This window comes from Euprymna scolopes, chromosome 13 (genome assembly GCF_053919585.1).
Source record: "Euprymna scolopes isolate OS-2025 chromosome 13, ASM5391958v1, whole genome shotgun sequence".
In the NCBI taxonomy this organism is placed as follows: Eukaryota; Metazoa; Mollusca; class Cephalopoda; order Sepiida; family Sepiolidae; genus Euprymna; species Euprymna scolopes.
The window spans coordinates 136,332,301-136,476,479 of record NC_136494.1 but is presented as its reverse complement, the minus strand read 5'-3'; the positions used below and the strand labels follow the sequence as shown (position 1 = coordinate 136,476,479).

Here is a 144,179-nt window from a genome sequence, read left to right as displayed (position 1 = left end):
GAAAAATTTGCCGAATGGAATATAATTATGTTTTGCCCCCCCCCCCGCACCCACCCGCAGGTATATAATTACCTGTTTTGCCCCTCCCCCGCTGGCATATAATTACCTGTTTTGCCCCTCCTCCGCTGGCATATAATTACCTGTTTTGCCCCTCCCCCGCTGGCATATAATTACCTGTTTTGCCCCTCCTCCGCTGGCATATAATTACCTGTTTTGCCCCTCCCCCGCTGGCATATAATTACCTGTTTTGCCCCTCCCCCGCTGGCATATAATTATGTAAGTATAATAGGTTATGAAAAGGAAGGGTTGTAAAGAGATAGCTTCGAATTTCGGGGTATCAAAACCAAAGCAAAATATGTTGAAAGTAAAAATAAAATAGATAAACCCCATAATTTATCATACCATACCTATTCACACTGAAACACTTATCACAATATTCTGTGGATCTCTATTAAAAAGCCTTGTTAAACTTTGTGACATATTTCCATTCTATGGAGGTCAGGTGTGAACAAACACCCCATAATTTTATTATACCATATTTCTTCAAACTGAAACATAATTATCAAAGTATACTTACGCAGATAGATATGAAAAGTCTTTATTAAAGTTTGTGCCTATTTCCATTCTTTGGAGGCCAGACGCGAACGCAGACCCTACAATTTTATTATCCCTATTAAAGTTAAAACATACTTATCAAAGTATTATTATGTACATCTATATCAAAAACACTTGTAACCGTTTTTTGTTTTGTTTTTAATTTTTTTATTTCCATACTTTGTGGACCAGGCGCGTACGCAGACCCACAATTTTAATGAATCATCATTATGCCAGATCAAACATACCCATTCCTGTCTCTCGATACATCTTCTATCATTATATGTGATAAGTTTTTTATAATAGTCAACCATATAGGAGCCTATTCGTGACCAGAGACACACAGACGTTCAGCTTTATATTATAGATATATATTCCGTGCAAGAATTATACGCAAATCGATATTTTTGTTCTAACTCCGATAGTTTTCAATGGAAATTCGTGAAACTTCGCACGTTATACGGCAACACTAACGCATGTGCAGATATAAAATTTATAGCTGATCTGCGCAATAGTGAGCAAACGGCAGCCATTTTGGGGACTTGCAGTTTTTTTCAGCGTATCAACTTTATATGCAAGATGGGATGTAAAGGTGCTTTAAGTCAAGCTGAGAAGTCTAAAATTGTTCAAAGGCTCCATAATAAGATTTCCACCTTAGAAATTGCCAAACAATTACACCGTGATCATCGTACAATCAAAAAATATTGTACTAACCCTCAACTTTGCAAGGACGTTTCGACAAAGGAAAAATTCGTAAAAAACATATCTGTAACGTCGAACAAGGAGCAAGATCAAGAGAGAAGTTCGCCGTAACCCACTTGAAACTAGCAAACAAGTTTTTGAAAATGCTGACGTTCCTAATGTGTCCAAATCAACTTGTTGCCGTATCCTGAGGACGATTGCAAAATTTGGAAAGCCAGAGGTCAACCCTCAATTGAAGGATCTCCACAAGAAAAAGAGGATGGAGTGGGCAAGAGATCACATGAAGGCAAATTTTCAAAATGTTTTGTTCACACATGAGTGTCGAGCGACTCTTGATGGACTCGATGGGTGGAGGGGAGGATGGTACCATAATGAGGGTCTACGCCCCCAAAGTATCAGGCGTCAACAAGTAGGTTGCGGTGTGATGTTATGGACTGCAATCATTGGCAATATGCTGGTAGGATCATTCAGAGTCGCAGATGGGGTGAAAATTACCGCCAAACTCTACCTTGACTTCATTACGGAACACTTGGAACCTTAGCACAATTAGAAGAATTTGACATTCCGGAAAAAAAATGGTATTCATGTATGATAATGCACCGTCTCATTCTACAAGGATAACCACTGAATATTTGGAGAGAGTTGTGCCAGACATGGGAAAATAATGTGATAGCCAGCCTGTTCTCCAGATTTAAATACCATCGAATATCTGTGGAACATCTTGAAACAAAATATCTACTCCGGATGAAGGCAGTACAACTCCAAGGATGATCTCTGGAATGCTATTCTAACTGCTGCCAAAGACATTTCATCAGATGAAATCGAAAGTTTGACATCTTCAATGAACCAAAGACTTTTTGCTCTTGTCAATAAAAAATGGCAATTATATAAGATATTTATTGTACTATGAAACCGTATTGAAATTGTTTGTTCTTTATTATTTTTGTTCTCAATTTACAAATTCCTAGAATAATCAATGTTTCGATGATCTTTTAGCACTTCACCATATTCTAGCATTGGCATATAAAGTTGGCATGCTGAAAAAAATGCAAATCACTAAAATTGGTGCCAATATATATATATATATATATATATATATATAATTACTGAGATTAATGTACATTTTAGCTTTGTTTGGTTGTTCTTTCTCTTATGAAGGTTGTAAGTTAACAGGTAATGTTATGAATTAATTGATATTTCCATTAAACTTGATTTATTAGCAAAAATAGCACAATGTGTTTCCTCTTAATTGATTAATTTATTATTATAAAAAAAGTCGCTCGCATTAAATGTCAAATAAATTCAAAAGGACGACGCTACTGAGACTTTTAACCTACTTCTCAATGTGGATACAAAGTCCCAAAGATACGATAAAAAAATTTTTTACAAAAATTACTGTTAACAGATACGTTAATGTTTCAACTTTTAGAAACACAAACATTACTGTTTGAGTTTATGTGCGTTGTGTTTGTTATTTAGTGGATCTACATCTGCTGAATTTCATACGACAAAAGTGAATTTCTTCTATTTTGTATATGTATGTAGCGTTTTAATCTCACTGTCAGCGTGATAAATAACCCAAAGTTGCAAATAGGGATAATGAAGATGAAGGATCTTCTATTCATTTAAGTAGTTTTTAAAGGTGTTTTATTCACGCCAATGCAGGTCGGAAAGTGGGACTGAAAACTCTGCACCCCAAAGGAGAGGCACTCTGCATTGCAAAAAGTGTCTGGGAAGCTCCGCCTGAATTCTCTGTTGAGAGAGCCTCAGGCGATTAGCAATAAACTAATTCCTTCTCAAAGAGAGAAGGCAAGGCCTGGGAGTTTGAATCTCCTAGAACTGCACAGAACTAAATCCCCACTACAAAATCAACAGGGAATGGATCATTACAGGAATGGTACAATCTCTGTTGATTTTGGAGACTAAGGAAAAAAATCCTATGCTGAGTAGTTTTTAAATTTTTCTAGCCATCTCATATGTCTCCATATACGCAGCTAAGCCATTTCAAATATATTAATAATTTCCAACTAACTTTTAGAAATTGTTTAGGGTCATCCTAGAGAAGGGTTTTACAATACTTGATTGATTTTACCAAGATGAAAATATTTCTCAGACTAGTGAAAATAATTCAATATGATCCAGTGGCGTAGCATCAGTTTTTTGCGGTCGAAAAATTTGCCGAATGGAATATAATTATGTTTCCCCCCCCCCGCACCCACCCGCAGGTATATAATTATCTGTTTTGCCCCTCCCCCGCTGGCATATAATTACCTGTTTTGCCCCTCCTCCGCTGGCATATAATTACCTGTTTTGCCCCTCCTCCGCTGGCATATAATTACCTGTTTTGCCCCTCCTCCGCTGGCATATAATTACCTGTTTTGCCCCTCCTCCGCTGGCATATAATTACCTGTTTTGCCCCTCCCCCGCTGGCATATAATTACCTGTTTTGCCCCTCCCCCGCTGGCATATAATTACCTGTTTTGCCCCTCCCCCGCTGGCATATAATTACCTGTTTTGCCCCTCCCCCGCTGGCATATAATTACCTGTTTTGCCCCTCCCCCGCTGGCATATAATTACCTGTTTTGTCCTCCCCCGTCTACTGATGGCATATGACAACCTATTAAAACCTTCAAAATTCAAAAAAGCCTTCAAAATATTTATTTTTGTTGAACTACTGTTTACACAATTCCCTTTAGATAATTAAGTTCCCCTTTTTTAATTTTAATTTTATTTAACAATTTTTTTTCAATAATTTGAAAAATAATAAGTATGTAAAGATTAATCTGAAAGGAATTATGTAAACGTTAATACGAGACAAAAGAAACCAATTTAAAAAAAAAAACTTATTTATTCAAATTATATAAAAAATGTTAAATTAAATTAATTGGCTGCACAAACAAATATAATAATAAATTTAAATGAGAACATTTGGACACTTGAAAATGTTATGAAATGATAAAATTATTTTTATTTACTTTTTTGTTGTTGTTAAAGTCCGAATTTCCGCACAAAAACATAGCGGTATCAAAGAGAGGATAGTCCGATGTAGTTTTCTTTTCGTTTTCTTCATAGTGTTATTATTAAGAGGCCGAACTTCTCGGAGAGAAAAAAAACATCTTGTATCGGCGTTTTTTTAAATCCTTGTGTACAATCGCCTGGTTTAAGCGCAAAATTTAAGAAATGGGAAATCACGCATTTTAGAATACATTTGTTTATAAATTTAAATGAGAATATTTAAATTTGAATTTATAAATTTAAATGAGGACATTCGAAAACATGAAAAGGTTAAGAAATGATAAAATCATTTTTATTTACTTTTTTATTGTTGTTATTTTCGAATTTTCACAAAAAAAGTGGCTGTATTAAGGAGAGGATAGTCCGATGTAGTTTTCTTTTCTATTTCTTCATAATGTAATTATTAAAAGGTCGAGCCTTCCTAAGAGAAAAAAAATGCCTTGTATCCGTGCTTTTTGAAATCCGTGTGTTTAATCGCTCGGTTTAAGCGCGAAATTTAAGAAATTTGTTGTTGTTAATAATGTTTCAGTCCTTTATAAAAATAGTTTAATTATTTTTTAAATGAATATATTCATGAATTGAAAATAAGTCTATAATTTTTTTTGGTGAGAGAACTATCGCAAGGTATCAAGTCGGTTGAAAATTTACAAACATACTTTTCGCGCTTTTTTCGGCAAATTCACTCTATCGACAAGTTCCCTCTCTATGGAGAGGATTGCCAAGTCTTGTCAGGCTGATCGAAGGTAGTTTTTTTATGAGTTTCAGTTTCGAGAAAGAGCGCTCACAGCTGGCAACGCTAATAGCTCGGGTAAAGAAAATGCACAGCAAGATCACAATATTAGGAACGGAGTTCAAGAGGCCCATTGATTTCATCTTTTCCTGAAGCTTTCACAAATCCTGTAATCTCTTCCTTTCGGTAAAGAATTTACCTTTTTCTATACCTTCATCAACTTCACCAAGCTGACAATCATAATTATCATCAAGCAGATTTGGGGGGTGTAAGAAAAGCGTATTTACTTGCAAGATTGTGAACTTGTTGAAATCTGCAAGTCAGCCTGTCTATGGCAGACAGCATTTCCCGTCTCAACTCAGTATCAAACCCGAGTGCTGCATCAGTCAATCGCTCATTTTGCGTTTCTTTTTTGCGGATACCATGCTCCATGCTTATCCCCATTTCAGAACATAGTTTGTTGACTCGTTTATTGCAGTGTCCACCATCTCTATTCTGAAGAAGGCAATCTCTCAAGCCGTCAGCCTGACAGAACTTTGTTGCAGATCCAGCCACTTTTCTTGAAGATACTTCTAGGCATCATTGATTTCTGGGAGAATAGTTTTCCAAAAGCTCAGAAATAAAAGAAATGGAAACGACAATACCGAGTTGAGAATTAAAGATACATTTGATCTTGTGGTTGCATTTTTTCCCGGGCAATGCCGACTTCCAATAATTTTTTACCATATCATTTACAGCATCTGGTCGACTACTCCATCTAGTTCCCATAGTCTGCTTCATACTTAGACCGGTCAACTTAATCAAGACGTCCCAGCGATTTGTAGATGCAGAAAAGAACGAGAATAACAGGTCCAGTATGCCAAAAAAGCTGTAACATAGTGAACCACTACAGAAGCGGCATGTACACAAGCCAGATTTAATGAATGGTTAGTGCATATTACAAATAGAGCTTTTGGGTTGATTTCGGAGATTCGTTTCTGCACATCCGATTGGTGGGCTGCTATAATAGCAGAATTGTCAAATGCCTGGCCAATACAGTCACCAATCTGAATCCCATCGTTCTCCAGTTCTCTCAAAATCAGTTTAGAAATGTCCTCCGCGCGTTTACCTTTTGTCTTAATGGAGCGGAGAAACGACTCCTCCAGTGTCACTTTATTTTCATCAATTTTTACGTAGCGCAACACCTCACTCATCTGGTCCTTGTGAGATACATCAGGAATGCTCTCAAAAATTATCGAAAAATATTTGCTTTCTTTGATCTGATCGATGATTTTCTTGCTCACCTGCTTTGCCAAAATGCTCACAAATTCATTTTGAATTTTTGGTGACTGATAAGAAGTAGCGATTTTCTTTCCCAGGTTAACTTTTACCAAATGTTAACGGAGCATGGGATCATACTTGGCCAATAAATTTACCAATTCTAAAAAATTCCCTTTTCTTGATCTCTTTCATCATTATGGATGTCTTCCCGGTGACCTCGTAGTGCCAAATTCTGCTTGGCAAGAAACCTGATGATGTCCAGCAATCTAGCTAGAATTTCCCGCCACTTCTTAGTTTCCTTTTCAATAAGATGTTGCTCTACTTTGTCAACTATGTTTCCTTCAACAAGTCGGATCTCTAGATCCTTCCAGTTGAGAAACGCTTGAGCAATATTAATTGGGCGTAAAATGTTTTTTTATTTCAGAGATATTGTAGCATTTTAGAACACTAACCAAAAATTATTATTTTCCTCGTGAAAATAAATTCTGTAAGATTTTTTTTTGGGGGGGGGTCTAAGCGATTACGCATAGTTTTACAACCATGCCAGTCAGACTTTGGCTTAGTGAACATTTCTACAATATTAGAGTAGTCTAGAAATGATGATTATTCATCATTTTAGGTTTAATTAATGTACGAAAGTTAAAATTTCAAAATAATGTTTTGCGCTTTTCTCGGCAAGAATTTAAAGGTGTCCATATATAATTGCATAAAACAATAAAAGTCGATTAAAACAAAAGGAAAATATCATTTTTAGCCAAGGTTGTTAGTCTAAAATTCTCACAATATTAGTAAAAAGTGTTTCCATTATAATTATCTGTATCTTGTTTTTTGTTTCGTTTTTTTTTTTTTTTTGCATTAAAACACATCAATCTATTACATATCTATGGCATTGTCCATAGTGATAACCGGGCAAATATTTATGATAAGAGTAAACATATGTACATTGTTTGGTAGAGAGAACGTATAGAATACTAAAGAATGCATTCATATCTGTTCTTAAGTTAAGAATTATTTTCTATATAGAAACTATGTTATTTAGAACTCATAGTTAAAATGGAGAGGGGATTTTGTTAACTATTCTGTTCCTATATCGTTTTATTTTGCATAATAATCGTTATTTTCAATTGTTTATGAAATATTCAAATAGTATTTAGCCAACTAATGGCAAATGCAAATCGGCTTTGTTTTAAAAGAGAAATGCGTCTTTAGCTGTTTCATTATTTTTAATCAATTAAAAGGAAAACATTCAAGAAAAATAATTAGTATCGCGTCAAGAATTTAAGACAGAATCGGCAATTGAATCGGGGAAAAAACTTGCAATCATCCCATAAGGAGTATGTATATATATATATACACACACACACACACACACACACACACACACACACACACACACATATATATATATATATATATATATATATATATATATATATATATATATATATATATATATATATATATATATTAAGTAATGTGATTTATTATTTAAAATTTAAAAATTTTTTAAAAAATTTTAAATTTAAAAATCAAATTTTAATTAAATTAAAAATCAGTTTCATAAGAAGGAACAACAACAAAATCAATTATCTGTACGATCGTTTCGGAAATCAGTGCTTTTTATTGTGGTATACATCAAGTTATGTAGAACAATTAATTATATATAGTTTTTTGGTAAGCAAGGTCTCCTCATCAGCAAATTTAGGAGGGTTTTTATTGAATTTAAAAGACACCATAAATAAACCTAGCATTAAAAGTAAGGCAGATGAATCTGAAAAAATTGAAATAAAAGGTTTGGATTTAAAATTTATTTTAATGGGTTAGAGATAGAAATAAGTAGAGAAAAATATATATTTTTGAATTTACATAATAAATTTGATTTAAAAATATATAGAGATATTTACCTTTTAATTTTTCTTTTTTTGAAATCAGGAACTGTGTTTAAAGTAGTCATTTAGATGTTTGCTATAGCTTTTTATTTCATTGAATGATGAATTTAAAAAGGGGGGACGCTCGTGCAATAAATTGTTTCCGTTAGCGTATTTTTGATTTAAAGACGCTACAGTTTATATATAGAGAGAGAATATTTCTATTACAAGTTTTTAAGGGGAGATAATTGTCATGTGTTCTTGACTTTATTTATTATTTGTTTTACGGGTCTAAGGGAGGTAATTAGTCTAACTTAATTCAATAAAAAAAAAAATAATAATAATAATAATTGTAATCTATTTTTACTAATAAGTAATTTTTAATGATTTAAGGTGGTTTATATTTATTAAATTTAAACCAACGTTTATGACTACATGTCAGAAGCTCCTGTCTTGAATTTAATACTTTGGTTGTACTTTTTATATCTTCATATTTTAAAAATTTTTAGGGTCTCTTTTGTACATAGTGCACAAAATTTATCTCCTGGTTTATATGATTTGCAAGTCTTAATTATTTGCCATTTTAAGTTGAAAGAAATATTGCTGTTTTTTAGTTGCCAAATATAGTTGGATAGAGTAGTTTGGTTTGATAGAGAGTTATTTTTAAAAGAATGTTTGTGCGTTGAAATTCTATGTTTTATTAGACCAGATTTTGTAGTTTATTAATTTTCTTATTATTAGAGCTAATTATTTTCTGATGAATGTTAGGCATAGTAGAGTAAGAGACTTTAATTGTGTTCTTATTGAAAATTTTATTATATCTATGGGGGGCTTTAAAGTTCTTATCTAATATTTTAAAAAATTCTCTAGCTATGTTTGTTTCTAGGTTTTTGGAATATGGGGGGTTGAACCATAGGATCTCCTTGTGTCTATTCTTACGTTTACGGGTTTTAGTTTGCTGTTTATTTGTATTATTATCTAATATTTGTAGTTTGGTTTTATCTTTTTTTGTCTCTTGGTTATTTTTCTTAACTCGTATACGGGAACACATTGCCATATTATATGTTATTACGCTCTTAATAGGTTTATTTTTAATGCAGTTTATGTTTCTATCATTTTCATTTATGAATTTAATTTGTGAATTATATCCAGAGTTTTTAAGGGCCTCATTATAGTATTTTTCATTTTTGGTAAATATTGATTTAGTAGAAGACAGTCTAGAAATTCTTAAAGCGATATTGGGAACTATTGATTTTAATATTGATTTAGGGTAGTTTGATTGATTTTGGACATATAGAAGTGATTGGTTAGGTTTATGATATGGTTCAAAGGTAGAATTCTCAAGATTTAAGGTTATGTCTAAGAAATTAACAATTTTTTTATTAGGGTCGATTTGATAATAAATATTGGACCAGGAAAAATACCCCTAACCACTTCAATATTTTAATGGGATCGACGGACTCGACTCAGGTCACTGATCTAGTTGGCCTTTTCCTTTTAAATGAAATACATTGTATACTCCATAAACAATTCAAACTTGAAGGAGGGCTATATAGAGATGATGCACTTTTCATAACTAATTCTACTAATAAAAATTATGAAAAAGCAATTAAAGCTCTACATGAATTATTTAAAAATTATGGACTTAGTATAAAAATATTTTAATTAAACTAGTAATTTCACTGTTACATTAAAACACACTCAGCTCTTTAGACTATTGTTCGAAACTCATTTAAATTATATATATATATATATATATATATATATATATATATATATATATATATATATATATATATATATATATATATACACACTTAGGGGATCGGACAAAAAGACACCGGACGAAACCCAGCAGCTAATTAAAGCAAAAACAGATAAAATCCCAAATGAATCAAAAACATTAAAAATCACTTTTTATATTTTAATTTTAATTTAATTAAATTTAGAAAAATTAGACACCGAGGAACTAATGTTGGCAAGGTATGAAAATTAAACATCTACGGAATAAATGTCAATTGAAGATAAAGTTTAAGACCATTCTTAAAGACGATATAGTTTTAAATAGGATTCAAGTGGCTCTCACAGAAATATACATATTTTAAATATTTACTCTTGTCTTAAAGCAAGTCGATTTTTCTAAATTAGGTATGCGTTCTAAGGAATTTTTTTTGTGTTATCTTTTACGATTATTATATTAATAAAAAAAAATTAAAAAATTAAAATTGGATTACCAGAATTAATTCATCATGATAAATTTCGGTTTAATCATAAATACGTCAGTGATTATAAAATTTTGTTTATAGTTTGAAAAAAAACAATTACTCTGTGATTGCTCGAAACTTGGCAGAAATTCGGCAGTGTTTAAACCATCAAATAGAAAGCCACTTAAATAGTATTTAAGGTGTAGCGCTTGGTTCCCATTTAAAATTATATTCCCTGATATGACGATCATAAAATCTGTTTCCAGTTTATTTTTATTCCGTACTTTCTTAATGTTTCTACAATTCGAAAATTACGTAATTTTTCGTTTCTTTTATTCCGTTGTATCATTTAATTATCAGTGATGTTTGAAAGTATTTTTCTTGAAAAAATATTTCAATTTTTCAACATTTTTTGGGATATGTAAATCAACTGCTTTCTTTATGCAACTTTTTAAAAGCTTTGTTTACAAATAAAATAAATTAACATCGTATTTTGATGTTATTATCGTTTTAGTTTGAGTGATAATTGAAAAACAATAAATACTTATCATTCGTACCAATAATGAAAAATGAAATTAAAAATTTAAAACAATCGGTTTTGGAATCGTAAATTAGGGACACATTTTTCCGATTCCGATATCTCCAAAAGTTCCTAAAACTTCAATTTATTGTTAGATTTTATTTATTTATATTTATTTTTATTTTCTATTTTTATTCTCACAAAATGCCGTTCGTAAAATAGGGACACATTTTTCAGATTCCAATACCTCCAAAAGTTTCGATTTTTTAAAAACTTTTCGGTATAAAATTTAAGATATTTTGTTAGCTTTTATTTATTTTAATTTATTGTTTCTATTTTCTATTTTTACCCTCTCAAAATGCCCCCCTGACATGGACCGTTCGTAAAAGAGAGACACATTTTTCTGATTCCGATACCTCAAAATGTTCCGATCTTTTAGAACCTTTTCGGTAAAAAAAATTCCGATCTTTTTTTTAGCTTTCATTTATTTTTTCTATTTTCTATTTTTAACCTCTCAAAATGTCGCCCCTGATGTGTGCCGCTCATAAAATAGGGACACCTTTTTCTGATTCCGATGTCTCTAAAAGTCGCGATGTTTTACAACCTTTTCGGCATAAAATTTCAGATTTTTTGTTAGCTTTCATTTATTTCTATTTTTTTTTTTTTTTACCCTCTCAAAATGCCGCCCCCTGGAACGTGCCGCCCGGAAATTTGAAAAAATAGTTGTTTAATCTTCAAAGAAAAAAAAACGCTTCACTTTTTTACTTCTTTAGTTGCTTTTCCACATCTAAAAGTTTTTTATGCTCTTCTGTAGCGGAATACAACTGTAGAAAGGAAGGGGATTGACTAATCTCGGAATTCCGGATGGTGACGGGAGCATAAGTTGAAACTCCTTTCCCTAAAAATAAAAAAAAAAGTATCAGTAAGGATGATTCTGCAACATTGCCACATCTAGGTTGATGCATCTACCACTAGTCTCCTACTCTTAGACGCGGTTCAAAATAGGTCCCACACGATCAACCAAACTCCAACTTCTGTCCCATCGCCGAAATGTTGCATTCATGTGCTTGTTTTACACGTATTTTAATGGAATGTGCTCTGATAAACTCATAGTAAGGGTGCTGGAGGTAAACGTTTCATCTGGGCTGACGTTACCCGCCTGATAATCAGGGACCTGAACCTTGGATTAACCACTAAGTGTAATGTTATGACCCTTTAGGCAGTGATCATAGCGTAAGTATCTGTTAACTGTGGCAAGCGGGAGCAATGGTCAAAACATTATTATTATTATTATTATTATTATTATTATTATTATTATTATTATTATTTTTGTTATTGTATTCTTATTAATTGATTTGAGCGACGGATGCTCGCTGGATCAGTTATTATGATTAGAAGAATAAACAATTAAATTGAGGAAGAAATGATTGACGTGTAAATCGCAAAAGGAATGCGAAAATAGAAAATAGATGTAAACATTCTTTAGGATTTGGATAAACAAATAACTAGATGGAAACATTAGGTTGGTCTGAGACACGTAATTAGGTCACGTGGGAGAACACGTGGTGTAGTTAGTTTTGGAGAGATTGAGAGAGTTCAGGATTGACCACCAGAGCAGACAGACGTCTAGACAAGGGTGGACAAACAGCTAGGAGCGGGCTGTATGAACAGAAAATGTAGAAACTGCAGATCCTGTGAAAACCATTTGAGACAACTGTAATAAATTTATATTATAAAAATATAAAGAGTTGTTTTAATGGTTTCACAAATAAGAACAGATGTCTCAATTGATTGGTGCTGATCGCTTCATGGTTCGTCACGGAGCAGCAGGAAGTTAAAAGAACTCTTTAAGAAAAAGGTATGACGCATATATCATTCTTCTTACATATGAACTGTAAAAATATCCCGTGTGATAAGTCTGATACAACATGATTCAGTTTACACGTCAATATCATGTCCTCCTGGCTAAACAACATACATACGATTTATACGTTTATTATCTGTCTGTTAAAAGAACAATATCTTACATCCACTAGATAACACATGACACGTTTTAATATATTATCTCCTCCAATATAAACTAATATACAACATAATACTCGATACTATACTAGTGGATAATTGTTACGGCTTTACCTTATGATGTGCTACAAAATAAAATTCCTGTCTTTATCTATTTTACTTTCCCTCTTTGTCCTGCTCTAACCAAGTCTGTCGACCTGTTCCACAAATCCCAATCCTCAACATGAAATATCTCCAGAAAAAACACGAATAAACCTAGAACCCCATCCTCCAACGTAGACCCCTACTACCATGTCTCCTTCTCCAACATCAGAGGTCTAGGTTCCAACCTTCCAGAGGTGAACCCAATTACAGGAGACAAAACCGGACATTTTTTTCCTAAGCGAAACTGGCATAGAGCCGAGCACTTCCCTAGATGAGTTTATAATTAACATATACTCTAAATTTGACCCCCAAGATCGCCATGGGCATGGAATATGTGCCTACATTAAAGATGGCTTTCCGTATGGTAGGAATATCTCCAGAGAAGACGCTAATTTACCTTATATGTGATTCCGGTTGCAATTGCTTACACCACTGCATTTATATTTGCCCTCTATCGCCCCCACAACAGCTGAGTTACTATCTTTAAGAGTATATCTGAGAAAATGGACCATATCCTGTCTGCTCATTCTTCGGCTAACATTTTCATTTGTGGTGATTTCAATGTCCACAATGTGGAATGGCTGACCCACTCAAAGAATGGTAAAGGGAGGTTCTGTCATGATTTCGCCATTGCACATGACCTCACTCAGATTGTTCACGAACCCACCCGTGTGCCCGCTACTACCGGTCAGTATGAAAGCCTTCTAGACCTTTTTCTCACAACTTCCCCTGAGCTATGTTCATGTTCCATTCTATCTCCTCTGGGATCTTCCGACCACTCTGTTGTATCAGTTAAGATAAAAATGAAATGTAATAAGTCTTCAGATGTACCTCTCTACCGTACTGTATATCGATACTCTATGGCTCACAGGAATAGCTTCCGTATATTTATATGTGACCTACCTCTGCATTCCATGTTTAAAAAAGATGTGTCCTCTATAGTATCAGACCTGACTGAATGGTTAATTGTAGGCATAGACCGATTCATACCATCCAAAAAATTCCAACAAAAACCTAACAGCCAGCTACGGTTCTCCCCAGAATGTGCTGCTGCCATCACGCACAGAAATCACTTTTTCCACAGCTACCAACGTAAGAGATGTACTGACACTTAATCTGCTTTTAAGACTGCCTGCAACCACTGTAAAAGAGTAATAAAATATGCAAGAGAGCTATATGCTCAGTCTGTTGAATCCAATGTAGCTGATCAGTGGCTTGGTTCCCACCAGTTTTGGCAAATAGCAAACAGGATCCTGAACAGACATAGACGTGAGGTCATCTCTTCATCATGAGACAAGGCCAAACTATTTGCCAAGAACTTTGCAGCTAATTCTACCCTATGCAATGAAGGCCATCAACTCCCCGTATTTCCTCCTATAACAGACAACACGCTATGCAACATACAAATATCTGTGTGTGAGGTCGCCAAGCTAATCAAGAACCTTGATTCCAATAAAGCAACTGGCTCTGACAGCATTCCAATTATAGTGTTGGAAAAGCTTCAATCAGAATTTGCCCTCATACTTACAAAACTATTTAGGCGTTGCCTTAAGAAGTGTTTCCCAACACCCTGGAAAACCTCATCAGTATGCCTTGTATTTAAGAATTCAGGTGATAAGTCATCTCCCTCTCAGTACAGACCAATAAGTCTCCAGTGCGTCATGAGTAAGTTGCTGGAATCTATATTAAATAAAGAAGTAGTCAACCACCTCAGCAGAAATAACCTTCTTAGTGACATGCAATATGGTTTCCATTCTGCTAGATCTACAGCAGATGTGCTAACGGTTATATCTCATATGATTAGTGAATCTCTTGATAAAGGCTTCCTTTCTAGGGCAATCGCTCTTGACATATCAAAAACCTTCGATAAGTTATGGCATAAAGGTCTACTTCACAAGATTTCCAGCTATGGTATAACTAGAAATGTTTTCTCAATTATTAAATCATTTCTCTCTGATAGGCTGATAAGAGTAGTGGTTGATGGGCAGAAATCAGAGGCCCACAGTATTAATACTGGAGTCCCTCAGGGATCCATCCTGGGCCCAACTCTCTTCATATACATCAATGGTCTCCCAAAACATATACTTAAGTCATTCGTTGACATCTATGCTGATGACACGACCATCTATGACAACACATCAGAGGCCGTAAATGATAGAGTTCTCTCTAATTCTCTCTCCTCTGATCTTGAGTGCATGATCAGGAGGAAGAGGTGGCTGGTCGCTTTTAATGCATCCAAAACCAAGCTTCTATCTTTACATCATCAACGCTCTTATCTCTATCTGGCATCAATTGAAATGGGAAGACTCCATATTTTGACAAGCTTCTGGGATTGACCTTTATTCCTGATCTGAAATGGAACACATACATCAAGTCTGTTGCCAATGTCCAGAAGATATCTCACTGCTAATGCAATTCTCTATCTATATAAAACCAAGTACGTCCCAGGATGGAGTACTGCTGCCACATCTGGGCAGGAGCTGCTAAAAACAGCCTATCCTACCTTGACAGAGTACAAAATAGACTTCGTGGTTTAGTGGGGGATGCCCTTTTCTCTTCTCTCCAACCTCTCTCCCACAGAAGAGACGCTGCAAGCCTGTCTTTGTTTTATCGTTATTTCCATGGCAAGTGCTTGTCTGAACTCCAATCTCTTGTCTCTCCTTGCCAATATGTCATGAAAAACGCCCATCTAGCTGAAACCACTGTCAATAATTTCCCCCACTCTTTATCTGTGCATAAATCAAAACATAAATTCCATGAACAAAGCTTCTTTCTTAGAAGTGCACGACTGTGGAACTCTCTTCCATTTGCCTGTTTCCCACCTGACTACAACTTGGATGTCTTCAAGTCCAACATAAACAAATTCCTGATAAACTACCCCCTTAAGTAAGACACTTTATCAAATCTCCAATACTAACGATTACTACAATATTGTCCCATTGATTACTGTACATGCAATAAACCTTATCCCCAAGTGGCTTCCGGACCTTGATAAGTGCTGACTACCATGTAAAAAAAATAAATAACACTTGTACACTCGCGACATAAATACCTAATCAACCAAGCACCAAAATCCCACCCTTTCACTGTAAAAATCCCTAGATACTGGAAAGCCTTCTACTCTAATAATTTCTTTCCTCAAACTGCTAGATTTTGGAATTCCTTTCCGGTCTCCTGTTTCCATGACAATTAACATGCAGAGGTTCAAATGTAATCTGAACAGATATCTTGCTGCTCAACTCCCTACGTAGTGTCGATGTAGATATGCTTCCAAATCGTAGCCCCTTACATCCAAGTGGCACTTTGCCTTCTTTGAGATGAAGAAGGGTAAAAAAAAAAAAAAAAAAAAAAAAACCTATCTAGTAAAGAAAAACTATCTTGTGGAAGGAAGGCAGGTTTGAGCTGGTCAGATGAGTTAACATCGAAATTGGTGGACTAATGTTTTTATTGTGAATATGTTGTGTCTCTGTGGTCTTCTAATGGCATCGCAAGACAAGGGTATTGTGGCTCAGATGTTTTCGGCATGTGCCAACAGCAACACCATAACGAAATTTACTTTGCACTATAAGTTGCTGGAAAGCGACCAAGAGGAAGGCTGATAATGAGATGAGTGATTGGACCCTGTACAAGGATCTTTTAAAACTGGCCTTCACAATGACCAAGCATACGATTGTATGAAGTGAAAATAAAAATCCACCATGTTGCATTGTGGGTTGGAGTGTGTGTACGTGTCATGTTTACTAATGTCTATAGTGGCTCTTCACTATCTGAACCCTAGTTATATTTGTGACCTATTTGAGTTCGTCTAAATGTTCATATGCAGGTGTGTGTGTGTGTCATACATGTATTCGACATACCTTTTTCAACTGCGTCTTTGATCTTGTGGTCCACCTTGAATTCATCTGTTCTTGGAGGGAAGCTGGAAACTGTTTGAACCAATGTATTTCACTCCAAAAACGATGATTAGTTTTATATGTTTTTTTATTCACTTTCCAGGTGTCGAACGCAGAAGAATGGAAAGTGAGGATCTTTGCTTGGGTGGTTAATTCTACTCCCCAATTTGAAGACACGTCATCTCCCTCCCAAGTGCTAACCCGGCTGCTCTTCTTTACATCCAAATTCCAACTTTGACCCATGTCCAGCTAACCTGATCACGTGGTAACAACCACGTCCTTCCAGGTCAGTTAATTTTAGGGCTTCCGGTAAAACTTGACCATTTTATAGTTTTGACAAGTTTATCAAAATATAGCTTCCCATCGCATCCCTTGTTTACCTCACCAGTTAGATAGATAAATAGATCGAGATAGATAGATAGATCGATAGATACATAGAGATAGTTAGATAGAGCGACAGACAGATAAATAACAGATAATTTCTCGTGTTCCCAATTACATAACACATCAGAGCTCGGGATTAACACATAAATAAAAAGAAAAAGGGGGAACGAAACAGGAAATGAAATCTGCAGCAAATATATATTACAGATGAAAACACTAGAAATTCAGAAAAGATTATCGAATAATTAGGTGAATTATGTATCATCCGAAAAAGAGAAAAATATTATAACTAGATCATGTTGGGTCGGTATTTGTTGTAAGTATATATTATAGTGATGAGATGATTCCAATATTTTTCCCGACTCCGATACAATTACTGATTCCAATTCCGATTCTTTATAAATCTCTAAAAATTTATAAGATGGTTATTTTCCCCCCAATCACCATATAAACACATGTTAAATGTGCAGATATTTTCTTAAACGTAAAAACTCATTTGTGGGGAGGCTCATCTATAGCTTTTAGCTTTACTGTTAATTTAAAATCAATAAATATTTGTTATTTTATTATTACTACCAGTAGTGGAAGATGTTGTTGTGAACAAAATCAAATAAAAAAAAAGAAGATAATTAAAGGAATCGTTTTTGGCATCGGAAAATTGACACAACATTTTCTGATTTTAATACTGATTCCAATACCTCAAAAAATTCTAATTTTTCCAATTCCCAATTCTGATTAATCTTCCCAACACTAATATATTATTAAATATATAATCTATGAACTTTGACATAGGTTGATAATTACTTTTCTGAATTTTTGAGATGAGAATTGATTATTCGTATTCTTCGGATTTATAAAATAAAGGCAATGAAATTGGAGTTTCATTCTATATTCAAAAGCAACTGTATTTGTCATCTTCGTTAGTAGCATGTACAAGAGAGGAACAGGTTAGTAGGTGGAAGTGTTCTTGTGTAAAGATAGATTTAATATATTGCCGGCTGGTTGAAGGAGAGAATAGTTCAGTTTACATGTGGTCATTGGGACAAAGGAGGCTGGTTAAAAGAGAAAGAAAGGGAAACATATTCAGTATGTTTACGTGTTGCCGTGGGCGTGCGTGTATCGATGAGAGCAGTTCTGTAGCATGATAGAAAAATGTTCGTTTGGGTACCGCATGTGAAAACAAATGCGAGTTAAAAGGTCGCTATGTTAGCTTGTTGTACTTACGTTCGGCCTGGGGCCAAAGCCGCAGGCTAATGTTTTCTGCCAGCTGAAGCCAGGAGGAAAGAGACAGAGGGTTTGTGATTCTGCCTTTTATGTACTCAGTCACATGATTGAGAGCTGGCTTGTGATTGGACAAGCCAGGGAGAAAATGGATTTCAAATCTCGAGTCAAGAGAATTAGCTTCTGCCTGTGATTGTAGCAAGTTTCAGCTGCTACAGATTCTTTGGACTACTGTTCTCATCTTGAGTGTTATTTTCACAACGTTTCAGTCAATGTAACCTACAACCATCTTCAGGTATGTTTTGTAAAACTCTGGATCTTTCTGTTGAACTTGGGAATCCACACTGAATTTCAAACAGAGGGCTTAACAGAGTTGAGAGGGAAAAGATAACAAAGTATAAATTCCATGACTTATGTATGATATGAAACGAAATTGGAAATTAAAAGACGTTTCAATTATACCAGTCATCATAGGAGCAACTGGGCTTATGAAAAAGAACTTTAAAAAGTACATAGCAAGCATACTCGGTGAACCAAGTGCAAGTGAAATACAAACGATTGCACTGAAAGGGACGGCTAGAATCCTGAAAAGATCTCTTGGTTGGACTCACTAAAATAGGGGTAAATGTCAGACATCTGGTTGGATGTCCCATCCCCTAGAAGAAAAAGTTTAAGAAAAATGAAAAAAAAAAAAGAGACAGACTCTTTATTTAATTCATGGGTGTAGCGTGTAATGGCTGACTGAATGAGAGCATATTTCCCCATAAATTAAATAAACGGTTCTGTTAGAAACTCTGTGCAGACTCCCGAGTTCAACAAGATAACTTGTACAAGATCGGAGGTTACATGAACTGAAACGTTGTGAAAATAACACTCAAGATGAGAACAGTAGTTCAAATAATTAAAAAAATATGGTGTATAATTATGTTTTTACAAGCATCAGAAGGTGAAGGGATTTCACAATCAGAATACATTGTGATCTTATAATATACTTTCTACTCCATGATTTTATTATTTACATCATTCCATTCGTATCATTCAGCATTTATTTACATTATTTGTTTGTTTTTTCAGTAATCAAAATGTCATCAAACTTTTTATGTAAGTTTTTTTGTGAATCATCTCTTTCGTTTGTCAATCTTCTGCTTAATTATCGCCAATCTTCTTATTTTATTAAAAGTGAAAATAATAAACACTCTTCCTTAATTGTCTTGAGCTTTTTATTCTTTCCTTCTTCCCATAATTCCTCATTTTCAAACCACTTATACATAAAAGACTATTTTCATCGTCTAAAATTCATTTAAAGAGTCCATGTTGTTATTATGCAAGAAATAAGTATATTCCTTCGATATAATATTACACAGTAAAATAAAATAAAATTTTTAAAGAGCCAATCTTTGAGCATGTCTTATTTTTTATGAATAATTAAGACTTTTTTATTAGTTAAGAATACTCTTTCTAATAGTAAAGTTTATCATTTCTCCTAGTAAACACCCCGGATATCTTAGCATTAAGTGAAACTAACCTACACTCCTCCATCCCCTCTAACCAATTTAACATGTCTGGTTATCTCCCACTCTACCGTAAGGACTCAGACAGACAAATGCACGAGCTTGGAGTCTACTTTCGTAGCACCCTCCCCCTGACTAGAAAAACAAAACCAGAATCAGACGACCAAGCCTTCATGTGCTTCAGACTTAACATGCAACATAATATTAACTACTTGTATTTTCTCTACCGCTCTCACTCAACCCAGGACTGTACCCTAATAAACAAAGTCTCTGAGAGCATAGATACAGCACTCTCCCTCGATACTAGTGCACAGGTACATGTATTTGTCATGTTTGTAAGTGGCTTGGTTCTCTACCTACACAGACGCAGCTGGTAGCACAACACATAGCTTCTCTATATCTCATCTGATTCTAGTTAAGATTCCGTTGGTTATATTTCCGACACGTTTCCCAAACCAGCAAGATCAACATGCCTCACTTCTATTTCTGACCACAGTCCCCGATGATTGTACAACGAATGTCCACAGCCCACTCGGGAATGCTGATCATGCTGTGATAATGGTAGAAATCACCCTAAATTCTTGACCCAAAACTGAAGACCCACTGCTCAAAACAATAAGATATTATAAAAAGGCTGACTGGGAAGCCATCAAGGATCTCATCAGAGGTGCCCCATCTTTCCTCTTCCAGCTGAACAGTGCGCAAATGAGACCACTGAATGGTTCAAAACTACAATTGAAGCACATGTTCCCACACGGAAATTCTATAGCAAACCTCACTCTCCCTAATGGTTTACTTTTACTTGTGCAGCTGCTATTGCTCAAAGGCAGCATGCGTACCACAGATTTAACCGACATAAGTCCAGTTCAAACAGACAGAAGTTTATAGAAGTAATTGTAAGAAAGAAATAGCAACAGCTAAAAGAGAATACACTGAAATAACCAGAAAATGCATCGAAGCACAGAAATTAGGAAACTGTGATTTTTGGAAAATCTACAACAGTGTAGTTAATAATGGGCAGTCCACTATCCAACAATCATGAGGTTATTTGCACAACAAACAAGAAAGATAGCATGCTTGCTAGTTGGTTTGCCTCAAACTCCACATTGGACCAAGCAAACCACTCCCTCCCTGACTTTCCTTTGCAGACAGATGCCACACTAGACGATTTGAAAATCACTCCTTCTCAGGTACATGGTATCATAAAAAAACTTAGACGCCTTGAAAACATGTGGACCCGATCTCATCCCAGCTGTGCTATTAAAAAAATTGCTCCAGTTCTTTCCAAACTTTACAAGAAGTGCTTTAACGAATCTTGCGCACCTAACTGCTGGAAAACCGCTTTTGTGGAACCAGTTTTCAACAATTCTGGGTAAAGAACTGACCCATTAAATTATCGACCCATTGGCCTCCTCCCACTTTTCGCCAAAAATATTTGAGTTCATAATTAATCAATGTCTAGTCTACCACCTTACAGTTGCTGAACTCCTGGCCAACAAACAATATGAATTTAGACAATCCCATTCCACAGCAGATATCCTAACTGTAATCTCTGAATGTATATACCATTTACTGGACAAAGCAGGAGAGGGTAGAGCGGTAGCTCTAGATATATCTAAGGTTTTTGACAGGGTATGGCATGATCATATGGTATCACTGGAAGAATACATAATGTAATTAAATCCTTCTAAAGTAAGAGAAAAATCCAAGTTGTCCTCGATGGTCGTACATCTAAACAATATGATATAAATGCGGGAGTACCTCAGAGGTCTATTCAAAGACCTTTATTATTCTTGATATTAATAAATGACGTCCCTGATAAAATTATTTTTGAGATGGGTATATTTGCTGATGACACCACTCTCTGTAACAGGCACGAGCGGAAAACAAATGAACACATATCTAAGGACATGGCAGAAACACTAGAGGATGATCTCCAATCTGTAGTGGAATGAGGACAAACATGGATGGTCACATTCAATGCTGCCAAGACTAAACTTGTTTCCTTCAATAATTACAAGAACCCTTCTCAATAGCAATGACCAAAAACACATTACCTAAAGTACTTCCTTTAAACTCCTCGGCTTAACGTTCATAGGAAACATGAACTGGAACAGATACCTTGAGAGCAATGCCAAGGCTGCTGCGAAGAAGATGGGCTCTCTCTACTGTACCAGAAAGCTATTTACACCTGAAAGTATCCTGTACTTCTATTCGCCTATGTATGGAATACTGTTGTCACATTTGGGCTGGTGCATCTGCTACTACTCTACTACTGGATAAGGTTCAAAGAAAGTCACCAACCTGATAAGTCGTGAAATATCATCCAGGCTTCAGCCTCTGTCCCATCGACGAAACGTTGCATCCCTCTGCCTGTTCTACAAGTATTTTAATAGTGAATGCTCTACCGAACTGCAAGCACTTGTGCCCCCTCGACGTAAATACCCCTGACAAACCCGACAGGCAGCTAAATCCCACCCCTTTACAGTAGAGATCCCTAGGTGTAAGAAAGCCTTCTATTCCAATAGTTTCTTCCCCAAAACTGTTAGACTTTGGAACACCCATCCAGGATTCTGCTTCCCCAACTGTACTGACATGCAGAAGTTCAAGTGTAATGTGACCAGACATCTTGCCACTCATCTCCCTTCAAAATATTCCTGCAACTTATATACTCGATAGTAGCCCCCTACTTCAAAGTGGCACTGCGCCTTGTTGGGGGGGGGGGTTGAATAAAAAGGAAAGTAAATAAAAAAGGTGCAGCTCTAATGACTTCTCTTCATATTACCCGTGTTTTGAAAAAGAAGAAAATAAACTTTAGGATAACTATTCTTCGAAAGGACAGAAGAACACCAGCTAAGTACAATTTTATTGTGCTTTTGTTATATATATATATAGTGTGTGTGTGTGTGTGTGTGTGTGTGTGTGTGTGTGTAATTACTAGAATTAGTACAATATTTTGACTTTGTTTGGTTGTTTTTTCTTTTACAAAAGTTGTTTTAAAAGTAAATGCAGAAGATCTTATTTGAAAATTGAATTTGGAATTAATTTCTATTTTATCAATTACTATTTACATAAAAGCATTCTGTGGTTTGTATTATTTGGACTTATGTTCTCATCTTAAGTGCTGTTTGCACAATGTTTCGTCTGATGTAACCTCCAACCTTCTCCAGGTGTGTCTTACCAAACTTGGAAACCTGCACAGAATTTGATTTATTTTATTTAATTTTTATTTAATCCATGGGAGGATTATGTTCTCGTTCCATCAGTCATAACCTAGTAGAGGTAATAGATAAAATACTACATAAAAGTCAGTCGCAAATAACACTCTTCTGAAGGTTGAGGGTTCAATCTTAGGTGTTGGCGATACAAAGAATATAATTGTGAATTATTTTAGACTTTTACTCTGTCATGGCTGATGGAACGAAAGCATGCTGCCTTCACGCAGGAAATAAATCGAAATTCTATGCAGACTCCTGCGTTGGACAAGATAAACCTAAAGAAGGTAGGATGTTACATCGGCTGAAACGTTGTGAAGTTAACATTCAAAATGAGAGCTATAGTACGAATAATCCAAATCATACGAACGATCAATCATAATCTCAAAAATTCAGAAACATTCTATGATAATTATATTGAAATGGTTAAGTAACTATAACGGAAATTAAATTCTGATTTGAAAACTAAATATGAAAGGCAGAATGTTTTTTTTAAATACTTTATCAAAAATTTACAGTTTAGATAACATTTTAATTTTTTTTTTTATTTCAATTTTTTTTTATAAGAAAATCTTCTACTGGTCACTTTTTTTTTAAATTGTTGATTGAATCCAATGCTGGCATCATGTAGTGTTAAGGTGGGTTAATCTAATGACACAGGCATAGTTGTTTTAAAGGGTGACCCCAAAAAAACGGGCCCCAATTCTAATTAGGCCCTGTTTTTTAGGGTTTTGTCTGAATGAAATGAAACTTTGGTCATAACTAGTTTATTATATTCAAAACATCACATCACAACACTAGGGCTTTGTTATTCTCCTTAAGACAACGTTTAAACAGTTTTGTAAGTATAGGCGCTAGTTCTGGTTGAAGTTTTTTGAGTACTATATTGGAATATCGTTAGGGCCAGTTGCTTTACTGGAATCAAGGTTTTTGATTAGCTTGGCAACATCATGTACAGATATATGTATATCACATAGCATGTTTTCTGATACAGGAGGAAATATTGGGGGTTGGCGGCCTTGATCGCAAAGGGTAGAATTAGCTGCAAAGTTCTTTACAAGGAGTTTGGCTTTGTCTGATGCTGACGAGATTATCTCAGGTCCATTGATGATAGTTGGGATAGAGTACACGCTTCTGTTCAGGATTCTATTTGCTACTTGCCAAAACTGGTGGGAACCAAGCCACTGCTCAGCTACTTTGGACTTGACGGACTGAGCATAAAACTCTCTTGCGTTCTTTATTACTTTCTTACAATGGTTGCTGGCAGTCCTGAAAGCGGCACTTGGTACGACAACAAACAAAAAAGGTAAATAAAGTGCAAATGATAAAAGGTGAGAAGAATCAAATACCTAACCAATCAAAAGAAATATAAGAAGGAGAAAGAGGGGAAGGGGAAACGAGGGATAGGAGGAGAGAGGGGGAAAAGGGTCACGGGTGATTTTTTTTTTTTTTTTTTGACTCGTTTAAACACTGTAGCACTCGAAAATGCAATTATTCAATAGGTGTAATGAGGTCAATATTTCCTCTTCATGTGTAAAAAAGGCATAGGAAAGAAGTTTAGTAATAAGATAAACACACATGTATACACATACACAAATACATACATACACTCACACACATATATATATATATATATATATATATATATACTAGCATGGGTGACTGGAATTGCCCAGTGTATGCTGAGAAAAAAAAAAAACGGTCAATTTTTTAATTTGACTCCTATTATGACCCCTTAACATTTATTGTTTTGGGCTCAAATCAAGCTATTAAGTTAGATCCATGTCCAAGGAACCTATATCTAAAATTTCAAGTGTTTAGACCCAAAATTGTTGAAGGAATTTGGTAGAGTTCTCAAAAACTGAAAATTAACAGAGTTATTGCGAAGGAAAATGTACACAGATACACCGACAGACAGACACATAGACATGTTCACTTTTATAGATATACTAGCATGGGTGCCCGGCGTCGCCCGAGTGTTTAAGTCAATTTTTTTAACTTTGACCCCTATTATGACCCCTTAACATTTATTGTTTTGGGCTCACATTGAGTTATTAAGTTAGATTCGTGTCCAAGGAACCTATATCTAAAACTTCAAGTGTTTAGCCCCTCAAACTGTCAAAGGTAGAGTTCTCAAAGGTCAAATCGTTGAACTTTGACTCCTTAACAGCCACAGACACAGACAGACAGACACAAAGACAGACACATTCACTTTTATAGATATATAATTAATTATTATTAAGTCACGCACCAATGTTTATATTTATTTTTCATTAATATAATTTTTTAATTTTATAATTTTTTAACTTTTTTAATTAACATTGGTGTGTGACTTTGTGGTCACCCTGTATATACGCATGTTTAAGTGGATAATTATATTTTAAACAATACATATGCCGCTCTCCAGTTGAGGGTACAAGGGGCGTGCAATAAGTAATGCCCCTGACCCACTTCCCATAGCATTAGAGCAACAAAACTTTGCACAGTTATTAGTCTTTCTCTGCATAGGAACCATCCAGAGTTATGCATTTCTCCCATCGTTTGATGCAGCTCTGGAGACTGTTTTTGTAGAACACCCCAGGTTGGTCCTCCAACCACGACGTGACTTCAAAAATCAAGGCTGCATCATCTGGGAAACACTTTCCTTTCAAAAACAACTTCATGGCTGAGAAGAGGTGAAAGTCAGAGGGTGCAAGGTTAGGAGAGTAGGGAGGTTTGAATTCACAATGTCAGTGTTTTACAAGGTCATGGGGCATTATCATCATAAGTTTCTTTCGTCAAAAGTCTCCTGTGGTGCGCGTCCTTTCAAATAAAAAAAACGGATCACTGCTTGACATTCAACAGGCTTCATTTCACACCTGACTCAGTTCAAACTCCTGCAAAACAGAAACCACAATTAGTTCAGAGTTGTAATTTGCCACATAACCTGTAGAGATAGAAATCATTTCACATGCCAAATTTCAGCTAGATCAGACAACTGGATGTAGGTCAGGGGCATTACTTATTACACACCGCTTGTACCAAATTGGAAAAGGGAAAATTATTCCGGACTCGCATTTAGGTAAAAATGCACTTTTGTATAAATAATTGAATTCATCCAACAAAAACAAATAAATAACATATATATATATATATATATATATATATATATATATATATACTAGATAATCTGCCCGGTGTTGCCTGGAATGTTTACTCTCATTTTAGCCTCGACCCCACCTTCTTTTTAAATTCTTTTTGGTATGACGTCATAAGCTGAATAATTTTCATACTTCCAATAAATTAATGGTTTTTATTATTTTTATGCATTCAAATAATTCTATGTTGATTTCTCTTTTGGTATCAGCAGTTTTTAATTAGCCCCCACCCCCATCAAAATATCAAACTCTTTTTAGCAAAAATAAACAATTTGACTAATAATTATAAGCTAGTCAGCAGTTGAAGAAGCAACAACCACCGTCAGTTGTTTACTTTGAAGTCAATAAGTTTTGTAAATTATGTTTACAAGTTTATTTAAAGATAAAACTTTTTGGCTTAAATTTAATGCAGCTTGTGGTTTTATTATAGAATCATGGTTCCTTAAAGAAATATTGGTTTTCAAATATACTTGACTTTCATACTTTAATTGCAGTAATAACGTTCTAGCCTCCAATTAATAATAATAAAAAAAAAAGATCCTACTTTTTTTTCAGGCAATTATGTGTGAATAAGAAAGAAAACTTAATGGAAAAATGTTTTTTAAAGTAATAAAAATAATTTAGAGTAGAGAGGGATCAGTTTCGCATATAAATTTAATGTATAATAACCCCCCCATTTCCTGACCATTACTGCCTTTTAGAGCAATTAGTACTCCAAATTCTTCTGTTGTTAATTTGAAAAGTTAATATATATGCAGTGAAATGTCATCATACAGACGAATCTATTTCTGAAGAGTCAAAGGGAGATAACTTAATCAAAATTCTCACCTAAAATAGACTAGTATTCAATGCATTCTTCATCTCAAGGCTATGAATAGATGGATCTGTTCTCTACAACATCAGTGCCATTTGACAATAAAAGTTTTCATGTAATTACCTCCCTAGAAAATGAAAATGCTAAAGGAAGTCGCTAACTGATTTGTTTTAAATTGGTTATTCATACATCCATAACCAATTCTCATCTTCGCATGAGGTCGCCAAGCTAATAAAAAACCTAGATTCCAGTAAAGCAACTGGCCCTGATGGCATCCCAATTATAGTGTTAAAAAAGCTTCAACCAGAACTTGCTCCCATACTTACGAAACTATTTAAGCGCTGCCTTAAGGAGAAGTGCTTTCCGACCCCCTGGAAGACCTCCTCAGTTTGCCCTGTATTTAAGAATTCAGGTGATAAATCATCTCCCTCTCAATACAGACCAATAAGTCTTCTCTGTGTTATGAGTAAGTTACTGGAATCAATATTAAATAGAGAAATAGTCAACCACCTCAGCAGGAATAACCTTCTTAGTGACACACAATATGGTTTCCGCTCTGCAAGATCTACCGCAGATGTGCTGACAGTTATATCCCACAGGATTAGTGAATCTCTTGACAAAGGCTTCCTTTCTAGGGCAATTGCTCTCGACATATCAAAGGCCTTTGACAAAGTATGGCATAAGGGTCTACTTCACAAGATTTCCAGCTACGGTATAACTGGAAATGTTTTCTCAATCATTAAATCATTTCTCTCTGATAGGCTCATAAGAGTAGTGGTAGATGGACAAACATCGGAGGCCTGCAATATAAATGCTGGAGTCCCTCAGGGGTCAATCCTGGGCCCAACTCTCTTCCTGATCTACATCAATGACCTCCCTAAACACATGCTTAAATCATTCGTTGACATCTATGCTGATGACACGACCATCTACGGCAACACATCAAAGGCTGTAAATGACGAAGTTCTCTCGGATTCTCTCTCCTCTGATCTCGAGCGCGTGGTTCAGTGGGGGAAGATGTGGCTAGTTACCTTTAATGCATCCAAAACCAAACTCCTATCCTTACATCATCAACGCTCTGATCCCCAGCTGGCATCAATTGTGATGGATGGCTCTCATCTGGGTGAGGCCCCGTGTTTTGACAAGCTTCTGGGCTTGACCTTTACTCCTGATTTGAAATGGAATACGTACATCAAGTCTGTTGCCAAGGTCGCAGGAAAGATGGTGGGATCCTTCTACCGCTCCAGAAGATATCTCACTACTGATGCAATTCTCTATCTCTATAAAAGCCAAGTACGGCCAAGGATGGAATACTGTTGCCATATCTGGGCAGGAGCTGCCAAAAACAGCCTATCATGCCTTGACAGAGTACAAAATAGACTTCGTGGTTTAGTGGGGGATGCCCTTTTCTCTACCCTGCAACCCCTCTCCCACAGAAGAGACGTTGCGAGCCTATCCTTGTTTTATCGTTATTTTCATGGCAGGTGCTCGTCTGAACTCCAATCCCTGGTCCCCCCTCGCCAATCTTTCACGAAAAACACCCGTCTAGCTGAATCCACTGTGAAAAATTTCCCCCACTCTATATCTGTGCCTAAATCAAAACGCGGATTTCATGAACAAAGCTTCTTTCTTAGAACTGCACGCCTGTGGAACTCTGTTCCGTCTGCCTGCTTCCCTCCGGACTACAACTTGGATGTCTTCAAGTCTAATGTTAACAAATTCCTAATGAACTGCCCCCCTAATTAAACACTTCATAAAATCTCCTCACTAACGTGATGTACTCACAATAACCCTTATCCCTGAGTGGCTTCCGGGCCTTGATAAGTGGTGATCACTGTGTAAAAAAAAAAAAAAAAAAAAAAAAAAAATCTCAAAAATTCAGAAATGTAAATAAATTGTTTTTTTTTTTTGTTTTTTTTTTTAAATCAAAGTGTCAATGAAATGTAATTGCTGTAAAAATTTCAATAAAACTTCTCAAATTTAGGTTTATCTTAAGTTGGAAAACCCCTGGAGTGAATGTAGTATTGTGGTGACTGAGATATTTCTAGTTAAAAGCAGGCTAGACAATTTTAAGTATTTAAGACCAAGGATGATCAACAACACCCATTATCCCCACACTTCTGAATGGCATTGTGCCTAATTTGTTCATTATGTATTTTTATATTTTGTTTAAATAATTTTTTTAAAGTGTGGTATCTGTTCTCCACAACATCAGCGCCATTTGAACGTTTTCATGTAATTATCCCCCTTGAAAATGACATACTAAGCAGGTTTGGAATGAATAGAAACATTATTTCGTATTAATGCAAAATTTTCCAGTTGTAAAAGAAATTAAGATATCCATTTACCAAAATTCAAAATGTATGCAGACATAAAAGCAAAATAGAAGTGTGTGTAACATCTTTATATTAAAACTTCTAGCTCTATCTTCCCAATTTTTTCACAACTCTCTACTCCGACCTTTTTTCACGTCCAACCAGCTTTCTCCTATTTTAATGCATCAAAAATAATAATGCAAATCATTCTACATTTCAGAATATTGGAAACGGCTCAAGAAAAAAAAAAGAAAAACTACTCCTCTCTAACAGAACCTGACCCAAATTACTCTCCATAAACATTTTTATTTTTTATTTTAGATATTATTCATCCTGGGCAATGCCAATCAAGAATATATCTACTTTGTGGGTGTTCATTTTTTTAGTTTTTGACGTTTAGTGGGACAGACACACTCACGTACATATACAACTGCCCTTTATATAATAGATGAGAAGCCTACTGATTAAATTAATATTGTATTGATTAAGTTAGAAAACTAAAAGAGGAAGTTATGGTGAGGTGTTGCATCAGTTGTATAAAAGAAACAAATCCACATTTTAATCAAAGTTAAAATAATTTTAGGAGAAAAAAAAAAAAAGAAAAAATTGAAAATAAGATTTTATTGGAATACAAGAACTTGATCATGAAATGCACAGATTTTCGGAAGTAAAGAGAAATGCTTGGAATTGGTCTTCATATTCACAAAATCCATGATATGAAAATGAAATGATTATCAACAGTTTTTTTTTTTTTTTTTGCGCTTTACGAACAAGTAAACAAGCCATCATCATTTTATGGTATATTAAACGAGATTTTAACCGTCAAATTACCAAAAGATCGGTTTAATAACCCATTTGGGGGTTAAAAATATAAATTTGATAATATTAACAATGATTTTTTTTTCTTAAGAGGAGTTGTTAATACCCTCCTGTAAGAATATTTGGTGCATAGTTAGAATTACACAAAAAATACAGAAAAATCTTTAGTGTGTGCATACTAATCACAAAACAAAGGTATTATATTCCAAAAATCATGTAAATTGATCAAATAGTTTTTTTCTTTAAGAAAATCAATTTTTATGATTTTTTTTTGCGACTAATAACGTTTGGCAGCTATTGATGATTTCTTACTTTTAGAGAAGGAACAGAATTAGATTAATCTCTAATCGAATTAAGTTAACTGCCCTTGAATTTAAAGCATCCTAAAAAACTATGGCACATACTGCCTCTTCCATCCAGCTCATCATAAAATTTGATTTTCTTAAAAAAATTTTTTTTTTTAAAATACTTAATCAATTTACGTGATTTTAGGAGTATGACATCTTCATTCCATGCTTCGTATGAACATCATAAAGATTTTTCTGTAATTGTTTTTTATTGTTAAATAAATGTAATTCTTAATAAGAACCGAATATTTTTTATTCAACTTTGATGTTACTAGTGCATATTACACCTGAACTGTGTTTATGATAAGAATAAAAAAAATAATTTTTTAAAAGTCTGTGTGCCCACATGTCAGTGGTCATGATGAAGAAAAGACCCTATAATTCCTCCGAGGCCATTGGAACTGTTGCATGTTCCCGGATGAATTTTGAAAATGCCTTTATTTCTCGATCTCCATCATATTTTAGTGGGTTTTTCTTATTGTTTGAGGGAGCAAAGAAAATGGAAGGGAATCCCTCAACTTTAAATTCAGTAGGAACGTCGTTTGCAGTAGCATCCATTTTAGCAACAACAATGTTGGGATATTTCTGCATAGCCCTGGCCAACTTATTGTATTTGGGTTCCAATTTTTGGCAGTGTCCACACCAGGGAGCATAGAATTCAATGAGGACATCCTTGGTCTTGTCCATGACAATCTTGTCAAAGTTTTTGGCCACAACAACAGTGACTGGACCTTTCTGCTTTTTAGGGACTGGCTGCGATTTTATGTGTGGTTTGAGTTTGTCTGACAAAAAAGAAAAACGATAAACAGAAATCCATTTTGAAACAAAATAAAAATATTGTTCACATGCAAACAACTGCGCTTTATGTCAGAAATGAAATGAATATTTCAGAAAAAAAAATTATAATTTTATACAAAAACTGCTTCTAAAATATTAACTAATCAAACACATACATGGAGTTTATACTTTAAAAAGAAAAGTACACTTCAATAACATGATTTTCTAGAAAGGGAAAAAAATAACATTCTAAAAACTTCAACACTTATAGAAGACAATTAAAACAAAAAAAAATTAACAAATCAAACTCACAAAAAATAAATAGTAATGAACTGATTTTTGAAGAAAAAAATGCATCGACTAATCAAAAATTTATTTTTAACAGTCAGAACAAAAGATGCCAAACAATCAATAATTGCTCATATTATTTGAATTTTTCAATGACAGTAATCATATTACATTTACTGCAGAAATGCGATATGATTGCTGTTGTTATTTCTGTTAACCAAGATATCACAAGCCACAAGAATGGTATCTTATCACTGACACTTGTAAGCCTGCAACATTTTTGTCTCTTTTAGATTGGACATGTATGTACACAGACATTTCGACAAAAACATTTAGATTTCTTTGTCTTTTCACTTTTGAAAGAAACATTCACAAAACTGATGACACATCCACTTAGATGTTGTACAAACTTTCACACGTTGACATTAGACAATTGTTGATTGTTATACAATTGTTTTTGAAGACTGAATTTGATTTCTATTGTTGTCGTGGATTCTCATATTTTGTTCATTTTTTGATGTTTAACAAAATGAGATTTGTTAGACCCCACCCCCACCCCGATTTTACTTGTTCTTATGCAAATAATTTTATGCTTTTCTTGTAGAAAAAGATTTCATTGTATTACTACTTGAAAAGAATTTTCCAATCTTATTTGTTCTGATACTATTCTTGATTTGTTCATTAGAGTTTATTAATGCCATTAAATACATTTTTAGTCGCGTGCAAGCGACTCTATAAGTCACTACGTCAGTCGGTCTGTCCGTAACACTTTTGTGCTTGGTCTTTTTGGTTAAGATCAAAGGTCTGTTGTTAATAGATGCTATTCTTAGCTTTTTAAGCTTTTCTTGGCCTTTTGGCCAAGATAAATTGGGAGTTACTAGGACGTCCCCCAATATGAAAGGGTGAATGCGGTATTATGGTGAAAGAAGATACTAGCTGGGAGAAACTTTTGACTTTGTTTAGTTCTGGAGTGACAAGGATGACCAACGACCCCCAAAATCCCCCCTTTTGAGTTGGCCATGTGCCTAAGTTTTTTTGTTCATCGTTAATTTTGACTGTATTTTTTTTAACATGAATAAAAGATTTAATATCTCAAAGTGTAGTATACCCCACATATAAGACCTTGGTCAATGTAGGGGAAACCAATTGTCACTATCCAGCTCCCCTACTCCCCGGGGAGTTGGTTCCCATTTCCCTTTCACTCCTCACATTAAAAATCAGCCTTGTTCCTAATTTGCTCAGTGGGGGAGCAAATAAATACAGCTTTTCTTGGCCAAAAGGCCAAGATTTTTTACTTTAGTTACAAAGACCCTGCAACACTCCCCTCCCCAGATCTTATAGGGCCTTGTGCCTAAATTTGTTTTGTCTTTTGGAGATTTTACTTTTTTAAATTTTTTAATTTTATATTGGAATTTTTTTAATTGTAATTTTTTCTTTAAACGAAATAAATTAAATATAAAGATCAAAGTGTGGTATCTGTTCCGGCAGATGCTGCAAGCAAAGACCATTGCCCTTGTAGCAATCTTCTGGTCCATGTAGGAGCAACCCTACTTGGGCCAGCTGGAAAATCACTATCCAGCTCCCATTTCCCACCTCTCGGGAGCTGATCCCCTTTTTCCTTACCCCTCCCCTTCACTCCTCACTTTAAAAATCGGCCTCGTGCCTAATTTGCTTGGCGGGGGAGCAAATAAATATCAGCTTTTCTTGGTCTTTTGGCCAAGATCAAAGTGTAGTATCTGTTCTTACTACATGCTGTACTTCTTGTGATATAAAGTGGGGGATCACTTTTCTGTATCAATTTAATGTAAAATAATCACCTAATTTACAACCAGTCAGTCTCAAAGCTATTCAAGTCATTCTCCAGATCATTCAAGTTGTTTTTGAAGGATTCCAGTTATTTTTTAAGCATTCAAGTCATTCTTAAGGTCATTCAATTCATCCTTAATTTCATCTAAGTAATTCTAAGTCATTTACTTTTTATTTAAGTCATTTCAGCCCATTTTTCAGTCAATTTAGTTTATCTTTAAGAATTTCATGTCAATCCTACATTCACGCATTCATTCATTACACAAGAGCCCGCAACTAATGGCTATCGGCCTTGTTGTATATGAAAGTAAAATTAGGATATGGCTTGGAAATGGATATTCAACAAAAACTTTTAAAGAAATATTGGTAAGTAAGTAAAAATGCGTAAGTATACAAGTAAAAACTTACAAACTGATGCCGTACATTGGTGTATATCTTTATATATAAAGTTAGGTACGTGTATATGTTTAAGGATAAACTCCTAAACTAATTAACCATTCAATACGAATTTTGGAACAACTGTGAGGCATAAGGGTGGGTAATGTGAGCTATACTTAATTTAGTTTTATGCAAAAGGATCAAAAAGGAGCGGGAAACTCTTTAGGTAAATTCAGATACGGAGCTATTACCCATGAATTAATAAGATCAAAATTTCATCTTAAGTGTTATTTGCAAATAACACTCAAGATGAGAACGTTAGTTTATTTAATCCAAATAATATGAACAATCATTCATCATCTCAAAAATTCAGAACTGTAAAATAAAGTTTTCAGTTTTAAAAAATTTTTTAAAAACTTTTAAATTCAAACATTTCGGATCAAAATGAAATGTTATTCATATTTTAATATTTATAAAGCATAAAAGTGGTACAAAACTATTCTGTAAAATTATTTTATTAACAGAAACAACCATCTTGTAGACTTTATTCTGCAAATAATAAGAGGTTGGATTATTTTAATGGCATGTCAACTATTATAGCGTTTAATTGTTGATACAGTCATTTAATGGCTGTAAATGTATTGTCAGATAAAAACTAGTTGCACTATCTTAACATTTAAATGTGCAAAATCTTTAAAAGCTTTATAAGTTGTGTACAACAAAATTTCACATCAAGAAAGTAAACCTCATTGTGTTCAAATGCATTCATTTTTAAAATACTGTCTCGTTTAAGTTTAAATGACATTTTTATATGTAACGTAGGTGTTACACTCAGGCCGTGTTCGTTACAGTTCAAACCTCTCACTTCCTAATTTGCATATGTGTTCAAACACTGCTCCTGCTACTAGTACAATTGCTCACCATCCATCGTTCGGCTGCTGCTATTTTCATACGTGCTCATATGCGCTCTGTTTCATATCTGTCAGTTCTTCGCATTTGTACTTGTTGACAGCATTCACCCAGGATGGGTTGAGCTGGCTTCAAGTGAATTCACCGCATCACGTCAACGCAGTTCATTCAGGTTTGCCCACTGCACCCGAATTCAAAATAGCATTTTCATCATTAAAACACAGATTTAATAGACATTTTTTTTTTTTTTACATAGGAGTCACCACTTATCAAGGCCCGGAAGCCATTTGGGGATAAGGGTTATTGCGTGTACAGTAATCAATGAGATAATATCGTAGTAATCGTTAGTAATGGAGACTTGATAAAGTGTCTTACTGAAGGGGGCGGTTTATCAGGAATTTGTTTATATTGGACTTGAAGACATCCAAGTTCTAGTCAGGTGGGAAACAGGCAAACGGAAGAGAGTTCCACAGGCGTGCACTTCTAAGAAAGAAGCTTTGTTTGTGGAAACTACATATCCTACGAATATACGTTCGTGTTTTTACTTTTACAACATAAGGCAGTCCGAGTAATCTCCCTCTGATAGAAATTTCTTTCGGCCTGAGAACGTTTAGTAATAATCAAGTCAAGATCACAGTGTAGTATCTGTTCTGATGCTACACTTTATCTTTTCTGTCCTCGGTCAGTGGAGAAAAAATTTTACATAGGCATCATCACTTATCAAGGCCCAGAGATCACTCAAGGATAAGGGTTAAGAGTGTACAGTAGTCAATTGAACGATATAGTAATTGTTGGTAATAGAAATTAGGTAAATTTGTTAAATTAAGTGGAATGGCTCATCAAGTACTTGTTTACGTTGGACTTGAAGACAACCATATTGTAGTCAGCTGGAAAGCAGGAGAAGAGAAGACAGTTCTATAGGCGTGCAGTTCTAAGAAAAAAGCTTTTTTCATGGAATTTACATTTAGGTTTAGGCACAGATAAAGTGTGGGGGGGATTATTGATAGTGGTCTTGGCTAGACAAGTGTTTCTCGTGAAAGTTTGGCTTTTAATTTGTTTTTCCACTAAGAAAAAAAATAGAGAAAAAAAAAATCCTACAAATTTCCAAAGAGATTGAAAAGATAAACAGAAAAATAAAATTTTTATTTATCATATTTGGTTTAAAAGCTATTTTACATGCTGGCATGCCGGTACAGTGTTAAGAAATTAACTCTTTCTTTTTTTTACTTGGCTTTCCATGTGAACGAGCTACTACTTTAACTTTTCTATATTTATTAATCAAGAATTTTCATCCATTCTTACAATGTGGCCATTGGCCTTTTTGGTCAAGATCAAAGTGTGGTATAAATAAAAAATGTTTTAAAATTGGGCTTAAGTAGGCACCCCCCCCCCTCCCACCACACACACACATAAATACAAATTTAAAGGGGTAACCATGATAAAAGAGGCTGGCCGAAAGAAAAATCATTTAAAATTTACAACAGAGACGAGATGGATCAACCAACCTCACCATCCCCCCACCATCTTTTTGAGTTGGCCTTGTGCCTAAGTTTTTTGTTCATTTTCCCAATTGTACTTTTTTTCCTGTGAATAAAAAATTTAATATCTCAAAGTGTAGTATCTGTTCCGGCAGATACTGCAAGCAAAGATCCTATGTGGGGGCGACCCCACAGATAAGACCTTGGTCAATGTAGGGGCAACCATTCATACCAATTGTCACTATCCAGCTCCCCTACTCCCCGGGGAGTTGGTCCCCATTTCCCCTTCACTCCTCACATTAAAAATCGGCCTTGTGCCTAATTTGCTCGGTGGGGGAGCAAATAAATACCTCAAAGTGTAGTATCTGTTCTTTAGATGCTGCACTTCCATTTCTTGTTCTCTTTCGGTGGAGGAGCAGTCGTTCACGACTGAGACAATTTTTATTTTTGTACCTTTTCTCCACGTTAAAAAACGACCCTGGTGTCTAACTCTGTCCCGTGGGGAGGCATAGTAAATAGGTTCAATGTGGCCATACCATCAAAGTCATGTTTCGCACACGTCTCTTTTCCTGTCCTGATTAGATCTTCCTCCGAGGTCATCAAAACTAAATTCATCTCAAAGACTCACATTATACATCTATTGCACCGCATGTCCTTATCACAAGATTTAACTTCCATTCATCATCACCCTGTATACACCCAATGCTTAAGCAAAATGCTGACACTCTGGCAAAAGAAGCAACCAAAACGACAATAACAGTACAAAATTTAATCCATATACAAGAAAATAACAGCAAACAACATGGGACCAAACAAACATCTAAAATAAAATCAGAAGCTACAGAAGTACTGACCAATCAAAGATTAAATTTGGTACCGAATAGAATCAAGATCGGACACACGCACTCACATTACTCATTCATATCATCTAAAAGAAGCTGCCATGAAATGTATAACCTATAAAGTTCCCCTTACAATCAAACACATTCTTACAAAATGTGACAAATTCAAACAACGATACCCCAAATATTACCTGACACGTGTGAGATATATTTGGTTATATTTTGTGACACCTGAAAAAATTAAACTATTTATAGGGAAAAGTATTTTATCTAAGTGCTAGGTGTGAATAATTGTCTCTTCATCAATGTGATGTTCTATATGGGGTGTGACATACATTTTAAATATAATTATTCAGACATGCATTTCATAAACATGTACGTGGGTTCATGTGCACGAGATTATTGTGCTTGTTTGTGTTCTGTTGCTTATGCATACGTACAAGAACACATCAAATTCAATGACAGGTAACTTAATGAACATTTCTGCAGATACCAGACTAGAAGAAATGCAGTCTCGTCAACAAGACAAAACAAAAAAAAAAAAAACAGAAAAACAAAAAACTCATACCCTAAAAACAAACCCTTTCTTGGCATTAAATTACTCAGATGTTTAAATATCATTAAACAAAAACTCATACACTTGATGAACAATTTTTTTTTTAAATTACTTACATCCTCTAAAGTCGCTCAAAAATTTTCTCACTTCTCCACTATCAAATTCCTCCATTGGTTCCATGGAAAAGCGTTTTGTACCAGTTAGAATTCCGATATTCATTTCTTCTCCAGAATCATCAAATCCGAAATCACCCATTAAATTTGGATAATCCTCTTCATTCACGATAGCAAACGTAATCTCTCTGTATTCAGCTGCAATTCGAGCAATTTTGTTTCGCCAAAGTTGCGTGGCTGTGAGCAAAAATAGAAAATGGTCACATAACGTTTACAGAATCAGTAAATATGGAAATCAGAGTTTTAAGATCAGCTACAAAATAAATTTGCAGATATTTAAACTGATTAATACTAGTAGAGCTACCTGGCATTGCCTAGGTATTATATAAAAATTAATACTAGCTATGGCTGTCGTTTTAAGCTGTGTGTCAAATAGTTGTGATATCTATTACAAGTTTTTAATTTATATCTGAAGGTTCAATTAATGAATGATATCGTCTAGTTTAGGGTTAGGGTTATTTGTACTTTGCATAGCTTAGTATACTAGGAATTATGTCTAGACATTCTCTTTTATATTTTTTTCATTAGATTAATTGCCCCTACCAGAATCATAATGATTATTTCTTTCAACTATGTTGCCTTTATGCCATTTTAGAGATCATGTAAGTTTATTTTTATTTTGCAATGTTTTTGTGACTAAGTGAGGATCAAAGATGTCTTACCTTTTTTATGATCATGCGAAAAGTCTACACTGTAAATCACAAGGCAGAGTGGGGACATTTTGTTATATTTCTTTTCTGTGTTGAAATTATAATGACCAACAAGAGGGAACTGTTTAATCTCCACAAATTTTATGATATCATCTCTGGTAATAGTTGCCTAGAAAAAAATTAAAAATGTAAAAAATAAAAGTAAAAATCAAATTTTTTATTTTTTTTTTTTTTAATCAAAAGGTAATTTAATTTTAAAGCAAAAAAAATTTAATTGGAAAAAATTAAAGTAATTGAATAAAATTCAAAAAATTTTATCATTAAACAAAATTTATTTGATTTTTTATATAAATGGTGCACTATCCTTTTTTTCTTTCTACTTCAAAATCAAAAATGCGTGTGTAAATTAGATCCTTTCCTTTTGTCGTTGATGTTTATATATGCATGGGTAGTTCCTATCTTCATTTTTAGCCTTAATCTAAAATATGTGTTCTTTTTCCTTTACTTTAAACATGTGTTCTGTTGTTCTTTTAAGTTTTTATATAAAAAATATCTTGCATGGTTTTTTGTTTTTTCCTCTTTATGGGTGTATCATCATTTTATGACCTCAACTCCTGTCAAACGTTTCTTCATTGCTGCTATGTATCTTCTTGTTGGTTTAGGATTCATTGTTCGAATAATCTCATTGTACAGAGAAAAATATTTTAAGAATGAGAATTTTTGGATTAGTAGATGCAGAACAGCTGGTCAGTTGGCAGTGAAAAGTTAAGGAAAACAAGGGAAGAAATGATAAGGATATATTTGAGAGAAAGATGGATAATAAAGACCTGGCCAGAGATAGATTAGTTTGGAAGTCTATTTCTAATAAAAGCCATCCAACACATGCCAGCACACATTAAACTGATGGTGATGATGTTCGAGTTAGATTTTGACACCTCAAAAGCATGTGGACCCGATCTTATCCCAGCTGTGCTATTAAAAAAGTGCTCAGCCGAAGTAGCTCCAGTTCTCTCCAAACTCTACAACAAATGCCTTAATGAAGCTTGCTTTCCGGGCTGTTGGAAAACTGCTTCTGTCGTACCAGTATTCAAGAATTCTGGCGAAAGGACAGACCCATCAAATTATCGCCCCATTAGCCTCCTCCCACTTTTTGCCAAAATATTTGAGACCATAATTAACCATGCTCTAGTCCATCATCTTACAGATGCTAAACTACTGACTGACAAACAATATGGATTTAGACAAGCCCGTTCCACAGCAGACATCCTCACTGTGATCTCTGAACGTATATACCATTCACTGGACAAAGCGGGGGAAGGCAGAGCGGTAGCTCTAGATATATCTAAGGCTTTTGACAGGGTATGGCATGAGGGTCTCCTCAGTAAAATCAGATCATACGGTATCACTGGTAGAATACTTAACATAATTAAATCCTTCTTAGATAAGAGAAAAATCCAGGTAGTCCTCGACGGTCGCACATCTAAACAATAGGATATAAATGCGGGAGTGCCCCAGGGTTCTATCCTTGGACCTCTATTGTTCCTGATATTCATAAATGACCTCCCCGACAACATTGCCTCTGAGATGGGTATATATGCTGATGACACTACACTCTATGGCAGACACGACAGGAAGACGAATGAACACATTTCTAAAGAAATGGCAGAAACACTAGAGGAAGACCTCCAATCTGTAGTGGAATGGGGACAAAAGTGGTTGGTCACGTTCAATGCTGCCAAGACTAAACTAGTTTCATTCAATAATTACAAGAAACCCTCTCTACCACCCATAGCAATGGCCAACGACTCTTTATCTGAGAGTCCATCTTTCAAACTCCTTGGCCTAACGTTCACAGGAAACATGAGTTGGAACAATTACATTGAAGGCATTGCCAGGGCCGCTGCAAGAAAGGTAGGCTCTCTCTACCGTGCTAGAAAACTACTAACACCCGAAAGTATCCTGTACCTCTATAAGGCCACCATTCGCCCATGTATGGAGTACTGCTGCCACATCTGGGCTGGTGCATCTGCTACTAGTCTCTCGCTCCTTGACAAGGTTCAAAAGAGAGTCGCAAACCTGATAGGCCCTGAACTGGCATCTAAGCTTCAGCCTCTGTCCCATCAACGAAATGTTGCATCCCTCTGCCTTTTCTACAAGTATTTTAGTGGTGAATGCTCTGACGAACTGCAATCACTTGTGCCCCCACGACGCGAGCACCCTCGACAAACCCGACAGGCTACTAAATCCCACCCCCACACTGTAGAGATCCCTAGATGTAAAAGATCTTTTTACTCCAATAGTTTCTTCCCCAGAACCGCAAGACTCTGGAATTCCATTCCAGGTCCCTGCTTCCCCAACAGTACTGACGTGCAGAAGTTCAAGTGTAACGTGAACCGACACCTTGCTGCCCAAATCCCTACATAGTACCCCAGTAGTTGTTGCCCCTGATAGTAGCCCCCTACACCAAAGTGGCAATTTGCCTTGTTTGGGGTGAAAATGTAATAAAAAAAAAAAAAAAATATCTGTACCATACAAAGGATTTCTCCCATATAATACATAGCCTCCACCACCACTATCACCTCTCCTCCAAATAAAATGTGATTTGAAAGCCAAAAACTTACCTTCTTCAAAACATGCATTTTTGGTTCAAATTGGGTCTGGAATCTTTCAGGAATAAAGACAGCAATGGAATTGATATCAACTTTGTAAACTCGGGCGATATCTGGATCAGTTGTATGGATGAAATGATGTTCATCGCGCAAATCATTTGCTACAAAACGATCAATTAGATTTGATATAGTTGCATAGTATTTAAAATTTAATATAGGAAACATTTGAAATTCCTAATTTCTATTGTCATTCGAGATAAAAATTATTTCATTGAAAAATTCCAATTCTTTGATATTTCGCTGTTATTCAAAATGATAAACAAGCCAAATTATAATTGGTCACTATTTCTTTTCAATTAAATCAGCAAACATTTTCATAGATATTTAAAGTTAAGTATGTTTACACATGTAGAAAACTCTGAAGTTAACTGATCAGTGCAATACTCCTAGCTATGAATGAACTCCTTTATTTTGGAGGGGGTAGTATAGTATCTGTTCTCTTACCATGCTCCCATGCTCCCAGGTATTATCATCTCTTATTTTTTTTAGGATGAATCCTTCCAGGCTTCAACTCCTTTGAGAAGTAGTAAAGTAGATTTCAATTTTTCATGATACATTCCTCCCAAGCATTATCTCTCTTTAAGGGGGGAGGGGAACTAGTATAGTATGTGAGCATTTCTCACGATACCATTTCTCTCAAAATTACCTTCTTTTTTTTTGGAGGGGATAAGGAAGATGAGTGTAGCGTACTATCTGTTTTCTTATGATATTATACTTTCAAGAATTAACTCCTCCTTTGGGAGGGGGAGGAGTAATGTTAGTTCATCATATTAGCCTTTCAGTCATTACCCCCTCCTTTGGGGGTTGGTGAATGTAGTTTTTGCACAATGATATTATTCCCACCCAACCTAGCAAAAATACATGACCAGAGGGATATTTTTGATAGTACATTTGTAAACACAAATTCTTGTTTTATTATTATTATTATATATATATATATATATATATATATATATATATATATATATATATATATATACTAGCTGTACCCTGCCACGCGTTGCTGTGGCTTAATTTTGTGTAATGGAAAATTCTAATAAAAAGAGAAAATGCATGTTTCTTATATTCTTAGTACAGCAATCCACTCCAAAAAGTAAAAAAAAAAAAAAAAGGCGAAAATGAGAAAAAATATGGTACTCTTGCAGAATTGGATCCGGATCCTCGGGAGTTACCATCAATCATGGCTTGGGCTCAACCAACATTCAGTGGATTAAGCCGAAAGTTGCTAAACCATTGAAAGCTAAATAGTTTTCTTTTTTATTGTATTCAAAAATGTGAATTTTTAATTAATATTTGGGTAAGGGGGGGGTGTTACTATATACAGATTCGAAAAAGTTGTTCAAAAACGAATAAATGAAAGCAAAGGTAAGGTAAATTACGTTTCTATCTAACTGGATAATTTTTTAGTGATTTTATTTAATGTAAAATGTTTAATCGGCTCAAAAACGCAGTGTTTATCTATGTATTTGAAAAAGACGAATGGTCGCGGACTCTGTTGAATACGTTAAGTTTGGGAAAATCAGTTAAAAAATATACAAAACAATGTCAGACACCTACTGATTATATGTTATTGTGACATAGGCTGACATATTCGGTGGGTTTCTGATAGTATTTTGTATAGTTTTTTAGTTTTAAATCATTTTCTCAAACTTAACATCATCAACAGTGTCCATCACAATTTGTATTTTTCAAATACACTGATAAACACTGTTCTTCAAGCCGACAAAACGTTATAGTAAATAAAACGGGTTTGTATTACTAAACACAGAAACGAAAAAGTTGTTGAAAAATGAATATAACAAATAAATGTCATCAAAGGCAAGATAAGTTACTTTTCTACCTAACTGGATAAGATTTTAGTGTTTTTATTTAGTGTAAAATGTTTAATCGGTTTGAAAAAATGTAGTGTTTATCTGTATATTTGAAAAATACAAATGGCGGCAGACTGTTGAACGCAATAACTTTGGGGAAAATGAGTTAAAACTAAAAAAACTACACAAAATACTGTCAGAAACTCACTCAATATATGTTACTGTGACATAGGCAGACATGTATTCAGTGGTTTTTAACAGTATTTTGTATAGTTTTTTTTAGTTTTAACTCATTTTCCCAAACCTAATGTGTTAAAACAGTCTGCTGCCATTTGTAATTTTCAAATATAACAGTAAACGCTGTGTTTTTTGAGCCGAATAAAAATTTTGCATTAAAAAAAAAAACAAAAAAAATTATCCATTTCGGTAATAAAGTAACATATCTTGCCTTTGATAATATTTGTTATACATTTATTTTTTGACAACTTTTTCGAATCTATATGTACAGTAGCACAAACCCAATAAAAACACTAAAAATTATCCAATTAGGTAGAAAAGTAACTTATCTTGCCTTTGAAAATATTTACTTGTTATATATTTGTTTTTGTTGACAACTTTTTCAAGTCTTTGTGCAAGTACAAACCCAAAGGTGTATTTTTCTGTCTAATTTTATTTTTGTTACCGTGCTTAAATTTAAATTTCACAATATCTTTTTGGGAGAAGGGTATTTTTTTTTACATTAGGTCCACCTCCACAATTTTTTACTATGCTGAATAAGAAAATCTCATTTAAAATTTGCAGAGGCCATTAGTTTTCGAGATATAAAGACCTGTACTATGCACTATAATTCACTGACGGCCATGAACAAACACTCCCAACCTCCCCATATTAAGAACGGCTTTCGGAATAAACAGCACCCATGCCTAACCACATGTTTTAACCTTTTACCTGTCTTTCGTCTTTTAAAAACGGCTTTTGGAATAAATACCACCATTCTCCCCATGTTAAGAACGGCTTTCAGAATAAACACCCCCAACCTACCCATGTTAAAAATTGTGGAGGTGGACCTAATGTGAAAATTTACCTTTTGTTTTTTTAATAAATTGTTAGTTGAAAGCACAGAATAGTGACAAAACATCATCCCCTCCCCTTGGTAAAAAAAAAAAAAAATAATGGTTTTCTTGGTAGAAACTTTTCTGTATTTCACCTAACAATTTCTGGTGCTAATGAACTTACTAATCCGCGCTATTTTTTAAATCGAATTTCCAAGTTTAATTAAAGTTTTATATGTTTTTTTATTCAATTGTAAGGTTAAAGTACAGAATAGATACAAAACACCCTTCGCTCCCCATGTTAAGAATGGCTTTTATATAACGTTATTATTTCAGCACGGATCACTCTCTACATAAGTACCTAATATTTTTTTTTCAGCCATTCTTACCATAGAGAGGGGATGGTGTTTTGTAACTATTCTGTGCTTTTTTAACTAACAATTTATTATTAAAAAAAGATATTGTGAAATTATAAAAAAATAAAAAGATATTGTGAAAGTTGAATTTAACTTGAAAAAAAACAAAAAAACAATGTGAACATTGTAGCCGGACCTTATTTGGCAATAACATTGTAGCCGGACCTTATTTGGCAATAAGGTCACGTGAGTCGATTAATGGGTGCTAATGCACTTACTGATCCACGCTATTTTTTTAAATCGTATTTCCAAGCTTAATTAAAGTTTTATGCTTTTTTGGTATTTTTTTTAGATTAGGTCCACCTCCACAATTTTCTTTTAAATGACGACTTTTATAGGTTTCCGACTATGCTGAATACAGAAATCGCATTGAAATTTTGCAGAAATAAGTAGTTATCGAGATATAGATAGTTGTTTTATGCATTGTATTCTTTGGTGGCCATCTTTATTACGTGCGTAGATTTGTTTATGACGCACGCAAGCGTGTAAAAAAGACGGATACCAGAGATTACAATGCATTATAAAAATTTTTAATATCTCGATAACTACTTATTTCTGCAAAATTTCAATGCAATTTCCGTATTCAGCATAGTCGAAAACCTACAAAAGTCGTCATTCAAAAGAAAATTGTGGAGGTGGACCTAATCTAAAAAGTTACCGTTTTTTTCATTCAATTGTAAGGTTAAAGTACAGAATAGGTACAAAACACCCTCTTCTCCCAATGTTAAGAATGGCTTTTTAAATAATAACGTTATTATTTCAGCACGGATCAATAAGTGCACGAGTACCCAATTTCTTTAAAAGCATTCATATTTTCTTATATAAATACAACTTCTGTAAAAAAAAACAAAAAAAAAACGTGCACTTTCAATCTTTGTTAAAAAAGGTTTTCTTGAAAAAAAAATACAAAAAAATATGGTAAAAAAAGCAAAGAACAAAACGTTAATCGGTATTCATGCAGACAGTGATCCGTGCTGAAATAATAACCTTATTATTTAAAAAGCCATTCTTAGCATGAGGAGAGGAGGGGGTTTGTACCTAATCTGTACTTTAACCTTACAATTGAATAAAAAACATATCATAAAACTTTAATTAAACGTGGAAATACGATTTTAAAAATAGCGCAGATCACTCTCTGCATTAGCACCGAAAGTACAGAATAGTTAGAAAACATCCTCCCTCCCCATGTTAAGAATGGCTTTCTAAATGTTAATGCTTCAGTACTGTTCCTTGTCTGCTTAAGTTTAATTTTTTCTTATTAAATTGTTAGGTGAAAGTCCAGAATAGTTACAAAACACCCTCTTCTCCTCATGTTAAGAATGGCTTTTTAAATAATAATGTTATTATTTCAGCACAGATCAATAAGTGCACGAGTACCCAATTTCTTTAATAAAGAAAAAGCATTCATATTTTCTTATGTAAAAACAACTTCTGTAAAAAAAAAAAAAAAGAAAGAAAAAACGTGTACTTTCAATTTTTGTTAAAAAAAGGTTTTCTTGAAAAAAAAAATAAATAAAAATACGGTAAAAAAAAGCAAAGAACAAAACGTTAATCGGTATTCATGCAGAGAGTGATCCGTGCTGAAATAATAACCTTATTATTTAAAAAGCCATTCTTAACATGGGGAGGGGGTTTTGTACCTATTCTGTACTTTAACCTTACAATTGAATAAAAAACATATAAAACTTTTATTAAACATGGAAATGCGATTTAAAAAATAGCGCAGATCACTCTCTGCATTAGCACCGAAAGTACAGAATAGTTAGAAAACATCCTCCCTCCCCATGTTAAGAATGGTTTTCTAAATAATGTTAATGATTCAGTACTGTTCCTTGTCTGCTTAAGTTTAACTTTTGTTTATTAAATTGTTAGGTGAAAGTCCAGAATAGTTACAAAACACCCCTATCCCCATGTTAAGAATGGCTTTCTAAATAATAACGTCATTATTTCAGCAGGGTAGCTTGCATAAGTATCATGTTTTGTTTTTAAATTGTTAGGTGAAAGAACAGAATAATTACAAAATACCATCCTCATGTTAAGAATGTCTTTCTAAATAACATTATTTCAGCACGGTATTTTCTATGCATACATACTATCTATTTTTGTTTATTAAATTGTTAGGTGAAAGTATAGAATAGATGCAAAACTCCCTTCCCATGTTAAGAATAGCTTTCTAAATAACGGTATTATTTCAGCATGGTACCTTCTCTGCATAAGTACTATCTTTTGTTTATTAAATTGTTAGGTGAAAATATAAAATAGTTACAGAACACTCTCCCTTTCCCATGTTAAGAATGGCTTTCTTAATAGCATTATTTCAGCACGGTACCTTCTCTGCATAAGTACCATCTTTTGTTTATTAAATTGTTAGGTTAAAGTATAGAATAGTAACAAAACGTCCTCCCCATGTTAAGAATGGATTTCTAAATAATGTTATTCTATTATTATGGTACTTTCTCTGCATAAGTACCATGTTTTGTTTATTAAATTGTTAAGTGAAAGTACAGTACTCATGCAGAGAGTGATCCGTGTTGAAATAATAACTTTATTATTTAAAAAGCCATTCTTAACATGGGGAGAGGAGGGTGTTTTGTACCTAATCTGTATTTTAACCTTACAATTGAATAAAAAAAACATAATAAAACTTTAATTAAACCTGGAAATACGATTTAAAAAATAGCGCGGACCACTCTTTGCATTAGCACCAAATATTATTTAAGCAAGTTACCAATCCGTAAAAAAAACTGTACTTTTACCAACCAATCTTATATCGAAAAACAAAAAAAAAACTCAAAAAGCAAGCAACAAACTTTTTTTTTGCCTTATATAATAAAGAAAAAATGTTTAAATTAAAAAATTTGGAAGATAAACAAATGAATTATGTTTTTTTTGTTTTTTTTTACTTATCGAGTAAACAGAAAATGAAATCTACTTCGTTTCATCAATTCGTGGCTGTGAAATAAATCGAACTGGAAGTTCAGTTTTATCAACAAAACAGGTTTGCACTAACGGTTACGAAAATATATTTAATATTTTAATAATTCGCGAGGTAAATTTATTTTAATAACATAAAAACATCCCTCGACTCTAAAGATGGGTTGTCTGAAAATTTCAAATAAATTGGTAACGTAGAAATATTGTTTTATTCACTTATAACAAACCAAGAATTACATTTTTATATATATAGATATATAGCGCCATGCAAAAGTATTGCAGACATTACATTTTTCTTCATAACTTTAATTAGGGTTAAAGATTTTACCTAAAATTTGGTCAGTATTTTCCTATTACTATTCTAAATTATATTTGGAGTAGTAATTACAAAATCAAAGTTTAGAAAGTTTATATTTAAGGAAAAATATGAATTAACAAACACAAAAGTATTGGATACACTTTAAAAAAATTCTTTTTCTGAAATTAATTTAAATGACTTTTGCTTAGCGTGTTGCGATAACGCAAACGAGTTATCACTGACCAAGAGAGCTTTTATATCAAAATAATTTTATAAAATTCTTTCAGTTTGGGCTCACTCCTTCAAAATCAACCAGTTCATTTATAAAATTGCTTAAAACTAAAGAGTTGTCAATAGACATTAGTCAAAAAATCATTGATAAGCACAAAGAAGGAAAAGGGTATCGAATAATATCAAGGGAACTTAATCTACCACTTAGTATAGTTGGAAACGTTATTAGAAAGTTTAAAAACCCTGGTGAAGCTGTTGCAAATCTTCCAAGATGTGGTTGGCAAAGGAAATTAAACAAAAAAAATCAAGGTGGGTAAGCAGAAAGGTATATAAAAAAAACCTATTCTTACTCGTGGTGAAATTCAAACCGACCTCAGAGAAGCTGGGATTAATGTGAGCAAGGATACAATCAGTAGAGTTCTAAATCATGCAGGTTTTGTATCAAGGTCCCCAAAAAAGTTCCATTATTGAAACTTAAACATGCCAGATCACGTTTGAATTATGTTAAAACATATGGGGAACAAACCCAAGAATTTTGGAACAAGGTAATCTTGTCAGACAAAACGAAAATCAAAATCTTTGGAAGAAACTCAGCAACACATGTATGGCATAAAAATGGCACCGCCTATAACAAAAAGATTACCATTCCTACGGTAAAGTTTGGCGGTGGTTTAATTATAGTATGAGGGTGTTTTTCATCCAAAGGTACTGATGAACTAGAAATCATCAATGGTAGAATGAATGGACGTATGTACAGGTAGATTTTGGAGAAAACCTCCAGAAATCTGCTGATTTGTTGGGACATAATAACAATTTTGTGTTTCAGCAGGACAATGATCCCAAGCATACTGCCAAACTAACCAAAGAATGGCTTAGAAATAACGGAATTGACATTCTTATTTGGCCCAGTCAGTCTCCAGACCTCAACCCAATTGAAAATTTGTGGAAAATATTGAAGATCAATATTCACAAGAGGAATCCACAAAATATTCAATAACTAGGACAGTTCTTCAAAGAAGAAGAATGGCGCAAAATACTTGCATATCTTTTCAAAAAACATGTGTGCAACTATAGAAAGCGATTGGAAGCTGTTGAACGCAATAAAGGCTACGCAACCAAATATTAAATCAATGTATCCAATACTTTTGTGTCAGTTGATTTATATTTTCCCTTTAATATAAACTTTCTAAACTTTAATTTTGTAATTACTACCATAAATATTAGTTAGAATAGTAATAGGAATATACTGACCAAATTTTAGGTAAAATCTTGAACCCTAATTAAAGTTATGAAGAAAAATGTAATGTCTCCATTACTTTTACGTGGCACTGTATATATATATATATATATATATATATATATATATATATATATATATATATACGCACACACACACACACACACACACACACACATTTGTTAAAATGTCCATTATTTGTATATGTGTATAAAATCGATTAAAAAAAACTAGTAATACCTGCATCCATGTAAGTCGTGAATATCGGATCGGAAATGTTCTTGAAGAAACCAACAACTGAAATTGCATCGACTTTGAGAGATTTTCTCAAATCTTTCAAGTGATTTACTAACTTGGAAGCATCACCATGTTGAGAAATCATATGGTTAACAATTCCTAAAAGAAAAAAAAAACATTTGTTATGTACATACTTATTTACAATAGAAAAATGCAAGCATGAAAAGTAATATGGTTACGCTTAAACATGAAAAACTAAAGGACTAGTTGCTAAAAGTGGAAAAGAAAGGAACAAGATATTCTAATAAAAAATATAAATTTATGACTGAAAATATTGCAGCATTAAGAATTGATTATATAATGTTATAAATTGAATTTAAAAAAAAAAAATCTTAATGCTGCAATAAATTTATTATATTTTTTACTAGAATATCTTTTCTTTTCTATTGTAATCCATGATTTTTACAGGCTTCCAATAAATTCACTTGTTCTTTGATGGGAGTTAGGGTGGGAGTTTTGTGAAATTTTCCTTGTGAATGCTGGTTTGATCTATTGAGTTGTCTGTCTAGTGATTTTATTGTTTCTTTCATGTAAAGACAAAAGGGTTTAATTGCATTTTCCTTTTTTTTTGAATAGATGTGTAGCTGTAGGCAGAATTTTGAGGGTTTGATTTGAGTTTTAGATAATATTGTAAGCCTAATTTTTCACGTCTCCTTTTCAGTGGCGGATCATAGGCTTCAGCATATGAGCTTTCTATCGGGGAGGTTTTGAATGCTCCCAAAACAAGTCTTAATCCTGTGTGATGGATGGGGTCCAGAGTTTTAAGATAAGTTTTTCTGATTAAACCATATATAAAGCTTTCATAGTCTAGTTTGGCTTTTATCAGGATTCTATATAATTTTAGGATGCGCAGTCTGATTCCCATTCAGTATTTACTATAACCTTTAATAGTTGTGGGGTTTTGAAACATTTTTGTTTTAAATATTTTAAGTGAGGGACAAAGAAGAGTTTTTTGTCAAAAATAAATCAAAATAGCTGACCAACATAAATTTCTAGAAATTTATGTTGGTCAGCTATTTTTGTTCCATTTAGTCTGAGAGTAGGGTCATTGCGCATTTTCTTACGATTACAGAAATGGACACATCTAGTTTTGGTTGTTGAAAATTTAAAGTCATTTTCTGTTGACCATTGTGTTAGCTTGTTTATGCACATCTGCAGTTGGCATTCTGAGGTATGAATATTTTTTTATCTATGGCAGATTACAAGGTCATCCACATATAAGGAGCCATTTATCTCATTGTTTAGACAATTTACATTATTGATTTTTATATTGAAGAGCATAACTGATAAAATTTATCTTTGTGGAACTCCTTTTTACTTTTGTGTTTTATAGGGTTGGTCTGATTCTTAAAAACTTCTATCAGGATGGGTAGTCTGCCCTTTGATCCAGGTGCATTTTTTTATATTCCCCGCAATTTCCTTTTTTTATTTTCCATTGGGGAGATAGATTTTTGTTTCTTTCTGATTTGTTGAAACCACTAGAAAAAGGTCGCTACTCCATGAATCTTCTCGAACCTTCCATATAATAGAAAAAATATATTATGAACGATAAAAAGCAAAATTACTTGATGGCCATTAGATTTCTTACCATATTCTTCTGTTGGTCCTTTATATTCATAATGTACACCTTTACGGAAGATTTTAAGAGTTGGGTATCCATTGATGTCATATTTCTCGCCAATTTTAGAGTGTGCAGTGGCATCAAGCTTTGCCAGAGGAATGGGTGGATCATTTTTTAACAACGTTTTAGCTGCTTTCTCATATGCAGGCGCCAGACGTTTGCAATGGCCACACCTAATTTATAAATGGAAAAAGAAAAAAGAAAATTATTAAACCAAAATGAAAAGGATTGATCACTTTTCAAACAAGCATGTACTACGAAAATACCAATCAACCTAAAAACAGTTATCCAGAGACAACCGAGAAGCTTTGAACGTCACCTCAATCCTAAAGTTCAATCGTTCCTCACTATTGTAGGGGCAGCGGCCACGTGATAGTATCAGAGCTGTGTGACTAATGGGTGTCACGTCTTAAAAAATGTGTGAATAAAAACGCAAGAAATGTAAAGAGAACAACAGGAAATTTTTAAATAACATTTAATTTACATCAAAATATTGAATACAAATGATAAACATGTTTTTATTTAGGCTGATTGCTAATTCAGCACTCTAGTTAAGGACTCCCACCTCCAAAGCTTCATATGCTTCCCCACAGTAACTTAGTCAACAATACATTGGAGTCTACATTGCACTGTAGAGAATCTATCATTGATATTATAAAATTATCTGTAAATAATGATTTTACTTAAAGTTTAAAATACAAAAGTAAAGTATCATGGTCCAATTGTGCTCTAAAAAAATATTTGGACATGCCTCATGTCTTATAGAAGAATCCACTGCTGATATTATAGGCTGGACCTTTTTGCTTATGCGATAAAATTTCTCAAATGCATTTGTGATATTAGGTTGTAGAAAAGTGTTAATGTTGGTCAAAATTGGACTTCCTTCTTTAATCTGATTTTTTCGATTATCAAATTTTCAATACTTATCAGATGCATCCTAATAAAAAAAAAAACCTACACAAGAACCAGGGTTGCAGAGTTGGATGGGAAAAGTCCGACTCCGACTCCTAAAATTCCTAGGATACTGACTCCAATTCCTTTGATACCTTTGACTCCAACTCAGACTCCTTGCCCCCGATGTGGAAATCTATTCTGCAGATCCATATATCAACCTCTCACACCTATTCAATAAGCATTTTATAATTACTTTCCATGTATATTTTTTACGTTTAACATTCACTTGTATGATAAATATACTCACATATACACTCAACCAGCTTTATAGAATAAATTAAGATAACAAAGGATAAAAAATTTACAATTAAATTTTATTATGCTATCAATTCAAGAGAGAATACAATATTTAGAGATAGGGAAAACTCTTTAGTTCATGGCATTTCGAAGCCAAACGCTTCTCATCTGAAGAAGTGAGTAAAGATTACTATACCGAGAAGAAATTTTTATAAAGATAATATTGCTTTTATGGAAAGAGTACCAAAGTAAAAACAGGAAACTGTACTGAGACTAAAGCCAGGACTGCCAGCAATCACTGTAAAAAAGTAACAAAGAACGCGAGAGAGTTGTATGTCATTAAGTCCAAAGTAGTAATCTCATCAACATCAGAACCAAACTCTTTGCAAAGAACTTTGCAACTAATTCTACCCTATGCGACCAAGGCCATCAACCTCCTGTATTTCCTCCTGTATCAGAAAACACTATGCGACATACAAATATCTATGCATGATGCTGCCAAACTAATCAAAAACCTTGATTTCAATAAAGCAATTGGCCCCCATGGCATTCCAATTATAGTGCTGAAAAAGCTTCAACCAGAACTAGCTCCCATACTTACAAAGCTGTTTAAGCATTGTCTTAAGGAGAATTGCTTCCCAACATCATGGAAAATCTCAAATATGCACGATACTTAAGAATTCAGGTGATTGGTCATCTCTCAGTACAGACCAATAAGTATCCTGGATCCCACCATCTTTCCAGCGACCTTGGTAACAGACTTGATGTACGTGTTCCATTTCAGATCAGGAGTAAAGGTCAAGCCCAGAAACTTGTCAAAACATGGGGGCTCCCCTAGACAAGAGCCATCCATTTCAATTGATGCCAGATGGGTTAGTTGGTTGTTTTACGGCATATCAACCCTTTTCAGGTTATTTAATGCCGAATCCGGTGATTTTGAAGAAAATTTTTTTTGATAGAATATATTTGTTTTTTGCAAGTCAGTTTCTATTTAATCCATAGTTGGGACCCTAACAGGTACTACCACTCCGGGTCAGAGTGGACCTGGGAGCAATGGCAATTAAAGGGAGGCTCCACACTCCCCAGAGCCCGCAAGCTGGGGCCTCACCATCGGATATAGTTTAAGGTCATATCCAGGACCATGCCAGATGAGGAACAGAGCATTGATGATGTAAAGATAGGAGCTTGGTTTTAGATGCATTAAAGGTAACCAGCCACCTCTTCCATCATTGTACCACGCGCTCAAGATCAGAGGAGAGAGAATCAGAAAGAACTGTCATTTACAGCCTTTGATGTGTTGCCATAGATGGTCGTGTCATCAGCATAGATGTCAACAAATGATTTAAATATGTGTTTTGGGAGATCATTGATGTAGATCAGGAAGAGAGTTGGGCCCAGGATTGACCCTTGAGGGACTCCAGCATTAATACTGCAGGCCTCTGATTTTTGTCCATCGACCACTACTCTTATGAGCCTATCAGAGAGAAATGATTTAATGATTGAGAAAACATTTCCAGTTATACCGTAGCTGGAAATCTTGTGAAATAGGCCTTTATGCCTTACCTTGTTGAAGGCCTTTGATATGTCAAGAGCAATTGCCCTAGAAAGGAAGCCTTTGTCAAGAGATTTGCTAATCCTATGAGATATAACCGTTAGCACATCTGCAGTAGATCTTGCAGAATGGAAAACATATCGCATGTCACTAAGAAGGTTATTTCTGCTGAGGTGGTTGACTACTTCTCTATTTAATATGGATTCCAGCAACTTACTCATGTAACACAGGAAACTTATTGGTCTGTACGGAGAGGGAGATGACTTATAACCTGAATTCTTAAATACAGTGCATACTGATGAGGTTTTCTAGGGTGTTGGAAAGCACTTCTCCTTAAGGCAGCGCTTAAACAGTTTCGGAAGTATGGGGGCGAGTTCTGACTGAAGCTTTTTCAATACTATAATTGGAATGCCGTCAGGGCCAGTTGCTTTACTGGAATCAAGGTTCTTGATTAGCTTGGCGACCTCACGCACAGATATTTGTATGTTACCTAGCATGTTGTCTGCTATAGGAGGAAATATGGGGAGTTGATGGCCTTCGTAGCATAGAGTAGAATTTGCTGCAAAGTTCTTGGTAAATAGTTTGGCCTTGTCTGATGCTGACGAGATGACCTCTGGTCCATTGATAATGGTTGGGATAGAACGCACACTTCTGTTCAGGATCCTATTTGTTATTTGCCAAAACTGGTGGGAACCAAGCCGCTGATCACGTTGGTAGCTATGGAAAAAGTGATTTATGTGCACAATGGCAGCAGCACATTCTAGGGAGATCCATAGCTGGCTGTTAGGTTTTTGTTGGAATTATTTAGATGGTATGAATCAGTCTATGCCTACAATTAACCATTCGGTCAGGTCTGATACTATAGAGGACACATCCTTTTTAAACATGGAATGACACTGCAAAAGCATGTGGACCTGATCTCATCCCGGCTGTGCTATTTAAAAAGTGCTCCGCCAAAGTAGCTCCAATTCTCTCCAAACTTTACAACAAATGCCTTAATGAATCTTGCTTTTCTGCCTGCTGGAAAACTGCTTCTGTAGTACCAGTTTTCAAGAATTCTGGTGAAAGAACTGACCCAGTAAATTATCGCCCCATTAGCCTCCTCTCACTTTTCGTCAAAATATTTGAGACAATAATTAACCAAGCTCTAGTCCATCACCTTACAGATGCTAAACTTCTGACTGATCAACAATATGGATTTAGACAAGCCCGTTCAACAGCAGACATCCTAACTGTAATCTCAGAACGTATATACTAGTCACTGGACAAAGTAGGGGAGGGTAGAGCAGTAGCTCTAGATATATCTAAGGCTTTTGACAGGGTATGACATGAAGGTCTTCTCAGGAAAATCAGATCATATGGTATCACTGGAAGAATACTTGATATAATTAAATCCTTCTTAGATAAGAGAAAAATTCAGGTTGTCCTCGACGGTCGTACATCTAAAAAATATGATATAAATGCGGCAGTGTCTCAAGGGTCTATCCCGGGACCTCTGTTATTCCTAATATTCATAAATGACCTCCCTGACAAAATTGCCTGTGAGATGGGTATATATGCTGACGACACCACACTCTATAACAGACACGACAGAAAAACAAATGAACACATATCTAAAGAAATGGCAAAGCACTAGAGGATGACCTCTGATCTGTAGTGGAATGGGGACATAAATGGATGGTCACATTCAATGTTGCCAAGACAAAACTCGTTTCCTTCAATAATTACAAGAAACCTTCTCTACCACCAATAGCAATGGCCAATGACTCTTTATCTAAAAGTACATCCTTTAAGCTCCTCAGCCTAACGGCATCAGGAAACATGAGTTTGAACAATTACATCGAGAGTATCGCCAGGACCGCTGTGAAGAAGGTAGGTTCTCTCTACCGTGCTAGAAAGATACTAACGCCCGAAAGTATCCTATACCTCTATAAGGCCACCATTCGCCCATGTATGGAGTATTGTTGTCATATTTTGGGCTGGTGCATCTACCACTAGTCTCTCGCTCCTAGACAAGGTTCAAAAGAGAGTCACTAATCTGATAGGTCCTGAACTGTCATCTAAACTTTAGCCCCTGTCCCATCGACGAAATGTTGCATCCCTCTGCCTTTTCTACAAGTACTTTACCGGTGAATGCTCTGACGAACTGCAAGCACTTGTTCCTCCTCGACGTAAATACTCCCGACAAACTCGACAAGCAGCTAAATCCCACCCCTTCACAGTAGAGATCCCTAGACTTAAGAGAGCCTTCTACTCCAGTAGTTTCTTCCCCAGGACAGCTAAACTTTTGGAATTCCCTGCCGGGTCCCTATTTCCCCAACTGTACTGACATGCAGAAGTTCAAGTGCAACGTGAACTAACATCTTGCTGCCCAACTCCCTACACAGTACCCCTGATACCCATGTCCCTGATAGTAGCCCCCTACAATAAAGTGGCAATATGCCTTGTTTGGGGTGAAAATGTAATAAAAAAAAAAAAAAGAAAAAGAAAAAAAAAAGAAAAAAAAAGAAAAAAAAAGAAAAAAAAAAAAAGAAAAAAAAAGAAAAAAAAAAAAAGAAAAAAAATGCAGAGGTAGATCAGATATACACGTACGGAAGCTATCCCAGTCAGCCATGGAGTATCGGTATACACTACGGTGGAGGGGTACGTCTGAGGACTTATTACATTTCATTTTTATCTTAACTGATACAACAGAGTGGTCGGAGGACCCTAGAAGAGATAGAACAGAACATGAACATAGCTCGAGGGAAGTTGAGAAAAAAAGGTCTAGAAGGCTTGCATACTGACCAGTAGTATCGGGCACACGGGTGGGCTCGCGAACAATCTGAGTGAGGTCATAGGCAATAGCAAAATCATGACAGAACCTCCCCTTATCTGTCTTATATGAGTGGGTCAGCCATTCCACGTTATGGACATTGAAGTCACCACAGATGTGAATGTTAGCCGAAGGATGTGCAGACAGGATGTGGTCTATTTTCTCAGATATACTCTTAAAGATAGTAACTCCGCTGTTGTGGGGGCGATAGAGGGCAAATATAAATGCAGTGGTGTAAGCAAGTGCAACCCGGAAGTACATATAAGGTAAATTGGGGTCTTCTCTGGAGATATCCCTGCCACACGAGAAGCCACTGCCTTGACAGAGTTTAAAATAGACTTCATAGCCTAGTGGGAGGGGGGGGGGATGTCCTTTTTTCTTCCCTGCAACCTCTTTCCTACAGAAGAGACTGTGTGAGCCTGTCTCTGTTTTATCGTTATTTCCATGGCAGGTGCTCGTCTGAGCTCTAATCTAATCTTGCCAAACTTTTATGAAAATTACTTTAGCTGAAACCACTATCAAAAATTTTCCCCAGTCTTTATCTGTGCCTAAACCTAAACGTAGTTTTTACGAACAAAAGGTTCTTTCTTAGAACTATTTGCCTGTTTTTCCAGTTGATTACAATATGGTCATTTTCAAGTCCAATGTAAACAAGTTTTTGATGAGTCGTCCCTTAAGCAATCCAATTCACCAAATTTATACTACTAACAATTGCTACAATAGTCCCATTGACTACCGTACACTCAGTAATCCTTATCCTCGAGTGACCTCCAGGCCTTGAAAAATGGTGACTGACTCCTTCATAAAAAAGAAAAAGACGCACGAGAGAAAGCAAAGTTCTGCAAAATTTAGCCTTGTCAGTTTTCTGCTCTCATATTTAAGCAAAAATTATTTATAAAAAAAGAAAAAACTTGAAAGAATTTTGAGATCAACAAACAAATAGACCATCAGATAACAAAGATTTCTTTCAATAAATATACGGCTCTGATAAGGCATAAAAATTAAAAATAAGGGGTAACTGCTTACCAAGGTGCATAAAACTCAACCAGAGAAAGTTCATGTTTGTTAATAAATTCATCAAAATTCTTTTGATCAAGTGTGACAACAGCTTCTGGTGGAGGTTTCCAATTAGCGCTCGCTCGCTCCTCCATGTATTTAACGATGCCTGAAAAAATAAATAAAAAATATAACATCAGTAGAATTTGGATTCTGATCAAACTTGAATTATTTGATATTTTCACAAAGAAATAGATTTCCCTTATTAAACTTATTTTTCATCAAAATTATCTCCCTTGGGCTGATAAAAAATATATTCTCAACTGATCAAAAAACATTTGTTTTTATTTAATTATTTTTTTTTAACAAGCAACAGATAGATGGCGAGATGTATTAGAGTTTGGGTACATTACATCAATTTGCAGTCGTTTTATTGAATGTACTAACATTTTGCATTGGTTTCGTTGAATTTTTCAATGTTTATAGACATTTTTATAGTGGTCACTTACATAACAGTGTACAGTTTCAGTTTATTTTTATTTTTAGGGGGAAAAAGAAAACTTATTGTCAAAAAATCCCCATATATTGAAAAAAAAAAAAAAAATTGTATGATATACATACCTATGATGAAACGAAAATATCACATTCTAAAAATCATATAAATTGATCAAGTAGTTTTATTTTTAAATAAGAAAATAGAATGTTATAAATATTGGAGGCATGACTGTCTTGCCTGACATTTTGAAAACAATTTCAAGAAGCAAAGGGAAATAACACAGCAATAATTCAAACTTGCAAGATTTGTGCTGTAATGTCTATGAATTTACATTAATCGCTTTAAAATTATTTTCTTCTCTAAAAATAAGAATTTGTTTGATGTTTGGAATATGATTTTGTTTCTTCACAGGTATGTACATCATACAGATTTTTCTTGAGTTTTGTTTTATTTTTGAATACAGGGGCATTTTTTTTTTTTCATTCACGTTCATTTACATTTCATTTCCATTACATTTAAACTCCTGCATATCAGTAGTTAGGGAAACAGGTAGCAGGGGAGGGAATTCCAAAGTCTAGCTGTTCGAAAGAAGAAACTATTAGAGTAGAAATGTTTCTGGCATTTAGGGGCCTCAACAGTGAAGTGGTGTGATTTTGTTGCTAAGCAGGTTTGTCAGAGATAAGTACATCGAGGGGGCACAACTGCAACGAGTTCATCAGAACAGGCACAGATGTAACATTGCAGCGATGGGACAGGGGTTGGATATTAGATTGGAAACTCTTTTTTGGACCCTATCCAAGAGGGAGAGATTAGTGATTGATACACCATCCAAGATGTGGCAATAATACTCCATGAATGGACAAATGGTGGCTTTGTAGAGATACTCTCAGGTGTGAGTGATCTTCCAGCACAATAGAGGGAACTCAGCTTCTTTGCAGCAGCTTTTGCAATGTCCTCAATGCATTTGTTCCAGTTCATATTGCCAGTGAATGTTAAGCCAAGGAGTTTGAAGGAAGAATTCTCAAGTAGGGTGTTATTTGTCATGGATATCGGTGGTTGAAGAGGCGTCTTGTAATTAAAGGAGAGCAGCTTAGTTGTACTAGCATAAAATGTTACCATATACAGGGTGGGCCAAAATAAGGGTCCTATTTTTAAAAATTCATAACTTTTTTATTTATTGATTTTTCTTTTTAATTTTTTTCAGAATAAGTAAAGGACCCCTTTCGAAGCCAGCATGAGCCGTATTAGCCCTAAGGAATGTACCCTCATAATAGAGTGGTACTTTAAATCCAATGAGTCGATTTCGGAGACTCACCTCACCAGAAACTCTCCTTCGGCAAAAGCAATCCGAGGAATTATTGCTCGTTTTAGAGACCAACAAGGAATATCCAACATGGCGAGAAGTGGTAGGCCTCGTACTGTACGAACAGCTCAAAATTTCGAGGAATTGGGGAGAAGTTTGGAGACGATGCATCCACAAGGAGGAGATCAAAAGAACTTGGCATTTCTCGAACCTCACTTCGGAGAATGCTAAGAGAAAGAGGATATTTTCCATATAAAGTGCAGCTAGTTCAAGAACTTCAACCTCGAGATAATGAAAAAAGACTTAAGTACGCTATGCGACTCCAGGATTTGGCCAATGATGATCCCGATTTTCTCAAAAAACTAATAATGTCGGATGAAGCCCATTTTCATCTTGATGGGTTCATCAATAAACAAAATTGCCGAATATGGGGTACGGAAACCCAAGGATAATTCAGCAGCACACATTACATCCACTCAAGTGCACAGTGTGGTGTGGCGTTACTGCTGAAGAGATGATTGGCCCCTATTTCTTTGAAGACGATGCCGGAAATCAGGTAACAGTAACCGCTACCGAGAAATGCTGCAAAATTTCTTGCAACCGTGGGTTGCCGCCAAACCTGACAGGATGTGGTTCCAACAGGATGGAGCCAAAGCACACACTGCGAAAGATACCCTTACACTTTTACAGGGTATATTTGGAAATCAGATTATCTCTCGCAGTTGCAAAATTCAATGGCCTCCACGATCACCCGACCTTACAGCTCCTGACTTCTTCTTATGGGGTTACCTCAAAGAAAAGGTTTATGTCAATAAACCAAACAATATTGAGGAACTGAAAGCAAATATTGAAGCAGAAATAAGAGCCATAAGTCCTCAGATGTTGCAAACTGTTATGGAAAATGTTTTAAAAAGAGCCGAAGAGTGTGAAGCCGCCAACGGCGCCCATTTAGAAAACATTATTTTTGCTTAAAAAACTCAAAACTGTGTAAAAAACAATACTTTAGTTTTTGTAAGTTTTAAGAAGTGTTTTTCGGCCAAAATTTGTTTTGTTTATTTCAAAAAATCTCGGAAGGGTCAGTCTACACACACATAAAGTTTGGTGAGTTTATCTTTTATTTTGTGGAAGTTATTTAAATTTAAAGATAGGACCCTTATTTTGGCCCACCCTGTATTTGCGACCCCATTCCACTATAGTTTGGAGGTCATTTTCTAACGATTCTGTGTCTTTGTGTACATCCGTTCTTCCCTTGTGCATATTATAGAGCATTGTATTATCAGCAAATATACCTATCTCAGACACAATATCAAGGAGGTCATTAAAGAATATCAAGTATTGACCTCTGAGGCACTCTCGCATTAATGTTATGCTTTGGATGTACGTCCATCAATGACAAAATCATACAGATTAAAATAACACAATCTTTATTTGCACTTTCAATAAAATTTTTAAAAATAAGTTTTTATTTTATTTGAAATTTTAGAACAAATACATATTTATGAAATTATTTTTTTAATCTTAAAAATAAAGCTTTTATTTGAATTTATATAATAATTATATGTTTCTGAAAGTATAAAAATAAAATTATTGAAATCAAAATAACAAAGTTTCCACCATCATTAAAAAAAAAAAAAAAAAAACGTATTCAATACAGGATATTCCTAAAATACTTTTAAAAGATTTTAAAAAGTGTTTTCAATAATTCTTAAAAATAGAACTAATTTCAATAATTCTTAATTAAAATAAGATAAAAAAAAAAAAAAAACTTTTCAATGATTGTTAAATAAAAAAAAAGAAAAATCAGAAAAATATAATTAAAAAAGTTGCATACTGGAGATATAGGTATGACAGAAAAAAGCAAGGGAACTGATTTGCCTTGATAGCACTATGCCAGAAGTTAGAAAGTATGTCAGCTGACTATTACCGATTTAGCTTATTGTATTTTTAACATTGCCAGTAAAAAGTTCTGCTGTCATCTAGCATTTTAAGATAAATTTTCCTTTCATTTAAATACGAAAATGTATTTTGCATAACCATGAGTAGCAACTCTTTTTTTTTTTTGCATTAAATTTGAATTAGAAGAAATGGTTTGAACTAAAGTTAAAATACAGTATTAATGTATACTAAGATTCAAAAGATGCTGTTTAGGTATGATTAAGGGTTTAAACAAGTTAAGATAATGTCTAAAGAGCAGAACATATATGTAGTGACTTGGAGTCAGAATTATTTTCTATTTTCAAACTGCATTTTCATTTACGGGGAAGATAGGGCAGTAGCGTTAGATATATCTAAGGCTTTTGACAGAGTATGGTACGATGGTCTTCTAAGGAAAATCAGATCATATGGTATCAATGAACGAATACTTAACATAAGAATCCAGGTTGTCCTCAATGGTCATATGTCAAAACATAATATAAATACGGATGTATCTCAGGAGTTGATCCTTGGACGTTTATTATTCCTGATATTCATAAAAGATCTCCCTGATGAAATTGTCTCTGAGATGGGTATATTTGCCGATAACACCACGCTGTATAACAGGCATGTTGGGAAAATGAATGAGCACATATCTAAGGCAATGGCAGAAACACTAGAGGATGACCTCCAATCTGTAATGGAATGGGGACAAAAATGGATGGTCACATTCAATGCTGCCAAGACTAAACTTGTTTCCTTTAATAATTACAAGAAACCTTCTCAACCACGAACAGCTATGGTGAATGATACGTTACTTGAAAATACTTCTTTCAAACTCCTCAGCTTAACGTTCACAGGGAACATGAATTGGAACAGATACATTGAAGGCATTGCCATGGCTGCTGCGAAGACGGTGAGTGCTCTCTACCGTGATAGAAAGTTACTTTTGCCTGAAAATATCCTGTACCTCTATAAGGCCACCATTCGCCCATGTATGGAGTACTGCTGTCACATTTAGGCTGGTGCATCTGCTACTTGTCTCTCATTCCTGAACAGGGTTCAAAAGAGAGTCGCCAACCTAATAGGTCCTGAACTGTCATCTAAGCATCAGCCTCTCTCCCATCGACAAAATGTCGCATCTCTCTGCCTATTTTACAAGTATTTTAATGGTAGATACGCCGACGAACTACAAGCCCTTGTATCTTCTCGACATAAGTACCTGACAAGCAGAAAAATCCCACCCCTATACAGTAGAGATCCCCAGATACCAGGGGGGGGGGGTACTGTTTCTTAGAACTTTATATATACTCCCTAAATTATAATATCTACGATTTACAAAAGGAGCTCATCTATCTTTTATTTGAGTGACTTTTACACTATTTTCGCGCTATTTCTTACTCTTGCCCATTTGTTTTACTTTTCCGTATAAAAAAGCGAAACTGAATCCGAAGCAAATGTGTGGCACTCATGCCAGAGGCGTCCAGAAAGCAATGATCTTTGATCAATGTAGGGAAAACCCGTCATATCAGACAATTGCTATTCATTTGGACATACCATTTTTTATGGGGAGCTGGTTTTCCCAACAACTTGGAGGGTGGGGGACAAAAAAATACGCAGAAACTGGCTTGCAGCCAAAGATAAGTGCAGGATTTCATTCCCCTATGGTGTGATGTTTGACCTCGTTAAATTTACGCACTTTTATGAACGCATTCACTTAACATTTTAATGATTTAATTTCAACCATTCTCACTTCCTCTGCCCGCTTAGCGTCACGGTAAGTTATCAAGTTTTCTTTTCCACCTTCGCCTCAAGGTTTCGGGTTCGAGCCTATCTGCCTACCAAACTTTTTTCTTTTTTTTTTACCTACACACACACACTGACAAACACCCAGGCAATGCCAGGCACCCCCCGCTAGTCTAAAATATAAATCTCACCTGTCTGTTTAAATGTATGTATGTATATCTGCCGAAAACCTTCGACAGAAGCAACGGATTTTCACAAGATCGATATCGTTTTGAAGCTCAATCCTTCAGACGACATATCGAAAAATTGGTTAAAAACAAATTCCTTCACCCTCAACTGGGCACTTTTCCACAAGGAGGGGGTCGCTTTTTTGCCGATATTTTCAAAAGTCATCCCCTCTTTTCGATTGACTAGCGTTAATTTAAACATTCGCCACTTCCGGTTGGCAATAGATGCAATGACGTCACTTGTTTTTTTTTGTTTTTTGTTGTTTTTTTTTGCTCAACACACTCCTACAAACACCCGGGCAATGCTGGGCACACAGGCTAGTCTAATAAATAAAAGGCAAAATGGGCGCGCACATTTGTTTATGGCCACGAAAGGCTTTTTGGGTTGGGGTTCTCGCGTCGGTTAGATTCCATGAGAAGTTTTCTTATACTTTCTAGATCATAATATCTCAGATTCGCAAACACACAGTTTCTTTCATTTTTTTTTTTGATCAAGTTTTAAAAAATTCTCACCATCCCATTCTCTTGGCTGGTTGTTCATCTTTTTCATATAAATAAAGCAAAACTATTGGAACGCAACCGCCTCTCCCAGCCTTCCGGTCTGTAATTCATCCTTGGTCAATGTAGGGGAAACCCTTCATACTGAGGCAATTACTATTTATTTGGACACTGCCAGAGTGTCCACATTTTTGGTCTAGCAGCTTCCCCCCCCCCCACATTAAAAACGACCTTCGTGGGAAGTTCGAAAGCAACGCCATTTCTGCAAGTCATCTTTTTGATTGACTACGTTTTAATTTGAACACTTAACACTTCTGGTCACGTCATGGCATAGCGGTAAGACGTCAGGTTTTCTTTCACTTTTTTTCCCATCTTCACGTCATAGGTTCAAGCCTGCCTGCCTACTACCACTTTTTTACACCTCCAAAACCCTGGGCAATGATGGGCACCCAGACTAGTTACGTATAAGAATGAATTACAGACCTTGTACTCGTCACTTATTGTAAAGTTCAGGTTATAGCAAGATGGAACAAGTTCTCACACTTCAAACCTGTCCGAGCATTTGTCAAGAGAAATTTGTGAAGACTGATCAGGTCCAAGACTGACTTTGAGCGTGAACCTGACAACCAATATCCTCGCACAAGCTCTGATATTTTTTACACAAAAGACAAAGCTATGCATAGAACTGAAAGAAGTCATCAGGAAGGTCAGAGCCATACCTCAGTCAGTTTATAAGGATATCATGGATAAAAATTTTTTTTAAATGTATTTCTAAATTAGATCATTTGTTTGCATTTTCATTTAATTATATAAAAACTGCAAAACAAAACATTTGTGGTTTATTTATTAAAATAGTGTATTATATAGTTAATCAATGTATCATATAGTTAAGTCAATGTATCATATAGTTAATCAATGTATTATATAGTCAGTTAATGTATTATATAGTCTTCACAAAACTTTGTTCAAGTATTTTTATTAATCATTTTCTATTAAATATGAAATGTAATAAATTATATTTCAATAATTCCTCATTTCGAAAACGTTAGCTGCCACGAAAGTAGCTTGTGAGTTAACAAATCTTATGTTATTAAAAATTTGCTTACCATTTTCTTCCCTGGGGCCGTCATAAGGATGCATTTTACCCTTCTTGAAAAACATTAAGGTTGGATATCCATTTACATCAAATCTGAAGATAAAATAAAGGAATAATTATATTTCAAAAGTATAATGCATGGAAATTAGAATTTTTTTTTTTTTTTCATAGACAAAATATTTATTTGGTCTTTTGGTGAAGAGCAAAGTGTAGTATCTGCTCTGTTCTGATACTACACTTTAATTTTTATGGCTTCAATTAGTGAAGGAAAAAAAATCATTCTAGACTGAACCAAATTTTAGTTCAATCCAGTGCCTCTTTTCCTCCACATTGGGGAGGCAAATAAATAGGGACAAAACTTAGTTTTAATTTCAGGGGAGAAGTTACTTGCCTTTCTATAAACAAAGGTGGAGAGTCGGAATTAGAGTTTGTAGTCACAAATTTTTTTGTTGGAGTCAGTTTCTTAGAGTCAGATATTTTTTCACTGAAATGGTAGGTTTGGATCGATAATTATTGCAGGAATTCAAGACAGAGTTATATTTTTTTTTATATATATTTGTTTCTTTTTTTAAATCTACTCTCAAGTTGGATTTTTTTTAACTAACTCTCTAGCAGGCGGAGAGTCCGAATCAGATTGGAAAATTTTTTTTGAGCTGATTTACCAAAGGAAAATGTGTGATATAAAGTCCATTTAAAGTAGTGATGCCCCACATAATGAGATATCAAGGGTAAGTATTACAGCATTATGTAACGATCAATATTTTCTCTTTAGTTTAAATACAAAGCTGCTTGCTTTTTACAGCACATTGTGTGTGTGTGTGAGAGAGAGAGAGAGAGAGAGAGAGAGAGAGAGAGAGAGAAAAGAGTGCAACATTTTTCCTAAACAGCTCCAATCAGTTTCAACTAAGAAAGTCAGAATAAATAAAAAGAGGGTGAGGGGGTGGGGCTACCTTTGATGAAATAAGGGTTATCTAACTCCTTTACCTCCATATATAGTGGTTATAACTAGTCGAATGTTTTTTGTGAAAGATTGGCAAGGGGGTATTCAGTCAAGCACTTGCCAGAAAATAGCTGTTATGGAGTTAAATGGTAATAAATGAAAGGAACACAGGATTTTTAGGAACGAAACATGTATTCACATAAATTACAGGCAAACTCAAGTTGAGAATACCATTGCTCAACGGTAGTACGTTTGCACATGTCCCGCTTAGTCATGTGCTAATCTCAGACTGCCGGGCACCGGTACTCGATACTGGAAGTGATGTCATGAGATGGTCCATTAATCCCTTGGAGGGTTGTCTCCAACAATAGCAATAGAGCAGAGACAGGCTCGTGACATCTCTTGTGGGAAAGAGGTTGCAGGAAAGAAAAAAGGGCATCACTTACTAGGTTTTGAAGCAGGTTTTGAATCATCAAGGCTGGATAAGGCATGCTGAGCAGCTACTGCCCAAATGTGGCGACAGTACTCCATTTTGGGACGCATCTGACTCTTATAAAGATAGAGGACCACATCAGCAGTGAAATACTTACTGGAGTAATGGAGTGATCCAACCATTTTATCAGTGATCTTGGCAACAGATTTGATGCATGTTCCATTTCAGATTAGGAGCAAAAGTCAGTCCCAGAAGCTTGTCAAGACATGGGGCTTCCCCAAGATGAGAGCCATTCATTTCAAGTGGGGTGTGGTGAGGATCAGAGCGATTAGTTGTGTGTGTGTGTGTGTGTGTATGTATATTATGCCAATCTGTCCCAGTAAACTGGGATTTCTTGCTAAACTAGTATTGCAATGCAGCATATAAGATACAAATGAGTGTCGGGCAATAATTATACAGCGCTGTAATCGCCCATCACTTTTAAATCACGGTCGTCAATTTATGAGTGAGTTAATTGAAAATAAATACAAGTACTATAGTTTAGATTTTATAAAAGATTTCAAAAAAGCAAAAAGTGATGTACCTCGATGTAACCTTTTCGTGAACGGTGGCATCAACTTTTCCTAAAGAAACAGGCGGATCATTGGCTTTGAGTCTTTTGGCAGCTTTTGCATATTCAGGAGCAAGTGATTTACAATGCCCGCACCTGCAAAAAAAAAAAAAGACATTAAATCACTTATAAAGTTGTAGTTTCTATGTATTTGTGTCTCAAACACATCTCGAATATGTGCTTCTCTGAACACCGGCCACGCCTCAAACACAACTCCTCCGAACATTCTTCTTTTAACACACGTGTCCTTTTTATCTCTGCTCTGATGTCACATCACACACTGGTTTGGACATTTGTGTATGGCTGCTACTGCTAACAGCATTAATGGCTCTGTTACACTTTGAGATAACTTTACAGACAACAAGCCAAGCATGCAGGGTCCTCCTCCACAATTGAAAAATTTACTTTCACCATGATTAATGTTTGTGCAAAATTTTTAAAAATCCAAGACGTGGTTATTGAGAAAAGTACGAACAAATGAATGGATAAATTATTTAGGGCCAATTTTACCCCTATAATGCCCCATAAGTGAGTAACCAGAGTTATCTCTGAAAATCCGTTCTGGCAAAAATTTACTTACAAAATTATCATCAAGCCATGTAACACTTTATCTTATACTAGCAGAGGGGGTAGGGGTAGGGTTAGGGGGTAGGGGTAGCTTTGCCCAGGCATAAGATATGCTTAAATATATTTTAATTTGTTTAGATTTCGTATATATTATTATAGAGTTGTGATTTCAAAAGTAAAAAAAAAAAGTATTAAGGTGCCATCAGCTAGAATCGAAAGCAAAACTGTAGCATTCAAATCTGGTGACGTTACCACTTTACCAACATGACACGCATATAAACTGATTAAAAATAAATTAAAGATGAATGTACAAAATGTTTAACGATTTTTTCAATTTTGACCCATTTTTGACACTTTAAAAACAATTCTAATCGGCTTAAAACCAATAAAAGAACGATCGGTAAAAAATCCAATCATTCGAGGCTCCTAGTGCCGCTCTGCGACTTTTAGTTTCGGAGGAGATAGAGTTTGAAAATATGGAGACAGACAAATGTTTATATATTAGATAACACATTTCTAGAATATTTCATAGACATCTTGTGAAATTTTTACAGATCATACTAGTATTTAATTTGTTAATTTTTAGATATTTTTATGATTTATTGATTTTTTTTTATGGTTTAATCTAGATAATAGGGTAAAAAAAACTGGTATATTTCTGATTGCCTTTTAGTTATAATATACAGGCAATGCCAGGTATCTCTGCTAGTAATCTTTATGATAAAGTGAAGATATATTAGATGTAATAGTTTGTACATTCGCCTGATTATGATGAGAACACGGAATATATTTAGCTGTAGAAGCTGCCAGGTACAGAGTTACCTCCCCTTAAACCAGTAACTGCATTTCTTATTATATTGCTTTTCTTATCAAATCAACTCAAAGTGAGTTTACATGCGTTAGTAACAAGGAAAAGATGTAGCCGGCATGAATAAAAAAAATACTTGTTTTCTTTTACGAATCAAGATCCATGCAACATGATTTGGTCATACACTGATCAATCAGCTTGCAGGACGCATGGATTCCATCTGTCCCCTAAGGAACTTCTTTAGCTCCTTTGAGCGTCATGGTTGATCAACAGAGAAATTTTTTGTCAATCTACTTAGGTTACTAATTTTAGTGAGAGGCGATTTACTCTATGTGAAAAAAAAAAAATGTAAGTAAATTTTGTTTTTCACATATGATATTTTTTGCCCTATTATTAAATTGCGTTTCTTTCATGGTACAAATCTGACTTATTTTTATTGATTTACAATTAAAAGAAAAATTTAGCTTGCTCTCTAATTATTATGAATCATTAAGATTCAATGCATTAGCTGTTGAAACGAAGCTTATATGAACAACCAAATGTCATTTTTGCACTTTTAAGAATGTGATTTTGCCCATAGTCCAGGCTAGTTTGATCAAATAACCATTGCTTTTATTGCGATTTATTTTTACCAAAAGATGTCATTACATTTGTAAGGATTTTCCACTTCTATCAAGATTGCATTTTTAGTTATACACTGGGAAAATCGGCTTATATACCACAGGACGGCAAGATAGTATATGAGGTATGATACGATAGTATATGAGAAAATCGGCTTATATACCACAGGACAGCAAGATAGAAGTATACAGACATAGTACCCCTGGAACTTAGGTCCCTGATAGTAGCCCCCTACATCAAAGTGGCAATATGCTTTGTTTGGGGTGAAAATGTAATTTAAAAAAAAAAAGTTTTCTAATTGCCAACCAACTTTGAACAATCATAATTTTGTAGCAAAAGAAATTTGGTACAATTGTTTATGTTTTTCCCAGATCTGCGTTTTCACATTAAAAGTTTTTAGAAATAATGCAAATATAATTTTTGTTTTATCAACTATGATGTAAAACTGTTCAATTAATATGCATAATTGTTATTCGTTTTCTTCAAAAGCTGTCACTACAATTCTCAACGGTCGTCTTGAAGCACGATTCTTAAGCAAGAATTTTTTTGGTTGTTTTGTTTTTAACATATCAACCCTTTTCGGTTATTTAATTCCAAATTTACTAATTTTGGAAAAAGTTTTTATGCTTCAAGTTCTTTATATCTTCAAATATTTATTCATGGTGTTTAGTTTGGCTGTTTTGTAGTGGAAAAATGTTTTGTTTTGTTTTTTGGTTTTGCAGAATATGATTGAGTATTGAAAAAAGAAAGAAAAATAAACATCAATCTTTGGTATATGTTAGTTTGGAAAGCCAATATCTTCAGAAAGCCTGATCTGGTAGCATCAGGAGAGCAAAATTTTTTTTTTTTTCAATTATAGAAACCAACAGTCTAGTGACTAATAATTGATAGATTTTTATTTAAAAAAATAAAAAAATTTATTTTTGCCAGAGCTCTACGGACAAATTTATTTATAGTTGACCTACGACAAATATTTTTGTTTACTGGCCAAATAGAAAAGTTACTAGACAAACACACGTGATTTTTGGAATATGACATCTTTGTTCAGTGATGAGTACATACATAAAGATGTTTTTTTTTATTTTTTAAGTGCATTTCTAAATATACACCGGATTTATGTAAAGATTTGAAGGTATAAACATTCAAATTTCTTCAGATGTTCTTTAAACAGCCTTTGTTAAAAAAAAAAAAAAGCAGATATTGTTGTATTAAATCTTATATTGTTTCAATAATTTGACTTGTTTTATTAAAAAAAAAATAAAATAAAAGAGAAAATGAGCTTTCGAAGGATGTGAAAAACCACAATCATCAAAAAATGAACGTTTCATTATTTCTAGTTGCCACTTGGAAAAATCACTTGCAAATGTGACTGTTCCACTCACAACATAAAGCTCTGTTCACACTTTAATAACCAAAAGAATGAGGAAAAAAAAAACCTGAAAAAGTAGCATTGGTTGTTAACTGTGAATAGCACAGAAGAACAAGTAATGAATGATAACGAATTGAAACTTAATATTTCTAGAAGATTTTTATCACAAACAGTGGAGACGTTTGATTCTCTGTCTGATAATAAAGAGTTTGTGTTAATAACGAGCAAGAAAGGAGATTCAAACGAGTTAAGAAACACAATCTTCTTTGAAATATCAGATTTCTATATTTGATAGAACAGACAGAGATAAAGATTTAAACCAATAAATTTGTCAGCGTTGACAATGACAAAAATCCGTTATATTAAATATGATACTATCCCTGTTCCTCTAAAATAAAATATGTTTGTGACAGCAAAGTCAAAATATAGATGAAAAGAAATATTCTGATTGGTATCATTATGGGCTGAATTGCATTTCACAATGATATGAACGTTATCTGAATTTTCACAATGGGCTTTCATCTCTTTGTATAAAACTAAATATAGTCAACATTTGGACCCATTACATCTAGCAGCTGTGTTTCAAAATTCACAAAGACATCAGTACAAGGTGTCAGCCTTTTGCACTAAACGAGACCAGGCTGCAGCCATATTTAGTAAAGTAGTCATCAAAATGGTTAACCTAGCAAAAGGAATGAAAATTCCAAATTGTGAAAACTCTCAAAACACAAAGTCTGAGAAAATAAATATTTTTTCTGAGATCTGTCGAGATATCAGAAGTTCTTAAGCTGAGAGCAATTGAATTTCTGTGTAAACTTAATCGCAAAGCAACCACTTTGAAGTGCAAAGATAAGGGGTTCAAATCAGTGTTACAAAGAATTTATCTTGAGCATTACCCACAGAAAATCATGTGTCATTTTTGTTATTAGATGAAAAATATGCAAGATCAAAATTTTCCCAAAAACAATTTTTTCGATTTTTGTGTATAAATTTACAAATTTTTATATAGGATCAGGTTTTGTTTTATTTATTGAAATAATCACAAAAAAATGTAACAAAACTAATCTAAAAGAAATATATATTGTATGAAAATATTTCATTTTTATTTAGAAAGTATCATGATTAAACGAAAATAAAACGCACTTTTTTCTTCTTTTTTTACCTATCAACCTCTAGAGGTTATTTAAGGTCAGTTATGTTTTTTGTTGAGATTTTTTATTTTCCTTGATTCAGATTTTCTGATATATTTTTAGCTCTTTTAGAAACTTAAAGATATTTTCTATATTAGTATATTCAAATAAATTTTGCATATTAATTTTGAAGAAAAACTTTCTAAGATTCTTTAGCGTTTCACTTTCCAGAAGGATGTGTTTGGCAGTGATAGGTTTTTTTGGCATGTGCTACATTTAGGTTGTAATTCTTTGTTCAATAGAAAAGAGTGTGTGAGATTTGTGTGTCCTGTGTGGAGCCAAGATAGGATAACTTGATCTTTTCTGGAATTTGCAAGAGTAGGGATATACTTTTCTATCTTGGGTCATATTTGAAATAATTTGTTTTGGTTGTTCTATTTTTGTTGCGTTTATTTTGGAGAAATTTATTTCATTTTTGTTTCAGATCTATATGTGGAATTTTGAGATTTGTGGGGTGGGGAGTAAATTTGAGAGAAGATTTGGTTGCTTTGTCAGCTCTTTCATTGCGTTTTTATCGTATGTGGCTCAGCGTCCAACACAAAAGAATTTCCAATAACTCTTGTTTCTCATAATTTGGCTCTCAGTCCTCATTTAGAATAAGTGATTTTTCTGACAAAGGGAGGAGAAAAAGTTGTATTCTAGGTCGGCAGTATTTTTGTGTGGACAGTCACCTGAGATGTTGGAAATTTTCTGTTTCTATCTTTGTAACCATGTCACTAATAAGGGTGCTGGAGGTAAATGTTTTACTGGGCGAACATTATCCGCCTGATAGTCAGGGACCTAAACCTTCGACTAATCACTAAGGACGCCGTCCTATCGACAGGTGCAACTAGGATTGTTGTATTGCTATTTGGTGAATGGATTTTGGCCCATGCAGTAGCTTCTGGTGGGGTTTCTCAGTGCAATATTAGTGGGTAATTGTTACAGCTTTACCTTATCATGGTCTACAAAAAAAAAATTTTTTTCACTTCTTTTTCTTCCTTATTTTCCCTCTCTCCTAGTTTGTCAACCTATTCTCCAAATCCTTAAATTTCATCATAAGTCTCCAGAAAGAATATACAATTAAGCCCAGAACTCCAACTTCCAATGTAGACCCCAACTACCATGTATCCTTCTCCAACATCAGGGGGTGTACATTCCAACCTTACAGAGGTTGAAACCCAATTACAGGAGACCAAACCAGACTTATTCTCCCTAAGTGAAACTGGCATTGGTCCGATTATTTCCCTAGATAAGTTCGTAATTAAAGAATATTCTAATTTAACATCCAAACTGATCCCAAAGAATGCCATGAGCATGGAACATGTGCCTACATTAGAGATGGCTTTCCATGTGGTAGGGACATCTCCACAGAGGACTCTAAATTGCCCTATATGTGCTTCTGGGTTGCACTTGCTTACACCACTGCGTTTATATTTGCCCTCTACCATCCCCACAACAACATAATTACTATCTGTAAGAGCATATCTGAGAAAATTGACCACATCCTGTCTGCTCATCCTTTGGCTAACATTCACGTCTGTGGAGATTTCAATGTTCACAATGTGGAATGGTTAACCCACTTAAACAAGACAGATGATGAGAAGTTTTGTCATGATTTCTCCATTGCTAATGACCTAACTCAGATTGTTCGCAAGCCCACCCACGTGCCAGACACTGATGGTCAGTATGCAAGTAACAAAGACCTTTTACTCACAACTTACCCTGAACTATGTTCATCTTCTGTTCTGTCTCCACTGGGATCTTCCGACCCCTGGGTTGTCTCAGTTAAAATAAAAACAAAATGCAATAAGCCTCTCAATCGTACAGTATATCTATGGTTGACTGGGATAGCTTTCATACATTTATATCAGATCTACCTCTGCGTTCTATGTTTAAAAAGAATGTGTCCTCTATAGTATCAGACCTAATGGAATGGTTAATTGTAGGTATAGGCCGCTTCGTACCCTCCAAAAAATTCCAGCAAAAGCCTAACAGCCAGCCGTGGTTCTCTCTAGAATGTGCTGCTGCCATTGCACGCAGAAACCACTTTTTCCATTGTTTCCAATGTAATAGATGTACTGAGACTAAAGCCGCTTTCAGGACTGCCAGCAACCACTGTAAAAGAGTAATAAAGAACGTGAAAGAGTTGTATACTCAGTCCGTCAAGTCCAAAGTAACTGAGCATCGGCTTGGTTCCACCAGTTTTGGCAAATAACAAACAGGATCCTGAATAGAAGTGTGTGCTCTATTCCAACCATCATCAATGGACCTGAGGTAATCTTGTCAGCATCGGACAAGCCAAACTCTTAGCCAAGAATTTTGCAGCTAATTCTACCCATGTGATCATGGATGCCAACCCCCTGTATTTCCTCCTGTGTCTGAAAACACGCTATGTCACATACAAATATCTGTGCAGGATGTTGCCAAGCTAATCAAAAACCGTGCTTCTAGTAAAATAACTGGTCCTGACGACATTCCTATGATAGTGCTCAAAAAGCTCCAACCAGAACTAACTCCAATATTTACAAAGCTGTTTAAGCATTGTCTTCAGGGGAATTGCTTCCCAACACTCCAGAAAATCATTAGTATGTCCCATATTTAAATTGGTAATCGGTCATCTCCCTCTCAATACAGACCAATTAGTCTCCTATGCATCATGAGTAAGTTGCTGAAATCTGTTAAATAGAGAAGTAGTCAACCACCTCAGCAAAAATAACCTCAGTGACATGCAATATGTTTTCCATTCTGCTAGATCTACAGCAGATGATCTACATTAATGATCTCCCAAGTCACATCCAAAGATCATTTCTAGACATTTATGCTGATGACACTACTATCTATGGCAACATTTCAAAGGCTGTAAACTAAGTTCTCTCTGATTCTCTCTCCTCTGATTTTGATCATGTGGTGCAATAGAGAAAGTAGTGGCTGGTTAATTTTAATGCATCTAAAACCAAGCTTCTATCTTTCCATCATCAACGCTCTGATCCTCGTCTGGCATCAATCGAAATGAATGGCTCTCAGCTTTGAGAGGCTCAATGTTTTGCCAAACTTCTGGGCTTGACTTTTACTCCTGATCCGAGATGGAACACTACATCAAATCCGTTGCCAAGACTGCTGGAAAAATCTACCGCTCCAGAGAATATTTCACTGTTGATGCAATTCTCTACCTGTATAAGAGCCAAGTACGTCCAAGGATGGAGTATTGTTGCCACATCCGGGCAGGAGCTGCTAGAAGCAAATTATCCTGCCTTGACAGAGTTCAAAATAGATTTTGTAACCTAGTGGGGATGCCCTTTTCTCTTGCCTGCAACCTCTTTCGCATAGAAAAGACATTGCGAGCCTCTCTCCTCTCTATTATTTTTGTGGCAAGTGCTCGTCTGAGCCTGAATCTACGGTACCCCCTTGCCAAACTTTTATGAAAAAAAACACTCATCAAGCTGAAACCACTATCAATAATTTCCCCCACTCTTTATCTATGACTAAACTTAAACGTAGATTCTTTCTTAGAACTACATGCCTGTGGAACTTTGTTCTGTTTTCCTACTTTCCAACTGACTACAATATGCTCGACTTCAAGTCTAACGTAAACAAGTTCTTGATGAGCCGTTCCCCTTAAGTAATCCAATTTACCAAATTTCCACTACTAGCGATTACAATATTTTCCCATTGACTACTGTACACTCATTAACCCTCAACCTCGAGTAGCTTCTGAGCCTTGATAAGTGATGACTCCTTTGTAAAAAAAAAAAAAAAAAAAAATTTAATTGTAAGGTTTTTTCCTATTGTTTGGATATGGGAGGATCTGTAGCTAATGACAAAGTCATCAACGTAGAGAGCACTGTCAATTGTAGTTGTTAAGTTTTTTATTATATTATTTATTTTTATTGAAAATAGTGTTGTGGACAGGATGCTTCCTTGTGGAAAACCTTCTGTTAGATTTTGTGTATCTGATAGTGTTATTCCTATCTGAACTTTAGACATTATTTTTTATTTTTCTTCAACCAACAGGTCAGTTACACAAAGCAGTATACTCAACTATGGGAGTCTATCAAAAACATCTGTCACAGATATTCAATACACACATCAAAATCTATGTGGATGAATAAATTTGTTTTCAGCCATGTTTGAGTTAATGATCTTCACATGTTATTTGACCCTCAGCCAACGCCTTCTAACGTCTACTTTTGTTAAAATCTTGTCTATCTTTCATCTTTCCTAGGAAGGAGGTAAGTTTGGCTTACGTTCTTTTATGCACAGTTGTATGTTGATCTTTGTACTCTGGGTAAATTTGTTAGGTAGTAAACGTTAGAGCTTGACCCGACCAGCAAATTGATCGGATCGGACCTCTCCAACTGCCCGTTTAACCTAGGTAAGGGCCGAAGTGGAGTGTTACAAAGTGGAGGTAATACTTAACCCTGACCTGCAATACCCTCAACCACCAGGATGACGTTCCAATGCACCATGGATCGGCACTCACGGTTAACAGGTATTGAGAGATTTTTTACCATTCTACCATGCCATTCTGATGCCTACTGACAGGGTGGTGCACTTTATTTATAAAGTTGAGCTGTATCACATAGAAAAACCCTGAATTTATATACAAAACTGAAGAACTTCAGCTTTCTAATATACTGAACATGTCCACACTGTTGACATACTCTGTCAAACTTATTTGCATATTGATTTGTAAAAGGACATCTCATTAATTTACTGCTCATGATTTGTTTTCGAATAAACTGATGGAAAACTTGGATAGAAAATTTGCAATTCTTAATATATAGTTTTATTTTATTGTGTATAAAGGCTTAATGTTTGGATGAAATCCTTTCTAGTCTTTTCTGGTCAATTTACTGAAAGGCTGAGATTCTTGGTTTCCTGAGAAATGCCAGATCACAGGATCTGCTAGTTTAAAATAAAGGATGCTTATGCATCTATTTGTACAGTAGAATACCAAGATACAGCAATAAAAAATTAATAACAAAATACAGTACAGTATATAATACACATTTATATAATCAAATAACATTATAACTAACACCGTAAGGCGGGGAAAATACTGTAACCAGAGGCTGAAAAAAACGTTGTATTCTACTTCGTAACTTAAAAAAAGCATGTCCTAGAGCCACTATATCCTGAGGTTTTACTGTAATACCAAACGACGTACCATTTAGCTCTGGACAAGGCAGATTCTGTTACTTAATCTGACAGGCATAGTTTTTAAATCAATAATTAGTAGATTTCTCATACGTCAATCAATATAAAACTTAGATGACTGAATTCAAAATAAAATTCTCTTTAAAATATTATTTTTATATTTTTGTTGTGATTTGTATATTCCAAGAAATTGCAATTTAATTCTGCCTATTAATAACAAGCAGTAGATGACTTTTCGGACGCACACGTTTTAGGTCTGTTCATATAAATACTCAACGCGGAAGTTCTACTAGTCGATGATGTTTCATATTTATAAACTAATAAGAGAAAAGAATTTCTTTTACTTTTTCAATTAAACAATACGCTCAATCTAACATTGCATTTTTTATTTATGCATTTGTATTTTTAAGTACATTTTATATTTATATATTTTTATAATTTAAAGCATGTATCAAAAACACGAATTGTCACTGGTAGTCTCTTCGCATTGCATTCATCAACGTAAGAAAATTTAGTCATTATCTGCAGATGACTATGTCGATGCGCTTCGATCTTAAATCTCCTTTCATTCCATCATAATTATGTTTATATCTACAGACACTAGTGGTTCACGCTTTTGCAATCACCAGTGCAGGAAGTGATAAATGCTACTTATTATTAAACTGTTACACAAAAATAAAGAATAATTACTAAACACCCTCCCCTGCCATTTTATGAATGGATTTTTAAACAATATTATTTCAGCACGGTAACATAAGAGCATAAGCGCCGAAAGTTTGTTTGTTTAAAAATAAATAAAAAACACTTAAACGGCATAGGAATGTTTAATACAACAAATAAGACGTCCAAAAATGGTATATAAATATGTATAAAAATTATATTCTGTTACTGTTAATAAATACTGAAAATTTCATTAAAATTGGTTGATTTCCTGAATTTTGGTAAATTTTTAAGAGAGAGGGACATGACTCTAAAACAGAGAATCCCAAACTTCTGAAACGTTTTATTTAGAAATCCATTCTTAACATGGGGATAAGATGCTTTGTGACTATTCTGCACTTTCACCTAACAATGTAATAAAAAAGGATATTGTAAAACTTGAATTTAACTTGAAAAATTTTTTTTTTTTTTTTTTTTTTTTTTTTTTTTTACATGGAAGTCATCATTTATCAAGGCCCGGAAGCCACTTGGAGATAAGGGTTATTGCGTGTACAGTAATCAATGGGATAGTATCATAGTAATCGTTAGTATCGGAGATTTGGTTTCGTTAAAAATTGTTTTTGGTTAATTTTAATTCACTCAACCCTAATTTATTTCAGTAAAAAAACAATTTTAAATGAGTTAAAACACACAAACCACTTATCGAGTTAAGTAAAAGAATAACTTATCTTGCCTATGATAACATTTAATGGGTTTGTTTTACAATCCACAGAGGTATGAAAAAGTGGACAAAAAACAAATATTTAACAAAGAAATGTTACCAAAAGCCAGATAAGTTACTCTTCTACCTACCATGATAATTTTTTGGTGTTGTAAATGTTTATTTTGTTCAGATAACAAGTAGTGTCGAGTGTTACATGAGAACAAGAAAAAATGGCTGCGATGTCTCTTGAAATCTTGGAAGTCTTGACAATGATTGAAAAATAAAAAATTATACAAAATAGTGGTAAAAACCCACCCAATAATTGTCATGGCAACTTGAAGCCATTAAAATGAAACTTAATAGTCCTAATAAATTTAATGTACTTGAAAACATAATTGTAAGCTGTACAAAATTTCCTTGCATTTGATATGCTACAAGCTATATTTTTCTAATGATTTCTTTGAATTGTGTCGTGGTCACCATCTTGGATTTTTCATGGTGTAATGATGACAAATAATAATGTCCATCAGAATAATATTTCTCATGATGATAAAATCTTACCTCCTAATGTTTTTAACTGTTTTTATATTTCTACTCAAAGCCATTAAAATGAAACTTAATTAGTTTAATGTACTTGAAAACATAATTGTAATCTATACAAAATTACCTTTAATCTGATATGCTACAAGCCATAATTTGTTAATAATTTCTTTGAATCGTATCATGGTCGCCATCTTGGATTTTTCTTGATGTGATGACAAATGATTATGTTCATCAGAATAATATTTCTCATGACACCTTTTTTCTTAGCTGTTTTTATCATGTTTCTACTTAAAGCCGTTAAAATGAAACTGAAATATGCTAATTAGTCCATAAGTTACCAAGTGAGATAGTCGCAAATACAGCCAACTGAAACGTCATGGTGTTATACGTTCAAAATTTCATCATAAAACCTTAAGATCTGAAGATATAGATTTTTAAAAATGGGTTAGTCAATAAATTGTGCAAGTTTCCTACCATTTTCAGTCACAAACTTATATGCATTTGAATAGGACTGTGAACCATGCATCTTTGATACTTTGAATGGTCATAACGCCAGTTCTAATGGGCCGATTTAAAAAAAATTAAAGATGTTATTTCTTTGTTTTTATGCTCTTTACAATAATGCTTGATTTGAGTTTATTCAATGTAAAAAAAAAAACATAAATAAATATTGTGGTATTGCTAAATGTAGATAACTTCATTTACTGGTGAAAAAAAAATTATATTTAAAGAAATCATAACATACCAAGGTGCATAAAATTCAACCAAGATTGTATCTCTGGAATATATCACCTCATCAAAGTTATCATCTGTAAGCACCAAGACATCCTCTTCCTCTTTAACCACGGCTTCTACAAAAGAAAAATGCAGTTTTTTTTTGTTTTTGTAATTAATATTAGTAAAGGTGCACCCGATATATTGTCTGGAAACTAATGTGGATCCAGTATATATGTCTGAATAATTTTTATTAGAATTTTTAAAATAAAACATGAAAAAGTTAATGTTAGTAAATTAATCCTTTTTAAAAACAATAGTTCACATAAGAATATATAAATTATGATTTCCATTAAAAAATAAGTTGAACTTTGAAATAATGGCCAGCAGCAATAACATTTCTGAAGGACATCTATAAACTAGGAAATTACATGTTTTCTCTTCCAATTTTTTTATCCAAAGAATTTATTTTGGAAGTTGAGGAGGTTTATTACAAGTCACTTGAGCCACCCCCACGGAGGAATGCCAACATTCCTGCCTTCATGCTGGAATTAAAGTTTAGGATTTGCCTTGCGTTGTCCTCAGTTAGGAGTGATCATTTTCAATTGGAGCAATTTTTTTATTTTTGTCCGTTCATTCCTCTTTTGGGGGTAGCTATATATCTCCCACATCAAAAACAAACATGTCTTATTTTTCCTTTATAGAAGAACTAAATAGAGATACACAAAAAAAAAAAAAATGAATACATACTATTATATAAAAGGAACTTTATCCGTGTGTGTGAATTCATTCCCTATGGATTCCTAAACGGCTGGACAGATTTTTTGGGAAATTTCATACAAATGTACTTTATGTGCCTGGCAGAGTTTTTAGATAGGTTTTGTATCGGAATTTTCGATGAAAGAAGAAACAGGCGATTTTGAAATGCTTTATGCAGTCTAACATCACAAGTGTATTTGAGAAGTTTTATTACTGCACAAGCAGAAAGGCTCGGCATGTAAAAATCAACTGTAGGCTTTTTGATATGACAGGGGTACATTCAAAATGAGTGTTTCTGTTTAGAACACAATTGAACCATGGTACTTGATATTTGCATTTTAAACTTTAATCCAAGGCATTATATAAAAATAATTTTATAAAATCAACAGTAGGCTCTCTACAGTGCAATGTAGATTACAATATATTGTGGACTAAGTAACTGTGGAGAGGATTGAAAAATAGTCGATTTTACCGATTTCGATGACAATATAAAATGGGAGGGTGAGATATTCGTTGATCCTCATTTATTCCCGGGCAACATCGGGTCTTCCTGCTAGTATATATATATATATATATATATATATATATATATATTCATAGTTTATGCAAATGTTTCATATTTAACTAAATTGTAAAGAAATTTTATATATTAACATTTGACAATTCATTAGAAAGTTCCATGATTAAACTAAAATCTAAATAACGAAATATTCACAGCTATGTGTTGACGAACTTTAACATTTGAAATAGCAGGAATTCAAAAAGATGATGCAAGTTGAAAAAGTATTTTAGAGAACTTGCAAATACAATGTTTTCTATTTGCACTGAAAATTTTTTATTATTTTTTCCTTTTGTTCTTCATTAAAAGTCGTGCATGCATGTATGTAACTCGGAAGGATACAAAATTTATGACATATGTAATCATGCTCCACAATGTCAACATCAACAAATATTTATGTGCACGTATGTTTCCGAAATCTAATTTATAAAACTTACTATGTTTTTCTGTCTGTGTACCCACTTATTTAAAGTGCATCTTCTCCAAGACGCAAGGTTGCAGAGTGGTGCAAGGCTAGTGAAATGATTGCATTTTTGTGGACTGTTTTTTATAGGTTTTAGCCAGTAAAAATAGCTGCAAAGGGATTAAAATTGCAAAAAATTGGAACTTGGCAAGCATAAGTCAACTTAAAGCACTCTTGTATGCACATGTAAAATACATTTATACATTAAAGTCAATTCAATTTTTTATTATTTCTTATGTGTTTGACGATAGCTGAAACTAATGACTAAGGTTGGAGTGCAATTTGTTTTGGTTTTGATTCTTGCTGATGACATTCAAGTCATATTTTTTTCCTTTGCTTTGAAAATCATTACTTTATATTGGGTACAATTGGTTCTATAATAAATATAAAATCTGCATGAATAAAAATATCATATATAAGTACATTTTACAACCAGGCAATGCTGAATGACTGCTTGTCTTACTAAAACCTCATTTTCAGCTGAAAAGAAAACACCTATGATTTCGTTACAGATTTAAATAAACAATGGAAATGTTAAATGATTGCAAACACAAAGCAAAAATACCCATCGACATCTAAAAACTATTTTTTTATCTTAACTCTTGCTTTCTTAATTTCAATTTACAATCGTGAAGGTTTTTTTATATTTTCCAGGATGACTGCCGAAGTTGAGTAACCTAACAATTTAGCATAATTTAAAGTTAGCATACCACCTCTTAACTGTACTTTCCAACAAAGCATAGTTCAATTAACACTTATCAAATTATTGATTTGCTTAAGAAAAGATATTTTTTCAACAAAAAGCAATGCTTCAAGTCACCAAATTCAAATTTTTGCATTGCTTTGAAAATTTGTAATAGTTTCAAATAAATAACCGTAATTTGTAAACTAATAATCCATTTGGAATATTATTTTGACACATCATTTGAATTGATAAATATGTATTTTAATTACAGCAAAAAATGTTTTTTTTAAGTAAATGGTATTATAGGTTAATGATTTTAAATGGGGTTGAAGAAACTATATGATAGAAACAAGTCATGCCAACCTGTTTTTTTTTTTACAGAGTTGACTTCTCCCACACGTTTAACAGGCTCACCTCCGACTAATAACATAAAATGGCCCGAGGTAGTCAATTAACTTAACTGCATTTCTCCATAAAAAAAGTATGCACGAGTAACAGTTTTCATTCCACGTATGGGTCAAATGCTGTTAGCATTCAGTCTGACCAGCCACCGAGGAAGTCTGCTAATTAGGCCCGAAACTTTCACCGATGTGGTTTTCAGCACTGACATACCTGGAGGTTGACACCAGTAGATGTAATGTAATCAATTAAAGATTAGTATTTTATAAAAATCATATGGAAATTTTATTCATCTATATGTCAGATCCGAGATTTATTGAGTGAGCTGTTATGTCAGAAGACTAATATTTTTGTCTTTTTTATTGGAAAAAAACTTCAGAGTAAAATGGAAATATTTTGTATAGCTTTTATACAAGAGACAAATTATGAGCAGGAAGGAATTGAAAGAAGGGTGATAGAGATGAGGGGAAGGGAAAACAGGTTGGGTAAAATGTATGGAAATAGTTCAGTTGAACTAGTTGTGGGAGGTAGTATTAATAAGGGAGAGGAAAGAGAAATTAGTGGCCAGTCAAAAAGTAACTGAAAATGAAAAGTATGACTCCTATTTAAATATTTCGATCATGGTCATGGCGAGAAGGAGGAAGAAAAACTAAAAATTGTATACTATACTGACCAAAAAGAAAGGGGGTAAAGTCAGAAAATGGAGGGAGATAATGTTATTTTCTCTTATGAACTTTTTTTTTATTATTTATTTAATTGGTGCAATTTGAGCAAAATTATATTTTCTTTATGACCAGGTGATTAAGATCAGCAACGACAGCAATTTCAATGTGATACAAGTTGCGCAGTTATCAAAAACCTTAAAAAGTCGAATTTTGGTTGAAATCAATCATGAGTAATAAAGGAGTATCATCACAAAAATTAATATCTCATTTATATACTCTTATCTTGTATGCATTAACTCTCACCTATATAATTTTTTGCTAAAGGTGTTGCAGAGAATGGCAGCTTGTACAGTAGATGTGGTGTTGATATTTTTTTTTTAAATATTTGATGGTTTGTGAAGTAGTTTGTACAATACAAGAGTCAGATTTGAATAGAGTGCTGTGTATCATAACGTGTGTTGATAGGTAAGCTGATAGGTTTGAATGCAGCTATAATATGAGGGTTGTTCCAAAATTAAAACCTCCTAACGGTCATTTCAAAACTGAAGCACCTATTTTTTTTTCTTATCTCAAGAACTCATAGTCTGCTGTTCTCAAGATTTGCATGGTTATGTATGTGAAGAGTTTTTGCTTTTTTTTCAGCCCAAATGAAATACATGGGTACTTTAAAGATTTAAATGGAATCTCAATTTTTATTAAATTCATCCAATGCATATTCTGAGAATTAGTTTGTTGTTGTACAGCATCATCCTAGGCGGGTGGAATCGACTTCTTCCAGAGGAAGAAGTGTCAAGGAATATAAATTCACAGGCAGTCCCCAGTCGCCTGTAATGTTCAAACAAGCTGATCTGGTAGCACAAAATGCCCTAACAAGTATTACCACTCTGGGCCAAAATGGGCCTGAGAGAAATGGTAACTTCATATTCCCCAACTGAATGTCTTTTAAAGTCATATCCAGGATCAATATTCTAAGAATATAAGAATATATTACTTCATTATTACATTCACGGACATCCTTATACATAGGGCTTAGTTTCCAGCAAACAGCAAAATCTCACCCCTTCATTGAAGATATCTTCAGATGATAACACTTTCTATTGTAATAGCTTTTTCCCTCAAACTGTTTGCATTTAGAATTTTCTTCCTGCTAGTTCACAGTAGTTTCTTACGTCTCGGTGTGTCTTGTTTGGGTGAGTCAAAAGGGAGTTAAAAAAGTAGACATTAACTAGAATAATGTAAACCAGCAGAAAGACATACATTTTCACTCCTACACTACAATTAAAAGCTCATAATATCTTTATTCACGTTCCTTCACGACATGCCTTGAAATGATCTCAGTTTCAAGCATTTGAAGCTTGTAAGATGACGGTCATTCCAAAAGTAAAGCCTCCTATTTTTTTGTTTTGTTTTAATGCTTTGTCATACAAGGGTTGTTCCAAAAGTTAAACTCCTATTTTTTATTTAACTCAAAAAGATGAAGAACTATGAAGACGGGAGTATTACCATTAAAACGAATGAATTTTTGTATATACCCACCACCATTTTCATTGCATTTTTGCCAAGGATGAACAATGGATATGTGAGGGGCAGCACGCTTTGTCAAAAGTGGACCCCCCCCCCAACACCCTTCTTTTTTTTTTTTAACTCGAAAATTATCAATGCATTTTTGCCAGGAATTCAATGAGGCATTTCTGATTCTGACATACGTTCATGACAGGGATTACCTTCTTCGAGAATCACACGTTTTTCCTGTAGTTTCATGTAGTATTTGAATGTGTCTGTACAATCACGACAGAAAGTAGAAACTTTCCAAGGTCACATCATGCACTTCATTACTGATCTTAAACTACCCTCTATGAAAAACATGTTATTTCAAATATTTAATCAGGTTTTTTTGTAGAGTGAAGCAGAAGCATCCTCATGCCAGGTTGTCCTGACAAAACCTTCTACAGAGACACCTTAAACACTCAAGACATTCAAGTTCTCTCCTTTTGTCTTTTCAGGTCTTCCTTTATGCCTAGCATCAAAACCAGGTATTTAGACTTGATCCAGGTATTACCTCTATGTACGTGATATTTTTTCTGGCTCATCAATAATCTCTCTTCACATATTTGGTACTAGTTGCATGATATAGGATTTATTTTTTGATTCTTCAGTTCTCAAAAGAGAAATGTCATTTGCACATTTTGAGTCAATGGAGGCTGTGTTCATCTATGTCAATCAACCGATCAATGGCAGACCCGAGTGATTTATGAGTTAGCTGTATGTCTTGTAGTGTTGGTTTGATTGCAAATGCTGCATATAGAATGAACAAAGTGCCGATAAGCAGTCTGTTTAGGTGAGAAGTTTAATAACTCTAAAACATTTGCACTTTTATTTGACATCGTTACAAATCATGTCAGTAGCTATTGTTAATCAAAAATGGGAACGGAGAGATGAAAATGCTCACCATCCATATTCAATGCATAGCATAATAATTCACGTGTTAATGTAAAAAAAAGTTCCATTTCAAAATTAAATTACATAGATGAATTATTAACTAGAAATTAAGTTAGCGTGTTCAATAAAGTGATGTCACAAACATGTTTCAAAAGATCTGCTCCCTCCTTTTGGGGAAGTAGACGTAATACTAGATATTATGTTAATATTAAAAATATCTAAAGGAAATACTTTGTATTAAAACAGTAATAAAACTATGCAACAAGCAATAAATGCGTTTTCATTTTTAATTACTATGATATGTAACTGTCTGCTATTGCAATTTTTTTTTTTTTACAAGGTAGTCACCACTTATCAAGGCCCGGAAGCCACTTGGGGATAAGAGTTATTGCGTGTACAGTACGTTAGTATTGGAGATTTGATAAAGTGTCTTACTTAAGGGGGCTGTTCATCAGGAATTTGTTTACATTGGACTTGAAGATATCCAAGTTGTAATTAGGTGGGAAACAGCCAACCAGAACAGAGTTCCACAGGCGTGCACTTCTAAGAAAGAAGCTTTTTTCATGGAATCTACGTTTTGATTTTGGCACAGATAAGGAGTGGGGAAAATTTTTGACAGTGGTTTCAGCTAGACAGGTGTTTATCATGAAAGATTGGCGAGGAGGGGAAGGAGAGATTGGAGCTCAGACGAGCACCTGCCTTGGTAGTAACAATAAAATGTACCACTACAACGCTGCTACAGAATGAAAGAGAAAGACAGATCAACAGACGACACATTAAGTATTTTTTTTTTAACCAAGAAAATAAAAATTTACAATTTTTAGCGATTTTAATACTAAAACTGTATCCATTATAAGGCTAATTTTGATCTTTGAATCGAGTCGTTTCCCTTTTATTTATAAATCATGGCTAATCAAACCACTGTCTTGTTTAGTCATAAGTTTGTTTATTTTTACAAAAGTCATCACTCATCAAGGCCCAAAGGCCACTCAAGGATAAGAGTTAATGATTGTAAGGTGATAGTTTAGTAACCGTTAATGGTGTAGATAGGATAGAATTTAGATTATTTAAGGGGTCGGCTTAACAAGAACTTGTTTACATTAGACTTGAAGGCTGTAATCAGCTGTGTTCCACGGGTCTGAAAATTTAATTTTCTTAGTTAAAAAATCTATTTGATCAATTTACGTAATTTTAGGAGTATGACATCTTTGTTCTTTAAGGAATACGTACATTATAAAGATGTTTCTGTTTTTGTTTTTAAATAAGTATGATTCTAAAGAAGCACCCAAGATTTTATGTATTTTTAATGCGTTCAAATGAGGACAATGTTGACGTAAGGGAGTTATTTCACATGGAAAGTAGCAAGTGAAAGATGCCAGCAAATTTTACACAAGTCAAGATTCTAATTTCTGTGTGAAATAATTTTTTAGTTTACTTTTTCACCATATGTATAGACTGCAGTTAGTGTGTCAGAATCAAGAACCAGCAGATTTTTGTTGAGCCAAATCCTCACCTACAACCAAGACAAGCACAAAGTTTAGTTTAACCCTTTTGACACTCTTTCCACTGTTTTTTTTTTTGTGTGAGGGATGGGGGACTGCGTACCATCCCTCTTTAGTACAATAAGTTGGGTGCTTATTCAGATTGGCATTCATAGCGATAAACAAAATTATTTTGTACCTACGTGTTACAGAATGAAGATTTTCTATTAAAAAAAAAATTTATGAAAAATAAATTTGCCGTTTTTTATATCAATAACTGACAGACGAGGCCAGGTTTCACTAGAGAACATAAAAGGAAGATGAAAGTTTCCACGTGCATTAGAGTTGTCTGCCCTTGTCCATAGATTCGTTGGACGTTTTTTTTTCACTCTCGTCAAAAAAGAGTAAACTTTGATTTTCTTGAATAAAACTAAAACTATTTGATCATATTTTGTGATTTTTTAAAGTTTTCATCTTCATCCCGTGACTGATACGTACAGCACAGCATACAGTCATTTTTGTATTTTTTTTTTTTTTTTTAATTTTAAATACTGCCATAAGTGCCAGGCTGAATAAGCACCAACAGTTGGCTTTGGCTAGCTGGAAAGAACTTAATCTGATTTTAGGCAACACAGACTAAATAATATCAAATGAGATTTTAAAGAAATGCACATTATTGTTTGTGTCAAAATTCGGCCTTAGCTTTAAAAACTCGTGTTCTGATCTCATAAGTGGTGTACACAACACCAGGAATGACTAATGCAAATGGATGGCCTTAACTGCTTATGGTCATTCTGTACTGTGCAAAAGAGCATCCAATTACAACCTACTAATTACAATACAATCACGCAGCCATTTTGGTGTTTGTTAAGATAGAGTCGACAGCTTGATATCTTTAAATATGTCGTTTTAAGCAAAAACAACAGGATTTACTTGGCAAGTCAGAAAATAGTAATATATCCAAAAATTATGCAAATTCATCGAATATTAAATCATTTATAGTTAAAAGTAATGGGGGGGGGAGAAATTGCCTTTTCCCTAGATGTAAACACCTTGAAGATTGCGAATACATGGGAAATACTTATCTCCTTTTCATCACTGTAATAGTGGACCTTTTTGTTTTTTAGATCATAGCGATGGATTTTTTTTTTACTTAAGAACCAGTTGTTCTACTCTATGAATTTTCACAATTTTGTAATATATTACTATTTTCGACATGACAATTACGTAAGTGCTGTTGTTTTTGCTTAAAACGAGATATTAACAAATAAAATCTGTCGATTATCTTAACAAGCACCACCATTTTAAACTACTCTCCCCAAATTTAATATTGTATTCGGATGTAATAATTGAAATCAATGTTGCCTCAGAATTTTAGTAATTTGAAAATTTGCTTGCCTCCCCATGAGGGTAGATTTGAACAAAGAGTCGGTTTTTCAAATCTCCAAAAAAAGGAGCACTCTGAAATTGGAGCAAAAATAAAAATGACCTCAGTCTAGAAAGTTTTCCTACACTGACCGACCACAGAAAAGATGAAGTGCAATATCAAAACTGATACTACACATTGTTCCTATCTAAAAAAAACAAAGTACTGTCCTTTAACTAGAAAATTATGAAATTGAATTATCTTTGGACGGCTTTCTTCAAGTCCACTGACACTTTGCCTGTCAGATTAAAATCAAACATCATAAAAAGAAACGTATTCAATACAGACTATTCCCAAGTTTTATTTACTATTAAGATTTATTTGTTGATTTTTTTAAATTTATTTTGGGAATATTCTGTATTAGACACGTTTTTTGTATGATGTTTGATTTTAGCCTGACAGTCTGCAACAAACGTCAGGAGACTTCGCTTGAAGAAAGCCACAAAACGATTGTTGTTCGAAAAACAATTTTTTCCTAAATTCTGTGTAAATTCTCAAAAATTTAGATTTCATAAAAGATATTAATTATTCCGATTTACTTGCCTCCCCATGAGGGTAAAGTAAGACACAAGGTCGGTTTACAGTTTTTAATGTGGAGAATCCAGCTCCTCAAAAAGGGCACTCTGGATAGGAACAAAAAATGTCTCAAGACGGATTTCTCCTCCACTGATCGATGTCAGTAAAAAAAAAGTGGGGGGAGTGTAAGTTCAGAACAGATAGAATAAAATTATATGGATTTTGTCTGACAAGATTCTTTAAAATGACATTTGTCATTCGGTAACTGCCCTAAAAAGTTAGAATGAATCGAAAATGGGGATCACTTTACGTTAGATTTATATACGAAACTGATCTCCCACTCTAAATTCGAAAATAATTTGGGGGGGGGGATCTGCTTTCTTTAAAGTCCAACGACGGTTGCTGATGTCGAATTTATGTTCGTAGGACGTCACCGCTATAAATGATTGCACACTAAAAATAATTACATTTTAAAAATATCAAGCTTTTTTCAAGCAAAGTCACCCCCACCTCCTTGAACGGTTGCTGCGGGCCTGTAAGACTAAGAAGTGATTTATTGAAATTAAAAAAAAATAAAGTTTTTACCGCTTAGTTTGACAAGCCCGCAGCAACTGTTGGGGGACTTTGCTTGAAGAAAGTCGACAAATATTAAGTTTAAATCATTTTTGTGTAAGAAAATCATAATAGCCGAAAATATTACTGATTTGTGTTATTTATTTATTTCAGGAAATTTGTAAACTTAATCCGAGTGTAGAAGTAAACCCCTTCAATTAAAGCTTAAAATACGATTATATTTTTCATTGTCAAATGTCATCTCTGCCAATCAACCGGCGTTTCCTTGTTTTTTTTTTGTTTTTGTTTTTTACATGGAGTTCATCGCTTATCAAGGCCCAATGGCCACTCAGGGATAAGGGTTGTTTATAACGCGTTTTTGGTGCTTGTTAAGATAGAGTTGACAGATCGATTTTTTTTTAAATATATCGTTTTAAGCAAAAACAATATTACGTACTTAATTGTCATGTCGAAAATAGTAATACATCCAAAGATTACGAAAATTCATTGAGTAGAGCAACTGCTATTGTATTTTTAGTAAAATAAAATCTATCGCTATCTGTTGCAATATATAGCAACAAATACTGCTGCCATGAACAAGTAATCTAAAATATTCGTTCAGAGATATGTCCCCTGTGTGTAAATTCTTAGTCTCCTTTATAACTAAGAAAAATGCGATTTTACCTAATTTTCCGTAAAAATTACCTTTAATTATAAATAACTTTCTACGCGATGAATTTTCAAAATTTTTGGATATATTATTTTCAGCATGACAATATTGTTTGTTTTGTTTTTTTTCCAGATTTCATCAAGTTCTGTTCGTCTTTGTTAACTTTCTCCATCAGCTCATCTGACATATCAATATCTGGAAAAATCACTTCTGAATAATATTTACCAGTTTTAAAATGTTATTCTGAAAAAAAAAGTTCGTTTTTATATTTTAAAACTGCTAAACATTTATCAGAACTAACTTTTCCAGGGCATTTATATCATATTGATATACGATTATATCAGCTAACGAACGGAGAATGTCAACAAAGACGGGCGGAAATTTATGAAAGCCTTTTTTTGTTCCTTCCCATCTTCCTGCAATAGGAAGCAAGTAATTTCAAACATTTATGCAAATTAATTGTTTTCGTGGTACTCTTGCATAATTTGACTCGAATTCTCGTGATTCCCCGTCAAGCCCGGATCGGGCGAGACCGGCAATCATCGGTGTAAGACTGTTGATCGGCCATCGTTTTTTTAGGGGTTCAGTCGATTTCTTCCAGTTCGAATGTCGTCTGCTTTCATTTACATATCGCTTTTTCATTGGCTAATCAAACTCCGAGAAATTGAAGTACAAAAAATAAAATCAAAATAAATAAATCATTAAAAATAACTAATCATAAATTAAAAAATTACAAAGAAAAAAAAAAACTTTTTAAAAGTCGAATTAGCGTTTCAACATTCGAACAACGCTCTCGGCTGACTCCGATGTTTGCCGGTCTCGCCCGATCCGGGCTTGACGGGAAATCACGGGAATTCGGGTCAAATTATGCAAGAGTACCAAAAAATATATATAAAATAAATGAATTTTGTATTATTTGGACTATTCTCGTCTTGATTAGCATATTCACAAAACTTTCGTCAAGTGCATCTTTTCCAATCTGGGAACTTTAGAGTCGAATTCCAAAACATGAACGGAATTTCAAGCCGTTTATGAAAAGACATACCTGAAGAAGGTCGGCGGTTCCTATTAACTTTGCCTTCCCACGAGAGCAGAGTTACCAAAGTCGATTTTTAATGTGGAGAAAGGAACAAAAATTATTAATTGTCTCAGTCGTGAAGGATTTCTAATCGAAAACAAAAAAAAATCATAACAGATACTACACTTTGATCTTGGCATTGAAAGCCCAGAAAACTTTTATGGAGTTACGAAGGTCAGCGATTAACGGAAATCCAAATATATACGTGTTCAGTTTTCAAAATAATCGAAATCAACCATCAAGACTAAAATCATTCTTTTCTAAAGTGAATATAATTTGACATAATGAAAAACAAGAAAAAATATTTCTCAATAAAAAATAGAATTTGGATTTTCCGGTGCAGGTGGTTGGTGGGTTAGCATTAAAAAAAAAGATGGAATAATGCTGTAATGTTGGAGGTCTGGTCCGATTTCATTAATTCGAAAACTATGAATACCCATATATCATCACTCCAACTCAACTCTCAACCTTGATCTTGCAACTTATTTAAGAGAAGGAAAACTCAAATATCACTTATTATTTCGGTAGTGCAAGTGCACTTATTGATCCGTGCTTAAATAATAACGTTATTATTTAAAAAGCCATTGTTAACATGGGGAGAGGAGGGTGTTGTTTTGTACCTATTCTGTACTTTAACCTTACAATTGAATAAAAAAAATATATATCATAAAACTTTAATTAAACTTGGAAATACGATTAAAAAATAGCGCGGATCAATAAGTGCATTAGCAATATTATTTCTAATCATACTAGACTTCTTGCCACTCTGACTCAAGCAAGCAATAATGGTTTGAGAAGTTCTGTTGTTTATTGCGCAACTCTTGCTTCACTATGTACTTTTCAGCAGGTACCTTTACAGGGGGTATCCATTGTCTCTTTAAAACAACGTTTTACGCCAATTTTGTTCCTCTTGCAAACAGATCGAATACCGATACTATGCTACTATTACTAGTCGAATACCGATACTATGGCGGACAAGCAGAAATTAGTGGCATTTTGTATTTTTACTGTTATATATAAGAGAGAGAGAGAGAAAAGGGGAGAATAATGCCTGGGATGATAGTCTTCTGAAACCGAATATAACAGATACTCCACGCTGATATCAGAAGGCCACAATAGACTACAAAAAAAAAAAAAAAAAATGCTCGTTTCTCGCCGGCCTACGTTTTTAGTTTAAAGTAAACAAACACCGTGATTTGTAGTAAGTTATGACGATGGTCACTTTCAAAACTAAAGATACATACCTGGCTCTTCATCTTCCTCAGAACTATCCGTTCTGACCAGTAAAACTTGGCCAAGTAGCGATATTGCCAGCAATAACGACCATATACTTAAATGGATCTTCTTCGAGACGGCCATGCTGGAATGGAAAAGCGCTCTCCTTCAAAGGGAAAACACAAATAACCCAATTTTTTTCAAAATAATCGTCAAAACCCCTTCAGCCTCACTACAAAGGGGGTTTCCCGCTATCCATGCGCTAATGAAAGTAATCCTTACGAAAACAAAAATTAAAAATTCTTTTGAGCATGAAATATATTTTAGAATTAAATATTGATTCTTTAAATAAGAAAATGAGCTTCAGAACAATTGTTTAATACTTAAAAAAAAAAAGAATTTAATGCGATTTTAGTTTTGCGCATTGATATTTATGCGGGTGAGTGGACCAATGGGCTACTGACAAGTGAGGAAGACTCGAGCTTTCGCCACGTTGCTTTAAAGGCTTTCTATGTTGACTTTAGAATTCACCGGCGGTGACGACGACACCCGTTTGTTTTGAAACTATCATCATCGTCATCATAACATGAACGAACGTCAGATCATGGTTCAAATTTGCATAACGGTAGCCGGCATTATCAGCTTTCAAATGATTTATGAATTAATGAATTCTTTTTATTTTTAGAGCACAAAACATCTGGAGAAATTTTGACATAACTATTTTTTTTTTAACGTAAATTGTAATTTTCTTTTAATTATTATTTTTGACGTTCCCGGGCTAAGAACATCACTGAGTTAATCTCTCTCTCTCTCTCTCTCTCTCTCTCTCTCTCTCTCTCTCTCTCTCTCTCTCTCTCTCTCTCTCTCTCACACACACACACACACGTGCATTTTTTTAAATTATTTTTGTTCGCCCTAAAGCATATTATCCTTAAAACATGAAGGACTACTTTTTTTTTTTTTATTACATTTTCACCCCAAACAAGGCATCTCTCTGTTTCTGCCTCTGCTAGATGTTGTCCTTGCAAAGGTTCTATCTATCTATCTATCTATCTATCTATCTGGTCAGGCTCCTTGCCCGGATAAATGTGACTCTCTTTCTCTCTCACACTTTCTCCAGGTTCTCTTGTCTTCCACAAACTGTCTCAAATCTTAAAGATCATAGTTGGCGTCATGTGCAATTTGCTGGATATATGTAGATCTAGGTCGTCCTAAGCTCTTGCGATTGTGCCTTAGAGTCCACAGCAATACATTTCTCACCAGCTCTTACTTGATCCTCTGGCAATGATTGGCAAATCATAGACGATGCTCTCTGATGACAGTAGATATGACAGGTAGGTTGGCATAAAGTTGCTAATCTACCTTGCAAAGGTGCAAGGATTAAACAGGTAATTTCATTTAGCATTCCAACTGCACAAAAAACGGTTAAGGTATTCAGGGAACTATCATCCAGTTTTGTTAGGAGTGTTGAGTTATAAACACAGTGGCATGACGTATCCAACAATAATTTTCTTTGTAGCATTCTGTGTCACAATTGCATCAAAGTATCAGTAACCCATCTACATCAATGACTCCATCTACAAGCACTAAATTTCTTTATTGGTTTGATTACTCTGCTTGTCATCAAGTAAGAAAATTGATCTGAGACATTCTCCTCAAGTCTCTTCTGCCCAAATGTGTTAGTGGGCAACTGAAAACCTAGTCAAAGAATGCTTCAGTAAAGCCTTGTAGTGATATGTTGTATATGTTATATATTGGTTTATATTTGAGGAGATGATATATTAAAACGTGTCATGTGTTATCTAGTGGATGTAAGATATTGTTCTTTTAACAGACAGATAATAAACGTATAAATCGTATGTATGTTGTTTAGCCAGGAGGACATGATATTGACGTGTAAACTGAGTCATGTTGTATCAGACTTATCACATGGGATATTTTTGCAGTTCATATGTAAGAAGAATAATATATGCGTCATACCTTTTTTCTTGAAGAGTTCTTCTGTATCTTTCCGCTGCTCTGTCACGAACATGAAACGATCAGCATCATCCAATTGAGACATCTGTTCTTATTTGTGAAAACCATAAAACAACTCTTTATATTTTTATATTATAAATTTATTACAGTTGTCTCAAATGGTTTTCACAGGATCTGCAGTTTCTACATTTTCTATTCTTACAGCCCGCTTCTAACTGTCTGTCCACCCTTGTCTAGCCGTCTGTCTGCTCTGGTGGTCAATCCTCAACTCCCTGAATCTCTCCAAAACTAACTACATCACGTGTTCTCTTACGTCACCTAATTACATGTCTCATACCAATCTAATTCACCTAGTCATTTGTTTATTCAAAACCCCAAAATAATGTTTACATATATTTTCTATTTTCACATTCCTTTTGCGATTTACGCGTCAATCATTTCTTCCTCAATTTAATTGTTTATTCTTCTAATCATAATAACTGATCCAGCGAGCATCCGTCGCTCAAATCAATTAATAAGAATACAATAACAATAATAATAATGTTTTGACCATTGCTCCCGCTTGCCACAGTTAACAGATACTACGCTATGATAACAGCCTAAAGGGTCATAACATTACAATATCTCACTTTCTTGAATGCATAAAAAATAAGGGAAGTTCAAAAGGAGATATAAGTGATACAAAGATTTTTTTTTATACTCAACCATACAGAATTCATATGTAATCTTGACAGAAAGTAGAAAAATGTTCTCTGATGAAATCTTTGTGGTGATTAAAATAATCTGTTGTTAAATTTGGTTGTGCTGAATCTGTAGCAAGATGTAAGTGTGCTTGACGTGTCATATGTGGCATGCAATTGTGAAAAGCTTGGTGGTAGTTATACACTGGTATGATCAAAATGGAAGAGATTGAAGGAACATCTTAAATATTCTTTGAAGAGAGACATCTGGGTTGATGACGCGAGAAAATGAAGATAGGTGGCCACACTGGGTGAGGTGTTTGAAGTGAGGTGTCATGAATACAAGAACAGATCCTGATTTCTAACTCCTACTTTTTTTTTTTTTTTACTTGTTTAATTTGGAGATTTTGTCACTTTTGGAAAAATCTTGGAAAAATCTCAAGAACTCGAAAAATACACAACACTATATTTAAATGGAGACACTTTTAATTGGATAAAAATAAAATGTTTTGTTGATTTGAAAATTTTAGAAATTTAGTAGGCAATCTTCCATCTGAGGAGATAATGACATGCGTCTTAGTGTTTCAGCAGATTATCATTGAATGTCTCCGAACGTGGCTCTGGAGCCCTATTCAGGAATCACAGTTTTTACTGCTGGACACAGGAAGTAGAATGGGGTCTCAGCCTTTTGGTGCTGATTTCTGTATCGTCTCCTGTCTGCCAGCATCAGGTTTATGTTGTCCTCTCCTCTTTCCACACACAGCCATACAACACCTCAACAGGCGCTGCAGTCGTCTGCCAGCTACTCCCAGTCAGTTTCAGGTCGTGTTTGCATACATCCTTGCAGTAGAGTACCAGGTGACCTCTAGGGCACTGTTCTGTTGCCAGCTCACAATACAATACACCCTTGCCATCATCTATCTGGACGACGGCCATATTCCCAAGGATAATATTTGGAGAATTTCAGTGTAAGACACCGTTTTCAAACAAGACTATTAATTTCAGACTTACCATATATGGCAATCTTAGTAAGGTAAGAAATCATGGAGCACCCCACAAGACCACGACATCCAACTTCAATGGGCAGCACGTGACACGACCAGCCCTTTTCTACACAGTCAGATTAAAGGAATTCCTAACACTTGTTCTTGCACTCATGTGCAGCCTCCATACTTTCTTCCCATGGGACTGTCAACTCCACTAGGAGAACACATTTCTATAAATCTGACCAAACAACAATGTCTGGCATTGGTTCTCCATATGTCACAACAAGAGAATGGTTTCTTAAGATTATTATTTCAAAGGCATTTTGGAACTAATCAAATCAAGAATATTAATTTTTTTTTCTGCTCTCCTGTTTGGACTACTGTTCTCATCTTGGATGTTAGTTTCATAATCAGCCGATGTAACCTCTGACCTTCTTCAGATGCTTCTTGTCGAACTCAGCAATCTAAATGGAAAGCTTTATTCAATCCACAGGAGTAGATTCTTCTTGTTCCATCAGCCATAACCAGCTAGAAGTCTTAAGTAGTATCGCCTATAATGATGATTTAACCTTCAACTTCAAGAAGAACTAGCAAAAAGACCTGACGTTGCCCAGGATTGTATGAAGATCATCGAATACTCCATATTTCCGATACTTTTAATGTCTTCACAATCGATCAGTATTTATGCTTAACTAATCAATCATATTGTCATATGAAGAAACCCGAATGTACTCACATTCATCGAATCAAATCAAATTTTCTAACCAAATTCCCTCTTTTGTAACTGGTAAATTGCAATCAGCAGTTAAGTCCTCAGCATACTTTGGTAATTATTGGTTCCAGTGACAAATGTTGGATAGTAGGGTATCAAATTATCGATTAATAAGTGTTGGTGCATAATATACCGACAGACATGGTGTATATAACTTTTACGATGAACAATGTTTTGACTGAGCTGAACTGAAACAATGACATGGACATATTGACATGTTATTTTGAGGGGATAACAATTACTTTTACATGAGGGGGCTTCAAATGATGAGAGGAGACAATATTCTATTAGTGGAGAGTTAGAAAAATGGTCTTTGGTTGAGAGGAAGAAGACATATATGTGTATATAATAGCAACAATCTATGTAATAGACAGTCTGTAAACATTTAAGAGTTTGATAAGCATTTAATATGACAGTAACAACTGGACGAATTCACATGCCTGTTTCTTCAAAAGATGACATCACATAAAGTAATATTTCATATAACATTTATTCACACGCCGTGTCAACATGTCAGAGATTACAACACTTGACTTCAAATTTTGTTATTGATTTCATGGTGTTTTCTCCTCGACTCTTGATTCTCTCTGCCTCCCAATTCTTGACTAACTGATATGTGGCTTTTTAAAGCTTTCTCCTAAGATCTAGATCATCTTAAGTGACATATTCTAGAGGTCACATTTCTTTTTAAATCATTGTTTGTGTTAGTTATGAAAACATATTTGTTTTTCTTTATCTAAAATTCCTTCTTATTATTGTTTATAGAATCTAGTCAAGTTAAATTCCTAAAACATCATTTAATCATATTTATCCTTTAATTGCATTTTTCTATTTAAAACAAATCTAATTTTACTACGATAATAATAATAATAATAATAATGATAATAATAATAATAATAATAATAATAATAATAATAATAATAATAATAATAATCTTCTTGCTCAGGTAATTTGAAGTGCTAATGTACAACATGAATACCAAAATCACAGGAGCTAACTACCATACATGTCTTCATCATTTTAATCCATGCCTTCAGTTGACTGCTTTTGCTTTTCTTTTAGCCAACGGATGCAATTGAGGCCACCAAGTTGTTGATGAATTTCTTCTCGGGATGTTGAAAAATGTATCAAGCAAAACCTTCTTCGTCTCTGTCATACTAGTTGTATCTTGCATGGATGATGTAGTTTAGGATTTGCTTATAGGCAGTACAAAGACGTAAGCTGTGTAAAGATCTTCTTTGCATGGGTCACGTTTTGCAAAGATACAGCAGCATTGCACTAATTAGCATTTGATCTAACCTCAATTTTGTTGCGTTTTCTCTGTTGTGGAGACCACAATCTACTCTGCCGGCAATTATTGTCTTGACAAGAGATAAAATTCTCACCAAATTCCTTTATTTAAGAAAAAAGTCTATTTCTGTAATAATTTCTAAAATAATAATAACAATATTGTAGAAACGTGATTAAAATTTTGCACATATATACACACAAACACAAATGCACACAAGCACACGCAAAAGATACGCACATATATACACACAAACACAAATGCACACAAACACACACGAATACATACACACAAACATACACATACACACATACATGCATACACACATAAACATACAAACACGCACACAAATACACATACATGCACACAGACACACACACAAACAAATTATTTCACAGAGACAGCTAAACAAACAAATATCTTACAAACCGATCGATCATCTGTGGACATTATTTACAAACTTTCATCAGAGGATGAAATTTGTAAACTGTATTTACCAACCATTAAACAAATCTACAATATAAATTTATCTTCTTGTAGTTTCAAAATCAAACCAAATAACCTTTGAACTAACAAATACAAACTTTGCTTCTGACAAACCAATTTTCATTTGTTATTGTTGTGCTATGTTATTCGCAATATGAATAATCTACTTTGCTATAATTTATTTAAAAAATTACTTGGTCAGATTCATACAATCTGATAATATGAAACTTTTTTAACTCATCACCAAAAAATGAAATTTAGCATGGAGAATAAATCAACTCACAACTAAAACTTATTTCTCTTACTGTATAAGTTTTAAAAAAAACAAAAAAACAAGGAAGTGATCACATTACTGAAGAAGCAGGACAGGAACTAAATGATCACAAGAGCATAACTGCGGTAAATACAGAGTTAAAGATTTTAGCCAAGAACCTACAGAGTTATGCAGAGAGTTATCGGAATTGATCAAACCTGAGCAAAACTGTGCAATGGATTCGATTCAGAAGAACGTGCATCTGATTAATACAATCGCAGAGGAATAAATGACATGGCGGTCATGCTAATCAACTTGAATCAGTCCAAAACTTTTGATAGTGTTGAGCAACACTTTGTGTCATCTGTTTTGCAGATGATCAGTTTTTGAATTGGACGTTTACAAATGTATCCCTGTTTTGTATTCCTCTCCAACAGTAGTGATGTAGCTAAACAGAAAACATTTGGAATCCTTCTCTCTCTCTCTCTCTCTCTCTCTCTCTCTCTCTCTCTCTCTCTCTTTCACTCACTCACTCTCTCTCTCTCTCTCTCTTTTTCTCATTTGGTGCAATCAATGCTTTCCTCTATAACCCCTGTTCTATAACCTTGCGTTCGAGCTGCTACATCACATGCTAAGGAACAGACCAGCAAGTTTAGTCCTACATGAAATCATTTTGCCTGGCGTGGTATGAATTAGGGTTTCTGTGTTTGTCGATGATGTCATTATCTTTGTGTTGTGCTTCCAAAACACCAAGACGGTGATGCTTACGTATTATGAAATGACCGTAGGAGCAAGTCAATTGACCTGCAGTTGAGTGCTTGGAGTGATCACACTATGCTTCTGTCTCCTTTCTATTAGACTGACGGCTCAGTTCTAATTTTTGGAATGTGATTTGGACCAGGTTTCCAACTCGAAAGGAATTCATTAACGGTACAAGAATTGACTTTGAAGGAAACTGTCCTTAAAAGGTAGAGATAACTTATATCTTTTCCTTCATCCTTTACCAACTAACTATACTTTTCTGCCTGCAAACTGTCTAAAGGTCCTTCAGTGCCTTCTACTCTTAGAAAGAATTCTAACTAGAAAGATATTGAGGAAATGAATGCCAACAATAATTATCTACTTCATTTTAAATGTTATAGCAGCAGCTGTAACATTACTCACATTTATACACGGGGTCCACACGTTGTAGACTCAGTTGCAAATGAACATAAGACAAGTAATAACTCAAACACTTTTTCGTAACAATGAAATTCATTTCCTCATTCTTCCACACCACACGTGACTTCTCGTTTGATTGTGACGTCACTCACGTCTCTAATGTGATTGCCTTCTTGAACATGCTTACAGTGATGTTATTTTGCATGTATTTGTAGATGTGTGTCCATGCTCTGTTACACACCAGCAGATCCCGAAGATTATAAAAGACAGAGTTTGCTAGCCAAGAGTCGGCACTGCTGTCTACTCATCCACATTGCTTCTTTCAGCCCTGAAAATTATCTCTTGGGATGCAAACTATAAACTTGCCAGGCCACGGGCGCTAGTTTCAACGAGATGGCTCCCACATCCAACATGGCGGCAGTCACACGAACATACAAACATGAACATACAAACAAGCACATACAAATATATACTGGCAAACACTTATGAACTCGACTTAGTTTTAACTAGACAAAGTTGCGTAGAAACATTCACTTAATATGAAGTTTTCACTCTTCCATACTAATGTAACATTTATCCTATACATTAACTCAATTTTTTTTCCCTTGTCCAGGCTTATGGACTACTAGCAGGCTGCCTGGCTTTGCCCAATCGTAAAATATGCTCAAATATGATATTTTTATTCATGTTTATTATTAGAGAACCAATACTCTTTTGATTATTGTATTGTAGTGATTTCAAAAAGAAAAAAAAGAAAATATGACTTGGTTGCCATCAGCTAGAATTGAAACCAAAACATGTAACTATCCAGCTTTAGTTGTTACCGTCTGATCTGAATTTATACGCATATAAACATTTTAAAAAAATAATGTCGTTAAAGATATTTGTGTATGTGTAGAGTTGACTTACACCTGCTAAGTTCCAATTTTTTCCAATTTTGACCCTTTAGCAGCTAATTTTACCAGCTAAAAAACAAATCGATCTAGTTTCACAGGTCCAAATTCCTATATATCAAGTTTCAAGTCTGTAGACCAAATATTGACGGAGTAGTTTGGTAGAGACCATTCACCACAAAGACAGACAGACAGACAGACAGACAACATCACTTTTATATATGTACAGTGCCAGTAAAAAGAAAATCCTCACTTGTAATTTTTTCAAAAACTGCAAATTTAAGCTAAATTTAATGTAACTGTTTAAACAACCTATACCTCATTGTATTCGCCTTTTATTCCTCTATAATTTTACGCGTTCATATTTAACTTTTAATTAAAATATTCTAGTGTTCACGTCAATTTAAAAAAATAACTTCAAATTGAGGAGGCAAAATGAAAGTCTGTAGCAACAAATTCGCTTAAAATCAACTTAAATTATCGTCCCTAAATCAGTTTAAAATATGCAACAACAGACAACAAAGCATCTCTAATCGTAATTGTTGTTGTTCCAGGTTATACAACGTAACATTTATTCAATATGCCACGACTTTCTCTTAGTCATCGTCAGGAGCTCATTAATCTCCACCTTTCTGGTTTATCCAATCCAGAAATCGGCCACAGATTGAAATGTGATGAGAAAACGGTACGAAAGACTGTGCACCAAAACACTGGCAGTGTTCGTGATGTCCCTAAATCTGGTCATACTAGGGGTATTTCTAACAGGGAAGACAATGCTATCAAGATCTGCGGCCTAAGAAACAGATTTAAAACAGCTCCCCAAATCCAATAACAGTGCAATCTTTCTACTGTCAAGAACAGGTTAAAGGAATTTAATTTGCGAGGATATGTTGCAAGACGCAAGCTAACGATTTCTGTAAAGAACAGAAAGTGTCGTCTGGACTTCGTAAGATGCAATAAAGATCATGACTCTTCATATTGGTAAAAAGTGCTTTTTAGCAACGAAATCAAGTTCAATAGGCTAGGCAGGGATGGTAGGCAGTACATTCGTCGGAGGAAAGATGAAGAATTTAATCCTAGGTGCTCAGTTTCAATGCTGCAAGGTGGTGGAGTTTCAGTTTTGGTGTGGGGCATTATTAGTACAAATGGTCCAGGGCCTATAGTTCACTTGCAAGGTCGAATTAATTCGACCAAATACATTAATATGTTGACTGAGCACTTTCTACCCTACTTTGGTCAGAAATTGGATGATAATCCCATCTTCATGCAGGGTAATGCTCCCATTCACACAGCTGGCAATGTCAAGAGGTTCATGAAAGAGCATGATATTCCGTGTTTGGATTGGCCTGCACAATCTCCAGACCTCAATCCTATCGAAATTACATCAAGCAACAGCTACACAATGATAAAATTTCAAATTTGGAAGAACTTTGGACAAAATTTAAAGAAAAGTGGGATGCCCTTTCTCCGGAGTATTGCTGCAGTCTGATTCAAGGAATTCCCAAAGATTGCAGGCTGTCAAATTGTAGAAGGGCTATGCTACTAAATATTAACTAGTTTATTGTGTTCTTGTTGTATTTGTGTTGCATTAATGTCCTAAAGTTACATTTAAATAACACTTTTCAATTGTGCGGACTTTCTTTTTGCCTCCTCAATTTGAAGTTATATTTTTAAATTGATGTGAACACTAGAATATTTAAATTAAAAGTCAAATATGAACAGGTAAGATTATAGAAGAATAAAAAGCGAATCAAATGAGGTATAGGTTATTTAAAAAGTTACCTGAAATTTAGCTTAAATTTGCAGTTTTTGAAAAAATTACAAGTGCGGACTTTCTTTTTGCCGTCTGTGTGCATAGATATCTCCTGCTACTTTTGACATATCTTCTGTTACTAACACGCTTCTTTCTTCTCTTAATATTTACATGTTAACGATGATGGACGAATAAAGCTGCTTTGACTTTTAAAATGAAAGTTTGTTGTTCTATTCCCTGTTTTTTTTAATTTACTGTTTTTAATGTATAATCTAATTTTCTTTTTATTGAAACATTGTTTTAAGTAAAAAAAAAAAAGTTGTTTTTTGGAGCAATGAAATCCTATATTTATTTCCCTTCCTTCCACGATACAAAGATGTGACACAAGCGTCGGAAAATGGGATCGAAAAGCCAGCACCCTAGAGGATGAACACTCTGGCCTGCAAAAAATGCCCAAGCAGCCCTGTCAGCATTTCCCGGTAGGGGTGTCTCAGTCGATTAGCAATAAAGTAATCTCTTTCCAAAAGGGAGAAGGTAAAGTCTGGGTGGGTGGACCTCCTAGAACTTCTCAGGACCAAAGCGATACTTCAGTCAACAGGAGAAAAATACATCTTAACAATGGCCTAGACACTGTTGCTTTGGTGCCGAGGGTAAACTCCGAGATTTCATGTAATCGACCGTACATTAAGAAATTACCAAGTGTCGATTTTATTTATTCTAAGATTTAATAGTGAGGTGACTCCCCCTTCTCTCTCCACTTGGTGCGTAAAAATGATTCAATAATTGTGCTTTAAAAGTGATAAGCAACATTAATCTGTAATTTTTTAAAATTAAAACAGAAGTTGCAAAAATTCTCTGAAGCCTTGTCCATCCAAATTGGTAGCTGACATTTTAGTTTGAATCCTTTTTTCATTTCAATTCGAAGCTCATATATTTTTTTTTAATGTGGCAGCCGTTACATGGCATTTGCCATCAATTGCTGATCAATAAATTTAACAAACAAAAGGAAAATTGGGGCACGAGGGAATTCCACGCAGCATTTGCAAACACAATTTGTAACAAAAGTTTAAGACCATTTCACAATGAACCTTAGAAATGAAAATAGAATTTCTGTTTTTTTTTAATGAAAATTGCTCCAGACAAGATGTGAAGCCACTTGATGTAAAGAGATTATAAGAATGAAGTTGATTATCGCAAAGACAGGAGATGTCTATTGATATTAGTCTTGTAAAAACTAAAGCTAGAGGTAAGAAGAAAACAGTAAGCAGGAAGAGAGTTCCGCAAGCCTGCAGTTCTTAGAAAGAAACTGCTGGAAAACTACCATGTTTTCTTGAACATGATGCATAGCTTACATTAATTTTGCTTTGAAATATGAGATAAAGGATTCTTTTCATTTTAAATATATTAAAAAAAACATTACGAAATAGAAAAATAAAATTAAAATTACATTTATTTATTTGTTTTTGTAAGTGGTTCATCACTTGCCAAGACCAAAACCTACTCGAGGATAAAGGTTATTGAAATTTTCAGTTGGATGATAGAAGAGTAGTATGAAAGGATTGAGAGCTATGATAAATTCCAGGACAACTAGATAAATATCTGCAGACATTGAACTTGAAAATGACCATGTTGTAAACTGTAGGGAAACATTCCTGTGGTAACCTGTTCTACAGGTGAGTTCTTATGGAGAAACTGTGTTCATGAATATTCCACTTGATTTTAAGTAAACAGAGGAAGAATGGAGAGTTATTTGTAGTATGCTGAGAAAGTTTTATGGGTTTGAAGTGGAGTAGGGTGTTACAAAAAAAAAGCACTTTTCTTGTAAATAAGAAAAATATTAGATAAGTAAAAATGAGATTAAGATAGACCGAGATTCGAACCTTTTAAGCAAGGTTCGGAAATAGATTCAGAAAGGAATTCACATTGTTCAGTTTGACATTAAATAGTTAGACATATTGTTGTAAAAGGAATTTCAATTGTTCAATTCTTTTTATGACAATTGCATTAAAATAAGGTCAGAGAGAAGAACGAACAATAGAAAATTAAAAAGATATTGAAAAATAAGTTAGGTCGAAAAATAGGTTAGTAAGAATTCTTTGTCTGCAGAAATGGTTTGGACATGTGCGAACCACGCATGTTTAGGCCACGTGAGTTTTCACATGTGTGTGGCATGTTTTGAAGCCATACATGACGTCATAGCAGAAAATGAATTCTCAATATAGTTTGCTAGTTTTAATGAGATTGGACAGACAGACAGACAGAGTTGGAGACGAAGATAGGAGATAGAGCTGACATGGTCAGAGGAGGATCCCATTAGAAGCGAAGGGGAAAGTTTTAAACATGTAGAAACAACTTTGAATTCCTGGATGTGATCATCATTTTAACGGTCAAATGGAATAAAAGAACATCTCATATTTTTGTAACGGCCATCTTCGTGTCATCATTCTCCCAAATTGAAGTTAATGTGAAGTCATCGTTATTAATGAACTTTGTTCCTACTCATCGTTTAATGAACATTGTGTATAACTCATCTAAGTAATGTGTCCCCCCCCTCTCCATCTAAGTAATGACTGTCCCCTCTGGTGTTAAAGAACTGATCACCCTCTCTCAGTCGCTATGTTAAGAATCTACAGAACTGTATAAATGTCTCCTCTCTCTCTTCTCTATCTTCCCCTCATCATCTTAAAAAGACCCCAACTCCACAACATACTTATATGGTGCCGTGACCAGGATATAACAATTAAATTAGAACAATTAGAATTACATTAGAACAATTAAAATTCCTTTTACAACAATATATCAAACTATTTTATGCGAAACTGAACAATGCGAATTCCTTTCTGAATCTTGAATGAGCTTACAAGGTTCGAATCTCGGTCTATCTTAATCTTATTTTTACTTATCTCATGTTTTTCTTACTTACAAGAAAAAGGCTTTTTTCTTGTAACAAGGGTATCAGAGCTTGAAGTTCAGCACCTACAATAGAAATCCTGATAGAGCCTCTTCTGTGAGAAAGAAGCTGTAGGGTAGAGAAAGTATCTCTTCCCATTGTCAAACCAAGAAAGAACGCCCTTGTTGCACTTTTCCAAATGTGACGCTAATAATCCAGCTTGGATTGGGTCTGACTTTTATACAGAAACAGAATTGCATTTAAAATCAAGTACTTTCTGGAGCAGTAGAATGGTCCAATCGTTTTTCTTTTGGTGTTGTGGAAGGTCATGTTGGTGATGTTCTCAATGTATAACCAAACAGAGTAGTCCAGCAGGTTCAGGTCAAAGAAGGGGGAGGGGTCAGTGGGAGAAGGGTACAAAGTCGAAGCACATCTTCTGAAGCCAAACTTGGATCTCTTTGAACTTGTGGGCTGGAACCGAGTCCTGCTGCCACACCCAGGTTTTGCCATCGGTCACCTGACTGCACCAGCAGGGGATCACCACACTCTACAGCACATCCAGGTACACTTTGGTGTTGACTTTCAAGCCGACTTTGAAGATTTGAGGTGGCATGATGTGGCCCTCACTTGAAACCACACCGAAAACCATAACCGTAGCCAAAAACTTTGTTTTCATCACCCGGAGCATGTCCCTCAAGTGTTGAACTGTCCAGATTTGCATTTAAAGGGTGCTGGCAATGGTCCTGTTGTCATAGTTTGGATCAGTAGAGAGCATGAGTTGTATAGTGGTGCATCTCCGATCCCTCTCGTTGAACATTGTGTCATTTTCAGAGATGATAGAAAGCTCCTATCGCTCTTGGGATTTGTACACAACTGACCAACTAGTAGATTCTCTGCAACAAAAACAGAGAACCGGCTTTCATCAAAGGGAAATGGAATCATGTCATCTTTTCTAGGGCGACAATTTTATCGTTCCATTCCTGTAGTTTGGCGAATCCAACATCAATTTTATGCATTAAAAAAAAGAAATTAGTTCAGTAAGAATTTAAATTGTCATCGAAGGAAATGATGGTATGTATCAACAAATTGAGAAAGTTGGATAGTTGAGAGAACAGCTAGGTTGAGCGCAATTTTTATCTGAGGATCAATAGACAGATTGGAGAGACAACAGCTGAAACGATTGCCAGACAGACACGTGTGCATCAATTGGAGATGATCTCTCTCTCTCTCTCTCTCTCTCTCTCTCTCTCTCTCTCTCTCTCTCTGTTGTTGCAGTAAATATTTGCAAAGAAAGGAAATAAGAATTGTCTGAATCAAAGGAAATCACTGATCAGCAAACAGAGAAGCAAAGAAAGTTAAAAATGGGGATGATCTCATTTTTTTATGAAGCAACGTTGTTAGTGTGTTCTACTCTGCCGTTATTTTCATGCTGCTCCACTTTGTATAACGAAGTCGTTACATGTCAACACTTGGGACACATTAGTGTCCCAAGTGTTGACATGTAACATGGGCACAGTTGCAAGGAAACAAAGATAAGAAAAAACTTGATTCCTTTTCTTTTCAGTTGAAACAACAAACATTTATTTACAGGTACTTCCAGCAAAACACCTTGTCTCTTGTTCAAAAGTTTTCTCATATGCCAATGTGCTTAAGAAGACTCTGCCGTGTCGAACACATGGTACTCTGTCTTTATCCGATCATGTTTAGGACACGTCTTTCCCTGTCACTCTCAGGCCACTTTTTTCTTTATTTTTTAAAAATATTTTCATTTCCCTTTTCATCACTGTGACGTCATCTCACTCACAGCTCAGTGGTTAAAGTACTTGGAAAAATTAATCGTAAAAAGTGATATTTTCCTGAAAGTTGAAGGTTCAATCCTCAGTGAGGGCGACCGAAAATTACAGTGGCAAATTACTTAGGACCTATATACAGTCATGGCTAATGGAACAAGAGCACGCTACCCCCGTGAAATAAATAAAGGGTTCCGCCCAAAATTCCATCCAAATTCCTGAGTTCAACAGAAACATTCCTAAGTCCGACAAGATACACCTGAAGAATGTCGGAGGTTCTCAAAATGAGTCTGATGAATCCAAATAATATGAACAAAGTTTCTCTCCTAAAACTTCTCATTTGTGAAACACAGTAGCACAAGACTGCATCTCTGATAACTACAAAATAGTCCTCCAATCCAAGCTGGAGTACTGGTGTCAGAGTTATTGTTTTCCAAGGATTTGCATTGTGAATCAATAACACACGGCTGCATTGGCCAGAATTTGAATATCTTGATAGCCATATCCACACACTCGCATGTACACACACACACACACATACACACACACACACTCTCTCTCTCTCTCTCTCTCTCTCTCTCTCTCTCTATATATATATATATATATATATATATATATATATATATATAATATACATATAATATATATATTATATATATATATATAATATATATTATATATATATATATATATAATATTTTCGCAAAATCAAGACAACAAAATATGAAATAAGAACATCATATGGCGTATTTCCTTATGCGTTACAATTGTTTCATAACTATTTGGACAAATTTAAATATTATATAATTTAAAAATATTCCAAAAATAGCTACTCTTCAGACAGCAAAATACATTTTTTATACACATATGACTATATTCATAATCCCTATTTTAAGGGATCAAGCAGTTGGACTCACCTTTATACCATTCTTATATTCTATTTTTGTTTGTTTTTTTTTAATTTTTTTTATTGCCTTCAAATTGAGCGATTGTCACATTTTCGTATTTCGGCTTTTTATTTGATGCTTCAACAATTCCCTATTTTTATATTAATTTAATATTTGTATTTTTTTAAAATTTTATAATTTATTTTTCCTCTCCAATTTATTTATTTTATTGATTTATTTCATAAATACTAAATTTCCCAAACATATTATTTACTAAGACATGCCACGGATCTACTGGGTTTAGATTGGATACATAATTAAACTATACTTGTTTTTGCATTTATTTTTCTTATTTATTATAGCATTTATTATTATTATTATTATTATTATTATTATTATTATTATTATTATTATTATTATTATTTTCTTTTTTATTATTATCATTATTATTATTATTATTTTCTTTTTTATTATCATTATTATTATTATTATTATCATTATATGCTTCTTCATTTATTATTATTATTATTATTATTATTATTGTCTTTTTTATTATTATCATTATTATTATTATTATTATTATTTTCTTTATTATTATTATTATTATTATTATTATTATTATTATTATTATTATTATTATCATTATATGCTTCTTCATTTATTTTTATTATTATTATTTTTATACCTATTTTTATTCTTTATATTTCTTCTTCCTTTCACTGCCATGTTATATGATATTGTGTCCTGCTATATTTATCATCGAACTCCTTTATGTATTTGATCTTTCCTTAATATCCTGATCTAGTTAAAGCTTCGTTATAGTAATCCTTATTTTTATCGAATATATTCTCAGTTTGTGATATTCTAGATATTCTTGTTGATATACTGAGGATAACAGCTTTTGTTTCATACTTTTAGGATGATTAGATTGCTAGTCTATATACATATATATTTTACAATTGCAGTCTAATGTTATTTTTAACTTAAGTTCATTAAAAAATGTTATAATTTTCTTTCTAGTTTTATTCTATAATTCGATCTTGAATTAACTCCAAATAATGCATCATCTCTATATGGACCTCCATTTAAGTTTCCTACGCAGACTCCAGAGGACCCATAGTAACATCAAAATGGTTTTCTCTATCCTTCCTTGTCCATAATTCCTTATCATATCTTATTAAGGTTCTTTTCACTAGTTTTATCATTTCTATTTCTAATCTAGATACATCTGTTTTAATTTCTGCTAATTTTAAGTGCTTTCTCAAATAGGTTAGGATAATGGGATAATAATATGATATGGATAATATGAGTTGATATGAAACATAATGAATTAACTGTTTTTGCATTTAGGAATTCTCGTCGCCCAGCGTCACCAATTTTCTCTGTAACATTGTTCTTTTTCAATATATCTTTAAAACCTATGTTCCAAGTTGTACTTTTGCAGTCTCAATTCTGAGTCCACATCAAATCTTTTTATCAGTTTTTATCAAAATCCATTATATAATCTTGATTCTCGAAAATTCTAGAAGATTCTCGAAAATGTCTCAAATTTAAGGCTTAAGCCTAAGGAGTCTTTATTAGGAATCGAAGTTCAGGGAATTTTACTTAATTGATGTTTAATGACTATTAATAAAATATAATAAAAATCTAAAATATTTTAATTTTCAAATGGGAGATTGTTCCCCTTGAAAACCTTCTTAAATACTCAAAAGAAACTGACAATTCAGGAATATTTATTAATCAATAACTAAAACCTAGTTTTAAAATTTCACTAAAACTAAAGTCACAAAAAAATTTTCACATTTTTTTAATACTCTTTGCATAAAGCTAAATTAAACTAAATTTAGTCCCCATTTGGACTCTTTCTGCCTAGCAGCTGTTTTGAAAAACTTATTAATGATCTGTTAATTAGTTTAGGAGTGAATCTGATAAATACAAATATATAAACATATGTCTAACTTTATATGAATAGAGATAAATACATGAACGTGCATGAAATATATACGAATGAACAATGAAAGAAAATAACACAGAATAAACCTTTTTTCTTTTGAATTGAAAACAAACTAAGTTTTGCTTGTAAAGTCATTATCTATTCAGCTTGTGTTCATAGAGAGGAAAGTCAAGCAGATTAAATAAACAAGGTCGAAAGGATATTAACAGACTTGTAACATTCTTTAGATTATTGGAAAAACCTGAGGTTATTTGTATACAATTATTTATACAATTACAGAGGGTAGAAATTAGGTGATGGTCAGTATAGGTTTAAAGTAAGAAAAATTAAATCACAAAAAAATTTTGGTAAATTATTAATGTAATGTTATGACCCTTTAGGCTGTGATCATAGCGTAGTATCTGTTAACTGCGGCAAGCGGGGTCAAGGGTCAAAACATTATTATTATTGTTATTGTATTATTATTAATTGATTTGAGCGACGGATGGTTGCTGGATCAGTTGTTATGATTAGAAGAATAAACAATTAAATTGGGGAAGAAATGAATGTATGTGTGAATCGCAAAAGGAATGTGAAAATAGAAAATAGAAAATAGATGTAAACATTATTTTGGAGTTTTGAATAAATAAATAACTAGTTGTGGACATTAGGTTGGTCTGAGACACGTAATTAGGTGATGTAAGAGAACACATGATGTAGTTAGTTTTGGAGAGATTCAGAGAGTTGAGAATTGACCACCAAAGTGGACAGACGTCTAGACAAGGGTGGACAGACAGCTAGGAGCGGGCTGTAAGAATAGAAAATGTAGACGAACTGCATATCCTGTGAAAACCATTTGAGACAACTGTAATAAATTTATATTATGAAAATATAAAGAGTTGTTTTATGGTTTCACAAATAAGAACAGATGTCTCAATTGGATGGTGCTGATCGCTTCATGGTTCGTCACGGAGCAGTGGGAAAATACAGAAAACTCTTCAAGAAAAAAAGGTATAAAGCATATATTATTCTTCTTCCATATGAACTGTAAAAATATCCCGTGTGATAAGTCTGATACAACATGATTCAGTTTACAGGTCAATATCATGTCCTCCTGGCTAAACAACATGCATATGATTTATACGTTTATTATCTGTCTATTAAAAGAGCAATATTTTACATCCACTAGATAACACATGACACGTTTTAATATACCATCTCCTCAAATATAAATGAATATACAACATTAAGAGCCGTTGAAAAAAAAGACTGTTTTATTTAAGTATACAAAGTTTTCTTAATTCTATCCTAACTATCATTCAGAGAGCTTTTTGTGCCAAATTTGGGACAATTGTATCTTATAGTTTGAAAGTTCATCATCATCATCATCATCATCATCATCATCATCATCATCATCGGTTTAACGTCCATTTTAAATGCTGGCATGTGTTGGACAGCTTTAGAAATCAACTTCCAAACTAAGGTGTTAAAGGTGGTGGTTGGGTTCTCACTGCTAGCGCTGTTGTGTGTGATGGAGGGAGAGTTGGTGGGGCTCTCGCTGCTAGCGATGTCGTGTGCAGGGGAGGGTGAGTTGGTGGGGATCTGCGTTTGATTTGGAGGAAGAGGGGATTCGCTATTCGGACTGATATTTATTCATTTATTATTATTTTCTTTCGTTACTTTTCTCCTCTCTACTTGGATCATTACAGTAGCAATTCGTTTCTGTTTGACAGATTCTTTTTGGTGCGAATGAATGTGTGCACAAGATAAAAGAAAAACTTGTATGTGAATCATTGAGTCAGCACAGATTCACTCAGGTATTTCTTATAATTAATATTTAAAAACAGCTGGTTTTTGTTTTTGTTTCTGCCTTTTTTTTTTTATTATTATTAAATTATCTAATTTAGTATCCTTTATTTAATGCTCACAGAGTTTGAGATCTGTATGAAGTTTTCCAACAGGACAACACCTGTATGAACTCCTGCTGGAAATTGAGGCACACGTGTTTGTGTTTGAGTTGTTCAAAAGAAATTACTTTTTTTTTTTAATCGTTATTATTCTTGAAGTTTTTTTTTGTTACATTGACCACATTAATGTGAATATGAGAAAGCAATAATAAGCGAAAAGAACGAAATTAATAAAAGAAGAGGAAAAATCCAATAAGAAATCAATTTATTCTGCGAACCGTAACTGATTCTCATAGATACAATCTTTACATTTTCCCATGTGTGTGTTTGTCATTTCAAGCAATCATATCCCCACTCCTATCTACTCATGCAAAGCCAGGTTATGTGGTTGTGTCTCTAGACTGTGCAGTCACACACACACACACGCGTGCGCTCACGTGCAAATAAACGAACCGTTATTCATTTCAATTCCCCACACATTTTGCATAAAAATAAGTTCTTCCAGCAACGGTACAATTTCAAATATGGCCACACACTTTTCTCACAACGACACAAGTGGAATTAACATATTTCTGGCAGACGCAGTTGGCGACAGAATCACGTGACGCAAGCGACCAATGAGAAAATTCAGAAGATTGTCTTTTTAACGCTTTTCCAAAAACCAAAATATCAGCAGTAGCAATCTTGGTTTTAGAGCCAGCCCAAAATGTATAAAAACGCATCAAACAGTCTTCTAAGGTGAATTCAATTAATCCAATTCATTTCGTTCATTCAGTCACTTCAGTCTTCTTCCTTTCTTCTCGCTCCAACGAGAACATACCTCTCGTCTTCACAACATCGTCGCTGCCAAAGCCGTCAACACCATGATTACACACGCCACGCAGACATTTAAAAATCACTTATGAATACACGCATCCATTCCGCACATTTTCTAATTAATAAAAAGGAATTACTTTCCTCACGAATTACCTTTCTCATGGGACTTTTAAATAAAGCGAACTTCGCCAGATAAAACACAAACTTTAAAATAATCTCCATATTCTCACACAGGACTTTAATCTTCTAAACACCTTGATTCCACGAAGCACTTTCATCTAACATTTAATCATAATGACTTCGAAAGAACTTTCACCGATCGGACCTTTGCTTATTCACCTTGTTTTTTTGTTAACTAATAAATGTGGTGCATTTTAAATCAGAAGGAGGTGTCGTTTTGTTTTATTCTTTTTTTATTATTTTGTTTGGGGCAAAGAAATTTAATTTCACTTAAACTTCTGCACCCTTAAAAGGCCAATGAAAATATACCTGTCCTGAAATATATTCATCCTCTAACTCACTCACACACGTTTTTGGTATTTGATATTTAAAGCTTGAAATATTATTCTTGTTTAATGTCCGTTTCCATGTTCGCATAAGTTAGACGATTTTAGTCTGATGGCTCTTCTCCAGGCCGCTCAGTCTTGTCTGGTTGTAATCTCAATAAGGTAATCCTTAACTAACTGATTCCCTGTCATACATGGTCTACCCCACCCCCTCCGCCTCAATAAACCAACATCTGCTGACTGGATTTACATCATTCATATTTTCAACGCCATCTATTCTGGCGCAAAATATTAACAATGTTGGGAATGTGTAATCTATTCCTCAACTCTTCTGATGACTTCCTATCTCTGAGACTTATTCCACTGAACTTATTGCAAATTCTTTATATAATTATCTCTTGATTGCCAATACTAATATGATTGAGAAAGGTATGGACCTAGCTATGGGGAGAAGAAGAAGAAGAAGAAGAAGAAGAAGAAGAAGAAGAAGAAGAAGAAGAAGAAGAAATACAACAACAACAACAACAACAATAAAAATAATAATTCTGATTTCGTTTATCAACGTTTCTCTGGAAAGGGATGGGATTCAGTTCCAGAGAATTCCCCTCAATCTCGGCTCCAAACCAGGAGCTTCAAAGATCAAGGGTTTTTTTAAGATGTTGGTGGTACTTACAATAGCAGAGGTCTGAAGGCCACCTAAAACATAATAATAATAATAATAATAATAATAATAATAATAATAATAATAATAATAATATATAAAATATATGTCTGTCTGTTTGTCTCCATATTTTCAAACTCTATCTCCTCCGAAACTAAAAGTCACAGAGTGGCGCTAGGAACCTCAAATGATTGGATTTTTTATGGCCCGTTCTTTTATGGGCCTTTAGCCGGTTAAAATAGTTTTTTAGGGATCAAAAATTGGAGCAAAACAAAAAAGAAATCGTTAGACATTTTGTACATTCATCTTAGTTTATTTTTAATTTTTAATTTTTAATCATTTCATATGCGTGTCCCATTGGTACAGTGGTTACCAGCTTTGAATGCTACAGTTTTGCTTTCGGTTTCGATTCTAGCTGATGGCACCCAAATACTGCTTTTTACTTTTGAAATCATGACTCTATAATAATATATATACGAAATCTGGACAAATTAAAATACAATATTTAAGCATATTTTACGTCCAGACAAAGCCGGGCGCCCCCACCACCGTCGCTAGTAATAGTATTAATAATAATAATTGCTGTAGGAGACTTATTGTCACTCAGACTCCAGATTACACTACAATTTGTTGTGAAAGAGAAAGCTTTGAAGATGGCTTGCGTGACTACTCCTAGTAAGTAAAATAAGAATAATAATCGCTGTCCTGACAGATCACATGGTGAAGATCTGAAGATCAAAGAAATGGAAAAACAAAGCAAATATGCAGAAATTGTCAGAGAACTGATAGGAATATAGAATATGAGGAAAGTCGATATAATTCCAATAATTATAGGAGCACTAGGAACAGTCCTGAAAAATCTGGAAAAAAGATTAGAAGAAATTGGAATAAAAGACAAACTTTAGACCATACAACGGGCAGTATTCACAAAAACAACTGAAATCTTAAGAAAAATCTCAAATTCCGAATCTAACTTACAAACTATAAATACTAACCAGTTCCATCTGAACGGCAACAGAAATAAAACAAAAAGTAGAAATCACCACATGAAACCAAGGAGACTGAAACTGCAAGAATCTTATAAATTGCCACTCCCACCCCCACAAAAAAGGCATCAGCTTTAACTGGTACCACATAAAATAGTCGTGAGGGGACAAGGAGGATGAAAGGACCAAGGAGGGAAAGCACTGCAAAGACCTCCACTGGATGAATGCAAAAAAATTCCAATGATGACCAATGATCGTTGCTAATGAGAAATCAATTGTAAACGGCTGTTGCGATAAGGCAAATTCATTTGCAAAGGTTATCGAAAGAGGTGAAAATTGCTGGAAACCTGGTGACACTTGTTGTCACTCAGAATCCAGGTCATACCAGTGATTATCATCAGTGAGTAATCTCTAATGATGGCCTTTGTGAGAACTCCTAGTGTGTAACAATAAGAATAAGAAGAGGAGGAGGCGGGAGAGGAGAAGAGGAGGAGATGAATAATAATAGTAATAATAATAATAATAATAATAATAATAAGAAGAAGAAGAAGAAGAAGAAGAAGAAGAAGAAGAACAACAACAACAACAACAACAACAACAACAAGAAAAAGAACAAGAAGAAAAAGACGAAAAGAGGATGAGATGAAGAAGAACAACAATAACAATCAGGCGAAGAAGAAGAAGAAGAAGAAGAAGAAGAAGAAGAAGAAGAAGAAGAAGAAGAAGAAGAATCAATCCTTGACGCCTGTCTTCGCTCATCTAGAACAGAGGACAGTGATTCTTACTACCCCCACCTCCGGTCTAAATTTCAACTATTGCTAATACTACTTAATAACGTTGACGTGTCGTCCGTGTAATATACGAACACTGTATGCATCTTGTAAATAAAGTAAAGTTGTTTTTTATTGTTTTAATAAATATTCTCGTTTTATGTGACTTGAGATGGGCTTGTAATGTAATTAAACTAGCTTTATTTTTAAGCTGCAGTTTAAAGGTCATTGTTCATTTCATTTCAATATTTTTATGATGAAATCTTAGACCATTTTCTAATGTATTTTACAAAATATTTCTCACTGTTTGTTAAAGAATGTAAATCTCTTAACAAATTTTCTATGCAACTGTTTAACTGTTTAACTGTTTAAATGTTTAACTGTTTAACTGTTTAACTGTTTAACTGTTTAAATGTTTAACTGTTTAAATGATTAACTGTTTAAATGATGTAAAATGTTTAACTGTTTAAATGATGTAAAATGTTTCAATAATGTAAAATGTTTAAATGATGTAAAATTCTTTTCTAATTGCGAATTTTCATGCATTAGTCATTTTGTTGTTTTCAGCCAATATTGTATTAAATGGAATGGAGGAAGTGATGTGAGTTTAATAGCAATTTGGGTTCAACGAATTGTATATACACTGAATGGTTTACAATGTATAATAATAAACTATTATTAGTTTAAGCTCCAACCCCTGTCCCATTGCTGTAATGCTGCGCTCCTGGGCCTGTTTTACAAGTATTTTCTGGGGGGTTTTACGGCCTGAAAGCCACTCGAGGTGACTTAAAAAGTGTATGGTGGTCACTGGAACAAGACCATAGTATCGTTAGTAGTGAACTCATCTAGCTGCTCAACTCCCTACAGACCCTTGTCAGCCACAATTCCAAATAGTAGCCCCTTACAATCCAAGCAGCAATATGCTTTGTTTGGGGTAAAAAAGTGTACAAAAACATATTTTTCAAAGAGCTAATCAATTTTTTGTGTGATTTCTTCCCTTAGCTAAATATCTCTCCATTTTTGTTAAAAGTCTAAACCTGTTAAAACAGAACACAATCATTCATTTTTCATCTTCTGTCTCAAGTTTCTCGTTAGACGTTTTGTGAATAACTTTCTGTTTTTTACAAGGGAGTCACCGCTTATCAAGGCCTGAAAGTCACTCAAGGATAAGGGTTAAACAGTGGACGGTTGTCACCAGGACAACAGTGTATTAATTGTTAGTGGTGAAAATTAGGTAAAATTTGATTATTTAAAAGGTTGGCTCAATAAGAACTTGTTTACATTGGACTTGAAGACAACTGTGCTGTAGTTTGCTGGAAAGCAGGCCAACAGAACAGAATTCCACAGGCAGGCAGTTCTAGGCAAGAAGATTTGTTCATGGAATCTGCATTTAGATTTAGGCACAAACAGAATGGAGGAAATTATTTGTAGTAGTGTAGGATATTTGGTAGGTGCAAGGCGTTCGATGGGTTGCACACATGCAAATTAATTCCATGTAAGGAATGCGAGGTTTTCCACTATTATTTATTAGAATGCATAATTTGATCAGAAATATCAGTTAAAGGATTAGAACAATGGATAATGGGAAATAGTGAACATTCCAGGGTGAAAGAATGTTTATATAAATCGACAGAACAGAAAGCAAGAAAACAATCTGTCACAGAGCGAGGACAAGCTGACATATTTTCTTCACTGCCAAACATCCACACCACACCCCCGCTATGTGCCTTCATTGATGTCAACACCTGTCATAACTAAATCGAAAACTATGGAATAAACAAAATATTTTTATAGATCAGCTGTGTTGTGTTTTATTCACTGTCAGTGTGTATATATCATAGACTAGTGATAAAAGTCAATTTAAAAATTATATAGACTGAAAAGCACATTGAATAACCGATTGCAGTGAATATATAACAGTAGTTGTAGTTAGTCACATGTTTTTGTGAAAGGTTGGCAAGGAGGGGACCATAAATTGGAGTTCAGATGAGCACTTGCCATGAAAATAATGATAGAGTAGAGACAGGCTCGTAACGTCTCTTCTGTGGGAAAGAAGCTGCTGGGAAGAGAAAAGAACATCACCTGCTAGGTTTTGAAGTTGGTTTTGAACTCTGTCAAGACAGGATAGGATGCGTTGAGCAGGTCCGGCTTAAATATGGATTCTTCACTAGTTTGCATTTTGGAGACGGAAGTGTTTTTGAGATAAGTGATTTCAATACTAATTTGCACTTTTTATTTTTAGATTCAAATATTAATAACTACATTTTATTTCAGTATTTAATTTATGTATTTCTGTTGTATTAAATGCTAGCTTTTTTTCTCGTCCATAAATGTTTATCTATCTACCGAGTTGATCTTAAATATTGTATAATCAATCCATTATATTATCCTTTTCAGTCCCCCACCCCTAAATTCTGGCTTCCATCTTATCTCGCAATTACTTATAACGTCACCAACTAACTTCGGAAGAACCCCCCCCCCTCCGCTTTTCTTTTATATCGTAAGTTTCTTAAAACGTGACTAGTTAAAGTTCAGAATAAAATCACGCTTTTCTTTTAACGGTTAATTAAAAAAAAAAAAAATCTTCTGAACGCTATTAAAAGTTAAATTCTTCACTAGTTTGCATTCTGGAGACGGAAGTGTTTTTGAGATAAGTGATTTCAATACTAATTCGCACTTTTTATTTTTAGATTCAAATATTAATAACTACATTTTATTTCAGTATTTAATTTATGTATTTCTGTTGTATTAAATGCTAGCTTTTTTTTCTCGTCCATAAATGTTTATTTATCTACCGAGTTGATTGCAAAAATAGATTACGTAATTGTACTCATTTTTTGTTCGTCAGAGGGGAATCTATCACCATACTTTCCCTTAAACACGTCTGTTGGGCTTTAAGTAGAATACTTAATAATTTTTTTTTTTTTTTTTTTAATGGAGAGTAGAAAGCGCATTGTGGATGCGTTATCGGCAGCTCCTGTTACTCTCGCTTCTTCTTATTTGTCCCTCAGTCCTCATTTTTTAATGAGTGATTTTTCTGACAAAGGGAGAAGAAAAAGCTGTTTTCTAGGTTGGCAGTATTTTGCGCGAACAGTTGGCAGAGATGGTGGAAATTTTCTGTTTCTATGTCTATCCTTGTAGCCATGTCACTAGTAAGGGTGCTGGAGGTAAACGTTTTGTCTGGGCTGACGTTATCCGCCTGATAGTCAGGGACCCGAACCTTGGATTAACCACTAAGGAGGCTGTCCTATCAGCAGGTGCAAAGTACTGGGGCTGCTGTATTGCCATTTGGTGAATGGATTCTGGACCATGCAGTAGCTTCTGGTTGGGCCTCTCGATGCCATACTAGTGGGTAATTGTTACGGCTTTACCTTATCATTAGCTACAAAAAAAAAAAAATTCTTCGTTTCTTTTCTCTCTTAGTTTCCCCTCTCTGTCCTGCTCTAAGTAAATCTGACGACCTAGTCCACAAATTCCAAAATTTCATCATGACAAGTTTCAAGAAAAAATACACGATTAAACCCGGTTCTCCAACTTCCAATGTAGACCCCTACTACCATGTCTCCTTCTCCAACATCAGGGGTCTACGTTCTAACCTTCCAGAGGTTGAAACCCAATTACAGGAGACTAAACCAGACCTTTTATTTTTAAGTGAAACTGGCATTGGACAGGCTATTTCCCTAGAAGAGTTTGCAATTATAGGATACTCTAACTTGACTTCTAAATCTGACCCCCAAGATCGCCATGGGCATGGAATATGTGCCTATATTAAAGATAGCTTTCCATGTGGTAGGGACATCTCCAGGGAAGATCCTAACTTACCCTATATGTGCTTCCAGGTTGCTTTAGCTCACACTACTGTATTCATATTTACTCTCTATCGCCCCCACAACAGCGGAGTTACTATCTTTCAAAGCATATCTGAGAAAATTGACCAAGTACTATCTGCTTATCCTTCAGCTAACATTCACGTATGTGGAGACTTCAATGTTCACAACGTCGAATGGTTGACCCACTCAAACAAGACCGATGATGAGGGGAGGTTCTGTCATGATTTCTCCATTGCCTATGACCTCACTCAGATTGTTCAGGAACCCACCCGTGTGCCCGACAATGACGGCCAGTATGCGAGCCTACTAGACCTTTTTCTCACAACTTGCCCTGAACTATGTTCAGTTTCTGTTCTGTCGCCTCTTGGATCTTCCGACCACTCTGTTGTATCAATTAAGATAAAAATGAAATGTAATAAGTCCCCAGACGTACCTCTCCATCGTACAGTATATCAATACACTAAGGCTGACTGGGATAGCTTCCGTACATTTATATCTGATCTACCTCTGCATTCCATGTTTAAAAAGGATGTGTCCTCTATAGTATTAGACCTGACTGAATGGTTAATTGTAGGTATTGACCATTTCATACCCTCTAAAAAGTTTCAGCAAAAACCTAACAGCCAGCCATGGTTCTCTCCAGAATGTGCTGCTGCCATTGCGCACAGAAATCACTTTTTCCACTGCTTCAAACGTAATAGATGTATGGAAACTAAAGCTGTTTTCAGGACTGCCAGCAACCATTGTAAGAAAGTAATAAGGAACGCAAGAGAGTTGTATGCTCAATCTGCTAAGTCCAAAGTAGCTGAGCAGCGGCTTGGTTCCCACCAGTTTTGGCAAATAGCAAACAGAATCCTGAACAGAAGCGTGCGCTCCATCCCAACTATTATCAATGGACCTGAGGTAATCTCGTCAGCATCAGACAAAGCCAAACTCTTTTTCAAGAACTTTGCAGCTAATTCTACCCTTTGCGACCAAGGCCGCCAACCCCCAATATTTCCTCCTATATCAGAAAACACGCTATGTGATATACATATATCTGTACGTGATGTTGCCAAGCTAATCAAAAACCTTGATTCCAGTAAAGCAACTGGCCCTGACGGTATTCCAATTATAGTACTCAAAAAACTTCAACCTGAACTAGCGCCCATACTTACAAAACTGTTTAAACGTTGTCTTAAGGAGAATAGTTTCCCATCTCCCTGGAAAATCTCATCAGTATGCCCTGTACTTAAGAATTCAGGTGATCGCTCATCCCCCTCTCAGTACAGGCCAATAAGTCTCCTGTGCGTCATGAGTAAGTTGCTAGAATCTGTGTTAAATACAGAAGTAATCAACCATCTCAACAAAAATAACCTTCTTAGTGACACTCAATATGGTTTCCGTTCTGCTAGATCTACAGCAGATGTGTTTACAGTTATATCGCATAGGATTAGCAAATCTCTCGACGATGGCAATCTTTCTAGGGCAATTGCTCTTGACATATCTAAAGCCTTTGATGGGGTATGGCATAAAGGTTTACTTCATAAGATCGCTAGCTATGGTATAGCTGGAAAAGTCTTCTCAATTATTAAATCATTTCTTTCTGATAGGTTCATAAGAGTAGTAGTTGAGGGGCAAAAATCAGAAGCTCACAGTATTAATGCCGGTGTCCCTCAGGGGTCCATCCTGGGCCCAACTCTTTTCCTGATCTACATTAATGATCTTCCAAATCACATCCTTACATCATTTGTAGACATCTATGCTGACGACACTACCATTTATGGTAGCACATCTAAGACAGTAAACGACCAAGTTCTCTCCAATTCTCTCTCCTCTGATCTTGAGCACGTAGTACAATGGGGAAAGGAGTGGCTGGTTACTTTTAATGCATCGAAAACCAAGCTTCTCTCTTTACATCGTCAACATTCTAATCCACATCTGGCATCAATTGAAATGAATGGCTCTCGTCTTCAGGGGGCCTCAAGTTTTGACAAGCTTCTGGGCTTGACCATTACTCCTGATCTTAAATGGAACACGTACATCAAATCTGTTGCCAAGGCCGCTGGAAAAATGGTGGGATCTTTCTATCGATCCAGTAAATATCTCACTGCTGATTCTATTCTCTATCTATATAAGAGCCAGGTACATCCAAGGATGGAATACTGTTGCCACATCTGGGCAGGAGCTGCTAGAAAGGACTTGTCCTGCCTTGATAGAGTTCAAAATAGACTTCGTAGCCTCGTAGGAGATGTCCTTTTCTCCTCCTTGCAACCTCTATCTCACAGAAGAGATGTTGCGAGTTTGTCTCTGATGTATCGTTATTTTCATGGAAAGTGTTCGACTGAGCTTCAATCTATGGTCCCCCCTCGCCAAACTTTCACAAGAAATACTCGTCTAGCTGTAAACACTATCAATAATTGCCCCCTCTCTTTATCTGTGCCTAAACCTAAACGTAGATTCCATGAACAAAGCTTCTTTCTTAGAACTGCACGCCTGTGGAATTGTCTTCCGTTTTCCTGCTTTCCAGCTGACTACAATATGGTTGTCTTCAAGTCTAACGTAAATAAGTTCTTGATGAGCCGTTCCATATAAGTTATCAAATTTACCAAATTTTCATTACTAATGATTACTATATTGTCCAATTTCTACTGTACACTCTTTAACCCTTATCCTTGAGTGGCCTCTTGGCCTTGATAATGTGGTGATGCCTATGTAAAAAAAAAAATATGGAAACAGTACTCCATCCTAGGACGTACTTGGCTCTTATACAGATAGAGGATTGCGTCAGCAGTAACTTACAACTTTTTCTGTCAGTTGCTATTTTGTGTGTGCTGCATGCCAGTCTCATTTTGACCTATGATCTCCTTGATGGTCATTATGATATGCCTCGCAAGCTATTATTCATTCATACACCAGAAAAAGGTCTATGCAGGCACTACAATAAACTATTTCATCACTGATTTCGATTAAACCAAAGGAAGATCGTCTTTTCATTCAGTATCTCTGAACCTTCAAATAAATTTTTAAATATGGTAATAAATGCAACAGTAATGCAACAATTCAAGATGAATTTGGACAGGTACTAAGCTTCTGCACAAATTCCTATAACCCTTTCCCCAAATGGCAATTGATTCATGCTTGTTTTATTTTTTTGACAAATAAAATGAATTGAATCAGGACGTCATCTACTGATCTCTTTCATGTCTTAAGCAGTTTACCACATGGATTTCAATCATGAACATCAATGACGGCAGACAACACAGTCATATCAGTTGAGAAGTTGACAGTTTTGAATATGTTATCAATTAATCACGTTTTAATTCTTTGGTTTTCTGTTTTTTTTCCCTCATTTTTAGTCAGATTGACGAATTCAAGCATTATAATGTCATTTTACAATATGTCAGAGGAAAATCTTAGTCCTTTCGAATTAATACAAATCTTGTGCTGAATTTCTGAATTGCTAATTCATGAAACACTAATACTTTTGTAGAATTTAATTTTACACCAATTTGAGTTCGCCTTCCAAATTCCCAAAGTGAACTCATACAATTCCATGAACGAACTCTCACTCTGCTGAACTACTGAAAAACAGCTGTGCACTGCTATTTATTCTAAGGTTAGGGGTCGGTTGATGGGATACAATTTCTCCCATTGATCACTCAACGAATGCCACATTGACTCGCACAGAAGTGGATTGGTCAATCGTCACTAAAAACTACTGACCCAAATGGGCTTTCCAAGGTCAAATATGATTTCATAACCGCAGGCCAAATTTTCAACTCTTCATTTTCTTTTGTCATCAATCGAAATGACATTTCCCCTTTTGTGGAGAGATAAATTTTTAATAAATAATTTTAAAATAATTCTTTCAATCAAAATCTCAAAGAGAATTAACATTTCTCCTTTTGCTCAAAGATAACTTTAACTAAAACAATTCTCGTCTGATCGGTTCATTCAAATCTATTACTCAGCTGATCAACCTCTTTTGAATTGATAATTTCCTCTGTTATCAATCGAAATCATAAGCAAATTGGCTTTTCCCTTTTTGCTCGGAATTAAATCTTAGATCAAAACAATTCTTATATCTCATTTTCATCTGATCAATGCGTTCAATTCTATTATTCCACCAAACTCACCTATACACCTGCCTTATATCTACTAATGGATGTATTTCTAATGGAAATAGGACCTATAGGCATTTTAGCAATTTGCTGAGCCTAAGGGTTAAATATTCTGGGACTAGCTACACTGGTGAAACACTGGGGTTCCATTCAAACAATAATATTACAGTAACAAATATCATCTCTTTAGTGTCAGATAACGATATCATCCACATACAGAATCTCCCATGGATTATCTCCCTACTACAAGATGATGTGATACAAGAGTTGGAAAGTGGAATTTGACAATCCAACGTTCTATAAGGAGAGTACTCTGATCTGCAAAAATTGCCTGGATGTTTGAAGTGATTAGCAATAAACTAACCACTTCTCAAAAACTTCACTTCTTAAAGCTTGAAAGAGTGAACTTCCTGGAACTGCACAGGACAAGAAACACGAAAAAAAAAACCCACCTCAAAACTATTCCAATAGAATTGATAACTCGACACGAGGTTAATTTAAAACAAAATAAATATATTCTAGGTGTAATGGGCTGTTACACTCGAACTGTGTCGTTGCCATCAGATTCCATGAAGCACTAATTTTGTAGGTTTTTGTCATCTTGTCAAGGAGGATTATAAACAAGAGTGAGTATTGATCTCTGGTGTACTCTTACCATTATTTCTAGGAGTTTAGAAATCACACCAGCAAAGGTTACTGCCATAGGTGATTTGCAGTAAAGTCTGGAAGGTGCATTCATTAGTTGCTTAAGAACAGTAAAAGTTTATAAATAATTATAATAAAATAATATCATACCCTTTTTATACAAAGTTATAAAACGAAATTCAGAATTAAAGAACCTCTTTTTCTATTTAATTTAAGTTTGTAGTGTAACCATTGAAACCATTTTATGGAGAAAGAGGATACATCCAATCAAAATTGCATCACTGCTAATGGTAGAAAGCAGACTTACTTGATGTTTTTGAAAAAAAAACTCTTCTAATGTTGCAGTAAGTGAATATACCCTCAGTGACTTTTAAATATCACACTAACTATCATTTATTAACTCTTTTTTATATACTCCCTAGCAAGGCTATCCAGCGTTTGCTAGTGCAAAATGTAATTATTAACCTATCTGATTTGCGACCCCTCTGGTTAAGCCGTGTCAGAGGTTGAACTCAGTTATAAAGTTCTTGGCAACTCCACTAGTTGTCCAGCCTAATAAAATTCAAAGGCAGTAGTATTCGCATCCATGCAATCTCTGTGTTTCAGCTGTCGGCTTCACTTCCAAGATTCTCTCTTTTAGAAGTCTCCTCAAAGGAAAAAGATTTCTCTCTGGTTCATAAATTGTGATTTGATTTTGAGGTGGATTAATTTCTCATCTGGAATATTCTAACGTGCTGTGTTGCTCTCAGGGAGGGATCCCAAAAAATTGCTCCGAGCCTCTGTCTCTCTCTTTCTTGATTTTTAACTATGTAACACATTCTATACTCAGGTAAGTGAAGTGGTTTGGGCGATTCCTCTATCTCCAAGGCCAATCAGTGAATTCCGCTTCATATTTTGGCCCTCAGACATAGGTTCATCCCAACCGAATAGGTGCGTTCACCCACATGGTACAATTCTTTGATTCCCATGACAGAAGAGTCATGGGGGGGGGGTCATCATTGACATTAGCTTGATATAAATTTGTCATAAGAACGACTTTTAATCATAATAATTCCAAGTGCACCAGGCTAGGCTTTTTGACAAAGCCGAAACAATTTATATTTTCTCACTCGTCATTCAAGAAAGTTTCAGCCGATCAGCTGAAGGGAGAAACTATTAGAATAGTAGGATTTCTGGCATTTAGGGACCTCAACAATATAGCGGGTGGGATTTTGATGGTTGTCAGTTTAGTCGCCATTTGTAGATCTTAAAGTTCTATAGATTTTAGGTTAAAGTGTCAGGAAAATATAATGAAATGTCAGAAGTTGCCAGTTTTGAACCTGTTGACATTCATCGGTTGCACGATAATTATCGATTTATTCTTTCTAACGATTATATATTTTAACAGAAAATATAATAGTATGTGGTTCAATTTTTTTTTCTTTTTTCAAGCTTTCATAAAATAAAATAAATAAAATAGAAAATTTATTTGGTTTTTGATTTTTTATCTGATGAGAATTGAACAGAACCAGGTGTTAATATTATAAATCATCTTTTATAATGAACAGATTTGTATAATGGAATTGAAAAAGGGTTATAACAAAAAAGAATTCTTGTATAACTAAAATTATTTATTTTACTTGTGTAACTCTAATGAGACCCCATCTTTTTTATCAACTTACAGAAACTTTATTGCAAGTCATTGAGCAGGTTATTTTAAAAGTTAAAATTTTTTTAATTGGATTCTACGATTAAATAACCCAAAAAAGGGTTTATAAGACATAAAATAAATTAAAAAAACAAAGTAAATAAACTTTCATATTATATATATATATATATATATATATATATATATATATATATATATATATATACTAGCTCTTCGTTTGGGAGAACAGAATGACAAATGAAGGGCTCTTCAGACAGACACGTTTGGGTGCTTTTTCCTTGAGATTTAAGTCCATGAGACTTCAGTGGGCAGACCATGTAAACCGAATGTCATGGGAATGTCTACCCCACAATGTATTACATGGTGTTTTGAAAGAGGGTACTCAGCCTGTTAGTCGTCCATGTCTCAGATTCAAGGACGTGCTAAAGCAAGATCTCAGGGATTTCTGTGTGGAATGTGAGCAACGCCACAGCACTATCTCGGATCAGGATGCTTGGCAAGTCTAAAAATTTATGTTGGGAAAAAGAGAGATTAGATGGAAAACCTCAAAAAATTCAAAATACGTCAATCCAAGACGTCATAGTATGATCACCATTAGGCCAGTTTGACATGATCTTTAACAAGTGTTTTCAAACCTACTTATTTTTAGCATAATGAATCTGTCATGTGAATCATTCATGCATGTACATTTGTGAAAGTTGCAAACAGATAAAAATTCGATGATCCCCCCCACCCACCCACGTACCAAATTTTTCAATTTTGACCTCTTCCATCATCCAGCAAGGCCGCAGCCGAGATTGAACTCACTACACAAGTTTGTAGTGTAATTCAAATCTTGTCGGTAGCTGAATACTTGATGCTTCCCCAGGGCTATCAAGGGTATTTTTTATCATCATCTAGATGGAGTGCCTACCATGGCTTAAGAGAGTTCCATCTATCCTCGAGAGAAGGATAGACCGTGCCCGTTTCTCAACCTGGTATTTTACCTTGTGGTATATACAGCGCCTCACCTTACCAAATGGTCACCCATCTGGTATTGGCCAGGCTCAACGTTGTTTAACTTCAGTGATCTGGTGAAAACCGGTGTGTCAACGCGATTGATCTCTTAGCAGCATGTATTTATGGATGAAAACCGATTAAAAACTTTTCCACATGTTTGATTATGCTAAATATCAAGTTTCAAGTGTGTAGATCAAAAATCCATTGATTATATAGGTCGAAAAATGTCCACACACACACACACACACACACACACACACACACACACACACACACACACACACACATACATACACTTTTATAGATATACAGATAAAACAAAGATGTGTGTGTGTGTGTGTGTGTGTGTGTGTGTGTGTGTGTGTGTGTGTGCGCGCGCGCTATTAATGCTTGTCCATGGTAAATCTCCAACCAATAACATATTTGGAATATTTAAGATTATTTAGTCAAGTTTTAAATGCTTAAAACTGTTTTCTTATTTTTCTATGGTCGCAATTTCTGTATTAACAAAACTATCAAACAATATTTCTAGTGTCTCTATGTGTGTTACTCGTCTGTACGTAACTTTGATAAATCCACAGTGATTTTTTTTTCTATGAATCAAATATTTATTGAATTCAAGAATAAAATAATGGAATACTAAAACAAATTTTTAAAAATTCATTTTGAAAAAAAATTATAAATCTGTAGAATAGAAAGACAAAATCTCATTGAAACATTTAAAAAATTTAAAAACAAATTAATTGATCGTTTTTGTTAAGTAAAAAAGGAACGGAAACGAGAAGAGTATTAATAATTAGTAATAGAATAAGTTTGTGATGAAGACAAATGTTTAGGAAGTCCTGTTTGAGGAAAAAAAGAGTTCATGTATGTGTACTGTTGCAATATTTTTGGTATAATAAAAAGGGTACATATTTGTTTGGTGTCCACTGCACCAAAGTGTGACACAAGGTCGGAAGGTGGAGAATAGGCAAGATCCCCTAAAAGAGGGGCACTCTTGCCTCAACAAAAATTGCCTCGTCGGCATTTCCAAGTGGGGGGTTCCCAGGCGACAAGCAATAAACTTGCCCCACCTGAAAGCCAGGTGGCAAGGCCTGGGAAGGGGGACCTCAGTCCGACAGTTATAGGGTCGGTTTCCGGCCTCCCACTTGTCGGGTTGAGTGTCAAGAACAGATCGCTGACGAGTACTCTACTCAGTCTCCCTGCAGCCAAAGCCGCTAGGAGATTTATTCCCATCATGAGTAAAAGGTATGATCACCAAAAGTTGGAAGGTTCTACTTATAGACATTAGCAATAAGAACTGACCAATAAAATGGAGCCACGTTCTACTACCAACCAATCAGAAACCAGTATTGCTCCATAAAAATATTGAATCTCTTAGCATTCCGGCACATAATTTTTTCATATCAACACGAGAAAGATCTTCTGTTCTTTGCTTGCAAAATTTTAAAGTCTGAGACTTATACAGAACAGTTACCCACCGAAAATTCTTCATTTCCAGGACTTGTACAGAATAGCTATTCATCAGAAACTCTTCTGAAATTAAATATGGTGTTCAATTCAAGATGTACCGCACACCGGTGTTGAAATCAGTGTCCATTAATGTTCAGGTGTGGTTTGGTCATGGTGTCGCGGCTCGTAGACCTACAGAATAGGGAAGTACAAAGTCTCATTCTAACATTTAAAAACAACTTTTTAATCATCTTCCTTAAGGCGTAAAAGAAGAATGAAAATGCAAAAAGTGTTAGTGATGGTTCATGAGTTTATGAGAGTCGGTGAAAACAAAAAGTTTAGGAAATTTTATTGGGGGAGAAAAGAGTTCATGTATGTGTACTGTACACAGGTGTTGAAGGCAGGGTCGAATCCAAGGCCAAAGGCTCGGTGGTGGGCGTTCTGTTATACCCCAAGAGAGAAGTTTGAGGATTGGTCCGAGTCACTTGGAGTTGTTATGTCTTGGCTAAAGAAATAAAAAGTAAGTATGTGTTAACCCCTTTTATAAACTCTGTCACGTGCTTAATTCACTTAAGAGATGGACTCTGATTTGGCAAGCCAGAAGTGAAGTTGAAGGCTTGCACCAATCAGCACTGAACTTATTAACCAAAGGCAGATTCAAACTAATAAATCATGATATGTTACTGCTGAAGCTGTTGTTGTGACCGCTACAAATATGACTATATTTTGAATTCTTTTTATCTAAGCAACCTGACAATAGGGCTCCACTTGGGTAACATCTTGTAAGCAGGATTGGGTTATTTTACTTGACAGTATATATACGTTTACAGTTTATACTGCTAGCCATTTTTTTTAACTGTTTATTTTTTATGGAAATTGCTAAAAAAAAGCCAAAAAGATACTTGATATAAAGAGCTAAAAAAAAAATCCCATTTCAAGGTTAAAAATTTGCCAACGATAAATATTGTATAGATACATTCGAACCCAGAAAACAACAATTCTGCTCCCTTTGTCAGAAACATCGCGTGTGGAATGAGAGTAATGAGGGACAAAATAAGGAAATTGAGGATTCATAATCGGTATTATTTGGATTATTCGTACTGTCCTCACGCTGAATATTATTTTTACAACATTTCGGTTGATGTAACCTTCAACCTTCTTCAGATGTATCTTGTCAAGCTTGTCAAACTCGGGAATCTGCGCAGAAATTAAAATAGAAGCATTTATTTAATCCATATGAATAGCATGCAGATTCCCGAGTTTAACAAGATACACACACACACACACACACACACACACACACACATACACACACACGAATGTCCACACTGTTAAACACAGATCTACACTTACTAAAAACATGCATAAACACATTTAATGCTCGTAACATTTTACGCATGACTTGAGAACTCAACATTTCAAATGAACATTTACTAAAAACTTTCCACCGATTGTAATCTTTATCTCTACTATTATATATTAAAGGAACTTTGTGTGTGTGTATGTGTGTGTATTTCTGTGTGTATGTGTGTGTATGTCTGTGTGTATGTCTGTATATATGTGTGTGTGTGTGTGTGTGTGTGTGTGGACTCAAAGATGACCAGGCCGATTTTTATGAATTTTCACAGGAATGTACTTTATGTGCCTGGCAGTGCTCTTAGATAGGTTTTGCATCGTTGTTCTACTGCTTCAAGGATTGATCGATCTCACCACACATTGCTGTAGCATCAGTCGGTTAAAATAACGGGTGGTATTAAAATTACGAATTGTAATTTTGTATGTATATAAATATATTGCTGTAGCTTTGCAGACCTATAATAATAAAAAAAAAAAACACGGTGGTAGAGTTAACAAAAGGTACATTAGTAAGAGTATGGAACAAAAGTATGTAACAAAAGTATGTTACAAAAGTAACACATAATGATTCTGTGTAACTCTCGATGGAGGCTTTCTCTCTAGGGCAATTGCTCTTGACATATTAAAAGCCTTTGATAAGGTATGGCATAAAGGTCTATGTCACAAGATCTCCAGTTATGGTATAGCTGGAAATGTCTTCTCAAGTATTAAATCATTTCTGTCTGATAGGTTCATAAGAGTAGTGGTTGATGGGCAGAAATCAGAAACTCTCAGTATTAATGCTGGAGTCTCTCAGGGGTTCATCCCGGGCCCAACTCTATTCTGATCTATATTAATGATCTTCCTTACATCATTCGTAGACATTTATGCTGATGACACTACCATCTATGGTAGCACATCAAAAACGACCAGGTTCTCTCTGATTCTCTCTCCTCTGATCTTGAGCATGTGGTACAATGGGGAAAGAGGTGGATGGTTACTTTTAATGCATCTAAAACCAAGCTCCTATCTCTACACCATCTACACTCTGATGCTAATCTGGCATCGGTTGAAATGAATGGCTTTCATCTTGGGGAGGCTTCATGTTTTGACAAGCTTCTGGGCTTGACTTTTACTCCTGATCTGAAATGGAACATGTATATCAAATCCATTGCCAAGGTCACTGGAAAAATGGTAGGATCCTTCTATCGCTCCAGTAGATATCTCACTCCTGATTCAATTCTCTACCTATATAAAAGCCAGGTGTGGCCAACGATGGAGTACTGTTGCCACATCTGGACAGGAGCTGCTAGAAGCAGCTTATCCTGCCTTGACAGAGTTCAAAATAGACTTGGTAGCTTAGTAGGGCATGCCCTTTTCTCGTTCCTTTGTAGCTTAGTGGGGGAATGCTCTTTTTTCTTCCCTGCAACCTCTTTCCCACAGAAGATACGTTGTAAGCCTGTCTCTGCTTTATCGTTATTTTCATGGCAAGTGCTCAGCTGAGCTTCAATCTATGATCCCACTCCCACCAAACTTTCACGGAAAGCACTCGTCTAGCCCAAACCACTATCAATAATTTCCCACAGTTTTTATGTGTGCCTAAACCTAAATGTAGATTCCATGAACAAAGCTTCTTTCTTAGAACTGCACACCGTTGGACTTCTCTTCTGATTGCCTGCTTTCCAGCTGACTCCAAACTAATTGTCTTCAAGTCCAACATAAACAAGTTCTTGTTCACTTGTTTTTCACTACAGAAAGATGTGACACAAGGTCCGAATGTAGGAAAAGTTAAGTCAACTCTCTTAAAGTAGGAGTATTCTGGCTTATTAAAAATTGCCTGAGTAGATCAGAGAGTAATCAATAAACTTAATCCACCTGAAAGATGGCAGGTAAAGCCTTGGAAGGTGGATCTCCGAAGACTGCCTAGAGCGAGTACCTTAGCCCACCAGATAAAAGGCCACCGAAATGATCAAGTTTCTTCCAAACTGATTGTCAAGATTGGAATCTCAACCAACATGTCTTCAATGTCGTCCCAACGTAAATGCATAGCATGGATTGCGATGCCAAATTCATGGTAAAATTTAGTTGTAAGCAACACTCTTCTGGAGGTTGAAGGGTTAATCCTCAGTGTGGACAATACAAAGAATACAATTGCGAATTATTTAAGACTTCTACCTGGCCGTGAATGACAGAATGAGAGCATGATACTTCTGTGGAGGAAATAAAGGGTTCCATTCAAAATTCCATGCAGATTCCTAAATTCAACAGAAAAATTCCTCAGTTCAGCAAGATATAGCTGAAAAGTCAGAGGTTACATCGACCAAAACGTGAAAATTACACTCAAGATGAGAACAGTTGTCTGAAGAATTCAAATAATACAAATCATAAGATGCTACTATATATATACTCAACAAATTTTTTATCTACAAACTTGAAATTTGGTATATAGGATATTCAGACATGTTGAAAACTTTTTAATCCGTTTTCATCCATATAAAATGGGTCATAATTGAAAAATTAGTATGTGGAAGTCATCAGATTTTTATCCATTTGCTAACTGTTTCACGGATGAACATGTGTGAATCGTTCGCACTACAGATTACAGGGATACTTCGATGCTCGACAATAATTCATTCCAGCTGTTTGTTTGAACACAGTAATGTTCGACAACCGAAACGATATTTCCCTTTAAATTAACTAAAATAGAATTCGTTTCAGAGTTTAAAAGTTCCTTTTTATCTGTAAACTTTGGGGATTTTATACATTTAATTGCACTGCCATTTCATATTCCTTTGCAAACGCTGACACATGTATTCCTCTTTCAAATTTCTCTATCAGTTCCTTTTTAAATTCAATCGTCGTGCGCAGTTTTCTGGTTTGCACTTGCTTTACTGCTTTTATTCTTATTTTCTTTCTTTATATCCAATGGTAAAATAATGTCGATTTATTCTTTGTTTCTAAAGTCTTTACACGACGCTAAACCGATTATTTGAACAAGAAATTTTTTTTCTGTAATTAATTATGTGCTTTAGACTTAACATGCAACATCACATTAGTTACTTTTATTTTCTCTTTTCTCTACCACTCTCCCTCGACCCAAGACTGTACTCTTATAAACAAAGTCTCTGACAGCATAGATACAGCACTTTCCCTCAACACTAGTACACAAGTGCATGTATTTGGTGACTTCAATGTCCACCACAACAACTGGTTGGATTTTTTACTTACACAGACGCAACTGGTAGCACAACACATAGCTTCTCTATATCTCATGCCCTATCACAGATGGTTACATTTCCAACCCATTTCCCTGACCAGCAAGAACAACACGCATCACTTTTAGATCTGTTTCTGATCACAGTTCCCAAGGATTGTGTTACGAATGCCCACAGCCCACTTGGGAATGCTGATCATGTAGTGATAATAGTTGAAATCGCCCTAAACTCTAGAGCCAAAATGGAAGGCTGACTGGAAAGCCATCAGGGATCTCATTAGAGACGCCCTATGGCGAAATATCTTTTCACTTCTCGCCAATGGTTTACTTCCACTAGTGAAGCTGCCATCGCACAAAGGCAGCATGCGTACCACAGATTTAACTGACATAAGTCCAATTCAAACAGACAGAAGTATATAGAAGCCAGAAATAACTGTAAGAAAGAAATAGCAACAGCTTAGACAGAATTTACTGAAACCACCAAAAAACGCATCGAAGCCCAGAAATTAGGAACTCGTCACTTCTGGAAAATCTACAATCATGTAGTAAATAATGGGCAATTAACAATTCCCCCACTATCCAACAATAATGAGGTTGTTTGCTCAGCAACCGAGAAGGCTAACACGCTTGCCAGTCGGTTTGCCTCCAACTCTGGACCTTGCTAACCATCCTCTCCCTGACTTTCCTTTGTGGACAGACACTACACTAGACAATCTGAAAATCACTCCTTCTCAGGTGCATGCTATCATAAAAAATCTTGACACTTCAAAAGCATGTAGATCTGATCTTATCCTGGCTGTGCTATTAAAAAAGTGCTCCACTGAAGTAGCTCTGGTTCTCTCCAAACTTTACAACAAATTCCTTAATGAATCTTACTTTTCTGCCTGCTGGAAAACTGCTTCTGTGGTACCAGTTTTCAAGAATTCTGGTGAAAGAGCTGACCCAGTAAATTATCGCCCTATTAGACTCCTCCCACTTTTCACCAAAATATTTGAGTCCATAATTAACCAAGCTCTAGTCCATCACCTTACAGATGCTAAACTTCTGATCGACCAACAATATGGATTTAGGCAAGCCCATTCCACAGCAGACATCCTAACTGTAATCTCTGAGCATATATACCATTCACTTGACAAAGCAGGGGAGGGTAGAGCGGTAACTCTAGATATATTTAAGGCTTTTGACAGGGTATGGCATGAAGGTCTTCTCAGGAAAATCAGATCATACGGTATCACTGGAAGAATACTTAACATAATTAAATCCTTTTAAGATAAGATAAAAATCCATGTTATCCTCGATGGTCGTACATCTAAACAATATGATATGAATGCGAGAGTGCCTCAGGGGTCTATCCTTGGACCTCTATTATTCCTAATATTCATAAATGACCTCCCTGACAAAATTGTCTGTGAGATAGGTATATATGCTGATGACACCACGCTCTATAACAGACACGACAGAAAAACAATGAACACATATCTAAAGAAATGACAGAAACACTAGAGGAGGATCTTCAATCTGTAGCGGAATGGGGACATAAATGGATGGTCACATTCAATGCTGCCAAGACTAAACTTGTTTCCTTCAATAACTACAAGAAACCTTAGCCTGGCCAAAGACTCTTTATCTGAAAGTACATCTTTTAAACTCCTCGGCCTAACGTTCACAGGAAACATGAGTTGGAAAAATTACATTGACAGCATTGCCAGGACCGCTGCGAAAAAGGTAGGTTCTCTCTACTGTGCTAGAAAGCCACTAATGCCCGAAAGTATCCTGTACCTCTATAAGGCCACCATTCGCCCATGTATGGAGTATTGTTGTCATATTTGGGCTGGTGCATCTGCTACTCGTCTCTCACTCCTAGACAAGGTTCAAAAGAGAGTCGCCAATCTGATAGGTTCTGAACTATCATCTAAGCTTCAGCCTCTGTCCCATCGATGAAATGTAGCATCCGTCTGTCCATTCTACAAGTACTTTAACAGTGAATGCTCTGACGAACTACAAGCCCTTGTACCCCCTCAACATAAATACCCCCCAACAAACCCGACAAGCACCAAGATCCCACCCCTTCACAGTTGAGATTCCTAGATGTAAGAGAGCCTTCTACTCCAGTAGTTTCTTCCCCAGAACCACTAGACTTTAGAACTCCCTGCCAGGTTCCTGCTTCCCCGACTGTACTGACATGCAGAAGTTCAAGTGTAACATGAACCGACATCTTGCTGCCCAACTCCCCTCCTAGTACTCCTGTAGCCTGTGTCCCTAATAGTAGCCCCCTACATCAAAGTGGCAATGTGCCTTGTTTGGGGTTAAAAATGTAATAAAGAAAAAAAAGAATATTTTAGAAAGGGGGAAGGAGTCACTTTACAATATAAATTTAACATAAAATTACCACCAAGCATAGGACAAAACAAGTAACAATGTTTTGTATTTCAAAAACAGACATCTTGCTGCCTAACTCCCCACATAGTACTCCTTTAGCTTATGTCCTTGATAGTAACCCCTACATCAAAGTGTCAGTGTGCCTTGTTTGAGGTGAAAATGTAAAAAAAAAAGAATTACTTTTGTCCAGAGATACATCTGCTTCGTTCGTCGTATTGAAATTTACTGACTTTTTTTTTTTTTTTGGACACCTGAAGGTCCTTTGTCATCTTGTTGTGGTGTGTATTTACTACATTGGCCATTTGTAAACAATTTGATATATGCCGTCTTGTGGCAGAAAACCGTCATTACTAAAAATAGCAACTTGTTTCGATTTGAAGAGAAAAAAACATAAATTCAACCCTTTTTTCCAGGAAGTAAAAAAGAAGAGACTTTGATTCTGAGCTTAATCAAACATAAATACAATAAATTTACATTAGAAATTCTATTTATTGGGATTGATTCGATGGGGAATTAATTCTATTCATTTGTTTTTTTACTGGGAGCGGCGGTTGTTCTATTTCATGAATACAGCGGATCTTCGCCCCCCCCCCTGTTTCCTATAGTGGAGGGATCTAGGAGTCGACTTTGATTCGCCCAGTCAAAAGGTCTCAGCAGCGTCCAAACAGAAAGTTTTCCACAACAAACTCAGAAAGCTTTTTCCAAAACAAACTTTTAACTTCTGAAAGTTTTTCTATCTTCACTGCCTGCACGCTGAAATGCCTGCCTCCAGCTCCTTCTAGCAGCCGTAGGTGCCTCCTTCCAGTAACCCTTGGTGCCTTTTGCACCCTTTTAGCAGTCATTGATGCCTCCTGCAGCCTTCCAGCAGCCTTAGGTGACTCCTGCCGTCCTCAGCAGCTTTGCAGTGCCGGTCGACATCGTACTTGACTCTCTGTCTTTAGGTTTTGATTTTGATCTTAGCTCGAGTTTTGGTTTTGATCTTAGCTCGAGTATTTTTTTTTTTTTTACTTACAAGACGTGAACAATTGAGAAAAAAAAATGTGATACTTGCATGCACATGTCTCAGTTTTTTTATTAATTAAAATATAATATTTTTGCATACTTTATGACTGGGCAACGCCGGACGGCCTGCCAGTATATTTATGAAAATGAGAATGTGTGTGAGGATACTTCTCAACCTATTTACTCAACAAATTTTTGATTTGCAGACTTGAAATTTGGTATACAGGGCATTCAAAAGTGTGAAAAACTTTAATCTGTTTTCATCTGGAAAAAAGGGCTGCTAAGAGGTCAAGATTGAAAAATTGGCACGTTGAATCGACTGTTTGTCAACTGTTTCACGAATACACATGCGCGGATATGAAACATGACAGTTTTTTAAGAATAAGTAGGTTGAAAAACACTTTTTAAATATCATGTCAAGCGTACTTGACTCACTGTCTTTAGGCTTTGGTTTCGATCTCAGCTCGAGTATTTTTTTTTTACATTCAAAAAGTGAACTGTTTAAAAAAACATAATACTCGCATGCACATGTCTCAGTTTCTGCATAAATTAAAATATGTTGTAATATTTTGGGTGTGTAATGGGGTAGCTATTTATTTGGTGTTCACCACACCAAAATGTGGCACAAGGCCGGAAGGTGGAAATAGGCAAGCTCCCCTAAAGGAGGGGCACTCTTGCTTCATCAAAAGTTGCCTGGGCACCCCCGTTGGCATTCCCCGGTAGGGGCGCCTCAGGCGACAAGCAATTAACTTGCCCCACCGGAAAGCCCGGTGGCAAGGCCTGGGAGGGTGGACCTCCTAGGTAGTACCCAGGCGGCGTACCTCAGTCCAACAGGTGCTAGGCCGGTTCCTGGCCCCTCACCTGTTGGGCTGAATGTCAAGAACGGATCCTTGACGAGTACTACTACCCTGTCTCCCTGCAGCCGAAGCCGCTAGGAGACACATCCAATCATACTGGACGTGTAATGGGGTATGGTCCCACACAGTCGGACGATTCTATTTATAAACGATGCTGCTAGGAACTGACAAATCAAATTAATTCATGTTCTGCTACCAACCAATCAGAAACAGAATTGCTTCATAAATATTAAACCTTTTCTGGAGCAATTTCACATGTTTTTTTCCGTCTCGACACAGTAAGAATATTTTACTCTGTGGAATTGTCTACTGCAAACAAGTCACCTCTCAGGACTTGTGTGTAACAACGAACCATTGGAAACTGTTCTGTCTACTGCAAACCAGTCACCTCTCAAGACTTGTTTAGAACAACGAACCATTTGAAACGTTTCTGAAACTAAACATGGCTTACACTTCTAGAATCTTTATGCGTATTTTACTACTGGGCAACGCCGGATGGCCTGCTAGTCACCTATAAATGTCAATTAACAAAGTGACACATTCACACATACAGCAAATTATGTATAGTTCTATACATCTATATATATAAAAGCCAAAAATCGGTGTGTATGTATGTATGTATGTATGTTTGTTTGTAACGCTAAAACTTTTGACAGACACAACCAAAGTTGACAAATTAGGTAGCATATTGCACCTTGATCACCCGGATGACAAATATCGAAATTTCACGTCAAACGGACAACTAGAAGGGGGTTAACTGATCATTTTTCTCCCAGGGGGGCCCCCCAAAAAACCTGTCATTTTAACATTATTCATTAGCTGTCACGTGACGTGACGTCAGCTCAGTAAAATGTCGGCTACGCTGAGCCTCTGACGTACATTAAAGCTGCCTGCGAGGAGTATCATTGATACTATAACACAGTTAAATATTAGTTTAAGAGTCGAACCGTTATTACCAACGGATTTATCGCACTTCAAAAAGAAGAATCCCAAAATTACATAAAAATTGACGTAGGGAAAATGTTTTTATTTTTGCTTGAAGTTTTTTACCGGCGAAGAAAGATGACTATGCTCTTTGCTATAGTTTACCATGTAAACAAGGCTTTAGCCATTTTGTTTTTACCTCCTAACTCTGTTAAACTGGAAGGGGGAGGGGTGGCTATCAGTATAAGGCCGCTTAAATACACGAAAATTACTTTTATACGAGTTTGTTTTCTTATGAATGGAACCGCGTTTATAGGGGGGAGGGGGGAGGAGGCAATGTGCACAGTCTCCCAAGCATTACCTACTATAAAAAAAGATGCACATTTACCCTCTTCTCTCACCCTCTTTCTCTCTCTCTCTCTCTCTCTCTTTCTCTTCTCTCTCTCACTCTCTTTCTCTATCACCCTCTTCTCTCTCTCTCTTTCTCTTCTCTCTCTCATCCTCTTTCTCTCTCTCTCTCACCCTCTTCTCTCTCTCTACCTTTTTCTCTTCTCTCTCGCACCCTCTTCTCTCTCTCTCACCCGCTTCTCTCTCTCTACCTCTTTCTCTTCTCTCTCGCACCCTCTTCTCTCTCTCACCCGCTTCTCTCTCTCTACCTCTTTCTCTTATCTCTCTCTCTCTCAACCTCTTCTCTCTCTCTCTCTTACCCTCTTCTCTCTCTCACTCTCTGTGTACACCTTTTTCTCTTCTCTCTCTCTCTGACCCTCTTTCTCTCTCTCTCACCCTCTTTTTCTGCTCTCTCTCACCCTTCTCTCTCTCTCTCTCTACCTCTTTCTCTTCTCTATCACCCTCTTTCCCTGCTCTCTCTCACCTTCATCTCTCTCTCTCTACCTATTTCTCTTCTCTCTCTCTCCCTCTGCTCTCTCTCACCCTCTTCTTTCTCCCTCACCCTCTTCTCTCTCTCTCTCTACCTCTTTCTCTTATCTCTCTCTCTCACTACCCCTCTCTCTCTCTGTCTTACCCTCTTCTCTCTCTCTCTACCTCTTTCTCTTATCTCTCTCTCTCACTACCTCTCTCTCTCTCACCCTCTTCTCTCTCTCACCCTCTTTCTCTCTTACCCTCTTCTCTCTCTACCTCTTTCACTTCTCTCACCCTCTTCTCTGCTCTCTCTCACCCTCTTCTCTCTCTACCTCTTTCTCTTCTCTCTCTCTCACCCTCTTCTCTCTCTCTTACCTATTTTGTAATATATATATATAGATATATATATTGTACAAACTATTGTACAAACTATTACCACTTATCAAGGCCTATAGGCCACTCGAGGATGAAAGTTTAAAAGTGCACAGTAGTCAAATTCGGCAAAGATGACGGAACCGCTTTAAGAGGAGGATGAATTATTCAGTGACTCCAACCTATTTTGTTACATATATGTATGTATATATTTTTGTAAAAAATATATATTACTACTTATCAAGGCCCATAGGACACTCGAGGATTAGAGTTGAAAAGTGCACAGCAGTCAAATCTGGGAAAGAGGATGGAACCGCTTTAACGGGAGGATGAGTTATTCAGCGACTCCAACCTATTTTGGTATATATATATTTATATCTATATTTATTTTTAAATATATATTACCACTTATCAAGGCCCATAGGCCACACGAGGATGAGAGTTTAAAAGTGCACAGTAGTCAAATTCGGCAAAGATGATGGAACCGCTTTAAGAGGAGGATGAATTATTCAGTGACTCCAACCTATTTTGTTATATATATGTATGTATATATTTTTGTAAAAAATATATATTACTACTTATCAAGGCCCATAGGACACTCGAGGATTAGAGTTGAAAAGTGCACAGTAGTCAAATTCGGGAAAGAGGATGGAACCGCTTTCACGGGAGGATGAGTTATTCAGCGACTCCAACCTGTTTTTTTATATATATATTTATATCTATATTTATTAAAAAATATATATTACCACTTATCAAGGACAATAGGCCACTCGAGGATGAGAGTTGAATAGTGCACTGTATAAAAAATACGGTAAAGAGGATGGAACCGCTTTAACGGGAGGATGAGTTATTCAGCAACTCCAACCTATTTTTTTATATATATATATATATATATACTTTTATTAAAAAATATATATTACCACTTATCAAGGACAATAGGCCACTCGAGGATGAGAGTTGAAAAGTGCATAGTAGTAAAATTCGGGAAAGAGGATGGAACCGCTTTAACGGGAGGATGAGTTATTCAGCGACTCCAACCTATTTTTTATATATATATATATATATATATATATATATTTATAACAAAAATATATTACCACTTATCAAGGCCCATAGGCTACTCGAGGATAAGAGTTGAAAAGTGCACATTAGTCAAATTCGGGAAAGAGGATGGAACCGCTTTAACGGGAGGATGAGTGATTCAGCGACTCCAACCTATTTTGTTATATATATATATATATATATATATATATATATATTTTGTACAAACTATATATTACCACTTATCAAGGCCCATAGGCCACACGAGGATGAGAGTTTAAAAGTGCACAGTAGTCAAATTTGGGAAAGAGGATTTAATCGCTTTAATAGAAGGATGAATTATTCAGCGACTCACACCTGTTTTGGTATATATATATATATATTTATAAAAAAATATGTATTACCACTTATCAAGGCCCATAGGCCACTCGAGGATGAGAGTTAAAAAGTCCACAGTAGTCAAATTTGGGAAAGAGGATGGAACCGCTTTAACAGGAGGATGAGTTATTCAGCAACTCCAACCTATTTTGTTATATATATATATATATATATATATATATATATATATATTTTTCATAAAATATGTATTACCACTTATCAAGGCCCATAGTCCACTCGAGGACGAGAGTTGAAAAGTGCACAGTAGTCAAATTGGGGAAAGAGGATGGAACCGCTTTCACGGGAGGATGAGTTATTCAGCGACTCCAACCTTTTTTTTTATTTTGTAAAAAATATATATGACCACTTATCAAGGCCCAGAGGCCACTCGAGGATAAGAGTTGAAAAGTGCACAGTAGTCAAATTTGGGAAATTTGTTATATATCTATTTTTTTGTTACTTAGGCATTTCCACTTATCAAGGCCCAGATACATCTCGAGGATAAGAGTTAAATGTGCACAGTAGTCAATTGGACAATAAGGCCCAGAGGCCACCCGAGGATAAGGGTTGAAAATGGCAGTAGTTAATTGGACAACATAGTAATCGTTAGTAATGGAAAGTCGGGAAATTTGTTATATATATATTTATATTTTGTTTAGATAGGCATTACCACTTATCAAGGCCCAGAGGCCACTAGAGGATAAGTGTTGAAAAGTGCAGTAGTCAATTGGACAAAATATAGTAATTGTTAGTAATGGAAATTCAGTAAATTTGTTATATATATATTAATATTTTGTTAAATACGCATTACCACTTATCAAAGCCCACAGGCCACTCGAGGATAAGGATTGAAAAGTGCACCGTAGTAGTCGGTTGTAATGGAAATGCGGGATATTTGTAATATACCTATTTTTTGTTACTTAGGCACAACCACTTATTAAGGCCCAGAGGCCACTCGATGGTATTACCACTTATCAAGGCCCAGAGGCCACTCGAGGATAAGCGTTTAAAAGTGCAGTAGTCAATTGGACAATATAGTAATCGTTAGTAATGGAAATTCAGTAAATTTGTTATATATATGTATATTTTGTTACATACGCATTACCATTTATCAAGGCCCAGAGGCCACTCGAGGATAAGGATTGAAAAGTGCACAGTAGTCAATTGGACAATATAGTAATCGTTAGTAATGGAAATTCAGTAAATTTGTTATATACCTATTTTTTGTTACTTGGTCATTTCCACTTATCAAGGCCCAGAGGCCACTCGAGCATAAGAGTTAAAAAGTCCACAGTAGTCAATTGGACAATAAGGCCCAGAGGCCACCCGAGGATAAGGGTTAAAAAGTGCAGTAGTCCATTGGTCAATATAGTAATCGTTAGTAATTACTACTTCTCAAGGCCCAGAGGCCACTCGAGGATAAGGGTTGAAAAGCGCAGTAGTCAATTGGACAATACAGTAATCGTTAGTAATGGAAATTCAGTAAATTTGTTATATATATATATATTTATATTTTGCTAAATACGCATTACTACTTATCAAGGCCCAGACGCCACTCGAGGATAAGGGTTGAAAATATTCAACAAATTTTTTATCTACAGATTAGAAAATTTGTATATAGGGTATTCAGACATATGGAATATATCTAGCATAATCTATCTATTATATCTATAAAAGTCAGAATGTTTGTGTGTGTGGGTGTGTGTGAGGTAGAGAGAGAGAGAGAGAACAATTCTTAACCTATATATTCAACAAATTTTTTATCTACAGATTTTAAATTTGTTATAAAGGGTATTCATACATACGGAAATATATCTAGCATAATCTATCTATTATATCTACAAAAGTGAAAATGTGTGTGTCTGTGAGAGAGAGAGCAATTCTCAACCTATATAATCAACAAATTTTTTATCTACAGATTAGATAATTTGTATATAGGGTATTCAGACATATGGAAATATATCTAGCATAATCTATCTATTATATCTATAAAAGTGAGAATGTTTGCGTGTGTGTGTGAGGTAGCAAGAGAGAGAGAGACAGAGCGAGAGAACAATTCTCAACCTATATATTCAACAAATTTTTTATCTACAGATTTGAAAATTGGTATATAGGGTATTCAGACATATGGAAATATATCTAGCATAATCTATCTATTATGTCTATAAAAGTGAGAATATGTCTGTGTGTGAGAGAGAGAGAGTAAGAACAATTCTCACCCTTTATATTCAACAAATTTTTATCTACAGATTAGAAAATTTTTATATAGTGTATTCAGACATATGGAAATATATCTAGCATAATCTATCTATTATATCTATAAAAGTGAGCATGCGTGAGAGGAGAGAGAGAGAGAGAGAACAATTCTCAACCTATATACTCAACAAATTTTTTATCTACAGATTTGAAAATTTGTATATAGATTATTCAGACACATGGAAATATATCTAGCATAATTTATCTATTATATCTATAAAAGTGAGAATGTGTGGGTGTGTGAGAGAGAGAATGAGAGAGAACAATTCTCAGCTTATATATGCAACAAATTGTTTATCTACAGATCCGAAATATCACATTTGTATAGAAGTAGAAATCTGGATACCTATTCTGATACCTAATAAAAGAAAGGACACTCTTTGGGGCGGATTTTGATGATAACAAGTCACTAATAAGAAATTATAATAAACATTGAAATAATTTAAGAATTTTATCAAAATAAAATTGCATGGTAATCACCCAATTTCTGCCACAAAATTTTGATTGGCAAAACTCATAAACAGAAAATATATATTTTCTAATTTCATCTTTTTTTTTATATAATCTGATTTGATGTTTTCCTTAATATTCAAATCACTATATTTTGCTGCTTAATATCAAATACAGCAAATGAGTTATTTTTTATGCATCAAACAATTACATTTTCTCATTCATCCAAACTAATCACTGAACATCAATTTCATATTTTCTTCACTAAAATATTACTGTGCTTGATGTCATCAAGTGGAGCGGATCATTTTTTTTTCATTTGTTCACACATTTTTCCAATTTATATATATTTTGTCTAAGATTCTTAGCCTATGTCATTGCATACCAAGCTGTTTATTAAAAGTTACGGTTCACTGTAAACACATACGTTACACCAAAATAAAAACGCTTCAGATAATGTCTTGATATTCAATTAAGTTTCTCACATGACATCTTATGAAGTTAGTAGAAATGTTACAGACTTTTGAATCTCAAACACTTTCAATACTGTGCACTGATATTTCCTTTTTTGGTATATAAGCACATTCATGATTTTTTTTTACAAACGTCAACAAATTTCACAATGTGTAGCAATGTACTGAAACAATTATAAAAATATTTGTTTTTATTTTGGATGATGCAGGGCATCCGAAGAGAGATTTTTCTAACAAAATGAAAGTATAATTTTTAGCAATAGGTATCTAGGAAAAGGCCACTACATACGTTATAAATTCCAAATTTCCACAACCTGGCAAATACTGGTACACGCTAGCAAATTTAGATTTGCAATTACAGAATATGATTCTAATTTTTTCCTTTGCTCTTT

General features: G+C 34.9%; 1 protein-coding gene and 1 pseudogene across 1 annotated transcript; one reads left to right on the top strand and one right to left on the bottom strand.

Annotated features, from left to right (window-relative positions):
* Nucleotides 1–30,155: 30,155 nt before the first annotated feature.
* Nucleotides 30,156–92,736, bottom strand: LOC145292199 (protein disulfide-isomerase A4-like). The gene is made up of 11 exons (XM_080138509.1): nt 92,206–92,736; nt 79,301–79,406; nt 66,929–67,051; nt 64,983–65,065; nt 57,723–57,861; nt 51,106–51,311; nt 49,461–49,616; nt 41,194–41,342; nt 38,585–38,741; nt 37,866–38,099; nt 30,156–31,497 (listed from the first exon to the last, which is right to left on the bottom strand). Exons 1-11 carry the CDS (start codon nt 92,318–92,320, stop codon nt 31,091–31,093), a joined length of 1,875 nt encoding a protein of 624 aa, XP_079994635.1. The 5' UTR covers nt 92,321–92,736; the 3' UTR covers nt 30,156–31,090.
* On the top strand, nt 33,477–33,602 carry LOC145292559 (U2 spliceosomal RNA; annotated as a pseudogene).
* Nucleotides 92,737–144,179: the final 51,443 nt, after the last annotated feature.

What these genes read in the sequence shown, in the direction of transcription:
- LOC145292199 (XM_080138509.1), bottom strand. Translation starts at nt 92,320, where the DNA reads ATGGCCGTCTCGAAGAAGATCCATTTAAGTATATGGTCGTTATTGCTG. An exon ending in TGAGGAAGATGAAGAGCCAG is followed by an intron (nt 79,407 to 92,205) that starts GTATGTATCTTT and finishes TTTCTTTTGTAG; the next exon opens with AAGCCGTGGTTAAAGAGGAA. An exon ending in TTCGCATGATCATAAAAAAG is followed by an intron (nt 38,100 to 38,584) that starts GTAAGACATCTT and finishes TTTTGCTCACAG; the next exon opens with CCACGCAACTTTGGCGAAAC.